Source organism: Tachysurus vachellii, chromosome 7, assembly GCF_030014155.1.
Source record: "Tachysurus vachellii isolate PV-2020 chromosome 7, HZAU_Pvac_v1, whole genome shotgun sequence".
Lineage (NCBI taxonomy): Eukaryota > Metazoa > Chordata > Actinopteri > Siluriformes > Bagridae > Tachysurus > Tachysurus vachellii.
This window is the reverse complement of record NC_083466.1, coordinates 13,509,884-13,652,432: the sequence shown is the minus strand read 5'-3', so window position 1 is coordinate 13,652,432 and position 142,549 is coordinate 13,509,884. Positions and strand designations below refer to the sequence as shown.

The following is a 142,549-nucleotide window of genomic DNA, read 5'->3' as shown; positions in this document are numbered from 1 at the left end:
TCAAATAAAGCCAGAGAGAAAAGAATGAGAGACGTTTTTAAGGTGTTGGAGATAAGAATATGGAGAGAAAAAAGTCACCTCTGCTGAATGGCCCCTGGTGTATTATTGATATAAAACTATTATATAGAACTGTTTGTGGTTAGGAAATAAAATCTATTTTACTGATAATGTTGCTGGTTGGCATCCTTTGTAAATCTTTTTTGGCTGCTGGGAAAGGCTTTAAAATGTTAAATCCACCTCACATATTTGGTTATATACACACCATAGCCAAAAGTATGTGGACCCCTGATTTATACAGACTTGTTGAACATCCCATTCTATAACCATGAAACATTAATAAGGAGTCTCTGGCCTCAAAGCCTCTGGCCTTTGTCTCCGATTGCCCATTCAGTCAAAAGAGCTTTTTTAGACACAAATGTTGGGCAAGGAGGCCTCGCTCATAATCAATGTTCCAATTCATCCCAAGGTGTGCATGGGGCTAGGTCAGCTCTTTATGGAACACACTTTGTGCTTAGGGGTACAGTCATGCTGGAGCACAAAAGGGCCTTTCCCACACTGTTGCCACAAAGTGGAAAGTGTACAATAGTCTAAAATATCTTTGTATGATGTAGAACTAAAATTAACAAAATTTTAGTTCTACTGCTCCACTGCTCCAGAATCCAGTAGCAGTGTGCGTCACACAACTCTGACAAAAATGTGGCTGATGTGAACTTAAGCTTGTGTGCAGCTGCTTGGTTAAGGAAACCCATTTCATGAAGCTCCTGTTGCACTGTTCCTGTGCTAGGGTTGCTTCCCAAGCAGGCCTGGAACTCTGTAATGAGTGACAAACTAAAGGACAGGCTATTTTTACATGTACTCGGCCTCCCTGCTCTGAGAGTTAGCACGAACTACCACTTACTGTAATAGCTGAGTTGTGGTTGAGCGAGAGCCCTTCACAATAAAAATTCAGTTGGCATATCTAACAGTGCAGAGACGTCATGAACTGGCTTGTGGCAAGGTGGACATCAAGTCGCTAAGCTTTTCAATATGACATATTCCACTGTAAATGTATGTCTATGGACATTTCATTGTTTTGCACATGATTTTATTCACCTGTTAGCAACAAATGTAGTAGAAAACCTGAAAAAATGGCAAAAACATTCTTAGACCAAATTTTAAACAGGGCATACATGTGTTAATTTCAAATTCAACTGCCTTTGGGAGGTCTCACAGCTAAAACAATAAATCGGATTAGTACTACTGTGAAGGAACTGCCCCTGAAGCTTCAAGATTATGTTGTTATGAAAAAATAACCTGGATTTGAACTTTCTTAGGCGCCCTAGACACTATAAAGTTCCGACTCTCTCTCCAAATTGGTCACACAGACAAGCAGAGCAACTGTCAGTGCAGTGTGCAAGAGGCCAGCTACAGTATTGGAGAAACAGAGCTCAATGGCTGAAATAGGAAAACAAAGACAAAGCACAGGGCAAAAACTACAAAGGACTGGCTTGGTCTGTGTTTTGGAACTGCTGAATCAAAAACCCAGAAAATGGTTTTGAGCATAATTTGGGTTAATTGTAGAAATGTTTGTTGAGGCATTGGAGAAAATGCCAAAATCAAAGACATATCAAAGACAACTCTATGAACTAACTATGATCTAACTCTATCTATTATTATCTATTATCTATATACTGTATTTTGTTTTTTTCAATAAGTCTGAGGAGATCTAAAATGTATTCAACTGGATTTCTTTAGAAGGGGCAGAAAAAAAATCCAATTATAATATACGTAAATTTGATGTTGAATACAGTTTGCCTAGTTTTTGCTCTGTATTAATTTACTTATAAGTTAGTTATTTGATTTATTCTTGATTACTAAATCGAATAATAAATTACACTAAAGTCTACGAGCTTGTATGTCTTCGCCCATACTGACCTCTACTGTATTCACTCGAGGTTGCCAGAATATGTTAAAATTCCCACCGATGAAATGCATGAAATCATTCGAAGGTGTTTCAATCAGAATACTAAACACCAGAATTTAATTCAGTATGACTTCAGCAATAAACTGCTGATGGGTTGTTTGTCAAATGACGCTGATGACCGTTTAAACAAATGCACAATTTATTTAGTTATTATTTATTTTAGTTTTAAATTTATGGATTGGGTAGGATCATGAATCCAAATTGTGATTTATATATATATATATATATATGTGTGTGTGTGTGTGTGTGTGTGTGTATATATATATATATATATATATATATATATATATATATATATATATATATATATGTGTGTGTGTGTGTGTGTGTGTCTGTGTGTGTATATATATATATGTGTATATATATATACACACACACACACATATATATATATGTATATGTATATATATATACATATACATATATATATATGTGTGTGTGTGTATATATATAAATCACATCATTCCCATTCAATAGTTTTTTTCCCAGTTGATGGTGGATTAGTTTACCTCTTAATAGGTGGGAATATAATGTGTAATGTAATGTAAGTTCTGATAGCTGATTGGATACTGTTTCACCTGTATTATTGCCTTATTAAGCAATGCGGTTAACGTAATATTACCCCAAATTTATCTTATGCTAAAGCACGTTTTCTCTCAACCAATTTCAACCAAACACTTCCTCCATCTCATTGTTGTTCGTGCGATTTAAGACGGAAGTAAGAACCCGAAACACGTTTTTGCGTCATTTCCGACTTTGACGCGTTGTTTGGGGAGGAAGAAACATGGATATCTCCACCAAAACATGTCTCTTGTTGGCTCTCTCCGAGCACTCAAAGCTCATGAACAGATACATAGTCCACACCAGTGAAGAGTTTGAAGAACAGAAAAAACGCACAAGGTAATGTTTACGTGCTAAACTGTTTTTTTTCTGTTAACAACGCATCTGTGTATGAATGCATGTGATCGAAACAAGCCTCCAGGTTAGAAATGTTTCTCTCCAATAAAACAGACTATTGCAATGTAACAACATATTGCAGTTGTAAGACCACTGTATTCTGTACATTTGTGCTGATTGCACACTATAGTACACCAGTGTGATGATATGGGATTTATATTTATGGTTTCATTCAGTATTAACTGCATTTCAGTTCCTGATTTTTTTTAATCAGCTTTAAAATAACAGCAATAATATTCACTGAAGTAGTTAACGACAGTCAATACAGCACTTCACTACATGAACATTGTCTCAAAAACATTTTGTTTTGCTGCTGTTTGGAGAATCTCCTGTGTTTACCCGCTTCACACAGGCAAATGTGTTTGTCCTCTTATTTATATGACTGATTTGTTTAAATCCCTAATATATAAGTAATATAAAATTCACTAATGATGGCTGTGTAAAACACTGAAGCAATCAGAAAGTCTGGAGCACACAGTATGGACCAATGACATTGTTACAACCTACTACTGAAAAACTGCATAGAAACGTGTACATTTTCCATAAAGTATAGAAATGTTCGTGTTTGCAATTAAAGAATAATTGTTATATTAATATTTGAATACAGAGAATAATGATCTTGATTTTTTTTTTTCCTTTTAGGATAGCAACAGCTGCTATACTCCGCTCGCCACATACAGTGACCCTGAAGACTGGGACCAAATGGGAAGTCATGCCGAACGTGGACAACGATGCTTTTTATCATCCTTACAAAGTCACCAAAAGACAGTTTGATTTTCTTCTAATGGTTCTGCAGCAGCAAGGACTGAAACGGCAAAAAGCCAGAGGTCTGCCAACAGTACCTGTAAGAATGAAGGTCTTGATGTTTCTGTGGTACATGGGAAACCAGAACGGCTTTAGAGACATCTCGGACAAATTTGATGTCTCAGAGTCAACAGCACACAAGTCTGTTTTGGAAGTGCTTACCATTTTTTCCAATCTAGGTGCATCCTTCATCTCTTGGCCAAATGCAGGGAGAAAAAAAACATCTTCAGCTGCATTCCAGAAACTGTGTGGCCTTAGCAGAATCATTGGTGTAATTGATGGGTGCCATATCAAGATAAATCGACCAAACATAAGAGGGGGAGACTACATGAACAGACAATCATATTATTCTGTCCTCCTTCAAGGGATTGTTGATGAGAAAGGGCGATTTATTGACATATTTGTTGGGCCACCAGGCCGAGTTGATGATGCCAGAATGTTGAGGGCCTCCCACTTTTATGCAGACTGGCAGGAGAAAATGAGCGAATACAGTTTGCTCGGAGACAGCGCTTATACTGACCAGGCTGACCCATTTATCATCACTCCGAAGGCTGATAACGGTGCCCTCAGTGAAGATGACCAGCTCCGAAACTCCTGCATCAGCTCAGGAAGGGTAGTTGTAGACAAAGCTTTTGCAAAAATGAAGTGTAAGTGGAGGCGGGTGAGAGACCTGCAGAACACCCGCCTCGAAAATGTGGTGATGATTATAATGGCAGCCTGTTTCCTCCACAACATGTGTATAGGTGACAATGAAGCATGTGAGGAGCACCCACAAGGCTGTCCAAGACAGGCAGATGACAATGTTTAGGTTAGGTTTACAGTTTGTTATGCTTACATGATAATACAATTAAAGTATTCTTACTTAAATATGTTGTCTCTGGATTGGCATGCTAGATTCATTCATTTAGCACACTAGCTTAGCTAACTGGCTAACTAGGATTTATTGTCATTTGGTTCCTCAACCAAAGCTAATCATAGACCTTCCTAAGTTTCAATGGTGGCATATACTTTTAGACAATCCTGCTCCATATCCAGTTGGTTTTAAAGCTTTTGTGTTTGTAATGAAAGAAAATCCCCAATACCATGCATATGAAGTAAAATCCTTTTTTTTATAGAGCAACTGCTTACCTTTTTAGACAAGAATGACTGTAATTTTTTTAGATTTATCCTCACTGACAGGTTTTGAATATTACTTATTTGTAGCATAACTTATTTATGACATCAGTATATTCACATTTCACTAACAGGGATGTAAACAAAACTCTTCTCCATATCCATCAACATAATGATCTAATTTTATGTTCACACAGAAAATTGAGTAAAACTGACTACTCATTGAAATGGTGGCTCTAAGTAATATTCTATAATTAATTTCTAACAACAACAACAAGGTTTAGGAAAATCTGACATTTTACCAAAAAAAAAATAAAATAAAATTTAACAGAATCAGTCTTTCTGAATGTAATTTAACAACAGCACAGGAATTAAAAAGAAATCAGTCTTTAAAATATATAAACTCTTTACAGTCAGATTTTTTTATATTTATAAAACCTGGCCTGGGATTAATCCAGTTATGTCAGGTATGTGATTTAGTCATGGTCTACTATTTGTATTTATGTTCTGTTATTTTTTATGTTGAAGTATGTTTTAGGCATTATTCATTTTAACAAAGCATCAATTCAAATTAAAGAGTCACCCTTAAAGTGAACACACTCAATCAATATACTGTAAACAAACGTTTACTTCTTGTTCTCAGAATTGAGTCAGGAATTTTAACCTGGACAATAGAACAGGTTACATTTATAAATGCAAACCTGATTAGAACAGCCTTCTTGGTAACAGAGGGAAATCTGATTTAACATGAAATAAGCATTAAAAAAAAGTATCAAGCCGTAACAATGTAAATTTGTGATTAGCACAACGTATGTAAATTTATAACTAAAACAGTCATACACTTCATTTTTTAAGGCTATGCTAGGAAAATATTATGGACAAGGAAACACTTTTGGGAAAAAGGTAATAGCAGTACATCAAAGTATGTGTTGTGTGCACACACAGGTGGTCACATTTTCTCCAAGAATTTGCACATTAGCTCCTCAAACCCTTTCTGAGCAGATTTCATTTGGGCCAGAATTTCCTCGTGCCGTCGCTGACTAGCTGCCTCAGATTCCCTTAAAAAGTCCAGAAGAGTTGCATAGTCCTCTTCTTGCCTTCTCCGCTTGCGCAGAGGTTGTGTTGGTGAAGCCGTAGGTGTTTGTCTTGCTGCAGGTGAGTCTCTATGACAGTCAATACCAAATGTCTTTCGTCTGCGCCCGACTATACCTTGCACCGTGCCAACAGCAGACAAATCAATGTCATGATGGCTGTCCAACAGCTCTTCCATCTCTGTGAAAAACTGGAACCGAGTTTTTGTTGGACTACTTATACTATTATGTTCTAGGACTTTCTTGTATCCATCCTCAAGCGTGTACCATTTTCTAGCCACCTTACTTGGGTCAAAGGTTTCCATAAACTGTTTGGAGAGTTTATTGGCCATATCCAACCACAAGTTTTTTTTCTGCCCTTTTGCAGACTTCAATCTGTAATTTAGCTCCTTCAAAGTTCTCGGGAGTCCTCTGCCATCTGCCTCCAGCTGACTGCGGACTAAATCGATCAAAAAGCGTGTTTGCTCTTTATTGAACGACTCATTTGGTGGGAAGGGTTCGACTGAGAGAGATGTTTCTGCCTCCAGATTGTTCTCTAAAAGAGCAGAGAATAAATACACATCAGCAATCATCTTGACAGAAAGGCACATTAGATTCTTACAACTTTCATCCTGACAATAACTTGTATATACTGTTATATATAATGTTTACATAAACTAGTGCTGCAATGACACCAATGTTCCTGCTCTTCCTTGGAGGAAAAGTAGCAGTGTGTTTTTTTTCTGGTGTTTGGAACAGTGAGTGAGGACTCCGTTGGTGTTGGTTTTCTGTGGATATATCTGTTGAGGTGGTGTAAGTCTGCATGTATGTACTCACCAGAAACATACACAGTGACTCCCTCGGTCATAGTTTCTTCAATGTAGCACGCTGTGGCTTCGCGCGCTGCCTGGTACAGTTGCTCAGTGAGAGGGATGTTCCTCTGTGTGTCCACAAACAGACTCATTCCACTGTCTGCCAGGACTAAAGCGATTTAAACACACACACAAGTATACAGTCATCGTTCATAGTAGCTACTGTCAGCTACAGTGAACGCTGTGCGACATTTTTTGAACTGCATTACACCAAACAGAGAACAATAGTAGCGAGTAGCATTAGCAACATGCTAATCAGCTAACGTTAGCGACAGAAGTCATGGTAACGCTGAAGCCTGTCCAACTCTTAACCGCGCGTGGCATGGTCAGTGTTATGGATTTAACCGTATTAACAGGTCGAAAGCAAAAACTGTTATATTCTCGTTTAAAAGTAGAAATGGACTACTTTATTGCGTTCGACTTACCTCGGAAGTAGGAGCTCGGAAATACGTCACTTTCGACCTCCGTGCGGTTACCCGATCTGCGCCCCAGCAGGATTACAGCCACGCATGCGCACACTTTTTTTTTTTTTTTTAAACAATACTTTGTCTCTTGGCCGATTTGTTCGTCGCACGTGTCGTGTCAATATCACCTCACATATTGTTTCATTGAAAAAAATATATAATTTGTACATCATATTAAAAAAAAAAAAAGGCTCTTATCCTGACCCTAATTTTATGGGATAAACGGTCAATAAAAGGGTTATTTATTTAAAATATATTTAGAAATTATATATATTATAAATATAAATAAATAAATATTTATTTTAATAAAAATATTAATATTTAAATATAATAAAATATTAACATGTAAATAAATATATATTTAAATCATATATAGGGTATGGATCAGCAATAGGCTAATTTGCAGTGAACTGATTAGGGTTAGTTATATAGCCCATACATGTCAGCTTACTGTATAGCAATATTAAGTACTGATTTAAATAATATAGGCCTAGTAATGAGCTCAGTATTAACTAGCATGACAGTGTCTCTGACTAGTTAGCCCAAGAGCATAATTAATGTACTAACCATATAGTAATCTTAAAATGACATGTTAAATAAATTAATGATTCTGAGGTTTAACAAATATTAAAATTATTTTAAAATATATTAATTGTAAATTAAAAAAGTAATACATCAAAATATAATATGCTGAAATAAATTAGCGGTAACTGAATTAATATCCCAAATGTATTTCTAAACGGAATGAGCACTCCCCATCACCTTCAGAGAAACTTTTAAAACGTATGACTAGGTCTGTCAAGTGATTGTTGAGTTTCAAGACCCTGGTCCTCTAGTCCCCATATGCGCCACCCTGTTCAGGTCCCCATATGGACTGCCCTGCTCCAAACACACCTGATTCAACTAATCAACTGATTAACAGCCTTCCTGAGATGAACTGGGTATCAAAAAAAGTAAAAGAAAATTAAAAGTATCAATGGATGTGTTTAATTGACAGTAATATCTTGTTGGATCCCAAAGTCGAGCAACGAGTCCAATTGAACTGATCAAACTAAACTAGCTTTTATCATCAGCTTACAACTGAGCAGCTTCGCCCAAAATATGTTCCAAATCATCTGACTCTCTGAATCATGAGTTAAATATTGGAAGGTGGAGAGACTCTTTACAGACCCTGATTTACCTTTTCCACTAAACCTCTTGTGAGTGTTATTCAGATGCAATTATTAAATAAAAAAAAAAGTACAGCCAGTACTCTGGGTAATTAAACGCATAATTTAATTTAAACACATTGCATTTCATCCTATAGGGAAGACACAACTGAGTCTATAGAAAGCAAAGATCAGCTGATTAAACAGGTGGAATCAGATGTAGCTTCTGCTGGATTGGAACAAAAAACTGCAACTACTCTTTGAGGATATGATTCGACATTCACAATGAATGGAAATCTTGTTTCCACCCCCAGTTCTGATCTAAAAGTAGTAGAGCTTTGGCTAGGATGGTTACCCAGAACAAGGTCATTTGTATGCATAGTCTCTTGATCTCTAGAAATGATGTACAGTGAAGGTCAACTATCCTGTACATATTTGTGCATAAAAACCATGTCTTCTCGTTTTAGTAAATGTGGGCTGAAAACAGCGTAATTTCTTTAAAAATCTGAATTTACAAATAACTAAAACCATTTGAAAAACCGAATAGTTACTTATCAATCAAAAAACAAGTTATCAAGTAGAAAATAATGCAAAAGTAATCTAATTACCGTTCACAGTGCGCCGCCATATTGTTCTGACGTCGTTTGGTTTGTTTATGTTATGGGAAGTTGAATGTTGCTAAAGACCTCAGACATGGAATTCCGAGTTCAATGGATGTTCAATTCCACATCTCCCTGTCGCAGGTCGGGTTTTCCCGACTTCCCAGCACAATAGATTGCAGCATTTAATTAATTTTGATACAATTTTCAGCGTTATATTGATGAAAGCATCCTCAACACAGCAAGAAGTCCATCAAAAGCACATCCTTATGGCAGTACAAATAGATCAGCGTTTATGAATACTATCAAGTGAAAAAAAATGTTAGAGAGCAATTATACTATAACATCGACAGTAGAGGTCAGTAAGGACTACTACACAAAAACCAACAGACACTCTCAGGACATACAAAATTGCTTATGCATGCTAGTAAATTACTCATTACTCAAGCAATATACCAAGATCAGATCAAAATGGATCAGAAACAGTGTAAAACAAAATCAGTGTAAAATTACAAGGTATAAGATAAGTGAGAAACAAGCATTAACCTTTCTAGGGAAAAGGAAAATTCTAAAAAGGACTATAGAAAAACTTGATGCCCACAGCAACATAAAAGGAGCATGTCACAACAATAGTCTTCACATGTCTGGGCTATGAACTACAGAGACTAAACAGAAGCATAAAACGAATCTAAGCTCAGCTAAATCACGCTTATTCATGCATTACATTCGGAAGAGACCACTTCAAAATGTATTAATTCTATCATTTCAAAAGGTGTGTTTGGTGCAAAAAAAGTGTACAACAACAGACAAATGCCACAGATGTGGTGTAGCATGTTGGTCGCAGAATATAAAAGGTGATTTCAGTGCAAAACCTTCAGGTGTTTACAAGTAAGCTGAAGATGAAAAGGATTTTCACTTTTCAGCATGACAATGACACAAAGCATACATTTAAATAAACAAAGGAATGTCTTAACCAAAAGTAAAGACAAGAATCTAACAAAAACTGTGCACATGACAATTTAATTTAATCTAAAAGGTTTTTTTTTTTGCAAGAAAGATGTGTGAAAATATTGGCAGGTCAAGACTCTGCTCCAAAAAGATTAAGCTTTTTTCCTTAAAAAGTTTCTGATTGTTCTGATTGTAATTGTTTTACTGAAGGTGGAAAAGCGCTGACGTGATTTAGCTTGTTTGCATCTGTTTACATCACAGTTCATTCATATTCATGGCTTATGCGAAAAAACACTAATTTAGCCAATAGAAGGATTGAGTGTCACTGGAAACACATTTCTCTTTACAAATTAACATTGTCACTGTGATATGTCAGTGTACATCTCACACTAAACAATACGCAACAATCATGTACCTTAAATGTACTATGTAACATGTAATAGGAGTCATTTAAATCTCATGATTTATCAGGATCTTATCAAAGCCTCTGTAATTATTTTATGAAATATTTAAGATTAGAGCACTGCATATAAGCATGCATATTGGAAATGCTGAATTACACAAAATCACAAAGTTGATGGACAAATTTACTACTCCAACAAAATAAACTAATGTCTAGGCATACAACTGGTTTATTCTTCGATACTTTGGAAATGTATCCAAATGACACAGGATTCATGTAATAACTCTCAATCAATAAGGATCAATCATTTGTGAAATTGTCATCAACATAAGTCTTTGTGAACACAGTAATGAAATATGATCTATAGGAGATAAGCCTTTGCCGTCTCGGCTAGACATGCTTTACAGGCATCAACTGTTCTATATTTGGCTCTGCTGATCGTTCAGGGTACTTATAGGGCAGAGACCCGGAGGTGGGCGATGGCAGAGATGATCGTGGTACCAATTAGAGTACTCGGCGCCATGTATCTGAGCTTAGATTGTGTTGACAGACTTCTGGGCGGGCTCGATGGGCATTTGTGGGCATTTGTAGTACACCGAGTTTATTTACACCGTCCTTTATCTGTCAACGACCTCTCAGTGTTTGGTGGTCCCACAGGCCAGAAATAGCATTAATTAGGAGAGGGAGGGAAAAGAGGAAGAGAGAAAACGTGTGGAACTGCTGGTAGGCCATCAACAGAGGTCTACAGGGGTCTCGACCTCTCTTCTCCATCTGTGTTTGTACGCCTGCCAGTACTACAATCCCTTGTGGATGATAAGGATTGAATCCAGCAATGAAATTGGCAAGACAAGATTATCAGATTCTGTGCACTGACCACACACAGAGTCATCCAACTGCACATCGCAGTGCTCCTTCATAAGGTGTGATGAACCTTTAGCATAAGGCAGTAATATGTCCCCATAAACAAATGTAAGAGGCATGTTTAAGCCATATTCGAAATTAATTAACACAACAATCTGGACTGAATATTGTCATTGTCTGCAATTTAGATGCTGTTTATAACAGAAACTGACCATGAATTAAACGTAGAATAATTATAGAGACAATGCAGTTTTACAAACCAGAAATATTGACACCCTTGAATATTGTATATAAATAAACATGATTGTAACAATTTACAATCTCTACTTAATATATAATTAAACAATAATACATTAAAGAAACTGATTTCTTTTTTAAAAATAGCTATTTTCCTCAAAAAACTAGTAAAACTATTGCACCCTCTTTTTATTAAAAAAAAAACATTTAAAAATAAATCATTTTCAGTTAAGTAGCTGAGAAGCAATTTTCCTTTTTCTTTCTCCCTTTATTCTAATAAAACAAAATAATGTTAGTCTGGAAAAAAAATCTTAGACAAATTACCTTTTGTTTCTCCTCTGATACTAATATATTGTAAAATATGTATGTATATATACTGTATACAGTATATATACTGTATATATTTTAAAGGGGGGGGGGCAGATAAAGGATATAAAAAGTTAAATTGGCCATAAATAAAAATATTTGAAAGGTTTTGGCAGGGCTCAGACTGATGAGCATCATGACCTCTTGTTCAGTAAAGAGGGCGCTAAAGGTTGGGGGAAAAAAACATTTGAAGAAATTAGCTGATTTTTGGTGTTTTAAAGTTTCAAAATAAACTATTAGGCGCCACATTCAAAACAAAAAAGCCCTTTAGGAAGGGTTGCACTTCCTTAAAGCAACCAAAAGAAACCTTAGAACGGAACTTCAACATGCATGATTGGAGCTATATTTGGAATATTTGTCAGAGGATACAAAATCAACTTTTTAGGGGACAAAGTAGGGAACAAAAATACCAATGACATCCAATGTAAAATAAGGAGGTGAATCAGTGATGCATAAAGGCTGTTTTTTGTGCTGGTTGTTCAGGGCACAAATTCTGCTAAAGTTCAGGATATTTTAACCAAAACCCTGGTTGAAAGGATATTTAGGCTTAATTGCACAGAAATGTCTGCAGGATTGAAATCGATGTTTGCAACATTACTCTTTCAATTTTAACCTGTAGTCTGAACTAAAATGGCTCAGCATGAGTTTATAAAGCCAGGTTTGTTGGGGTGATTCAGTATCCTTCTACAAGCTCAGGGCTATAAGTCAAGCCAGCAAAAGCGCTGAATATTAATTTTTAGGATGCATGTCTGCAATAAGCAGAAAATGATGTGCTACTTATTGTTTGCAGAGTTAAAACTAAAACTGCACACTGCCCCAACATACATCACTTTTTGCTCAAATGTATGAAGGTGGTGAATAATCGATCCTTGTAGATTATGGCTGACCTTCAGTCATAGTGTTTATACAGTTGGGATCATCAGGATCATGGCACTATGGCCCTATTAAATTGTTCTGAAACCAAATTACTGTCCTCACGGTTGTTGTTTACACGCGCACACTCATTTGTTCTTGTTCTGCTTGAACTAGTGGGTGGGTGAATTCACCCCACACACACACAGACCATAATCACCCCATCCTCTGAACATATAAACCCACCCCATCTTTATGTCTACAAATACTCAATGCTCACTGCAGACCAACAGAGGACAGCATCCCTGAGACCAAACAGAAGCCTTCCTTCTGCACACCAGTTCCTGAATAAGCTACTGAGAAGGTAAATCAGGAAATCGCTTCACATACATTTCACTTTCCGAAACTTTTAGCCTTGTATTTAACCCTTACAAGGGTTCATATGTAATCACTGAGGTATGTGCATGAAGAATTAATGTTTTACATGTGATATGCCAAACACACACAAAAAAATTACAAAATTAAATAATAATTAGAAAGAAATAATTTCCTTAAATACATTAGAGTTGTGATGCCTTTGGTCATTTTAGACAATTTCTTTTTTTTGGGGAAAAAAAAAAAAAAAAAAATAAGATTAGTTATGATATTTTGCATAGCATGGATCTAAAATTATTTGTATTTCTTGCAGATGATGTCACACAAGTGTTTTCTGCCTCTCTTGGCTCTGTGCTTTTTAATGGATGAGGTGTATTCATTCCTGCTGCCTGACAGGCTACAATTAACCAGAGTAAGTGCCCAAAACTTCCACATGCCTTTATACTTGAGTTTCATATAAAAAGCCTTGCATTTATAAAATAAGTAAAAAGGAAACAGATCAGTAATTTATCTTGTTTTCAGTCATATCACAGGTCTTTGGCTTTACCACTAATGTACAGTTAAAAAAGCTTGTTTTTATCTTGGTCCTCTGTAGAGCAGCCACAGGTCACGTCGAGATCACTCTTCTCACCTGTCAGAGCTTTCGGATCTGGTAGAGCTCATTCCCGATAACGGTGGGGAAATGACCCGTGACTGGGAGCCTAACCCAGCTCGATCGTCGACCGTCTTCTCTGTCCCTGTGGAACGCATTTCAACGCCTCACACCAACACACAACACCACAGGAACAAAGACAAGAGGTGAGGAAAGCAGTGAAAAAACAACATGCATCATACGGATACTTCAAGTTCCTGAAAATAGAAACGATAATGCATTTCGCTTTGTGTCGGGTCAGAAAGGATCGTTAATTGTGTAGGTCAACAGATGAATGAACCCAGAGACCACTTAATTTACTTCACTTTCCTTCCTGTAGGCTGAGAGTGACTGTTCCATTGGATCGCATTGGTAGTTTATACTTACCAAGCAGAAAGAGCAGAAAGGTGAGCATTCTGAACTAAACCCCTAAATAACATCAATACACTTTTACAGCTTAGTTATCATTATCTGGAAGAAAGAAAAAAAAAAGAAAGCCTTTGTATTTAGATTTGAATAGATGCTGATTGTTCAGACACATCTTAAGAACAATTGTTTTCCTTCCCTTCAGGATGAACCAGAGGAGCAACGGGACTAATCCTACACTACCTTAGGATTCAAGTAGCATACAGACTGGATGCAAATTGACAGATTAAGCCTAGTCTTGTAAAGAACAGAAGATTACTAATTAAACACACTGCAATCTAGGATTAGGCTTAATATGTATTTAGAAATTTGTATGTAACAAGTGTGTGTATATTTTTTTTAAAATCTATTTATTGCTATTTAAGGTCACCCTGTAGTGATATACAAACTGACAGACACTGTACGTGTGCCTATGCTCAATAAAAATCTAACAAAATCCATGCAGAATTGCACTGAGCCATTATTCATAAAAATAAAAAGTGACATTTTGGATAGGACACCCAATAAAGAAAAGGCTTTATTTCTGCAAGTACAGTTAAAGAAAATATTTTTGGCATCTGATGTAACATTTGCTTGGCTTTTCTGTTCGTTTTCATATTATATACAGTTCTGAAAGTATATGATATTTACAGACTAAAATAGGAGAGAATAGGGTCTATTTTGGGGGAATTTCAAGAAACCCCTCACAAAAACAAAACAAAACAAACAAACAAACAAACAAAAAAAAAAAACCCATATAAACAAAACATGCCACAACACTTGCAGCATAAACTCTTTTCTGTACACAAGAAGATCTGGTCTCCGAACTACTTTCAAACAGCAAATCAGGGAGCAGCTCCACAACGCCTAACTCTCTGGGTGTATGGGATCTTAACCAAATCTCAGACAAGAGATTAAAACCCAAATTAAGCTCCTTTTTAAAAATAAAAAAAAGAAAAGAAAGAAAAATAGAACATATAATAATTACAACTAATGGGGGTATTGAGTAAGACTCAACACTCGAGTGGCAGTTGCAAAGCTTTTAAACATCATTCATTTGTCTCAGAAATTGTCCTTCAAAAGTAAACCAACAAAAATAGTTAATGCACAATTTGAAACTGCTTACACTCGGTAAAAAGACAGCCAGCAGTGCGAGCTGATCTGAAAGTTCCCATTTCAAGTCCAACATTTCATGTTCCCCACACAGAAAGATCTGGAGTTGATAGTTGTAGCTAAGTGCTAGGTTAATACCAGGACTGCCACGGTGCCGACATGCACTGAGATTAATAAAGAGCTAATCACTGAATAAAGTCTATCTGTTAATATGGAGTAGCACAAAAACAAAACATGGAGCGAAACTGAGATGTCTGTGAAAACGGTAAGAAACAGAAAGAACAACCTATACACAGACCACTTCTTCATGTAAAAGACGAAGCTTATAAGTATCTCTGTTGTAAAATGTTTTTTTTACATCGGAATACATCGTCATCATTTAACATTAAAATACTGCCTGATGATCGGAACGGACTGGCAGAAAAACTGCTCGTGCGCATGGTTTAATAGTGTGTCTATAAACATGAAGAAATTCAAACTTTAATATTAACCGTGTATATGATTGTCAAACATGTGAAGAATTTATGCGCAAAAAACATGGGCCTCGAAACAACATCCCATTTCAGAAACAGTGTTATCGTCTTGTACTTGATAGAAAAAGTGGAGGACGGAAACGTCGAGCTTCCATGGATTTAGGCGTTTTCTCTAACTGTCTTTTTTATGGCCCGATCGCCTCGCTTCCCTGCATTTGTGACAGTAGAATATGTCTGGGACGTTGGACTTCTTGATTTTGGCGCAGGAAAGATGCACCCATATGCTGCACTGGTTGCACTCGATCATGGGGCGTCCTGCAAAAGGTTTCCCGCAGTAACAAGTGATGAGATCCCACGAGTCATCTCCTGCAGAGCGGAAAAGAACAAACATTAGATTTGAGATATAGATATATAGTATGCTATAAAGTCAGTACACTGCAATAATCTGTATGCAAGCAACAGTGAAACAAAAGGGCTATGATTGTATTTAGATTTATTGACCTACCGGCTTCAATTTTCAATTTCATGTCAAATACAAATATTAATAAACATTTGATAAAATTCAGCTGATAATAAAATCAAATACTTCTGTACAACAACTACTTTAAATTTCAAGATGACCGTGGAAAATGATTCGCCTCATTAGTCATTTTTTCTCTCTCGCTCTGCTACGTGTCAGAAGTTCATGCGCCGATTCTAGGCACAGCGTTTGCAGCTTTTACCTCAATACAAGAAGTATAATGTGAGTATCAGTGAAACAAACCACAATGCTTCAAGAACTAATAGAGGATGTCATAATCAGGTAAACTAGCAGGGTCTGTTGAGCTTAGCTTAGACAGACCACAAAGCACCAGTGTAGGTGTGAACTGAACAGAACTATTGATCACAGAAGAAAAAAAGAAAGAAAGAAAAAAAACAAAGCAACAACAGTCGAGAAGATGAACACAGACGTTTCAATGACTACCAGAGCAAAATTTCACTTTCTACAGTCATTGTACTGATGGAAACTACCGTTTCCACTAGTTGACTTATTTTACCTCTGGCTTGGATCCAAATAAATTACTCCTTCACAGTCGCAATTTATTCTCTTATTCCATGTTTTTCTGTTTACTCTCACTATTTATTCTACATGGGACTCTTTTCTCCCACCCATGTGAAAGCTCTATATGTCAAGTCTTGCATGTTGTATCTGTTTACTTGCTCACACACACACCATTGGATGGATGTCTCTCTTTTATGCCAAATATTCTGGAAGCAACTGACTTTCAACAACGTTTAAATAAGTTCCATTGTTCATGTGACAATGGAAATAAATTTGCTGTCATTGTTGATAAAATGATGAAATCACACAAAACTACTGAGGTCACCAGTGCTCGGTTCCAAGGCAACAGGATTTTAGTGCCAAATTGAATTAACCAACTGAAAACAGTGGCTTTAATGGCTGACAAGCACAGAACAAGTTGTTTACAATGTGAATGGAAATGCAAAAAGCATTAACAGGCCTACAGTTTACTAAAACCTACAGAGCCTATATAATCTGTGGGACAAAGTCCAATGCAAAGAAAACAAAATCATAAAAAGGATCAAAAGCTTAGAGAACCACTTAAACTTCCAATGGCTTTTGTAAAAAAGCACAAGGATATGTTTCTAGGAATGGTCCAAACAAACAAACAAGGGGTATTTCATCAAAATTTATAAAAAAAATTACCCATAATGTTAAGCAGGCTCATTCTGCAGTTCCAAGCACTTCCAGTAGGTGGCAATAATGTTTTAATATTTTTAATACCCATGCTTGTGATACCAGCATTATTTCATCACACTAACTTTATGTACATTTTTTTAAACAGAAAGCCTGTAACTGAAACTGTTTTAATACATAATATTAAAATAAACATATACAAAGTATGTTTAATTTGGAGGGACAGGAAAAATATCAAGACACCGTCATGTAGATCAACAGACTAAGCTTGCAGGATAAAGAAAGACCACAGTGACAAGTGCATAACGAGTGCTCTTGTGGTGATGTCCAAATGATTTTTACCACATTCGTTTATCATCAGTAAACTGCTTTATCACGGTCTGAGTAGCTGCAATTTAAATGCCTTATTTTGCTGTATTCTGAGCATCAGAACCAAGATAACACATTCCAAAATATAGCCTGTGTGTACACAATCATATGCTCATATGAACATACGCTGTTCCCAATGTGTCCCATTATATGTATATAGTGTACTACATCGTGTAAGAAAAGCAATTATTGCCTTGCCTATGTGATGCAAAGCAAGCAAATGATTTATGAAGAGCCCTAAAAATATCCATAGCAACTCCTGAACATCACCTGCATCCTACACAATAATCATACATACATCTGTGATCAACCTGATTATGTTAAAGCCCTCCTTTTTAGCCATTTTCAAAGTTAAATAATAAAGCCCCTCACCTGACTCGACCATGATATCCTCATCTGCTATCCACGTTTCCCCTTCACTGGAGCTCATTTCTGCATCTCTGCTTGCTTCGTCACGCTCAGACTTCATCAGGCTGGGTCTCTGGGACTGTAGCCCTCTTGGCTGACCTGTGTGCTCCTCTCCGTGGCCGAGTCCAGTCTCAGAGTCTGTCTCACTGAGTGCCGAGCTTTTAAGCTTCTTAAGGCTTTTGGGCTGCTTGGAGTTTTTGCTGCGCTTGATTCTGGCACGCTTTTCCCCACTGCTGCTGCTGCTGTCTCCTGCACCTGAGCCAAGAGAGAGGCGCTTCAGCTTTTTGTCCTTTTTGCGCTCTGCTTTGCTGCTTGCTTGGCCCTTGTAGAGAGAGTCTTTCAACCTCATTTTTTCCAGCAGGGTGCTGTCAGAAGGCAGGCGCTGCATGGTCTTGACACTTTTGTTGGCGCGAGCTTTCTGCACAAAAGTGTGAATAGTGTGTAGGTCCGAGTTGCCATCTCCCCAACTTGCAGACATATTTGAGCTAGCACCACCTCCCATGCCACCTTCTCCTGAGGTGCCAGAGCTGTGTGGTGAACTGGAGGAGGCTGGAGACCATGGTCGTTCCTACAGAGACAACAAAAGACACAATTGCATCATTCTAAGGGGATTTTTTTTCTAAGCAGGATGTCTACTTAGACTACTGACTATAAAAAAATACTATACGACAACACTGATATTAAAAGTACACACTGTTTAAGATTTGCATCTTAATCTAATTTCACTCTAGAGCATTTAAGTTAATATGTTAGCTTAAAAAACCTTAGAATTATTGGAGACCACAGCCAAATTCCTCCTGTGAATTTTTTCTCCCAAAGGAAAGAACATCAGTGACATCTTTAGAGAAAAGGGTGAGAACACAGTATTTCTCCACGCAGTATTTTATTACTGCAGGTCGCCAATTGCTATACTATGACAGCCAGTAGGTGTTCCTACTACTGATTGTCATAGTAAAGTTTATAAGTGAGTAAAACATCTAGCGTTCCAGTTGACAGTTTGATGTCGGCATGGACAGTTTTCTTGCAGCTAAAATGATGCACTCTGGGGGTGCTTTGGTGTTTGTATATAGATTTCTGCAGTGTGTTTATGCTTCAAATCATAGCAGATGAAGGAGAAGCAGTGTGCACACTTTGCCACAAATTAACTGCGTTCTTCACTCCTGTCGGTAGTCGCTGCACCAATTCGCTCCATATTTGCATAAAGTTAAACTTTTCTCAACTTTGTTGCATCACAGGACACACCCACTTCTAGTCACCAAAGGTCGCTGACACTCACGTGACCAGCTTCCATTAAAAACGAATGATCCCAAGTCTTTTTTCCGCCTTATATATGTGAATGTAGCATTAACATGTGGGTTTCTTGCTCGCTCTCTTTTAAGGGTCTTGCATCTCAGCCAATGTACACAATCATTACTGTTTTTTTTTTTTTTTTTTGCGTTGTCATTGTAGGATTGTTATAAATCCGTCTCAACCACTGTCTAATTGTTCAGTTTTTCACTGTGTTTGTTTTCCAAAATATACATCATTTTACTATTACACAGTTTGGATTACACCTTTCTGTATATACTCAAAACAACAATGACAAAAAAATGCTCTGTGTTTCCATTTGCATACATTTTCGCTTTCTTATTATCCTCAGACATCAGATTTTATCTGCAAGCCACAACTTGCATTATCTCACCATAGATACTCAAAATAGGAAGCAATAACACAAATTGAATGTAATGCAACAATATGTCTGAAATCTCAGTCTGAACCCAGGTTCTGAAAACAGCTTTTACACACAAACAAGTCACTCCTGTAAAAGTTTAGATAAAACAAACCTCTTTTGGAGATGGGATATAACCAGCATACGCCAAGACAAAACTGCAGAACTTGTTGAAGTCTTCCACTGTTCTCTTTCGTCTCTCTGGTGGCTGAAAAACAAACAAAAAACACATTTGTATTTAGCTCACAAACTACTGATAAAGCCAGTGATACTAAAGGGTTAATCTATGTCTAGTTTGTGCAGCTTACCAGAGGCTCCGTTTTGCGTTTCAGTAATGAATCTAAGGAAAGGAAAAAAGAGAGCAAACACGAGTTGAGAATCATATTCGTTTCCGTTAAGGGTTCGTGTCGTTATATTTCTGTTGAAATGATATTATAGTTCTGGTGAGGCGTTAGCACGCGGCTAACACAGGACATGCTAACATCCGCAAACCGCACATAAAAGCACCGCGATGGTCACTTAGCAACGACGTCGGCTCGCCTTAATTCAGTTATATTTCAGGACACCGTCTTACAATTTCATCCGCGTTGTCCTGACGTCGAATCGCAAGGAAAAAAACGAGTCTATAGCGGTATAAACACATGGCGAGATCCTACGCTTAGCGAAAGCGGTCACTAACACTCGACAACAGCCTTTTTAACTCGATCCTTCGGTGATAAAAACGCCGATAAACATACCAAACTTCGACGTTACCTGCTTTATGTTCAGCCTAACGTCGAGCACAACAAGTCCATTGGTGTAACTTATCCAGTTAGCACACCTGCTAATCCTATAGCTTGACAATAAACGCTAGCGAGCTAGTTAGCTAACTCCCTGCTAACAGATTCACTCGGTACAGGCAGTTAAAACACGACCATCTGGATTTACATCGAAGAACAAAACTGGGTGATATTTAAATACAACAAAAATAAAATAAACAAAAACGAAGGAAGCAGCAGGTTTATGATTAAACTGGAGGGACTGAGGAGGAGGAGGAAGAGGAGGAATCCCTCAGCTAACTGTGTCTCAGGCTAAAAGCTACACGGACACCGCGACGCTAATCGGTTGTCCCTGGAGACGAGATTTAATAAAAAACGACTTAGACAAACATGATTAATTTAATTCGATTCACTTTTACAGCGTGTCGGTTGAGCTTAACCGACATCACTTTTTATATATATAAATATATATCTAACTAGCCGACGTCACACACTGATCAATGTTGTCACCAGCTCGACGTTCTCTCGACCTAACAAGGCGTTTATCGAAGGATCACGACCAGAGTGGATAAAAACACAAAACACGGATTAATAAAAGTATAATATACACGCGGAACACAGACACGGTGTTTTACAGAAACAACCCGAAATTGAAGGTCTTCCCTTGAGTTAGCATGTAAGCAGCAGCACTACGTGGCTAATAATAACCGGCTAACGCAAACGATCACAAACATACAGCGGTCACAGCTTTGGTCAGAGTTACAGATCCTGTTAAAAACGGATAAAGTGTCTCTTACCTTGGTGTTCGGACATTATTTCGAGCATTGTCACCTCAGCGATGAGATCCGCTGAACTTCGGTGGCACTGAGAAGCGATTGTTCGCCGGCTTTGTAGCTAGCCGGCTAAAGCTAACGCACTTTTCTACACACGCACCACAAAACAATCGGTTTATCTATACTTAGTGTCGTAAAACCACCACCCAAAGGGGTTTCTTAGAAATGTGAAGGCGTCCAAATTGTTTTTCAGTGTAACTCGAATCAGATAGAGAATGAACTAGCCAGATAATTTCTTCGTCCCACGACGGCGTTGCATAAATAAAGTGAAGCCCGAGTGCGCGAGCATCCTGCAGCCCCACAGCTGGTCTCTCTCTCTCTGTGTTTGTGATCTCCCTCTCTTTCTTGATCTCAATCTGCCCGAATGATTCAGTATTTTCCGTTTTTCATCAAAAGTAGAAAACTTCTTGAAACTCTGTGCGCCTCGCCTCGAGCGGTCGATGTCAACTGAGCAATAGCACTGAGGCTACGTTGGAGAGAAAAGCCCGTTGCGCTCGAGCCCCGCCGCGCATAACCGCTCTCACTATGGAATTATGGGAAATGTAGTCTCTTACAGACTTGGGGCGCGCGTGGAACGTAGAACTTTAGACTCAAAGCTGCAATTTGTGTGTTTTTTTTTTACATTTATTTTAGTTTATTTATTTATTTATTGCAAATAATGTCATTGAAATTTGGGTCAGGTATTTTTCAGAACGCGATGAAATTACAGCACATAGGAAATGCCTGAAAAATGATATAACAGATTATAATATGTACAGCACATGGGGGAGGGGGGTTGAATGGTCGAATCTGATTGGTCAGTAGGTTTAAATTATCTGTGTATAAACCAATATAAACCAAAGGATTTGTTTTAAAAGCGTGTTGTTCAACAAAGTAAAATCTATAATAGGTACATTTAAGTACAATTTATAAAACATTTATGAATCATTTATTTAATTATTAAAATTAAATATTATTCAATATTTAATTATTATTCATTGAAGGAATATCTGTTGTAAGATGACAGGATGACATTTATATGTATATTTTTACTGTTATTCTGAACATCAGCATGGTTGTGATTTGGCTGCTTTCCATATTGTGTTTAAATGACAGTTCATTGATAGAACTTTCTTTATGATAGAAGTTGTTTAAAAAAAAAAGTAATATCATATACACACTCATGCTGTTGTATTGAAAAAAAAAAGCCATGAAAGGTGTGTGGTGTTGTTATGGCCGTGTTATACAAAGACTGACTGACATAGTAAGTGTAATAGAATAAATTAACAAAATATTTGTTTAGCGCTTTATTTGTATAGCGCTTTTTACAGTTGACTGTCTCAAAGCAGCTTTACAGAACAAAAACATAGAACAAAAGGTTATTATAAAGAATAATATAAAGGTTAATAGAATAAAAAAAATCAAGATGGATATTAGATATATTTAAATGTGTTTGTATTTATCCCCAATGAGCAAGTCTGAGGTGACTGAGGTGACTGTGGGGAGGAAAAACTCCCTTGAATGGTGAAAGAAGAAACCTTGAGAGGAACCAGACTCAAAGGGGAACCCATCCTCATTTGGGTGACACCGGAGGGTGTGATTATAAATATACATGTTGTATTGATGCAAAAGACCACATGAAGTTGGCATCTTCTCTTTAGTATCGCAGAGTCTAACTGGAGTTGTTAGATCTCTAGATGCCTCAGTATCCTCACCGAGTCGGCCTCATCTCAGTGGAGGGCCAAAATCTTCATCACATGGAAGACAATCAGAGCAGGTACAATTTCTGGATGCCTTGGGATGTGTAGAAAGAGAGAAGCAGTGGGGAGGAATTAACGTTGCTGCTGTTCATAATATTAGCAAGCACTAGATGATAATGTGCATTTGGTCTGATGTAATAGAGCACAATATTATGGGAAGTATTAACCTTTAGGGGGGCACGGTGGCTTAGTAGTTAGCACGTTCCCCTCACACCTCCAGGGTTGGGGGTTCGATTCCCGCCTCCGCCTTGTGTGTGTGGAGTTTGCATGTTCTCCCCGTGCCTCGGGGGTTTCCTCCGGGTACACCGGTTTCCTCCCCTGGTCCAAAGACATGCATGGTAGGTTGATTGGCATCTCTGGAAAATTGTCCGTAGTGTGTGATTGCGTGAGTGAATGAGAGTGTGTGTGTGTGCCCTGCGATGGGTTGGCACTCCGTCCAGGGTGTATCCTGCCTTGATGCCCGATGACGCCTGAGAAAGGCACAGGCTCCCCGTGACCCGAGGTAGTTTGGATAAGCGGTAGAGGATGAGTGAGTGAGTATTAACCTTTAAAGGTTGAGGTCAGAGTACAGGGACAGCCATGATATCCTGGAGCAGGGAAGGTTAAGGGTCTTGCTCAAGGTCTCATTAGTGGCACCTTATAGTGCTGGGGCTTGAACCCTGATCCTCCCAGATCACGATATTTAGCAAACATATAGTAGAGTGATTCAAACAATGAAATCTACTAGTGCTTTTACAGTAAATATCAACACTTTTGGGACATGCCTTTTCTAACCAAGTTAGTGGATTGAATAATAATAAAATAATAATAATAAAAATAAAATTAATTCTGTTTTTATCGACCTATTAAAAATGTTCTTTCAACAATTAAGCTTTTTATTCAGTGAGCATTTCCTTGACCCATCTTTCTCTAATTGTTATAAAACTAAAATAATTTAATCTATTCCAAAATGAAATGAAATTATTCTTTTGTTTAATTCTATTTAATATTTCACCCCTCTTGTACTTTATTGTGGAATAAGCATGCTTGCTCAGCATTTGATTATTTTTTTCATTATCTTCAAACTTCTTTATCTACATTATCTACCTTATCTTTCTTTTCCTTTCTTTTCTTTTTTTTTTGGTTAAAGATATAATTTTTTTAACTTACTATTTTTGTAACTCACCTTTAATGACAATTCTTGAAATGTTTCATTGTTGTCATAACATGAACTTTGTTAAGTAGGTATTATTATTATTTTTTTCAACACCAAAACTAATGTTACAAGAACGTTAAAATAACATTTTCCAAGTTCCTAAGTATGTTTGTTGTATGATTCTTTTCTGTTACTTTTTTTTGAAAAGATGTGGAAAATTATATTAGTAGAAAATTGGGTTGTGTTGTAGAAATTGCTGTATTTGATGTGTTTTTTTTATTTTTAGAGAGATAATTTGGAAAGTAATGAACAATATATTATACAGCTATTTATTGTATTAGGAAAGTACCATATACACAAAACAAAGTGGGCCCTTTGTAAACCAAATCTGTCCCATTTTATGAATGATTTCAAGTTTTATACAGTACTCCTTTTTTTTTCCTTTATACAGAAAAAAGTAAAAAACAAAAAAGCTCAGAAAACAACTATTTTAAAAGAATTAAAATTTTTGTAATTTTTTCCCCTTTCTTCTCTGGTAGCCTATGTGACTGATACCTCTTGTTCATGCGGCATTGAAAAAAATGTGTATTTTGTGTTTGATGTCGTTATGCAATTAAAAAAAAAGTCATGGGCATGAGCTTCTATAAGCTCAGGCCATCATTTGTTTACTGCATGGGTCGTGCACACTTCTAGAACACATCCATAACACATGTCAGTGCATCACTGTTACCTTCATGAGCATGTGGTGAATAGCACAAATGTGTTACACTGTATGAGCAACAGCTAAAAAAAATTATGTGTCCCTCACCATTGCCAGTTGGTGGCGATTGTCCTGTTGTATGTTGGCCTGTACCAATTGGGGGAAATTAGGGGGAAATCAAACAAACAAACATACAAACAAATCTAAATACATTTTGATTTTGTAGCCACAGGGAGTAAAAGCATTTGAAATGAAATGTAAAAAAAAAAGAGAGAGTGATGAAGCACAGTGGAGCCATATCTGTCTCTTATATAGTGTGAAAACACTTTAAACTCCAGTACACCAGGGTGCGCTATGCAGAATAAAATAACATCTTAACGCGTCAGAGTGTAATAGAAGTACACGAAAACAACATGCTGTTCATTTTGGTTCAAATCTAGTTGCAGATGTAGATCCAGACCTGCAGGCTAAAGCTAAGTGTATTCACTTTTAGACATAATGCTGTCAGAGGTATTACAGGGAACTGAACCGGGAGGATTTGTTATTATTCGAGGTGATAATATGAATATCTGCCTCACAAAACTATTTTCCCTGTTACATCAAAAACCTTTACACACATTTACCTCAAACTCTTGCGTGTTGTTTTTCTTTTTCAGACTCTGTGTGTTATTCTGGACGACCCCTGCTTAAGTATTACATAAACTGCGCCTTAAAGAGGTAGTGGGCTTTCATACAGGGTCGAAAATAAATGAAATGATACATTTTCACTACAATCTTAGACATTGTTAGTAAACACAACCAGACAGACCCAGTACATACCATTTTGTTGGAACACCCCAAGTAGTCGTAGGAAAAACACACCTGATGGTGGGAGAAAATTAACATGGGATGTGATTTCTTTACATCCCAAGCTGTAGATATAAGCAGGATATATATTAGTGACCTGTGAACTCCATTTGGTTTAATACTTTTCCACCAATGTAGATGAAACACTTCCATAACACGTCACCGTCAGCAATGACAAAGAACATGTGAAATACAGTCAGGGGTGTAAGGGATTAGTGATTATACTTTAACTCAATAGTCTGCAGCCTTTTCTTCTTTTTTTCCTCCTTCTTGGTTTTTTTTTATTATTTTTTTTTAATTATTTGCCATAATTGAGACCTTGTCATGTAATAATTTGCTATGAGTTCATATATATATATATATATATATATATATATATATATATATATATATATATCTGACTTTTTCTCTAAAGATGTTCGTACTGTTTATTTTTTCCTTAATGTACTTATGCGTAGTCATTTCTATACTTACTGGTACTCAAAATTCATTACATTTTGTACTATCTGTACGTTTTGTTCAATCTAAAAGTTAAATATACTTTCCGTTTCATTTTTAAGGGGGGAAGCTGTCCATGTGTTGGGGTTTGAAGTTCCCGAGCATGATTTTTCTGCCAAACTGGACAGCAGTTGCTTGAATCTGTGAGTCAATTATCAAGGCTTTAAATAGTCATGTTGATTTTTCTTCTTGCAGGTAATATGAAGTTAGTTTTGTATGTAGTATATGGTATTTTGTCAGCACAAAACAGTGAGCAGTCTCATAAGACAAAACTACAACTTGCTGTTAAGCTATTAACGTTTTTCCTCTTATAGGTTTCACTTTCACAATGCATACAGCGACCCTCTTGGCTGGACCAGGCAGTCGTTGTTCACAGTGAAGCACTTCAGTGCCACAGACATCACAAAGCTACTTCAGGAGACTCAACATGCCAAAGCATCAGTTCTCGTCATTGACTCGTTGTCTTTCGTAGTAAGACATCATGACCCTGTTGCTGTCTGTCAAGAACTTCAGAAGCTCAGGAAAGGTCTGTCGTCTCAGAAGTACTTTAATCCCAATGACTCATCTTTAACTGCATTAGATTAGATTATGTGCAGTGCAGCATATATTTGAAAGAACGTTAAATGGATAAATTATTAAGGTCTTATGGACGCATGCTAAATGTAGTTTGTGATGTTCTGAGCACAGGGTCAGCCATGATACAGCAGCATTGGAGCAGATTGTGTTGCTCAGAGGCCCAGCAGTAGCAGATTGAACCCCTGACCTTCTTCTGTCTAAACCAGAGCCTTAATTGTTGTCCATTTATAGAATATGATGTCAGCTGATACACATATTTTTCTGCTTGACAAGCAGGCAGCTCTGTAAGGATGATTTTTGGCCTACTACACATGGATCTTCATCAGCAAGGTGTTATTGGAGCTCTAAGCCACTTAGCCAGCACTGTAATTTCTGTTACACCTGTGAACAATGCACGCTACGCTGTGGCCAACACAACACATCGTAAAAAATCTGGAAAGGTTATGCAGAAGGTAATAAAGGTTAAACCTTATAGAAGATTGATAATGTCATAGTTGTTTGGTGGTATCAGTTTTGTATTTAAAAGTGATAAAAACTTCATTTGTTTTAAAGGAGGAGTTTTTCAGTTTAACAGAGGACTTGACATTATCAATAGAGTCTAAACCCAACAAGTTTGGAAATGTTCAAACAGACCTGCACACTGAGTCTGAGGTGAATTCATCAGTATTTGTTTCTAAAGAAGAACTCTAACATATGTAAACTGTATACACTATATGGCCAAATGTTTGCGGAAACCTGACCATCACACCCAAATGTGCTACTTGTATATTTCAGATGTAGTCTGCCTTTGCTGTTATAATTGCATACACTCTTTTGGGAAGGATTTCCACTAGATTTTGGAGTGTCTTTGGGGATTTGTATTCATTCAGCCACATTAGTGAGTCAGGTAATGATGTGAGGAATACTGGGGTTTAGTTACTGTTCCAGTTCACAGAAGTATGTTCAATGGGGTTGAGTTCAAGTTCTGTGCAGGACATTCAAGTTTTTTCAATTCAACCTTGGCCAGTGATGTTTTTGTGGAGCTTGCTCTATGAAGAGTGGCATGGTCATGCTGGAACAGATTTAGGCCTCTTAGTAACAGTGAAGGAAATTCTGAACTTTACAGCATCCAAGTACTGTCTATACAGTTGTCTGCTTCTGACTTTGCGGCAACAGTTTAAAGAAGATCTACAAATTTGTGTGAAGATCAGATGTCCACATACTTTTGGTTATATAGCATACATACACCCTGTGTTTGTGAACATGGTTTGCAGTGTTCCCCCTCTTTTTTCTTTCTTTTTCAGGTGGATCCAATGTCAAATTTGACTTTTAATCTTCGTTTGTCTGAGGTTGAAAGAGAGGCAAAGGAAAAAGTTGCTCTACCCTTTGTCTTCAGTGAAAAAAAGTAAGCTGAATCAATAATGGAGGATCAAACTATCTTGCTATTCTGATATTTTTAATTTGGGTTTCTTTAGTATCTCAAGTGTTAAGAGGAGGAGAGTAAAATCCAATACTGATGCAAACATCAAGTTCCCATATTTCCCATGTATACCCATATTTCTGTATTAACTTTATTAGGTGGTGTCGAATTTGGATGTTATTTAATGTTGTTAAAAAGAATTCAGGTAATGCATGTGTATGATATGTAATAAGTCAATATGATAAATGTTTGAGAGAGTTATTTCTGTTTTTTTGCTTTCTTTAAACAGAAAGTCTGCTCTCTTGAGGCAAGGCCAAGGTTCTGGTCGTGTTATGTATGAACCAGATGCCAATGATGATTTTGATGAAGAAGACCCAGATGATGACCTTGATGTCTAAAAGGTCCCTTTTGAACAATTTTAGGAACATTATTAGGTTTCCTAATTATTTTTTAAATAAATAAATAAATAAAAATAATAATCCTGAATATCAAATTACTTGTGTAATATTTTTGTTATTTGACCTACATTGATTAAAAGCTTGGCCAGTCATTTAAATCATATGCTGACTAAAACTACAGGTATTTACCAAAACATATTCAAGCTATAGTTGTATAGGTATAGTGGGCTGAAAGTGCAGTCTCTCAGGTTTAATTTGAGGGTATTTAAATCCAAATTGGAGGAAGGGTTTAGGAATTACAGCTCTTGAGGGTAGCCCCCCCCCCTTTTTTTTCCCCAAGGGACCAAAAGTAATTGGACAATTGAATCAAAAGCTGTTGCATGGACAGGTGTAGGCTATTCCTTCATTATTTCTTCATCAATTAAGCAGGTAAAAGGTCTGGAGTTGATTCTAAGTGTGGTATTTGCACTTGGAATCTGTTGCTGTGAACCTACATCATGCGTTCAAAAGAGCTCTCCATGCAAATCAAACAGGCCATCATTAGGCTTCAAAAACAAAACAAAATCCATCAGAGAGATAGTAGGAACATTAGGAGTTGCCAGATCAACAGTTTGGTACATTCTGAGCTCAGCGACATAAAAAGGCCTGCCCGTCCACGGAAGACAACAGTAGTAGATGATCACAGGATCCTCTTCATGGTAAAACAAAACCCATTCACAACATCCAGCCAAGTGAAGGACACTCTCCAGGAGGTAGGGGTGTCATTGTCACAGTCTACAATCAAGAGAAGACTTCATGAGAGCAAATACAGAGGGTTCACCACAAGGCACATTTTTTGGCAAATTTTGCCAAAAAAATCATCTTAAAAAAGCCTGACCAGTTCTGGAAAAGCATTCTTGGACGGATGAAACTAAGGTCAACCTTTATCAGAATGACGGGAAAAGTATGGAGAAGGCTTGGAACACCTCATGATCCAAAGCATACAACATCATCTGTAAAACATACTGGAGGCAGTGTAATGGCATGGGCATGCATGGCTTCCAGTGGCACTGGATCACTGGTGTTTATTGATGATGTGACAGAAGACAGAAGCAGCCGGATGAATTCTGAAGTGTATAGGAATATACTGTCTGCCCAGATTAAGCCAAATGCAGCAAATTTGATTGGATGGCATTTCGCAGTACAGAAGGACAACGATCCAAAACATACTGCAAAAGCATCGCAGGAGTTTTTTAAGGAAAAGAAATGGAATATTCTACAATGGCCGAACCAAACACCTGATCTCAACCTGATTAAACATGCATTTCACTTGCATTCACACAGCTGCAGTTAAGGCCTGGCAAAGCATCAGAAAGAAGGAAACCCAGTCTCTGGTGATGTCCATGGGCTCCAGACTTCAGGCAGTCATTGCCTGCAAAGGATTTTCAACAAAATATTAAAAATGAACATTTTATTATTATATTCATTTGTCCAATTACATTTGAGCCCCTGAAAATGGGGGGACTGTGCATATAAATGGTTGCAGTTCCTGAACCTTTTACTTGATATTTTTGTTCAAACCCTTGAATTAAAGCTGAAGGTCTGCTCTTCAATGGCATCTTGGTTTTTTAATTTTATTCTGGTGGCATACATAGCCAAAAGTATGAAAATTTTGCCTGTTTCCAAATATATATGGACCTATTGTACATATACACCTACAATTCTGAAGTAAACTATTGAGTATGTAATTTTTTGGATATTATCTTGTGATTTCTGTCATCACACCATGTTCTTTATTTAATTTTATTACTAAAATTTAAAATAAAGCATTATAATTTTGTTTGTAGATAAAATGGTCAAACAGAGGTACAAATTCTGAAGTGAACTTTTGAGTATGTAGTTTTTTGGATATTACCTTGTGATTTCTGTGCTTTCTGTCATCACTCTGTGCATTTCTGTCATGTTCTTTATTAATACAATTTAAAAATACATTATTAATAAAATAAAAACTTATTACAATTTTTTTTGTAGATAAAATGGTCAAACAGAGGTACACTTTCTTTTCTACTTTTGAATCATTTTGTGACCTTTTGGGAATATATATATATACACACATACACATATATATATATACACACACACACACACACGATATTAGACTCCCTGACAAAAGTCTTGTCGCCTATCCAAGTTGTAGATAACTTTCTATCCAACAGATAACTTTACTTCTAGTTGATCATTTAGAATCAGAAGTAGCTTATATGAAAGGCAAAGGCCTCTAGATTATGCTTATTTTACCAGAATAAAATCTTATCATGCCTTGATTTTCAATTATTTAATTAGGACAGAAAGGTCAGACTTTGCAAAAGTCTTGTCACTTAACAGAAATAACGTACAATACATAAAGTACAAGAACGTAAAGTCATGGTTCAGTGGAAAAAGAATTAATATTGTGTAAGACTCCCATGAGCTTGGAGGACTGCATCCATACTGTACATCTCGGCAATGACTCAAATAACTTATTAATAAAGTCATCTGGAATGGCAAAGAAAGCATTCTTGCAGGACTCCCAGAGTTCATCGAGATTCTTTAGTTTCATCTTCAGTGCTTCCTCCTTCATCTTACCCCTGACATGCTCAATAATGTTCATGTCTGGTGACTGGGTTAACCAATCCTGGAGCATCTTGACCTTCTTTGCTTTCAGGAACTTTGATGTCGAGGCTGAAGTATGAGAAGGAGTACCATCCTGCTGTGGTTTGGAATGTAATGGGCAGCAAGAATGTCTTGATACCTCAGGCTGTTGATGTTGCCAACCACTCTGAAGATCTCTCGCACACCCCCATACTGAATGTAACCCCAATGCATGATTTTTCTTCCACCAAACTTGACTGATTTCTGTGTGACTCTTGTGTCAGTGCGGGTTCCAATAGGTCTTCTGCAGTATTTGTGACGATTGGGATGCAGTTCAGTAGATGATTCATCGGGAAAAAACAACCTTCTGCCACTTTTCCACAGTCCATCCTTCCTGCAAGCTGTGGGCCTTGGCAAATGCAACACGGTTTTTTAGTTGTCTTCTGTTTAATGCTGGTTTCTGAGCACTAATTCGACCATTGAGACCATTGCGTGAGAGAATTCGACAAACTGTTCTTGTAGATACAGGGGTTTCTGGTGACCAGTTGTTATGTAGCTCTGCTGCAGTTGAAAAAGGGCTGGCCCTGGACTGTCGAACCAAAAAACGGTCCTCTCGAACAGTTGTCTTACGGGGTCTGCCTGACCTCAGCCTGTCATGAACTTCACCGGTTTCTTCAAATCTTTTTCTTATCCTCTCCACTTGACGTTTAGATACATTGAAGATGTAGCAGGAGACAGGAGACTTGGTCTTCAGGCTCTTGATGATCAGCACTTTGGTCTGTGGTTGAATCTTTGACATGCTGTCAGAGGTCAGGATGCATTTCAAATGAAGTTTGGGTGTGTGGGAACCTGGGAATGTGTTAATTACAGTATTTCTCACAGGTGAAGTTCTAATCTGTGATTATGTGAATCCTTTAAAGATGTGACAAGACTTTTGCCTAAACAAAGACTGACCTTTCTGTCCTAATTAAATAATTAAAAATCAAGGCATGATAAGATTTTATTTTGGTAAAATAAGTGTAATCTAGAGGCCTTTGCCACTTCTGATTCTAAATGATCAACTAGAAGTAAAGTTATTATTTGTTGTTCCTACAACTTGGATAGGCGACAAGACTTTTGTCAGGGAGTCTATATATATATATATACACACACACACACACACACGCGCGCGCACACACACCCACACAGACATAAAATTCCGAAGTGAAGTCTTGAGGCTTTCCGGAAGTGACGCAGTTTGACGGTTGTGCCGTGCAGCTCTGTTCCGGGTTTGGTGTGAACCGTCTCTCAGCACTGACTCTATATTAAATTAGCTGCACCCTTCAGTGGTGAGGAGGGAAAAAACACCGCGTTTATTGCCACGGCGTTCAGCTCGTTTCTGTTCTGGTTGTGTGTCGGATCTCATGTCACCCCTGAGTGTCGGTTCCGAGTCACATCGCTGCATAGAGAGATGTTTAGTTTGGTTCATTGAGCTGTGGACAAAACCCTGCTTTCTCTCTGCAGAGAAACCGCACACTTTCACTTATAGTCTTTAAAGGGTTTTACCGGGTTTAAAGCAGTAATAAGTGCAATATGAAAGGAGATTGATGTCCACAGACTTTTTGTGGATCTCATAAGGTTTGATTGGCCGGACAAAGTGACTTGTAGGGTGTTTATTTTTTTTGTAAACAACTTGTCGGTGTTATGGTGGACATGCTAAAGACTCGTCGGTGTTTGTTCTGTGTCCGCACTTTCTTCGGCTTGACGTCCAAATTATGGAGTTTATTCTTGTATATCCTCAGGAAACCCTTAAGAACGGTGAGTAAACCTACATTTCGCTTAAAAAACATCGAGATCGATTCCTTTTCGAGGCTGTTTACAGGTTTACACTAAACAAGACTTGGAAGAAAATGTACAAAAGTTTACAAACGGGTGTGAAAAGTTCACACGGCCATTCATTTATTATAAAATTGCGCCAACGTGTCGGGCAAGTTTTGCTAATTGTAACATTCCGTCTGCTATTAAGCGTGTTAAAGCACATCTCTGTGCTGATTGGCTAGAACAATAAGCCCCGCCCACTTTTAAGAGTACAATTACAATTGTTGTTGCAACTCACTGGAGCTGAGACAAAAATTCACACAAGACCAAAGAGAGGCTACACAGAGTTTAATTTTCAATTCACATCAAGTGCAAGTAATTATTCAATCTAAAATATTTGTTAGCTGTTACATAAAAGTGTCATTTAGAACAGGGACATCAAGACAACCTCTTAATTGTTAGATGGACCTTTTGAGACAGAACACACTTGGATCTATTATCTATAGACCTAATTAGTTTTTCAGTTAATGAGCTTGGGATAAAACCCACTTAAGTGACCAGGTTAATAAGATATAAAAAAGCGTAACACAAAAAACTTTCATAGTTGTCTTATGATTTGCACCTTTTTGTGATAAATGTAAGAAGTCACAAGTCTAGTGTTTAGGCTACATGGACCCTTGTAAATGGCATGTTGGTTATGTTATAAAATGTGTTCTAAAAACACAGTTTTGTCATCTTCAGGAAAATGAGGCAGCACAGAAAACCACAGCTAAACCACAGCAATAGTGTGTTTAGTCATTTTTTAAAAACTGGCTAACAGTGTTAACGTACCACATCATCACTTTAACGGTTGCCATTTTAAAAGCTAGTTTAGCCTATCTTGGTCTATGCTAAAGAGCTTATTATGTGCATGTCAGGAGCTGCTGAAGATGAGATGAAATGTGCATGAGGCAAAGGAGGTGTGATTCAAACACACGTCAGCAACCTGAGTCAACAACACGATCCATAGCCCATAACACACAGATTGTAATAATTAAGAAATTGTAATTACATATAGTATTAAATCTGTAGTTCTTTGACATTTCAAAAGTTTTCTGGGTTGTAACAATTAGTTTGTGTTAATCTGTGTGTAAAATGAAGTCTCCCGTTGCCCTTACATATGCTTATGTACAAACATAAACGTATGTTTATGGCTTGTCTTTTAGATCACAATTATAAAGTACCTATGTCCACTCCATCAAATGTTGTTTTATTCCTAAAGCTGTGCAATGTTTTAAGAATTTTGTCCTTAAAGGTACACAAACACTGTTAGCCATTGGCTGAAACAGTCTAACAACCAGATGACTATACAGAAGCTCCAGTGTGAATGAATGAACTGACTGACTGCCGTGCACTTGCTTACCACCGAATCACTTCTGAAATAAATAAATAAAAAAAATAAATAAATCAGTCGACCTCTTAAATACCAGAATCTTTCACTCCCATTTGGTCTCTTTACACTCTCAGGTATGTTCACTCTGACTATCTGTGACTTCGACAGTCACCTTATTAACAGACTACTTTCAAGTGGGATATGACATATACACTTTCTGTTGATTTTTACCCTACGCTGCCCATACAGGATTGTCAGGGTGATTTACAACAGCTTAGAAACACAGTATTCTGTCTGCCAGTATTCTGTCTGCCAAACATATAAGTGCATGTTTTTTTTTTTTTTTTAAAGAAACATCCTCTGCAGTCAAGCTTTAATAAATACAGAAATGCTGACCACTTCTAAGCAGGGGTTTCAGTCATGTTACAGTCAGCCCAACATCTGATGGGGTCAGCTTGGCTCACAGACTCAGTGTAAGTGCGTTCAGTATGAGTCCAGCCCCTATAGGCTAGAACAAAACCTCCCTTTTAAAATGCCATTCATCCTTCACCCTGGCTACCCCTTCTGTTTGCCCTTGCATTCCCACCAGCTCCAGCCCTTAAAGCTAAATATAGCTTGAGAGTGAAGAATTCAGGGGGAAGGAACAAGAGACAGAAGTGTAAAAGTCTCAGAAATGGAGGGAAAATGTAACAAGTAAAAACTTTTCTCCAAATCTAAGATCATGGCTCTTAACTCTGGCTATTGTAATTTTGTTTTGGTCTGTATGATATGACCGTTTACATTTTGGTGACCTGTCTGGAACTGAAAACATGGATGAAGTAGCAAACTGTTTTTGTAAATTTAAACATCATCTTTGGATAAATCCCAAGAATGAATGAAAGAAATGGATGAATTAATGGATTGAATAAGGGATTTATGCCTATTTGCCCACATTTCTGGATTTGTGTAATTGCTTTGCTTTCTGAATGTCTTTAATTTCAGTGAGCTCTTTTAATGAATGAATTAATTTTATTAATAGCAATACATCACAATGATATTGATTTAATTCATTTGATCTAGATATTGAATTTGTCTAGTCTGTAATTCTGATCACCGATCACTGATTCTATAACCGAGTGCTTTTAGAAAATAGTTAAAACTCTGAATTTAAACTTTAATTAGAACTCTTAAAGATTTGTTTGGTCACTCTTGGGGGACTTATAAAAGCTGTAGGTTTTCATTTTGCTTGAGTCAGTTATTTGTACTGGGCATCTAACGTTAGACATGATCACAACTGTGACATTTTAATAAACTAAGAATATGTAGCTAAGAATTTGTGAAGCCTTTGTTTTTCTAAGATTATGTAAGTGTTATATCTTGCTTTGTACTGAATTTTACTTTACAGCTTTGTAAGTTTCCTTCTTATTGTTTTTTTTGTCTTTTCCTTATCCTAGATTATCCAATATCAGACAGTGAGATATGACACTTTACCTTTGTCACCGTTGTCTAGAACCAGACTTGGTGAGTATCTGTCTTTCTCACTTCACTCCAAACTGTGCAGTGTTCTATAGTAACATGTGAACTAGGGACAGTAATCTTTCCGGGTCAGTTTTATTTGTTTAGACACTCAGCACATTTACAGAAAACAAAGACTATCTCTACATTCTGAATGATGAAGGAGAGACTTTGAGAGGAACCAGGCCCAAACGGATATCCAGCCCTATATGGACAGCACAGTATCTCTGTCGAAGCGTGTAGCAGTCCATGTGAAGCATGCTCAGTATTAGGCACACAGCAGTACCTTTTTTATTTTTAATTAATTATTCAATTGGTTATAGTTTCTCCAAGTTTCAGTGACTATGGAATAAATGAAGTGAAATCACAGCAAATCATGCAACAAGTATTGATCAGCTGAAAGAGCAACAATAAAACAACACAAACAAATGCTTAATCATTTCTAATGTAAGACTGGTTTATTGGACAAACCTCAGAAGATCTAAAGTGAGGCTTTGTTTTGCTGTACTGTTTTCAACGGCCTATAGCGGCAGAAGAGTCTGTGTATATATACACATCAGTTCCTGACCAATATATGTGTGTGTTTGCATGTTTTGGCAGATGCAGTAAAGCGGAAGATTCTGGTTTTAGACCTCGATGAGACATTGATTCACTCTCATCACGACGGGGTTCTGAGACCATCAGTAAAGCCTGGGACTCCACCAGACTTTATACTTAAAGTAAGAAATGCGTTATGTGGTGTTTTGTACTGTTTAACTTTGAGACATTGACAACATGCACAAAGCTGAGAACTTTGTTCAACTTCGAGAGACTGTTGCCTGTAGCCAGATGAAATTTCATTAGGATTCTGGTAATCAAGAATGGCTTCCTTTATATTAGTACATAAAATCTTATTCATTAAAAAACAGATTACAAAAAAATAGATAGGAGCTGTTTTATAATAGAATAGATCTTTATTTTTGTTGTGTAAAACAATGAAAAACTGTTTAGCAGCTATGCAACTTTAGCAGCAAACAAACATTGTAAACAAGTTCTTAAACAGCAATATATAGGACAGGTATACAATATAAACAGACAAGGACACAGGACACAATATATGGTAATGTAAATATACATCAGTTCATACAAAAACAAAAAAAAGCTGATTAAGTTTGTGAAGCGCTGGGCCTCTACGTCTAGACATCAAATGTGTCTTTCCTTATTAACTCATTTTAGGGCAAGTTGTTTGTTGGGGAGTAGGCTAGTCAGAGCCACCAGATGGTGGCTTAGTGGTTAGCATTTTTGCCTCGCACCTTTTGCCTCCACCGTTTGTGTGCAGAGTTTGAATGTTCTTCCCGTGCTGCAGGGGTTTCTTGCTGATGTTCAGGTCACCAAATAAATTGTTCTTGAAATCAGGTATCATCATGTACCCCAAAAGTCTCTGGTTTGTTGAGCAAAATTTAGATTTGCATAGTTTTTTTTTTATATAATTTCAGCCAAACTTTAACACCTACTTTTTTATCTATGTATCACTGTCTTATCTCAAAGCCTAATGTATCCAGCTGTCATAACTGTTCCAATCTGGCCATTTTTTCTTTTTTTTAGGTTGTTATAGAGAAGCACCCAGTCAGATTCTTTGTGCATAAAAGACCCCATGTGGACTTCTTCTTGGAGGTGGTCAGTCAGTGGTATGAGCTTGTAGTGTTCACTGCAAGCATGGAAATCTATGGATCTGCAGTAGCGGATAAGCTGGACAACAACAAAGGCATCTTGAAACGCAGATACTACAGGCAGGCGAGTGACAGAAATGGCTACCATGTTCACACTCACATTGCTCACTATAGACAGTTTTATATAAAGCACTATAAGGCCACAATGAGGCCAACACTGTCAATTAGACCCCATTTACATAAGGGTGCACAGCAAATTCATCACAGTTTGTATGATTCAGAATTATCTTTTGATAGGATGGATATCTTTTTCCTCAATATCCATCCTGGCACCTAAATTTCAAGCTAAAAGAAATCTCTGAATTTTTGTACAGCTGTGTGTGTTGAACTACAGCACTACAAAATGGTTGATGCCCAAATTTTATGCCTAAAGCTGTCAACACTAGAGATGTTCATTTCCTTATTGTATGTCTCCTACAGCATTGCACGCTGGATCTGGGTAGTTATATAAAAGACCTGTCAATCATACATGGTGATCTTTCCAGTATAGCCATTCTTGACAACTCTCCTGCAGTGTATCGCAGTCATCCAGGTAACATATCAATCTGCTATATAAATATAGGAGAGAGTTTGTGTGATTGTGCACCTTTTGTGAGGGAGGGAGTGGAAGTGAGTTTGAGTGAGGGAGTGTGTGGGTAGTGGAGTGGGTGGTTATAATGTGTAGGTCATTGATTATGAACATAGTCAGTTCTGTCTGAACACTATAGCAACAATGATTTTTTTTTTTCCATTTTTAAGACCTGTTTTTCCATATGCACATAGTTGTCTGGAAAACATTAAGTTTCAGAAAACATTAAGTTCATTGCTTTTAACAGTACCGGGAGTCTAGAGACAACCTCGTTGCATAATGGTAATGGTCCACCAATGCTCTGTATAGAATATGAATGTAAGAGAGGAGAGAAATAATTTGTCAAAGTAAAATCATAATAGAACATATAGATGGTTTTTATAATGACTTACTGGATTTCAGAAAAATGAGTAGCTTTTTGACATGAACAATAGTTTGATGTCTCACTTCCTGCTGACTTAAAATACTCCACACACAAATGTCACATCGTCACTTTCTGTGACTTTGTAGCCAGTGAATAAGACATGATGAAGTATACTGTATACTGGCTCAGGGTTTTTAACAGTGATCCTATATAGAGATTAATCTGTTTTTAAAATGGTATGATGGACCTAAACAGCAAATTCTCACCCCACCCTTTAACCACACTTCTGGCTCTTTAGCCAACTATTTATAATAAACTTAACATGGTTACTATTTGCTACAACTTTAATGTCAGAGCTATAATGGTATAGTAGAACAGATTTGACAGAGCAGTTTTATACCATAAATGATTTCTTTTTGTTCACAGATAATGCAATACCTATAAAATCATGGTTCAGTGATCCCAGTGATACAGCACTTCTAAACCTTCTGCCAATGTTGGATGCATTAAGGTGAGGATTTAAGCAGAAATTGCAAAATATCATAATTTTCCTAACCAAACTCTTATTGTTTGTTTTAAAATGACTTCTTTCTACAGATTCACAGCTGATGTTCGGTCTGTTCTTAGCCGAAACCTGCACCAGCATCAACTCTGGTGATCGTTCCACCGAGAGACACTGAGTTATGTTTTTAACTTCTCCTCATCCGGACTCTGCCTCTCAGTTCCTATCCCTCTTTCTTACAACAGCAGCATGAGTGCGTGATCAGGTGAACTTGCTAATGAAAACTGCAAACTGAACTTGCTTGAAGGAAGGAATATACCTCTGTGTATTTTCCGTCTCAATACTGGAGTTTTGAATTTTTTCTGGAATGACTGTGCTCAATCCTGTGAGCTCGGTTACAGAACCCTGAAGAGACAGTTTTATTCATACAGTGCCATGGTTTTAATACGACAGACTTGATTAGTCTGCATTTCTCAGGTTATTGGAAATGGACAGTGTTTTCCATCTTGTGATTATGTGCATGAGAGAAAACTGAGCAGTAATTTTTTTAGTCCCTGTTTCTACTACTCACGAAAGTGAGTGTAAACAGGTGTTTTTGATTTTTCTTTTTTTTTCTTTCCCCCCTTTTTTTTGCCTAATGTCTAATTTGGACAGAGAAATAAGTGGAACATCTAGATGTCCTTAGTTTCTTGATCCATACAATGTTGTCATAACACATTTTGAGGTTATTGGACTGTTGTTAATGTGCCATGTTTAATGACAGGAGTATTTAATGGTTTATGTTTTTAACGGACAAATTTTAGTTGGCAATTTGACTTTTTTTTTTTTTTTTTTTTTTTAATCCTTCTGAACAGCATCCGGTACGTTAGTGGGATGCTTTCAGAGAAGTAAGTCTTCTGTACAAACTTCAGAATAAAAAAAAAAATGCAACATGTTCTTCACACACATTTATAAAGAAATGCAAGGGATGAATATTGTGTTGTAGGTGTCTGTATAAATGTACTGAACAGTTGGCTAAGCAACTGCTACTATTTTGTTTTTATGTTTACCTGCTCATTAGTATGAGATACTGCTCAGGTCTCAGGGCAGCTTCCTTGGACTCCAGTCCTGAGATTAATAAAACACATGACATTGTGAAGTTTGCCTGTTTTTTTTAATTTTTTTTATTGTTTAGTTTATTAATTTATAAAGCACGTTTAAAGACAACAGCCGTTGCAGCCAAAGTGCTGTACATCAAGTAAAAACAAACAAGAATAGTGCAAAAATAAAAACACAAACCAAAAAAAAAAAACAACATAAAATTCTACACCATTCAAACAGTTCAAACATACAGAATATAAGTGGGTTTTTAAAGCAGATTTAAACAATGAGACAGTATAGCAGATCTTAAATGAAGAGGGAGATTGTTCCACAACTTTGGAGCTGCCGTAGCAAAAGCCCGATCACCCTTAGTTTTAAAATGTGCACGAGGTACCGAGAGAAGGAATTGATTAGCAGACCGAAGAGATCTAGGGCTAGGGTACGGAGTGAGGAGCAAGTATTGCCTGCAAGTTAACCAATATTTGAGCTTGGGTTTGTTGTAGCTCAGTGTAACTGATCTGGCTAAAAAGAGCTCAGGGTTTATCCAAACGGAAAAAGATTTTTAATCAATTTTAGTTACCTTAAACCATATGATAAAACTGTACAGTGCTGAATTTCAGCTGTGGCCTGAAAATGCTGATTAATCCCAGACAGCATGCCAACATGTTTGTTAATGTGCAAAAATCATCTTGATTTTATTTGCATGTTCTGTGTGCCAGAAAAAAGACAGTATGTCAGTAAAGGAAGTAACATGTTCTAGATTTTTAATAGATGTCTGACAGAAATAAAAAAAAGAACTTGCTGTAACCTAAAAAAAAAATATAGAAGCAAGTGCAGCAGTGAAAGTCTGCATAGGATCTATGGTAGAATCTCCAAGACGCTCAGATAAATGTATTAGCCAAATTACTTAGAAATCAACATAAAATAAACCTGAGACTATTTTGAGTGGAATGAAATTAAAGGAATGGTTAAATTTAAGTTCTTATAAAAAGCCAACCCTTCCTTTTTTGGCACACTGCCGCACATCTAGGTTCAATGCAGCTGTTATTTGTTCATTAGACCCATATCTAGCATGGCTGAATAAAACTAGGCCACATTGGAATATCTTTAAAATGAATGGTAAGTTCCCATTTTGATCAGAACTGACATTAATAAATATGACTATGCTAGGAACATGCAGGTGTGGAGTACACGGGTAATGTAAATAGACAGCTGATTGTGAGAATCAGGTTGAAATCCATACCTTATCATACCGAACACTGACTTAGGGGGAAAAAATGTATTTTTTTTTACTAATCAAGTATTATTTTTGATCAGCAATTTTATTTCTAAAAACTGTGTTTTATTGATTAAATGGGTGTTTGCTGGGAGGTTTTACTTACTTTAGGTGAAAAAAAAAAACAAAACCCAGAGGTCACACAGTTCTGAATGCATACTTGATAAGAACTAAGAGAGACAACAGACTGTGTACAACAAAGTGTGTAAACTGAGGGATGAATGTTGGTTTGCTGGTATTTATGACGCTTTCTTTCTATTCTGTATTTACAATTAACAAAAACATTATTTAAACATGTATTTATAGTGTATTTGCAGTGAGTATTTGCAGGAGTAATACAAATATTTCACTATACTGTCCAAATCGTCTTTTACAAGCTTACAAATAGTTTCCATTTATTTATTGCTGTAATCTGGTGATATTTCTCAAGTAGTTGTTGCTCCCAACATGACAAATGAAGACTGCCATTTATGATAGTAGCTCTTTATTTTATAATGTATACAGACAATGTTCTTAGACAGTGTTTTATGTGCACCAATGCAAATTAGGGTGATTCAACAATTATTTTGATCAAATGCAATTAATAAAAGAATGACATTTTTATACTAATACTATTAATGGTTCAAGATAATAGGACATTTTGGACTTATACTTATTGCGGTTAGGGGCACATTAAATTATAAAATAGAAAACATTTATTCTGTCAATGGCTTATGGTGTGTCATATGTGGCTTATGATGTGTCATACGTGGCTTATGGCATGTCATACATGCCTTATGATGTGCCTTATGATGTGTGATACGTGGCTTATGGTGTGTGATACGTGGCTTATGGTGTGTGATACATGGCTTATGGCGTGTCATACGTGGTTTACGGCGTGTCATACGTGGCTTATGGTGTGTCATACGTGGCTTATGGCGTGTCATACGTGGTTTATGGCGTGTCATACGTGGCTTATGGTGTGTCATACGTGGCTTATGGTGTGTCATATGTGGCTTATGGCGTGTCATATGTGGCTTGTCGCGTGTCATACGTGGCTTTTGGTGTGTCATACGTGGCTTGTGGCGTGTCATACGTGGCTTATGGCGTGTCATACGTGGCTTATGACGTATCATACGTGGCTTATGGCGTGTCATACGTGGCTTATGGCGTGTCATACGTGGCTTATGATGTGTCATACGTGGCTTATGACGTATCATACGTGGCTTATGGCGTGTCATACGTGGCTTATGATGTGTCATACGTGGCTTATGGCGTGTCATACGTGGCTTATGACGTGTCATATGTGGCTTATGGCGTGTCATATGTGCCTTATGATTTGTCATGAGTGGCTTGCGATGTGTCATACTGGCATATGGCGTGTCATACGTGGCTTATGGCGTGTGATACGTGCCTTATGATGTGTCATAAGTTGCTTGTGATGTCATACGTGGCTTGTGATGTCATATGTGGCTTGTGATGTGTCATACGTGGCTTGTGGTGTGTCATACGTGACTTGTGATGTGTCATACGTGGCTTGTGATGTGTTATACGTGGCTTATGGTGTGGCCACGTATGGGCCAGATCTCAGCTGTATAAACATTATCCCAGCCCCCAGATGTAAGGCATATTTTTTTACACAGGGTTCACTTCTCGCATAGGTCATGCTGTGCAGAAATGAAATAAAAACAGTTTCCTGATAAGGACAGTTGCTTGTGTGGACAAAATCTAGGCCAAAGGAAATTGTTGATCGAATTGGTACTAATGTTCAGGTTTTGTTTTCCCCCTCTGACTATGGCCACAAAGTTGCCAGATACGCATAATGAATCAGCCCAATACCAAAGACAAATCATGTCTAGTCTAAAGTAAAAAAAAACACACCAAAAAACATCTAGTGGCATTGTGGTTTCGCCTCACAGCCCCAGGGTAGAGTCCTAGATCCCAGTCCTGATTTTGTGTTACTGACGGTAAGCAGTTTTTCGTGTTTCTTCTTCGCCCAAAAACAAAACCTGTTTAAAATCACCCTTGCCGCGCCAAAAACTTTGAACTGGCAACCCTACGTAGTCCTTCCCCACCCACTGATCATGAGGACGGCATAAACACCGACCTAATAACTCTGTACCCTTCCGCGCTGTCAGGCTTTACAATATGGGCCATGAGAAAGTAGTTCCTATATCGTTAACTTAAACGTAAACCACAAGCATCACTATGTATATTACGTCGATGTGCTTAGTCGTCACTTTCAAACGTCTAGCTTTAAAACGAAATGAAAAATCACAAGTCTCTGTGAAAAGTACGATTAAAAACATTGTTTTGACGCATGCGCTGTTATTGTATTCATCCGCAGAAAACCACCGTCACAAAAACAGCGCTGCTAGTCGCACTGTCCAGCTTTGCTATTAAAGATCATCGTTTATAAGCGATATTTAATCACGTTGCAGCCTGTAACACCGAGCTGCGATGAAGTTCCAGTATAAAGAGGAGCATCCTTTTGAGAAGAGGCGATCAGAGGGAGAGAAAATCAGGAAGAAATACCCAGACAGGGTTCCTGTAAGTATCTGTAACATGCTAACAGCTGGTTTTGTTCGAGTCGTCGAAACTAGAGGGGTGTAATCTTTGGTATTAAAAATCCACCGTACGCTTTCTGTTTCAGCGTTTTAAGGATAAATAAATCCGTGTGAGATATTATATAAACCTTATATACGACATATCAAACACGGGATTACGTCAGTCATCGAGTTAAGGAGAGACAAGAGTCATTAGCATCGTGCTAACAGCTTGTTTTTACTGTGAACTGCGACATCAAACGGGACTTTTATTAAGTCATTGTTCAGATTACCTAAAAATTCGGTTTGATGATGAGTCCGATACATCCGTACAAATGAGACGTTTGTGGGGGGAAAGTATAATATATATATATATGTATTTGATTCGTGTTATCTGAAGTTAGACGTGTTTGTTTTGTGTGGTTATTCTGTAATAGGTAGGCGGCAGCTAGCTAAGCTATGTGACATGCTAATGTTTTTGTCTTTCTAATCGATGACACAATAATCTTAGTATATATTTTTTCTTCTTCGTGTTTTTAAGATTTATAGGTCGTTTTTTAACAACATGCGTAGTTAACTGCTGCGTTTAATAAAATGTAAATAATGATAATGTTATAGCAGAGAGAGAGATTTAGTTTGTGTTTCCCCTCAAAGCAAATTAAAGCTTTTAAAGTTCACGTATAGAAAGGGGTTTGTTAAGATTCAGCATTTAAAATAAATAAGTAAGTAAGTAAATAAATAAATAAATACAATTACTGACAGCCTTAACGTTTATGTATCCAGAATAACAAAGAATTTGCTCCAGTTTATAATAATATATTATATATTTTATATATATAATGTGCGTGTATATATGTGTATACAGTATATATTAAAATGTTTGGGACCAGTGCATATGTGTATACTATATATATAAATGTTTGGGATCAGTGCACATAAACCTGGGAATGAATAACACACTAAAACCTTGTGCAAGGCTCGAACGGGACACTTGTATGATAAGCTAGGCTGAAAATATCATGGAATCACAGTATTAAAAACACACAATCCAGTCATTAAGATTTGTTAGGGCCCCACAAAGTCTTTGTACAAATGAAATGACAATGAAAAATGTCGAATCCCTGAATCAATCTTTTTTTTTTTTTTGTAAAGACATTTTGATGATTTTATATAAAAAATTTTGTGTCAGCGTTTTTATCATGTTCTTCTAAGTTGAATGAAATACTACACTCACACATACAGTGTGATGCAAGTCTCCACTCATTGTATTGTGAAGTTACCAGTAAGAGTTCTGTTTACTTGTTGCCAAAGTAATATATTTTGTTAGTGGGTGGACTGGCATTCCACAAGAAATCAATTTTCTTTCTAGAGGGAGATTTGGTGTTTGTATCTAAAATTTAGCAGTAAATTTATGTTTCATATCATTCAAGCTAATTAAGAAGAAGTGTGTACGCTCTTTGCAACGGATCTCGTGTGCTGTAGTGTCGTCACTCCTCTTGGTAGTCACTGCACCAAGTCGCTCCATATTTACATAAAGTTAAACTTTTCTCAACTTTGTCATGCAGCTGGACACTGCCACGTCGAGTCACCAACGATCGCTGTCTCTCATGTGAGCAGAAGTAAGAGAGATTGTAAGCACACTGAAGTAAAATGGTAGCACAGAAATGTAGAGTTGTTTTGTTTAATTACAGTGCAGCAGTTCCACTCTTCTCAGTGATTGCCATTTATCATACACAATGCCAATGTTGGTGTAACATTTACAGGAGCCAAAGAAATTAAGGCTGTTGTAGTATGCTAGAGGGGCATAAGATCAACAGGAGTAAGGAACTTGACTGGGAAGGGGTAGAAATAAGTCTCCAATGAAGCAACTGTTTTAATATAAATTGTGTCACGGAAAACCTGATGACTATCCAGAAGTACCAATAGCATGGCACAATCACACACCAGGATAATTTAGAGAAGCATGTCTACCAAGAGGAATCCCCCTAAGCACAGGGTGAACATGCAAACCCCAAACACGCAAAGCAGAGGCAGGAAATGAACCTCCAACCCTGATGCTCTCCACTAAACCACCATATCCCTGGATCATCAGCTATACTAAAGTACCTGTACTACTTGTATTTGTACATTACGGCTTCCCAAAACCCACCAGAACCTATGTGACATCTGTTTCAGTGCTGGATCATTACATCATGTAAAATTTTCTGATTTTTTGTTTTGGCACTAGGTAATTGTTGAAAAAGCTCCCAAAGCCAGAATAGGAGATCTGGATAAGAAGAAATATCTGGTCCCCTCGGATCTCACAGGTAAGCAATGCAATGCAGCAATACAGTGAGGGAAAAATACAAGCTGTAAATTATTGCCTGTTGAATTGTTAATCATTGTCTATTAGTCAAGGGTTTTTACCTCTTTAACCTGCATGTATAATTTACTTACACTGAAATCTGAAACCTCCTTGGCTACAATTCATGCCACGTGATATAATTAGTGAAGGCATTATTTAGCTCCTGATTCTGCTGTAAAATAATGGCTCCCTCGTTAGCCAGTCGAATCGATTATACAACCAGATGCTGTAGTGAAAAAGGTGAAGTATATTACAGATTTGTTCACATCCTTTGTGTTGGTCAGGGTAGAGTCCCATTACCTGTCATTTCTGTGTTTTGCTGCAGTTGGCCAGTTCTATTTTCTCATCCGAAAACGAATCCACCTAAGGGCCGAAGACGCTCTATTCTTCTTCGTAAACAACGTCATTCCTCCTACCTCTGCAACTATGGGCCTGTTATACCAGGTAAGCCATGCCTGAAATGTTGCTTTTTTTTCTCCTTTTGCATGAAAGAAAGAACCTATGGTCTTTTCACATATTGCTTTTTTCTTAAAAACAAACAAAAAATATCCTTGAGTAATAATATTTATGTCTTTCTTTTCAGGAGCATCATGAAGAGGATTTTTTCCTCTACATTGCCTACAGTGATGAAAGTGTGTATGGAGAATAGAACCAAAGGGAAAATAGCTTCCCCACCTCCTTTTCCTTCCTTTTACAAGAGTATATAAACCCATATCGGCAGCCTAGAGTTCAGAGCTTCTGACATCAAATGCACTTTTACTCCTTTCTTTATTCCCAGTTCATGTTTTTCCTACAGATTGGAATTATTGGTTTTTTTTTTATTCATTTACAACATGATGGTCATTTTTCTTTATACAGCTGTACTTTTTTTCCCTTAAAACTGGCCCCAAGCTGATCCACCACTTGGCAGCAGTAGACTATCAGATGGAGCTTAATTGTTAAAAATAAGTCTAGATTTTGCAGTTGATCTTTTATTTCACTAAAACTAGTGAATTGCTCTCCCAGTGCTTAGAATCTATATTTTGGGGCATTGCACACTTAAGTGCTGCTGATGAGCTGTTTGTAAAAAAATAACAAGTCTCTTTCTCCAGTTCTGTTTCAAAATATTTCTTCGATGTGATATAAATATTTAATGAGGGTTCATCTACCTGGATCATTCTAGGTAATTTCATTTAAGTTTGTATGTCTTAGTTGATTTATTGAGCTGTTTTATTCTTTTGTTGTTTTTTTTTTTTTGAACTCGGTATTCAGCTGCATTTCTGATACCCTTACCTTGAGGTGACTATAAACTAAACATAGATAAACCATCATTGTCTTCTTGTCCTGTTTGTTACAATAGACTTGGGTTATTTGATTATCAGTCAATAAATAATTAAAGTAGGGGAACAATTTCACTTTAGTCACACTCTTAAATATGTCCAGAAGTCAGAGCATTGTGTAATGTGTGTGTGTGTGTGTGTGTGAGTGAGTGTGTGTGTACAGCAAATGCTTCAACTTTTCCTGTGATGAGACTGGAACTCTGAGAGTTGGGAAAACATTATTATATACCTCAGCACCACCGAGACCCATTTACACGTTCATTCATACGCAGGGATAAAAAACAGGTGGATGTGTTTAGGAGATCAGATGAAACTTCAATGGACACGGTGAGAATATGTGAAACTCTGATCAGACAGGTTTGAACTAAGGACCCTGGAGCTGTGTGATGGCAACCTTACCTGTTACACTACCATTTCAGTCTATAAAGTACACTGAATGATTAGAGTATGGCTCCTTTGTTAAAGCTCTATGAAATAGAAATTGGAATTGGAGGACTAATTGGAAGACTAAAATCCCGGGATGCCAGAGCTACTGTTGGGCTTTTGGGCTTTTTGGGAGTTTCACAGTTCAATGAATGGATCTACAAATGAGCTGTATGGATGGTGTGAGGTAAAATGGCAGAACTCCTGTATTATGTCACTTCTAGCTATAATGCTCACTTCCTTTGGAGATGTAGCTCTAGAAAATCCAAGCCAAGATCCACAGTACAGATTATATATTAAATTGGGGCACCGCACTTGCTCTTCTTTGTCACTGAGCATTTATAACTTGAGATTTGATTAAATGGTTGGTTTTGAAAATAATCTTTAAAAAAGCTAGAATGTGTAATGTTTACATTATTCTGGTCTTGTATTTCAAACTGTTCTTGACTTGAAGATTTCAAGTCAATCCTACAACCCTGAGATAATGAATAATTATTGGAGCAAACAGTTTATTCCCTTTATTATTAAGATTAAATATTTAAACTCTTTATGCTAAAAAAAAAGGTACCCTGTATGCCATCCTACCATTCACACGTGGTTCTTCCCCAAACCATAATGTTGGAAGTACACAGCTGCCTAGAATGTCTTTGAATGCTGTAGATTTATTAAGATTTCCCATTATTGGAATTCAGAAGCATGCACATGTTCCAGTATGACAATGCACCTGTGCACAAAGCAAAGTGGTTTGGCAAGAGACACATTTGAGAGAGATTTTACGCTCTTCACAATTTTACGCTTTTTCCCTGTACTAAAATATACCATTTACTATTAAATTGTCTGTCTATCTATCTATCTATCTATCTATCTATCTATCTATCTATCTATCTATCTATCTATCTATCTATCTATGCATTAAGCATTTTCACACTTACTTTCTGTTATGCTGTCTTCCTAAATATACAACACAAATCTGATTATATTTGTGACTACAAATCCCAAAATTCCATTCCCAATGGAACTACACTCCGGTGTGTAGTTCCTACAAAAGAGATAATAAAAGTCCCCAATAAAAATATAATGAGGTACCATGGAAACGAGACGCTCTCATGAGTCGTGCTGTATCAGCTGGCTTAGGGATCTTGTAGTCAGTGTATTATTTTATTAAGTAAGTCTGACCTTTTGAATTACTGCTCATATTTAAGTCATGCCTCATAATGCAGTCAAAGTGGTGGCTGAAGTTTACGTTAAAGCGGTAAGCGGTATTTTATGTTTTGTGTTTATGTTTTATATGGTTATTTCATTTTTATATACATTCTAAATACGGGTATTCTTAAGTAAACAAACAAACAAACAAATATATCAATTAATAATAAATAGACGTCTAGATAGAAATTAAAATGCTGTTAGTTAAGGCTGTGATCAAGGATAAATATAAAATGAATGTGTAGTCCCCATGTAAGTGCACTAACCTACATGAGGTATGAAAGTAAGTCTTACAGCCTTGCTTGTGTGCTACATGTATTTTATAGAGTCATTAGGCTTTCAGTTTATATTCAGTTTTTAGGCCACAAAAACACTGCTCTAACAGGTGTGTTGTAGTGTTGTCCATGTTCTAACAGGTGTTTTTTTGGTATTAGAGCAGGAAAAACACTAAAATGTATGGGATGGGGTATTCCAGAGGTATTCTAGGAACTTGTGCTTTAGATTATCTATAATATGCTTCTATTTGTAGGTGACCTGTCCTGGAGTGCACCTACCATGGAAGGATGACATTTACCTCAGTGTGTGCCTGATGAACCAGTACAGAATGACACAATGTCTACCAGCTGTGTTCCCATTACGGTTTAAGATGAAAATGACGTTTGACAAGGTTTTATACTTAAAGTCGATTTATTTATTAATTTATTAATTTATTTATTTATTTATTATTATTATTATTATTATTATTATTATTATTATTATTATTATTATTATTATTAAGATCCGCCTTATATTATTATTCTTAATATAATATTCTTGGCAGATATTCAAGTACGCCAGTGATCCTGCAGATATTGCTGAAATGTTACAGTGTATGTAATAAGCGTGTTCATTTTCCATATTTTTTTACTGCTGTAGATTCACAATGAGATGTTTTCTATCTACTATTAATTTCCATTGCCAGAACACACGCAAAAAGAGGCTTTGTAAGAATGTGTGTGTAGTCCTAGGGCATCACATGATTTTTTTCTCTGCTGCAGGTGAGACTGTAAAAGTTGAGCTCATACAGTTGATTCCTCCAGGTAAATTCTGGCACTTCATGGCACTAACTGAGAGTACTGAAAGTATAGCCAGTTATAGTTTGGTGTATTTCTTCTTGCTTGCAGTTGGGGAAGTGTTGGCCATATATGAGCTCGATGCTAGAAGTTTTCTTTTCCCAGAGCCTAAGCTGGTGCCTTCTTTTTCTGGAGAAGACCGTGAAGTGCTTATGAGAAGAGACCCCACTTTCCCTGTAAGTGACATACTAACTGAATCAGAATCAGAATCAGAAAGGTCTTTATTGCCAAGTATGTTTTCACATAATTTTGTCTAGTACAGGAGCTCCACAGTGTAAACAGAATGGCAATGATCAGAAATGAACACATATATAATAGACAGTTGTATGTACAGTGGAAAAAAGAATGTGCAAAGTGAAATATAAATGTGCAATTTAAAGTATAGATGTGCAAATTCAAATATAAATGAGTACTTGTAAACAATGTAAGAGTAAGGGTTTGTTCTGTGTATGTTAGGTGTTCATCAGATGTATGTTAAGTGTTCATCAGATGGATTGCCTGAGGGAAGAAACTGTTCCTATATCTAGTCGTTTTGGTGCTCAGGGCTCTGTAGCGTCGACCAGATGGCAACAGTTCAAAGAGTGAGTGTGCTGGATGTGAGGGGTCCAGAGTGATTTTCTTTGCCCTTTTGTTCACTCTGGAGAAGTACAGGTCTTGGAGAGTGGGGAGAGTTGTGCCAATGAATCGCTCAGCAGTCCGGACTACCCTCTGTAGTCTCCTAAGGTCGGATTGGGTGGCTGAGCTGAACCAAACAGTCACTGAGGTGCAGAGGATGGATTCGATGATGGCAGTGTAGAACTGTTTCAGCAGATCCTGTGGCAGGTTGAACTTCCTCAGCTGACGAAGGAAGTACAACCTCTGCTGAGCCTTTTTCACAATGGCGTCTATGTGAATGTCCCACTTCAGGTCCTGGGAGATTGTGGTTCCCAGGAATCTGAATGACTCCACTGCTGTAACAATGCTGTCCATGATGGTGAGTGAGGGGAGAGCAGGGGGGTTTCTCCTGAAGTCCACTGTCATCTCCACTGTCTTGAGCGTTTTCAGCTCCAGGTTGTTAAGGCTGCACCAGACAGCCAGCCGTTCAACCTCCAGTCTGTAAGCAGACTCGTCACCGTCCTGGATGAGGCCGATCAGTGTGGTGTTGTCTGCAAACTTCAGGAGCTTGACAGATGGGTCATTAGAGGTGCAGTCGTTTGTGTACAGGAAGAAGAGCAGTGGGGAGAGAACACAGCCCTGGGGGGCGCCAATGCTGATGGTGCGGGTGCTGGATTTGAGTTTCCCCAGTCGCACTAGCTGCTGCCTGTCTGTGAGAAAGCTGGTGATCCACTGACAGACAGAGGAGGGCACGGAGAGCTGGGTTAATTTGGGCTGAAGGAGTGATGGGATGATGGTGTTGAAAGCAGAGCTGAAGTCCACAAACAGGATCCTCACATAAGTCCCTGGTCTGTCCAGATTCTGCAGAACATAATGCAGTCCCATATTGACCGCATCATTCACAGACCTGTTTGCTCTTCAATTACTTTCTCATAAGCTTCACAGTAGGAATGAGATTTATGATGTTAAAAATGTTAAAAAGATACTACAGAGGAAACGTTTTCCTTTTCTAGATAGGAATGTGAAGGACTAATGTCTGCAATCATTCATTCATTCATTCATTCATTCATTCATTCATCTATCCACCTATCCATCTTCTTTATACACTTCATCCTGGTCACCCAGATAGGCAATAATTACTGTGTGATCAGTAAAAATCTCCTATGTGGGTAACCAGGAAGAAGTGTATGCAGAAGATGAATGAAAGAATAATTAATGTCATCATTAATTAATTCAGGGCACGGTGGCTTAGTGGTTAGCACGTTCGCCTCACACCTCCAGGGTCGGGGTTCGATTCCCGCCTCCACCTTGTGTGTGTGGAGTTTGCATGTTCTCCCCGTGCCTCGGGGGTTTCCTCCGGGTACTCCGGTTTCCTCCCCCGGTCCAAAGACATGCATGATAGGTTGATTGGCATCTCTGGAAAATTGTCTGTAGTGTGTGATTGCGTGAGTGAATGTGTGTGTGTGTGTGTGCCCTGCGATGGGTTGGCACTCCGTCCAGGGTGTATCCTGCCTTGATGCCCGATGACGCCTGAGATAGGCACAGGCTCCCCGTGACCCGAGGTAGTTCGGATAAGCGGTAGAAGATGAATGAATGAATGAATTAATTAATTCATTCATTGATTCATTCTTTCATTCATTTAATCATCTTCATTATACACTGTATTAACCTTCATATCTGTATTCATCCTGTTCACCCAGAAAGGAAATTATTACTGTGTAATCATAAGGTAGAACTGTTTGCGTTTTATTAGTTGAAAAAAATTAAAATGTAATATACTGTATATAATATATAATATACTGTAATGGCTTTGTTGGCTCTTCCCTCATAGGGTATTTCTCCAAGATTAGAGTTCTCCACCAGGACAAAAATCAGCGAATGTTCTGAGAGAGATCTTTCCCGGAGCCTCCCTGTGGTATAGTTCTGCCTTTGTGCAATTTGCATGAGCTCTACTAGCATCACCAGTGTTCGTGTAAAACAGCACATATTACAGAAATTTCTAATGCCACTCTTTCTTTATTAATTACCAGAGAATATTAACAAGGAAAAGAGCAAAGTCTTCCAAGCATCAGGGCTGCTTATTTGCACCACAAGGCCTCAGGAGCATAAGGATGCAAAGGTCTCGTTCCCTCTCCCCGTTCAGGAGCTCTGGTTCAGTCTGGAACAACACTAAACCTGTAAATCAAACATGCTCTGTAAGTCATACCTGCTTAAATTTTACCAAGTTCTTTCTTTATTATAATCAAATCAACTATATTGTTGCAACTTATATTGTTTCACCTCTGTGGTGGTAAGAATATTGTCCAGCAGGGGGCACACAGTTCATTACATTGGATAGATTAGAGAACTAATATACACACGGAGAATAAACAACAACAACAAAAACCTTACTCATCAATGATCTGATATTCTGTAAAAAATTTTCTACCACAGAAAAGGGCAGGCATAATCACTCATCACTCATTTTAACCTGTCTCTTATATAAACAGCCCTGTCTCTCAAAAACTCTAGAAGAATCAGATATTTAAAAAAAAATCATTTCAGATTAAGCTTGTAACTCTTGGTCATGGTCATATCTAAGCTGTTTGTATATTTCTGCACAGGAAAGTTTAGATGAACCTACATTTGTTACATTGAGACATTTGGTAGCTTGGTAGTGCTATATTCAATTATAGAGAGCTTTATTGTCATTTGAGCCATTTACAACTATACAGTAGAGCAAAACAGCACTGGCCTTGGTGCGATATCTTACACAATAGTGACAGTCTGATACAAAATATTTCCTGGATAACACGTAGTGCAAATCAGTAAAAGTTCAGTACAAATCGATGGCCAAGATATAAGACAAGAAATACATGATGTACAAGCGGTACCACAATTAGCACAATACAGTAACAGGCAAAATATAATAACTACAGGCTTGACCTTGTAGAACATGTTGTGCATCCAGCAACAGGCTCCAGCAACACAGTGACTGGAATGGTGTGTCATGGGTAAGGCCTTACTTCTACATATATCAGCATTGTCCAGATGTAACATTCCTTGAGTGTTAGGAAGAAAGTGTCTCTTGTGCTGAACTAACCATAAACGTACTCAATCAGCAAAGACATGTTGGTGTCCAAAGTGAGAGCTTTGTGGGTAACTTTAGCGCAGTGAAAACTGCATGTATGAATCATCACATATTTGCCTCAACATTGTGATCTGTGTCTGAATAGTACAACCTGTACAGTGCTCTGACCTTTCTATTTTTTCAGGTAAAAATATATAAACACAAGGGTCAATTTCTGTCACTCACATAGTCATAGTTTCTCTAAATAATGGTTAAAAGTGAATTATTTCTTACTTTTGTGGAATGAAGAACAAAAGCTGTACCAGCGGTCGGGCTAGGACTGAGTTCTGTCTAGCCCAGGCTGCAGAGCAAACGGCCACATGAGAAACTGGGACTGTTGGGGACTGATCCAATAGGCTGAATTTAATTATTTTATAGAAAAAAAATTATTTGGCTTTATAAAAAGCAGTACATTTAATTTAATATAAAAATTATATGTATATTTAAATATATGTATATTTAATATTTGAATAGCTGCTACTGTTTAGACATGTTTCAGTAAGGCTATGAAAATGCAGAGTAGGTCAAATATAGCAATAAACAATAGTAGAAATTTCACCATGCTATTTCATTTTATTTTTAACGTAACATACTTTTAAAGTTCACAAAAACAATACTAAAAATGTGAACGTTTTGAATGGTGTTAAAGACCAGCAAATAATTTATTGGAAAAAAAAATTCTTGTTCTGTCAGAAAAAGCCAGTCTGTCTTGTGCTTAAACATGTGCACTGAAGTCTAGTTGAATTCCATGCAAATGGAAAAAGTAAAAATGTATGAATGGAAAGATTTTAATTTCTGTTCAGGGTTCATTTCAGTCACATTATCTTGAATCCGGCTTCAAAAGTCTAACATTTTTCCCTGTCAGATTTGGACAACCATCCGTTGGAAACCTGCACTACACTAGATAAATGCTTAATTGTCCACAACTTGTTACGTGAGCTGAGACTTTTGAGGGCTAACAGCTAACTCGGTATCCTTAGCACTTACTGTGACGGGGTGCAGACATGCACATACCTAAATTCATAAAAGACAGAAACAGCCACAGGGCGGTTGTGCAGTAAAATGCCAAGGTCTGTTGTAGAGTCACACAGCCTGTTAGTGACAGCCGTGTGGTGAAACTTAGCCTAGATATTATGTGCTTTATAGCTCATGTATTTAAACCTGCCATCACTGGCAGATCCATAATGTGACATGTGATTGAGAAGGTGCATGTGAAATACAGTGCTAGGTGTAGTCTTTGGTGAAAGTAAACCGAGTACAAATTGCACAAAGAGACAAATCAAGTCAGTTCAGGAAACTTTTATTATCAGTTTAACTATATATAGCTATATGTACCATACAGAGTCAAATGAAACAACTTCAGGGGGCTGGTGTCACTACAGTCTCTGGGTGTTAGAGTCTGATGCCTTGGGGGACAAATGACAGAACACTGTATGTTTTGTGTGGTCTGAAATGAAATAGCTAGTTAATGTCAAGCACAGCTTTCCTGCTTACCCCAATTGACCTTGGTTGCATCAAACCGATCACTTATTATGTTTCTCGTTTAGCTTTCTTTTGATTTTCCTACCATTTTATTTTAGTATAGACAATTCAGTGTGTGGCCTGAATATGACTTGATGAACTGACAACTTGTTTTCTGTTCCTGTTTCTGTTCTGAAGGTTTTGAAATCTGACTTCTGTCTGAGCTGATAGCCACAAGCGCATGACAAATTTAGCAATAACAGCCATCTTTACTATAAAAAGTATATTTCAAAATGTTTACTGTAACATTTTGAACCAACTTTGTAACCTCTTTGAATAAAACAACTTAAAGACTTAGTGTTGCCTATCTGTCGTTCACTTTTGTGTAATAGCTGTATACCTATGATGAAACCCTGTCCTGTAAGACTTCTTAGTAATTTCAGAAGTCATGCTAAAGTATTGATAGCTAGTTGATTGTGATTTGCAATTTAAAAAAATGTATCTAATGTTCTTTTGTTAATTTTCATAGAAAAAACTGTCAAAGGTGTTTTGAGGTGAATGTGCTCTTTCTGACATGCCGTTTGTACAATGATAACCTGTAGCTATCGAGATTTCCTTAAATATAAAAGACACTATCTTTATGGCTCCAAATTTTGGACACCAGTTTACTTAACAGGTATACATTTTATTTTAATAAAAAACATGTTTTTTTTTCAGGCAAATCCCGACATGTTGATGAACCTTCTGTCTGTTTATTATTTCAGCTCACTGATAACTCCTCAGACACAGATGAGCTCCTTGACAACACAGGGAAACCGTCCCAGTGCAATCGTGCATCGAGACATGAGGGATCTCCCAGCTCAGCTGCACTGACTCGCTTCAAAATAGCCTACCCAAAGATGAACAGGTTTGAGTGCGTGTTATTTGCTTTTACGTTCTTGAATGTCACCATCTCTTCCTTTTTATTTATGGCTAAATAAATAGAAATATTATAAAATAGCAATAATATCGTTTAGCAATATTACATGATATAGGTTGCACTGGGTTACAGTGGGTGCAGGTACATCAATACTGGACAGTTGTAGGTTGGAAAAATGGCACTTGGCCTGTGCACACATTAGCTCCTGATCCATTCCTGGAGCGGAACATTTTGGATGTACATAAGATGATGGATTAGAATTTCAGCTTTCATTTCCTGACATTTACATCTAGATGTGTTAAGCACCTTACAATATGGCACCTTTTATTTGAACGCACTTATTCTCAAATAATCTTTATTGATAATTGAACTGATTGATGATGGTAGCAGAAGAACTGATACAGAAGTCTACAACAACATTATGTCTACAAATTTACAGAGAAATTTATCCCATCTGTAATTATTTGTCCCCTCATTTTTTCTTGAACTTAATAAGGAAAATGCAGCTTAAATTATGTGGAGCTTCCACCATAAATTTCCTGTGAATTAGCGGTCATTTTAAATAAAATAATGTATTAGAATGAGTTCAATGATTCAAAGGTTTGCCTTGCAGCCTTAAGTATGCTCAAATTGCACATTTTATTTCAACAGTTCTTTATTGTGTTCACCAAATTCATTGGAGGAGGTTCAGGAGCGAGTGTGCAGTCTGCTCACCTCTCCCAAAGCCATGCACAGACTGGCCTATGTGAGTAATACACTCTTATACACCCTGATGTCATATATGTGCCTTGTTACATGTTCTTTCCTTTCCTCAGGGTGCAACGAAGTCTGAAAGAGATGAGGTGCTGGAACGCAGGTTCATATCGCAACCCTCGACTTTCTGAGAGCAAGAGTAAAATACTAAAATATGAATATTTATGAACATCTTCACAAGAATGCCTCAATATTAAAAAGATTTTTCCATTATATAACATTGATATAAGTAACATAATTATATTATACACTCACCGAACCCTTTATTAGGAACACAATACTAATACTGGTTAGAGCTCTCAGAATAGCATCATTTCTTCATGGCATGGATTCCATGAGATGTTGGAAATATTCCTTTGAGATTGTGGTTCATGTTGACATGATTACATCACACAATTCCTGCAGATTTTTCAGGAGCACTTTCATACTGAGAATCTCTAACCATCCCAAAGGTGTTTCTCCTGAATTCAGATCTGGTGACTGGGAAGAACACTGAAGAACTCAAACCAGGTTGTGATGACTTTTGCATTGCAGTGATGATTGATTGGTATTAATTGGACCAGTGTGTAACAAGAAAACATCCCCCACACCATTACTCCACCTCACCAGCCTGGACTGAACTCTCCATTGGTGCCAAATTTTGGCTCTACCATCTGTGTGCCTCAGTAGTAAGATTAATCAGACAGGCTGTGTTTTTTTCAGTCTTTAAATGCCGTTTTGCTGAGTCTGTGCCCACTGCAGCCTTAACTTTGTGCTCTTGGTTGACAGAAGTGGAACGTTGGCTGTATCTGCATTATGTTATGAATTGCAGTGCTGCCACATGATTGACTAATAAGATAATTGCATAAATAAATCTGTTGAGATTTTCCTAATCAAGTGCTCAGTGAGTGTATATAATATCAAGATATAATATCATTTACTCAAAACATTTCACTCACTGGGTGAAATGTTTTTTTTTTTAAGGTGGACACTTTTTTGTTTGAAATGTTTTTTTGTTTTTTTTTATAAAGAAACCAAAGATCTTGAACACATTTCAGCACTAATGAACTGCATCACATTTCATTCAGGAGTCTGCACTTGTATGTATATAAGTGTGTGTACATTCTATTATTCTTAATAATATGTAAGAATAAATCATTTAACACATGGTGTTCTACTGATTGTCTGTGACTCTTGATTAATTTCCCAGACAATAATAAACGTACAGGAACAAAATGAGGTCACTGAGTTTGAGCTGATTTCCTAGAGTTACAGAACATGATTAAAGTAATAAGATTTATCCATTTAGTAAGCCACTTCACACTGTTTAATAATTTAATTCACTATACAATTGTTCACCGTTTAGTTATTTGATTATAGTGACCAACACAAGCTTTAAAACTGTATTCAGGAGAATAAGCCAGTGTGTATGGCGGAGAGAGAGAGAGACCTGATTCAGAGGAAAACACTATTGTGTTGCCTTCAAGGTAATTAATAAGCACTGCTCGGGGCTGTGGTAGTTTAGTTGTTAAGGTGCTCAGAAGGTTATGAGTTCAAATCACAGGTCCAACAAGCTGCCACCCTAGGAAACACCCTTAACCCTTAAGTGCTCATCTGTATAAGAATGAGATCAAATGTAAGGTGCTCTGGATAAAGGTGTCTGCCAAATGCTGTAAATATAATGTAAGCTGCAGCTGTCCATCACTATCAAATATTGCTTCCTCTGATATCATTATAATGATACTCAAATGTTATTATATAAAGTCAAATAACATCTGACCTTTCCCCCAGTTCGTGATTTTTATAAAGAATCTATACATTTTCAAAAATATTTTCATTCAGTCAATAAATAAGCTAATGTAACAACCAATAAAAACAAAAAACAGAGTTTGCACACAGATTTTTCTATTTTATTCATCTGTAGTTACATAACATGTTGAATTATACTGTAAGCTAACTGTAATTGACTGAGACTCTGACAAAAATGTGCTTTGAACAGCCTATACAATGTAAATTCTGGCACCCCGTACTTTATATCAATCAATTGTCATAACAATGATCATTTCCTCTGCCACTTCCAGCTTGGCTCACAAATCCAAAGTAGTATGTGTAAACGAATTATTAACAAAATAAAACGATTGGCAATAATTTGTATAACCACATCAGCTGTAGTCACATTGATGGAAATATTTTAATAAAACTTTATATTCTCTCTGCACCTGTGCAAAGTGTCCCAGTAGCTTTTTCACTGTGTTACTAAACACCAGAAAAATGAAAACCTGTGGCTCCTTGCACTGAGATTTTAAGAAAAATTGCTCTGTGATTATAGCATGCTTTGGGATAAGGAGTCCATTTGCCTTCATCCTCCCAGATCGATGGCATTATCCTAATGGAATTATCAAACATAATGATCCAGGATTCATTCATTCTTCGAAGGCCACGTCAGAGGTGTTCATCATATTGCTTCATGCAATACTTCATTAAAGATTAAAAGCTTCCTTCATACTAAAACATTCAGTTTGGCACAAGTTAGTGATCTACAATGCTCATAGCTTATGCCTTAACAGCAAGTGTTCGGAGAGAATGGTAGGATTCATGATTTGAGGGAAAGATGCTTTAAAGTAACCCGCTAAAAGCCAATTACAAGGCTGAGCAGTACCATATTGCTTTTTAACACTACAGGTCATGAATATAATAATTTTGTTAAGGACATGCTCTTCATTGCAATAAATACAGTATACACAAATCTGCTTTGTTGGCACAGTAAAAATCACACATATTTAACATACTTCTAAAGCAGAACAGATTGCTGAGCATATACATGAACAATTGTTAGTATTAAACCATTAAAAACCACAGCGCAGGTAAGAAAAATGTTTAAAAAGTGCCTTTGCATATCTCTTGGCAACAGGATAACACATTTTGGAAGCACTCACATTTTTTTCCTCAATTCCACGAATGACTTGGCACAAAGTAAGTAGTACAGTAGGTTCAGCACAGTAATAGGGCAAATGTGGGGAGAGAACAGTAATGACAGCTATTGATAATGTCTGCATTTGAACGTGTCCTCCGGAATGAGCCTCCCCCCTGGTAATGGCACTCATTTAATTTTTTTCTATACCTCTGTATTCTTTTAGAGGTAATTCAATTAAATCAGCCTTAACTGGCTTGGGACTAAAACTGTGAGGTCTCTGTAAAAGAAATGGCGTCACTCTTGTCCACAGTGAAGCCACCATTGACGTAGGATTTCTTCTCGCACTCTTCATCATCAAGAGTGGTCTCAAGGGCAAACGGATTGGCTACGTCGACATCAGAAGTAAGGTCCATCCTTTCCAACTCACGCTTTGAGAGCTTCTGGACTATTCCAGCACCATAGGCGTCCCCCAGCACATTGACCATAGTGCGGAAACGATCACTGAATAAAAAAGGGATGGAGATAGAATGAAAGTTTCACACTGCCCATTATAGTGTCAACAATGACAATATTCACACTGGAAAAAAAAACAATGTACAGAATCTTTAGCACACATAGATTGACCTAATATGTGTAACGTTTAACCATGCTTAGTTAAGTGTAGCCTTCAGAAGTGTCCTTTTTCCTTGCTATTTCCTGAAAATGCTAACTTTCCAATCCTGGGCACTTGAGTATCCCGTCCATCTCAGAGCGCTGAGTATTAAGCTCTAATTTCCCCCTCAGATGGCAACATCAGCTGAGGATTAGGAAAGGTCGGCATTCATGTGGTCCATTAAACCACCTAATGCCAGCCTCTAAGCCCTAAATTGAATTAACACCCTGCACACACTCCCTCTACACTAAAGGGCACGAGATGGCCAAATTCTATGTGAGACAAGACTGCCAAAAAGCTTCCTGTCATCAAGTCGCCATAATTACGGCTTTGTAGTCGTCTGTGTTTGAGTAACATGAAACATTTAAATTCGGACAGTATCATTAGCACTGGATTACAAAAAGTGAATAATATGTTAAAAGCTGCATAATTGTCTAGAGAATTTCTCAGACACTGTGTCAACAAGTATTAATCCCATTATATATAAAGCAAATTGTGCAAAATCTACTTCTGTATATATACTTACCCTCTACTTTATTAGGAACACATTCGCGCAGTTATTTAATAGCCAATCAGGCGACAGCAGTTTGAAGCCAAGTCACAGAGATTAATTTTTTGATCGATTTCTGATGTTTGATGTGAATATTAACTAAAGATTTTGACTTGATTCTGCGTGAACGGATACACTGTGATAAAATATTCTACCACTCCTTGAACATTGTGTGTATTCTACTGATCTGAATCATACATTTCTGCTCAGCTGTTCAAATGTATATAAATGGGATTCTGATTAGTAATTCAGATACGCACATCAGCCAATCAACAGCCACAATTATGGTGACATCACTGGCAGGAAGGCCCACTGCTGTCAGCACGATCACCATGGTTACCATTCCAGCATTAGGGACTCCAGCTGCACCAATACTGGCTACGGTTGCTGTAATACTGTGGAGGTAGTATTAATTACATTACTGCTGAGTCTTCTGGTTTTCAGAAGACATAACAAGACATAAATGATGAATGAAAATCACCGTTGCACAACAATTCCCATAAAAAAAGTAACTGCATTCTAGCTCGAATTCATTTTTCAGTTTCAGAAAATACTCCCCAGATGTGAATGGATTTTAATCGATACTTACCTAATTGTCACTATTTGTCCCACATCAAGGTCAAGACCGTTTAGCTGGGCAATAAATATGGCCGCCACTGCCTCATAAAGTGCAGTACCGTCCATGTTAATGGTGGCACCCACTGGAAGGACAAACCGGGTGATCCGCTTGTCAATCCTATTATTTTCCTCTGCACATCGGAAGGTGACTGGTAAGGTTGCAGAGCTAAAGCAAAGCAAGTTAAATATGTAACGTAATAATAAAACAATAATTCTAATTGTCACTTCACCGTTTATAATATTCCAACATATATATATATATATGACTTTTATATTTCACAAACATACACATATTAATAAATATCATAATAAACAAAACTAGAGATTATACTCTAATTCAGTATTTTTTTTGTCCCCACAATCTGCTCAGTGTTAAAAACAGATAGATTTCACCCTTCTATATAGGTTCATCTACTGTATTATGATGACACTACACTACACACTATACACCTACCCCTTTTCCTTTGTCACTCACACAACTCATATAACCACAGCTTAACTGACTTAACTTTTAACCTATGATTATCACTTTTCACTCGGTTCAGACATTGTAGAACACATTAGAAGATGAGGTTCACCTTGAGGAGATCATTAGAGCTGTTAACAATGCCTGTGCCATCCCCAGAGCAAATGTGAATGGATTCTTTCTTACAAAGGCGAAGTAGATCAGAGGTAAGAAAATAATGGCATGGATGGCAAGTCTGTGAAGTCATAAATGGTATATGTTATTATTGCGCATATCTGAGTCAGTGTAAGATAAAACAATATGCTTATCTGCAGATTTAAAAAGTGCATGTTGGCGAGCAGTACATCTAGAATTGTATAAAAAGTTCACCTGTTTGCCACCAATTAATATCATACATAATATCTGAGTCAGTGTTAAGTGGTTAAGGTGTTGGGCTACCAATCGGAAGGTTGTGAGTTCGATCCCAGGTCCACCAAGCTGCCACTGTTGGGCCCCTGAGCAAGGCCCTTAACGCTCAATTGCTCAGCTGTATAAAAATGAGATAATGTAAGTCGCTCTGGATAAGGGCATCTGCCAAATGCTGTAAATGTAAATGAAATAAACAATCTGCTTTCCTGCAGAAAAAATTTAATTATTTAATTATTACTGCAGAAAGTAATTAATTATTCTGGATTTGTGCTCGATCAGCTACAAAAGCATTAGTGAAGTCAGGCACTGGTGTCAGGTGAGGAGGCTTGGATCACAGAAATCACTCAAGTTCTTCACACCAAAATTGGCCAATCATATCTTAATTGTCATGCTGGAACAGGTTCGGGCCTATTAGTTCCAGTAAAGAGAAACTGTAATGCTTCATTTGTACTCAACTCTAATGCTTACACTTAATGCTTGTAATATGTTTTGATAACAGTTTGGGACAGAACCACACTGGTGTGATGGCCAGGTGTGCAAACTATAAAAAAGTGAAAATTGACAGCTAGTGGACTTGATATCAGTTCTGTTCGGGTTTTATTTTGATGTAGTGGTATATAATTTTACCTCTTAGTAAATATAAAATAAAGAGCTTGTGTGGTGGCAAGAAAATTAGAGCACTGATTATACTGATTTACACCTTCCCAAACACAAATAGTAGCACATAGCACTTCACCACCACTACTGTACATTGCCAGTGCTCTGATATCTTTTACATACTAAAGCTCAGCTATTTCATAACCAGTTCTTTAGCCCCAGCAGGATTATAGATATATAACACATACATATGAATTACGGATCGGAAGGCTGTGTGTTCAAATCTCACAACTGTTAAGCTGCCACCACTGGGTTCTTGAGCAAGGCCCTTAACCCTCAACTACTCTGTTGTATAAAATAAGATATATGTAAGTCGCTCTGGATAAGAGAATCTGCCAGTTGCTGTTAATGTAAATGTAAATTTTCTCCAAAACAGGATGTTTTGGAGAAAATCCATGGTAGCAAGCTGTAATACACTGTATCAGGAGGAATGTTCACTTTTACGCACACCCTGCAATTCTATCAAGGACATGATAGCACTTTATTTATCTTTTATGCAGCCATGTGAGAATCGAAATGTTCTTGGTATGACTCAGCGGCTGCAGTTCTCTAGCCTCATTCCTTTCCACTTCATTTAGCCACAGAATCTCTTCGTGGCTGTTGGGTCAGCAGCATTATTCATGTCACTGGAAATTTAGAGGTACATTCATTGAAAGGTCTTATTACTGTCTCCGCAGGTTGTGCAATTTTAGAAGTCCTTGGTTCCAATCTGGTCACGGACAGGGCCAGACAATATAACACAGTATTGTGGACGTAAAGGCAACCATGACTGCAGTAGTAAATCCACTTCACTGACAATCAATAAGGGAAAGTTAGCATTTCAGCAGATACTCACCCACTAAGCACAGTCATCATGTATAGACCCATTTTCCTAAAGATTTCCCAGTCATCTACTTCAATGATCTTAGCAGCAATCAGGAATAAGATACCCACAGGCATGTAACTACAAAGTCAAAAACAAGAACACTGTGATCAGGACTCAAAATTTAAACACATTTATTAAATATTACTATATTGCATATTATATAAGGAATGAGTGAAGAAATAATACTGACCACATAATGATTTGGACCAGTCTCATTGTGGCCTCATTCAGGGCATCAAAGAACTCCAGCAGGATACGTCCCCGTTCCCCCATTTTGCCAATGACCAGTCCAAACGCAACACAAAACACAATGAGACCGAGAACATTGATGCCGTCAGAGTATGTCCCTACTATAGTGTAGTCTTTGGTCAGGTTCTGAAAGTAGGCAGACAGACAGGTATATAATGTCCAAAAAATATTCACTTGTACCTGAACTCTTCCACCTGTGTTACTTTACTAGAGAGGTTTGTTAATAGAACTGTGTTTGGGGAAAAGCCTGTCTTCTCCTTTACCTGTGCAACAGCTGTAATTATGGTGGTTAAAGGTGGGAATGTTGTTGTAACCATATTGCTGGTGTTTGACACAGGCAGTTCTATCTCCTTGCGCTGAGTCTTGTACTGAAGGAGAGATATACATGGTTACATAGTTCATTCATTCATTCATTCATTCATTCATTCATTCATTTATTCATCCATTCATTCATGAGATCTATCATTTACCTGCTGAAAGCATGCCTGCACCAGATTCTCTGGAAACATATTCCTAATAAAATAAAAAGGACCATAGTTGGGTTCATATAACATTTCATCTAAGTGCATATTTAATATAAATGGCATTAAACCTGAACAAAAAACATTGAAGAAAAAATGTGATCCAGTCTTGTATATAGCCTGAACTGTAAGATGATAACAATAAAAAGCTGGTTAAAGTATAATGTTATATTATAACAACAGAAGCCACATGGCCTAGTGCTAAGAACAGCAACAAACAGTGATAAAAAATAATCATTTTAAAACTATTTTTAAATAAAATCTATTGGTTTCAGGTTTCAGAATTAAAAGAGATCAGGGCTTCATGTCCTATATTTTCTAATATCAGACTTGTAATCAGGTATTTAATTTGTCAATAGACATATTATAAAATAATGTTAATGTCAATCTCAAAAACAAGGTATGTACTGTAATGACAATCGGTACAATAAATGGTGACATTTTAGCTGCTTATTACTAACAAGCAGGACAACTTGGTATCCTCAGTCGCATTGAAGCAGCACAGCTAATTTGTCAATTTACAAAATAAATATTTGATGAAATCATTACAAATGATTGAGATTGTGAAAATAATTTAAAGTTTATAAAACTCTTCCGGATGGTGCCATATTTAGACAATTTTGGGGAGAGCAAAAATATTGCATGTATACGTATGTGTTTAAAAAGGGTAAAAAGGGAAAAGTCATGTGAGCAAATATAAACATACTATTGCCATTTTTGATTGGTGTATGTTTTTTTGAGTTTGTGATACTAAATGAAAAAGATTGTTAGATGTAACAAATGCTCAAATTATGAGGTAGTTACCTGAGAAGATCCAACAGTGTGTCAACAGTGGTAACATTTGGAGTGGATCCATCTCGGTCAATATCGTCTGCTGTCTGAGAGATTCCAGGTTTAATAGTTGTTACCAAGATTATACCTGTTGGGGATATTAGGTTTTTTGTGTGAAGTGTCTTAATGTAGAACACAAATGTTTTCTACATCATTATCATTAAAAATGTTAATCTTGCTTACCAAGAATAACAGCTATGATTGTGGTGGATAAGTAGTAGATGACTGCACGGAGTCCAATGCGGCCTGACACCTCTGAATCCAGAGCTGCTACTCCTGTAGCAGAATAACACTGTTGTAATTTTTTTTCATAATGATATAAGCACGACTTCAAATAATAGCAATCTCTCAATATTAAGATAAAATAACTAGAATTCTGCAAGAATTGTGTAACAACACAGATTTATTTGCACAATAGGAAAAAACAAAGTATATTACAATTGAATTCTGTATAAGCTCGTTGATGAACCTTTTTGCATTTGACCTGCATTACTTTGACCAAACCAATGGTGGGAGACATCAACACCCACAGTTCCACCCATCTGAACACCTCTTAAAAGCAATTAAGATGGTTAGGACACCATGTTCTATGATTTGTTTAAAAAAAACATTATATCACATTATGGCTAATGTGATACTATGATAATGATTAAAAAACTGCGTTACACAGTCCAAATTGTTTGGATCACTAAAGCCTGGTCTTACATGAATGATTGTTTTCAGTTTAATTGTCTACACGGCAAGGTTTATTATTACATAAGCGTTTTATCCACACTTTTAAAAAATAACCTAGGGATTTATACGGCTTTTTCTTTTTCTTTTTATAAGATATGGCCTTTCTGTCAGCTATTTGTCCTGTACACTCTGATACATGTAAACCTTGATAATTATGTCCCATCAGCAGCAGATGAAGCAGTGAGAGCCGCTCTATTGAGTGGAGGATTTCTTAATAGTCACTCTAAGACAGAATAAAACACATACAGTAGAGTACATATGTTTATATACACAACATGGTGAATAATTAAATGAAAGGGAGCAAGTACCTGTCTTTGATAAGACATAGCTGACTGCATGTAGACGAACTGTATTTTTCCTTTACTTACACTCTCTCTGGAAAACTAATAGTGTACTAAATATGTCCCATGTACAGAGTGCGATACTACTATATTAAATAATATGTCACTGCACTTAACATGACAGCCACTAAACACTTCCACACTCTGAATAACCAGACTTTTAATCATACTTATCTGTTACATATTATGTTTGTATGTCTTTTATCCTATTTAAGCTCTGTGTCTTCTTTTGTTAACTGCAAGGTATATTATTATACCTTGCTTTATATATTACTCATATTACTAAGCTGTTATAGTATCACTGTTTATTCCTGTTTTTGTATCTCTGTCTGTTTGTTTGATTGCCCCTGTTCATCCCTGGGCTGTTTTTGTGTCACAATCTGTATTACACGATCTGTATTCCTTATTTTGTGACAATTTTTGTCTTTTGCTCTTTTGGTTTATTGTCATTGGTCATTCTCAGTCACTTGTTTTTGTGTCAGTAAAATTCTCCTGCATTTGCATTCAACCCATTCAAAAGAGTTCATTTTGTGGCATACCGTACTATACTACACTGTATTATATCACAACCAGTAACCAGTTGTTTTGGGCGAGAGTGAAAAGCCTGTCCAATGTTTACTTAACAGCTGCAAATCAGTTTGCAGTAAAAAAACAACAACTACAAAATCATACTACAAGATGCACCTATTATTTTTTTTATTATTTGTTAAATGTATTACTTTGTCAGTATTTCCAGAATTCCCAGACCCCCGCAATATATTGTTACCTGTTATCATGCTGGAGATGATTAAGGGCAAGATAACAAGCTTTAGCATTCTCATCAACAGCTCACCAGGAAAACCAAAGTATTGCTTATCAAGATGGGAGAGTGCAGCATATTCCCTTACTAACACACCCAGTCCAGTTCCTGTTAAAAGAACATAAACACACACACACACACACACACACACACACACACACACAAACAGAACTTCATAATGAACAGTAGTAAAATTCCACACAAGTACCAAAACATTGCATGACCTTTTCCTGGTCAATGGGTCACAGGAAATTCATTAAATCAAATATTTGCTGTATATCAGTAGGTTTTCCAGAATGATGCCTAGAGACTATTGTCCGATGGGTTAAAAAGCGAAGGGATGTTTAAATCCCAGTCAAGCTGTTAACGAGTGGAAACTTTTACAGTGTTGGTAAAACTGACTGAAAGCATCAGATTTGCACACATACAAAATTGCTACTATTTACTATAACACTGAGCATTGCAGTAATGAATAGCTCTGTATAATCACTCAAAAGTTCAGCCTGGACTGATAAATGCTCATGTGATCGAGTCTCCTACACTGAATTACAGTAACTGACGAAATACTGTGAAATTCCTCTCTTTGCAGTAAATGGTTTGTTAAAAATAACCTAATATTATCTTTGGAATGCTTAATTTGAGTGAAAGTAGCGTTAACACAGAGGATTGAGTCATAATTTATAATCATATGATAAGTATGACATTATCAAGTATGACATTTACTTGGAATGGATTGCTGATTATAGTGGGTGGTACATTCTTACAGGACATTTTTACATTTTAGTCTCTTACATGATGTTAGTACTGCTTGTAAGCAGTACATCCATGGTTTTGATGATCAATTGTAAAGATGTGAATCCCCAGAGAAGCCAGAGGGTCATTATTACTTATGTAGTGTTAGAATCTATAATTCAAACCTGAAATTTTATTTTTATCACTTTATTTGATGGACCATAAATTTGAAATCTTTCTGCAGTTCATAAACAAGGCTGACCTGCTGGATTTACAACCCAAAATCAGCTTACATTTAGATGAAGATTGCTTACGATGTTATGATAGTAAGATGGCACAGTCGGTAGCATGGATTCCTCACAGGGTCTCTAGTTTGATCTCCATCACAGGTGAAGCTTTGCGTGTTTATGTTTGCAATTTCACATTTCCATTTATATTTACAGCGTATAATCCCTTATACACAGCGACTTACATTTATCTCATTTTTTACACAATTGTGCAGTTGAGGGCTAAGGGCCTTGCTCGAGGGCCCTGCAGTGGCAGTTTGTAGCTCTGCTGTGTCTGTTTGAGATTCCTCTGGGTTCTCTTGTTTCCTCCAACCTCCCAAAGACATACAGTGGACTAAAGACTAATTGCCCATAAGTATAAATTTGTGTGTCTACTGGGTTAGATGATGGACTGGCATTCCATCCAGGGTGTTATTCCAGTCCCTCAGGTGTTTCTGGGAAAGGGTCCAGATCTAACATTAACCTGATCGGAATAAAGTGGGTACGCTTGCTTAATAAATAAATGTTCCGACAGGGTCTTCTTTTTTTTCCTTTTCTTTTTTTAAACATATTTAGTAAAAGTATTAGATTGAAGAGATGAATTTGAAGAGTTTGGATACCTAAGCTGGATATATTACAAGACAACTTTACTGCTCTACATTCCGTATACATTCCCAATGTCATGTATATGATCATAGTTTCTAATTCGACTCTTATACTTTATTCTTTTCTTCATTTTGATTTATCTGTAAGGTTTGGGACACAAACTGGGGATTCCAAATTATGCTAAAAAAAAATTCCAAACAATTTTAAAATAATAAAGGCTAATAACAAGTGAGAGATAGTACATAGTAAATCATAACATGCTTGACTCGTACTTCTCAAGTATTATGCAATCCGCAATAGACATATTTATTTGGTGTCTGAATAGTTGTATAATTGTATGAGACACTAACGGGTATAAAAATGCACAAAGTGCAACAGAGAGCGAAATACAGTTGCTGTAGCCATGTTGAAGCTGGAGCTCACTGATAGGTTGGATGTGCTGCCCAAATTTTGAAGGAAAAATTGTATGTTAGAGGTGGTTTGAACCCAAATTTGATTCATATAATATGTTTTTTTTTTAATACAGAACTTATTAAGCAGCATAGATGACAATTGTTAGCCAAACATGGTCTTTGTAGTTAAGTGTGTCATAATGTAGACAAGGAGGTGAATGAGTTTAATGAAACATCTGATTTATTAACAACATTAGGCTCATAGGTCCTGTGCAAAACAAAAAAGTTTTTTTTGTTCACCAAACCTAACCAATCTGGGATTTTTAAATATATTCTTTAAGTAAACTGAATTACCAGCATGTACATGTTTTAACATGTTAAGACTCTGAAGGTTGGGCATTGACTTTAAAGTACTTTATAAGTGAATAGCAGCAATAAAAGACTGCTAAATGATCAACTGTGATATACAAAAATGCAGAACTCTGCAATAGTATGTCTTTATGGGGCAATCATCAAATAAGGTCAATTTAGTGCATCTTACAGTTCACACAACATGAAATCAGTATAGTCTGACTCTTGCATTAAACACATGGCAGTACTTCACAAAGCAGGATAGATATTTGTTAAAATAAGTTTGGTATAACAAAATATATTTACAATCAAATTGGATGATATTCATGAATCACCAGAATTTGAATCAGAACTACAGGGAATCTGTATATACTTGAATGACACTCAATGCAACTGAAGCTTATCTTATCTGAGTTAGAAATATTACTTCACAACATTGTTTGTCACACCTTTCTGTGGTTACGAAATTCAGTAGGTTTAAAGTGTAAATGTTTTGTTCAGTATGCCTGACAGAACTTTGCTAGTAAACATACATGTGATCATATGATTTTCACCATGATAATTTGAGGAACATATGATAAGGATAAAACACACAAGTCGAATTTTATCATTTTAAGTCCTGAAACATCACATCGCACAAATAAAACCTTATGGCATTTTAATAACATCTGATCACATTAATTTGGTAATATTATGATACAAAACACTTTTACAGAAATCTGGATGTAATACTAAAAATTAGGGGTAAAAGAAGCTAGGAAAAATCTCCCTGAAACAATGTGAGATAGAAACCGTGAGAGGGACCAGACTCAAAATGGATCCCATCCTATTGTTGGTGACAGCAGATAGCCAGATTATATATCCTTATTCTTCCACAACTATATTACTCATAGTCTTTGAATCACAGTCTTTATGATTACAGCAGAAGTTTTCAGCAACAGTTCTAGAGTACCCAAGTGACGTTTTCTGCTGAGGCAGGGGTTAGTCTTGAGCATTTACTCTTTCTGTTAAGTGCAATCTTTGGGATATTCATATGGGGCCACTCCCAGCAGGAGAGTGAGTCACAGGTGCATGTAACAATCATGTGAAACAAAATAAATCAAACAGGAAGTGTGAACCACATATGTAAAATTAATATGTGAATCATATGATGATATGATATGACTTTTCTGCAAGTATTTTTAAACAGTAGACCATTGCAGCTCCTGTTCTAGACAGGTTCATAGTCTTGGGAATTACCAAAGGCTAACCATTAACAGAATAATTGAGACCAGCACTAGATGATAATGTGTGATAAAAAAGAGTTTTCATGATCACACGCTGAGTCTAGTCACGCTGCCCTGTGGTGGCTTCTAAATGTTTGAAAAGCCAAGTGAGACTTGGACACCAATCTCTCTCTCTCTCTGTCTCTCACACACACACATTCTCTCTCTCTCTCTCTCTCTCTCTCTCTCTCTCTCTCTCTCTCTCTCTCTCTCTCTCACACACACACACACTCTCTCTCTCTCTCTCTCTCTCTCTCTCTCTCTCTCTCTCTCTCTCTCTCTCTCTCTCTCACACACACACACACACACACACACACACGGACACGCCCACATATTAAGACCATGGGAAAGCTGGTCAGTGATTAATTACCTATGAACACAACCATCTGAAACATCTAAAATGCCAGTGCTGTAAATAACACACTAGTTCTTGCAAAGACTCTGTTATGAAGCTACATGGTAAAAAAAGAGAATTATAGAGGAGAGGAAAAGTCTCATTTTGGCAGCATTTTGGCAGCAATTGTGATGTGTTGAATGATATCCACAATACGGACAAATAGCACTCTGTAGAGACATAAAAAGAGATAGAGAGGGGGAGAAGGAGAGTGCTGCAGCTGCAGAAGAATGGAGGTGCTCTCTGTCACAGCACGCTCGCATGCGGCACACACAATAAACCCACAGGAGACAAAGCAGATGAAAGACATCATTATTTCTGGAAACATGCAGCTTAGTCACTACAGAACCACCTGTCCTGCCTTACGTTCAGACAGATCTATAATATTGTAGCAGACTTACCCAGAAACACAGAGGCAATGGTTGCTATGAGAACCCAGTTTCTCTTCAGCATGCCTTTCACATCTCTGCCTCTCCTTTCCTTCTTGGCCAACATGTCCATACTCATAGTCCAAAGCAAGGCACAAAGGCAGGCAAACGATCAACCAAAACGTTACTTGCCACCTCTCAGCAGCTCTACTATCTCTAAAAAGGTGCACAGGAATGAGCAGAGAAGAAGCTTTTACAAATGCAACGAGGCGGCTTTATAAAGGATGCTGCTGTCAGTTCCAACAGGGTGGGGGGTGGGAGGCAGGAGCAGGAGCGTAAGTGAAATGTGTGCAAATCGAGTGTGTGTGTGGAGCTGCTGGGAAGGATTTGGTTCTCATAATAACCTTTGACCAGATATCCTGACTGTAGTGCTTGTTTTCTTGCAGTGTGATTATGCACTGGTGGATATTATGCCACCTTTTTATACAGAAGGGTGTTCATTATTCCCTTGTCTAACCCCCCCACCCCCGCCCCCTGTTGGTGGTTTATTTTTTTATATTAAAAATGCTATTTGTGTAGTTTCAGAAATCTTTGTTAACCGCATCTAATATCTAATGTCTAATGTTAAAAAGAAGAATTGTGAATCTTGCAATAAATGGGATAAACTAATTTTCGACCAAAAAATATAACCAGAAAGAAAAGACTTGACAAAATTGCCAAAAAACAAAAAAACACCCCAAAAATAAAAAAAAAAACAAAACAAAAAAAAAAACATTTGCGTACATGTTTGTGTTTTGCTGAATAGGGTTTTCAGTCTTGACAATTTGAATGATTACAAATTTAGATCAAATCTGATTTGGGTACAAAATTCAACATTTAAATATCCAGGGTTTAATAGATTACTTAGGAAATCCAGCACTGTGGTAAATGATATGACTTACAGTAAATGTGTAACCAGTATTTCAACTTTTTAGAAAAAAGTTCCTTGGAAATACGTAATAATTGATACCATACATTACACAGTGACACCACAGCTCAAAAACATACAACTTTATGACAAGCCAGTTAAACATTACATCATTTTGCAATGGCACCTTTGTTTTATTTTTTGTTAGAGAAATGTGTGTTGTGTGTTCCTTTAACAAAATCCTTCTCATATTTATATAATGCAGGAAATAAAAACCTTGCAAGTGTCATAGATTAGATACCTTCTGATATACATACAATAATTATTTTGATTTGTATCACCTTGGATTTTTTTTTATTATGTGGATTAAATCTACAATATGTTAATTTTCTTTTCTTTTTTTTCTTTTCTTTTTTTTAGGACTACAATTTATAGTGCATTGATGAGGAAAAGGAGCTTCCTTTTCAGAAAGCAGTAGCAGTGATATGATGATGTTTACTGCCCCCGTGTGCCAGAGAACATGTAGCAAGTAAATGCACTGTTAAATCTGACTGGTGAGGATCTAGTTTAACTGTATTGCAAGTCGACAATATTGGATTTTTGCCACAAAGTCCATATACTTTTACTTCTCATGCTAGATAAAAGTTACAATAACATGCTAATAATGCTTCCTTTTAGTGCAATTTTTGCTACTCCTCCAAATTTTGTGCTTGAGACTGGTCTAAGCAAAAGTTATATGCTGCTCAGTTATTCATCTAGACCTTTCCACTTTTATAGACAGAGAATTCCAGACTGTTCATGTTCAACATAGACACAAGAGTGAAACTGTAATGCACCTTTATAGACAGAGAATTCCAGACTGTTCATGTTCAACATAGACACAAGAGTGAAACTGTAATGCACTCTTGAATCCCTTTTGCATAAATGTATGGTTCTACTTTACTCTGATTGCTTAGACAACAATTGTAGCATGTCTGTGAAAGTGCTTATCATTTAATTTGGGTGCTTGGCCCCTTAAAATGCTGCTTGCAGATTTAATAATAATAATAATAATAATAATAATAATAATAATAATAATAATAACAATAATAATAATAATAATAATAATAATAATTTTCGTCTTGTTCTTGTTCTTCTTGCTCTTGATATGTTTGTCACCATTCAAATGTAAAGCAAACATTGCAAGTGCAGTTGTGCTCTGTGACATTATAAAAATTAAAAATTATTTCCCAAGGTGGTGTGCATATGCATAGATGCATGGTTTAATCTAAGTGTCTGTACTGTAAGGGTCTGTTTTCCTTGGCAATAAAGTGAAAATTCAGGTGCTTTCACATCGCTCATTTGTATAGTAGCACCCAGACAGATGCAATTGTAGCATGTAATTGTGTCTGCTCATTCTTTATTCGATACCTCATAACTGAAACACATTCTGCTAACATCCCTGTGTTTTGCTGAACAAGCTTTTTATTTTGAGCAAGGAAATTACAAAAACACTGCTATAATTTAAATAACATTAAAACTATAGCATGTGTATGATCCTGTTTAGAAAGCAGTGGCAGTGATCTAGTGATCTATTCTGCCCTTGTCTTGTTATAGGCCCTTTCTCATTAAAGCCATTATATACAGTATATATATATATATATAGGCCTGTTATTCTCTCTTATATGTAGGCCTTATTAAAGCCAAGGAATTTTTTCTAAAACACACAAAGAAGCTGAGTAAAAATATGCCGAACCTGTCTAGATTTCTGGCTGATACCTTAATGTTTAGAAAATCAACAGGGGGAATAAATAAGCACAAACTGATTAAACCAAGATCAGCCTCTGCATGTTATTCGACCACGTCTTTATTCTTGGCACCAACGGCTGTTTCTCTTGCTCAATAATGTCAGAACAAAGCAGAACTATTAGGGAAAATATAGTGTGCTATCTTATTGTGATAATATATGGCCTAAAATATATACTACGGAAAATCAACATCGTGCTCTATATGTAAAAAAGATAGTAGGTTTGTTGCCACAGTGCACAGAATTACTAGGTAGATAAAACTTGTATCACACAGTCTAATGCACAAAATGGCCTTTGGGGGGAACTATTTCATAATCTCACAGGCTTTATTTGTGAAACTAGCAGCCTATGCTTGTTATTATGGTTAATGCCAAGGGGATTTATATTTCAGGTGCTGTTATGCCATGTGGAATATTCTATACTATTATGAGACAGTTTCCTGGCGGCTCATTAGGATTATGCATATATGTCCACTTTCTGCCAGGCTTCGTTATTAGAAGTGATATACAAATAGATTTCATAAAAGTATAAAGAAGACTATAGCAATTATACATAAGTCAAAAGTATGTTTCATTCTCAGCAAAGGTTTGTAATATAAACAAACTTACAATGACTTACTATGATTATGAATTTGTTGTTATGTCACCGCATCTTTTGAGATTTTTTTATTTCTCTTTCTTTCTCTCCTAAAAGATAAGATGACGGTAAAATAAAGCATTCATTATATTGAAATTTAGACACAAGGCCACTATCATTGTTTGTGGAATTAGTCACCACGGATACCTTCCTCACTAGCTGGGGTAATGTGGTGATACAGAGGAAGCAGATCCCCAGGGTGAGAGTACCAGCTGACAGTGAGGGCAGCCTTCAAAAAATATTTTTTTTTCAGGCTCAGATATTGCATGATACTCTTTTTTAACAATATTGTGTAGGTCACATACATTAATCAACAGGGCAGCAGGAGGTTAGAGGACTGTCTCTGCCTTTACAAAAACCTTTACAAAATGGTTAGCCTAAAGGCACAAATACTGAGAGGGATGCTACACCCAGACATAGTATCGCAGATCTAGGAATATTTTGGCAGGACACAGATGGGCTTCTTTCCGATGCTAAATTGACTTATTGTGGTGCTGGACAGTAACACTAGCTCAGAATATGCAGTAATGCACTGTGTACTATACACTTTTCTCCCTTTACCCCTGATTCTGCGCACATTGCACAGAAATCAGCTTTCAAACCATAGTCCAGCCCTAATAGTAAACCATGAGGCAAAGGTTTTCACTGATACACTGACTCTTGTCAGACAAAGGACTGTGCAAAGCTTCATCATCCTTTACTAAAAAATTGAGACAACCAGCCTCTCTAATGGAGACAGAAGCATAAGGATTTCACAAATGCTATGCCTGCTATTTTATCAGATCCTAACTTTATCACTCTTAATGGCTTATAAATGAAATTATTACGCTGTAAAGTATGGGTGGATGGACCACAGACAGTGTTCATTTTGCCAAGGCCATGATGTAGTTTCAGTAGAAATTGATTCAGTACTGCTGTGCTCCTGGTTTAAACTCCAATCTTCAGTCAGCTTTGATGTTGAAAGTATCAGAGCTCTCTGCCAACATGGACCTCGGTTTGAATGAGTGAATGAGAAACTAGCACTGATAAAATATCCGAATGTGAGGCTATACTCGGCTCCTTTATGCCCAGCACTTCAATTTGCTCTTGGATGTCTGCAAACAGCTCTTTCAATTAACTCATAGCCAGCACTTAAAATCTGTATTCCAGTAATCAGAAAAGACACTTCACCCTATGCCATGGAGTATTTTGCCTACTTTTGTTCCTACAACTTGGTGAAGGTGCTTACATTGTGCCTTGAAATGCACACAAGAAAGTTTTACCAATTCAAACAAGCTTTATAGAATTTCGAAGATTTTAGGATTAGTTCCTCTTTATCCGCAGCATCCACACATCTACACACAAACTTAAACAGTACGTCTTCTTTGGCAAGAGTCGGTTGTTACCTACTGTTACCTAGGATGGGCCTCAACGTTTTCTCTTACTGATTTTAAAATGAAAAGGATTAAAAGACTACTGAGCTCAGCATCTTAAATCCACTCTCTCAACAAAGCTTGAATGGGAAAGAGGATGAGTGTGATGTAGACTTTTATAAGCTGCACACGTGAGCTCGTGGTCACAAGGTGATGGCTCAAAGGAAATGGAAAAACCTTCACATGTTCTGAAGGAAACCATCTTGAAAGAAAGGAAGTAGAACAACAAATGTCAAAAAAATCTACTAGCAAAATCTCACAAAACATGAAACGTTTTACCAACCAGAATGAACAAATAAATGCACATAACAAATGCACATTTTAGAGAGAAGTAACCTTTTCATCAGATGGGATAAGTAGCACATAAATAACTATAAAAAAAAGCACTTCATAGGGATCTGAGCTGACCTTTATACGTTTTATTCACACAATGCACACGTTAATAAAGCAGTAAAACAACACTATTAATAAATTGCACCTTATTTTAAACGAATATTTGATATTGCACAATACAGTATCTGAAACGATGCAGCTAATAAAACAGTAGGTAATAAAACACCGCTTTAGGGAGAACGAGTACATGTGCTGTGTGTTATTTGTTTCACTAATTGATGAGATTTTCTGCCTCGAGAGCCGCAGAACTGATCATTCTCGCATGCACACAGTGGCCGTCAAAATGAAGGCGGGACTAATATTTGTATCCAATCAGCGTCGCGCTGAGGATCTCCTCTGGAGCCATTAGCCAATTATCAGCGAGAAAAGGCGGTACCTTTTTTTTCTCTCGGTGTCGGTGCTTTGAAAGCAGGCTGCTCCCCGGCAGGAGGAAGTGCATAGTACGGTTTGTTATTTTCACGTCGGTGTCGGTTCATTTATACGTCTAAAGATATATATAATCTGATTAGAAGGGCGCTGGGATTTTTCTGCACTGTCCGGATAGCTTTCACGGCTTAACTAGATTGGAGTGGACAGTGTGTGTATGTGTGTGCGTGTGTGTGCGTGTGTGTGAGAGTGTGTGTGTGTGTGTGTGTGTGGAGCAGCGTGGGTTAACGTGGGCCTTGTCCGGATATCTGTACAGGCAAAGTGACACAAAAAAGCGTCTCCATCACCTGCTAGAAGTTTATCATCTGAAACCGTACACAAGGGGAATAAAGCACCCTCGTGCAAATGGGTAAGTGTTGCTTTATTATTACAGCTTTTCCAAATATGGACATGTGATGATTGTGGAAATGTGTGTGGTTTCAATAGGAAAGCCAGTCTAGCTTAGTAAACGATGTTCCGTTTCCGATTTAGGCGTCTTTGCTTGTTGGTTTCTGTTTCTGTGGCTGTCAGAGCATCAAGGGAGGAAGATGAGGAGGAAGAGGAGAAAACATGAAGCAGCAGTTTAAGTGTACAGTGTTCATGATCAGTGGGACACAGCGGGTTACTGCACTGAGAAATCACTACACGCAGGTCTGCTGTGTTACTGTAACGTCTTGGGTTATACGAGAGCATTTTGATGAAAGCTTTAACGTAAATGGTGTTGCTGAGAGAGAGAGAGAGAGAGAGAGAGAGAGAAATTCACAAACACAGAGAGAGAGAGCGAGAGATCAGACCAAACCAGACATCAGTGATCTGAGATGAATCCCATATACCGTGTCACTGTTAAGTGTTCGTCATCCCTATAATCAATATCGGTGGATTATTGTGGTTTAAATGGCAACCCGGTTGTTGCCTGATTCCAACAACCGGGTTGGGAGATGTGGCTTCGTACGTAGTGTTGAGCTTCTCCATGCGATCATAACGAGCCTGAAAAATGAAATGATGTGATCAAAGAAAAAAAAATCTGGTAAATAAAGAGGTCACGTTCATCCACGCCCTGGACACATCCATCTCTCTTGTGACTGAGGGATGTTCTGGAGAGGAGACTGGTGTAAGAAGATTGGTCTCAGCTTTCAGCTTTCACAGAGAGAGAGAGATCTAGATATGTAATGCATAGTGACAAAGTGATTTGTTTCAAGTAGAAGTCTGACAAATTACGTGTGTGTGTGTATATATATATAGATAGATAGATAGATAGATAAATAATACATAGTCACAAAGTGATTTGTATGTGGTTGATTATTTAAAAAAATGGAAAAAAAATAAAATAAAAATATATACGTGTGTATATATATGTATATATTTCAGTCTATTCAATTACTTTAGTGTATATTTTCACTGAGCACTTTATTAGGAACACTGTACACTTACTCATTCATGCAATTATCTAATCAGTCAATCATGTGTCAGCAGTGCGGTGCATAAAATCACACAGATACGCTCCAACAGCTTTAGGTAATGTTCACATCAACCATCAGAAAGGGGAAAGAATGTGATCTTGATCGTGGCATGATTGTTTATTCCACATGGGCTCGTTTGAGTATTTTTTTTTAACTGCTAATCCCCTGGGATTTTCATGTACAACAGTCTCTAGAGTTTATTCGGAATGGTGTAATAAAGAAAACATATCCAGTGAGAGGAGGTTCGGGTGCCACAAATGCCACATTGATGAGGAGGTCAATGGAGAATTACCAGACTGGTTTAAGTGGACAGAATGGCTACTGTAACTCAGATAACTAATGTGTACACGTGTGGGGAGCAGAATAGCATCTCACAATGCACAACATATCAAACCTTGAGTGAAAGTCTTCTCAACCTGGTTTCATAAACATGACAATAAGTTCAGTGTTCTTCAATGTTGTTCTTAGTCACCAGACCTGTATCCATTAGAACACCTTTGGGATGTGATAGAATGGGAGATTCACAGCATGAAAGTGCTCCTGAAAAATCTGCAGGAATTGTGTACTGTAATCATTTCAACATGAACCAGAATCTCAAAGGAATATTTCCAACATCTTGTGGAATCCATGCCAAGAAGAAATGATGTTGTTCTGAGAGCAAAGGAAGGCTCAAACCAGTATTAGTATAGTGTTCCTAATAAAATGCTCAGTAAGTGTGCACAGTGTATTCAACCATATTTGTCTTAATGTCATTTAGGACCTTTTAGCTTATTTTTAGCTTTAATTAACTAACAAACAAACAAACAAACAAACAAACGCTGCAGTTTTTTTTTTTGTGTATCAGTGCTTTAGGGTCCTGGACTCAATCCTAAGCTCACTTGTGTTTAGCTTTGCATGTTCCCTCATTGTTTATGTGGGTTTACTCCCACTGTCCAGAAACATGCCTGTAGGTAGATTGTCTGTCTAAAGGTGTGAATGATTGTATAAATGTGCGTATGAATGTTTTTGTGCTGTGATAGACTGGTGTACACTGAATTCTCACAGCTCATGCCAAGTGTTTCTTGGACAGGCACTGAATCAGCCATGACCCTGACCAGGATAAAGCAGTTCCTGAAGATGAATGAATGTGTTTGAGCTTTATTCATGGAGACCAGCCAAATGTCCTTAGTAGATCAAACCTGTCAGAGGTTTTTAAGCTTGTGGGGACATTTGGTCCCACCAAAGTATAAACTATGCCCCTCATGTACACATGCTCAGTAACATACACCCTCAGCCAGATCAGTATTTTTATCCTCAGCAGATCCTTTTAAGTTGATTTCTGTTTAAGCCTGAAGCTTTGTTGGCTTTCAATCACTGTGATTATTAGATTTGGCAGTGGATTTCAGGTGTCCTGTCACAACCTGACAGTATGCCACTTGCAGTTTAGGATTGAGCAAAGAATGCTGCAACTGAGGGCATTACCCGATTGTCCTGTTTAATGGATCAGATAAGGCCAAAAATGCACTTGACCTATCTGTACGCCTTCTCCTAAGGAGTGATCCCTGACAAGTGTTCTTTATACATTAAAACACAACAGACTATAATGACCAATATTTCATGACCCAAACCTCAAGCACTCTTCAAATGTATCCCTGCTGAACCCTCACACATACAATTCTATAAGCTTGTCTATAGTATCTGCATCTGAAAAGCATTATAGTCAGCATGTTTGATGTTGATCCAGTAATGTTTGACCACTGCTTTGTGTCGTTCTTGCTAATTTTGTTTCTGTGTAAAGTAAAACTAGAATAAAAGGTGAATACTCCAGCATCAGACGAATGTTTGAGTCACCACAGGATACAATGTCCTCAAAATTATACGTAGCCTAGATGACATTAAACTAAATTGATTGTGTTGATAAACCATTGGTCCAAATGATTGCACTCTGGAAACTCGAATGACTTGTGATTGGTCCATTGGCACAGAGCAGTTACTTTGTGATCGTTTTATTCTTTTACAGATAATTAAATGTATAGCTGCAGCATGGTGTATGTAAACCCTGGTCTCTGTGGCTTCTTTCCATTTAAATCCAGGCTAATCTGGGTTAAGATGTATGTTTTTCTTAAAGCTTACTTTTTTAATACTTCACCCAGAAATGGCTAGAACTGGCACAGCTGCTTGCTGATTTATTTTCATCCCATTTATTTTCATCAGCAAATACTAGGAGGAATTGCAGCATATTCTTTTTCATCACTTGTCCATGAAGAATTGCCTCCCCACCATATGGCCATTCTCAAATCCTTTATTTGCTTACCTATTTATTATTTAGTAAAGTCTGGGCTCTCTGTAGACTGCAGTTCAGCAGGCTTGTGGGCGTGATATTGTTGATATTGCTTCAGAAACAGTTAGCTACTGTGCTAGTGTTTCAGACAAGGTTTTCCATTGTATATAATAAAGTAGTCTGACAGACCATTTGAAACATTGCTTATTCTCTTCACCCGCTGAGTGCTCCTATTGACTTTAACTCAAACATGACTGAAGTAGGCACCTTAATAGCACAGATATATCCCTTTTAATCCCTATACTTTGACCAGAAGTCCCTAGCATTGCCATTCACATGATTTTAATTGGCTTCCCCTGTAGAGCCGCCATACCTGCTGGAAGAACTGAGATTCATTACCTACAGTGTCTTCTGGATGATGTTCTTTGTCCTGGTTTGGTATTACATATCTTTAATGTAATAACGAGACTTAAACATTTCCTAGAGATCTTTATTTGCAATTTATCCTTAAATAGAATATCACAGTGTTCTAGAATAGGATATGATATCTCTATAGGATATTTATTTCCTGATTCAGAGTTTCTAGGACTGAAACAGCTTATTTAATGTGTGCGCATTTCAGTGTAAAATCAGAGGATTTCCTTGTGAAATAAAAATGTGATTATTATTATTTTTTCTTCCAGTCTTAGTCTCAGATGCTCATGAATCGAGTCAACAATCATACATTGATTAGCAATTGTAGCGGATTCTAAATTGATTATTGTTGAAAAAGGACAGGCAACTGGTGTGTAAATAATCTAATGGTTTAGCAAGACGATTTCTCTATTAGCTTGGTCATTTTGTATCGTTGTTCTCTGTCATGATTTTCATTTATTAATGTAAGGCCTTACTCGGGCCACAAATGGATCAGAAGCTACTAAATCAAAATTTGATAAATAGTATGAATGAATTAATCAATTGAACTGTTGCCTTAACGGTTTCATGTGGAACCTAATGTTTCCAGCTTGGGTTTGTAATGCTGTAGTCAGATCAATCACGCTCCTGTACACCAGTTTCAACAGGAAAACCACTCCACCTTTTTCCTGTTATCAGAAGTTTCCTGTCATTTTTGGCGGAAGCAGGTTTCTTGTTTCCAGCCGTATCGTCGTTTACATTGTCAGTGATAGCGGCTAGTGGAATTGTGGTATTTATTTTGTTTTAGGTTATTTTCTAGTGCCCCATCCCTCAAAGCTTACCCTCTGAGTAGATATGAAGCTCTGGCTGGAGGCTAGTAAATGTTGGTGTGCGGTGCTCTGTACACGTTTTCAGCATTCTTATATGTTTCAGTATAATTCACGAATTCCTGATTTCATCTAGTAAATTCTTCTTATCAGGCACATTGCTTTTTGACTGGTCGAATAAAATACATATTCAGAACACATATATTGCAATGAAAAAAAATGTATACTGTTCTATTCCGAGTAGCATTTCTTTGAGATATAATATACTATGGTAACATAACATTGTGTTTCTGTGTAAAACATACAAAGGAAACCTACACTAGTATGTAAGTACAGTGTTCAGAACACTTCGGTATTATGTACACTTGACCTTTTCCCAGTGTAAAATGGTAAAGTAATAAATTACACTTGCCTGTCATGTATTAAACATAAGCTAATGTTATTGTTTTATCTGAAAAGCACACATTTTCAGATTTTCTTTAAAATCTCAGTAGATAATCACAGAAACCCCTAAATGATATGAAAATTGGGTAAATGTTACAGATTATATTACCATGAGCTATGGAAATCTTTATGCCTCTAAGTTCACTTGTTAACTTCTTAGTCATCTGTTTCTTTTTCACAGCATCTGGAGTGAAATTATACTAACGTGGTGAGAAAGTGAAAATCAATCTGGTAACACCAGCTGGATTTAGGGACAGAAAATAAGCTTTTCGGATATCAGTGAACTTAAATGAAAGTCCAGTGGGCTGTTCCTGTAAAATGGTTAGTGGTTAATGTGTTAGTTATAAGACTGACTCATGAGGCTGGCATTTCTTTTTACACTGTTTGAGACTAGTGTTTTTAAATCGATCTGTTTTGGCAGATAACCTGGACGACGCCCTGAAGACGCTGAAGCTCTCCTCAGTGGACAGTGCATCAGACAGCGTGGAGAGCTGCCTGGACTGCCTGCTCAAAGCTTTGGTCCATAACAGTAAGCAAAACAACTTGCTATATCACAGCAGACTTTTATTTCATCATTTCTTGAATTTTAGGATAGAAACTGACTTGGAAGGATGTACTGTACATTATAGATGATTACAATTTGTATATTCTGTACTGCCATTTTGCTGCCAATTTTACACTACCAATAGACACCCTTCACTCTAATGGTCTGATCTTGCAGTATTTTGTAAATGTATGTTGGAAGGGTGATACTTTTTTCAGTTTCCCCCCCAAATACTATGCTGTTGATATATATTCAGATGGGAGTAGTGCTCTGGTCTGAGAGGTGCTGCTGTTCTGATCCTCAGGGCACCTCAGAGAAGGAAGAGTGAAACTGTCCCTTCGTGCTTCTGCATATTATTCATTGATTAGTCACAGCATATGAACAGTATTTCGGTTTGATTTTCAGATTTCTTGGCATTACAGTTGAAGTGAAGCAGGTCTTTGTAAGGTCTTAATAGGAAGCAGAAATCAGTTCCTCCAGGATTTTACGCATTTTTTTTTTTTAAATGCTTGATTTTACTGCAGCAATGCAACTTTTTTGGTGCTGTTAATGTAAAGCTTCTTAAATGTCTTCTTTTAATGTACTACGAGTGAAATAGTGTGTGTGTATATATAAATGTAATTACTTATTATGATTGCTGTAATCACATAAAACCGAAGAAGGATTTGACTGAATGTCTGCTGTGATAACATCACAGTGCATAATGGTGCAAATCTTAATAAATCTGTCGTAGTTCTGAAAAATTGTAAGTCCTCTGAATATCGCAGGATTATTTTGGTCGATTTGTTTTTTTTTTTAACATATATTTCTGTGATTACGAAATCACAAATTCCTAACAGAGCTAGAGATAAATGATCTCAAAACAAAAAGAGAATGTGATGTGATGCTTTTTTCCCTCCTCTGTCATGACATTAAGTCTTCCTAATTCATCTTTATTTTCAGATGTGGAAGCCAGTGGAAAAATCCAGGAGATAGGTATTCTTTCACTGATGCCTTCTTTATTGGCCACACAGAACTCCTGCACACCCAAAGTCGCCAACATCATAGCGGAGGTGGCCAAAAACGGTGAGGACTCCTAATCCTGCTTTACCATGAGCTGAGCTGTGCTAGCTGTAACAGCGATATACCTACTTGTACACAAACGTTTGGTAATTTGTAAAAACCCACAGCTTACTGAGAAACCACAAAGCTCTCCATCCTGAACACTGTAATGTAACATTTTACATTTAAAATGTAAATACTGCATCTTCCTTACTGTCCCTGTGTAAACTGTTACTGCTGAAATGACATATCAGAAACGCTGTATTATTAGAATCATGAGAAATGTATTTATAATTATTAAAAATAATGCTATTTTGTGTTTTTGCTATGAGAGTACTGTATAAGCTGAAGGTTTGGTAGATTTCTGCAGACTGTTAGTCCCCAAAGTTCAGACACAGTCATGTTGTTCCTGAAGGTTTGGCAGACTGTGAGACTATTCTTTTTGCGAACATTTACAGCAGAGGATTTTTGTCGAAGACATTTGGATTTAGACAGGCTAAAAGTTCAGCGAATCTAAAATGCTGTGTTCAGCACAGCAGGCTTTTATTCTTTTTGAAGCTCAAATCCGGGTTTTCTTTTAGTTTTTCCCCAGAAAGCAATCAGTTAATTGGAATAAGTATTTTTTTCAAGTATCTACAACACTAATTTCCAGGTCAATGCAATAATCATGCACACTGCATCAACTCAATATTCACTCCAGCTACTGCATAAGTTTATGTCCTGCTCTGCATTGCTGCCAACCTGCACAAGCCATAAAACCTAAATTCTGCCGAGTCAGTGCTTGGCCTACTTCCATGCTTTTAGGCTAATTATACAAGCACTTATTGCTGCAGGAAAGCTTGGAGAGGACAGACTGGCAGTGAATTGGGTTTTTGAAAGAAAAAAGGTTTAAAATAATGAATGGGCTTTTAGCTTAATGTGTGGTGTCTAATAAGGCAAGCCCGCTGATGTAGCATGATTTTGGTATCCTTTTACTGGTAGCAGCTTTGCACCAGGAACATTTATGGTCTGTCCGGTTCAGGCTTTAGCGCTGCATGGGGAATGGAGACTGATGTCCCATTTCTTCAGATCCATTTAAAAGACCTTCTTTTAAAGAAAAATGCTTTTGACTTTCTAACACTTTCTACTTTAGATTGTTTTTTTTTTCAGGATGTAGGATTATATAAAGTACTAATCAAATGTTGTAGATTATTAGAGTGCATTATTCATTCCCATGGGAATTAAAATGTAAGCTTGTGTAAAGATTCTCTAAAAATGTCTCTAAAAATAATAAAATAACATTTTCAAATCTATTAATGAGCAGCGAACGGTATTAAACTGCACAAAGGCATGCTTTTAGAAAAATGGTTCAATAGTCTCAGGTACAGTTTTATATAGAAATTGACCAGTAAGTTTTACTGAGCATCCTGGAGAATCTGCCACAGTTCTACTGTAGACTCTGATTGTCACACTTTCTTTGTTTCTCCAGATAAAACCTGCCAGCCTTTAGTTGTTTGGTGTGCTAATTAATGTTACTACTTTACTGCCATACAATCATTTTCTGTAACGCTGAATTTTTTGGTTTGTTTGAGGAGTAGTATTTGGAAATGCTTGCATTTATTTTACTCAATAAAGTAGATGTCAAAAAATAAACATCTAACACAAAATTTGTATTAAAGATTGTTGTATCTGTTACGTACGTGACGTATTTAACTCACTTGAAGGTACTAAAAAATTCAACACTGAATCCTAAACATAACCTTAACCACAAACTAAAGCTTCTACTGTAGTAGTTTAAAAAAAGAATTGTATAGGTTTTATAACACACACACACACACACACACTGTATTGCATTCGTAATACCTGTGTTATAGATTTCAAACATTTTTGTATAAAAGCATCTGTTAGTTTACTGCATGCTTTTAACATCACGTTTGACAGAAGAGACAGTTGCTGCATTGTAGTTAACAGCAGCTGTGAGCTGGAGCCATAAAAAGTAACTCACTGTAGCATAACTGTAATTAAATTAAAAAATGTTCTAGCCCATATGCAGTGTTGTGGCATATTATTTTAACCCATCCAATCAGGGACGGTGTCAATACAAGTATAGATTGATTTGTAATGTATGTGTCTCATTACAGAATTCATGCGAAGTCCCTGTGTGGACGCAGGCCTCATCCCCCCACTGGTTCAGCTGCTTAACTGCAAGGACCAGGAGGTGCTTCTTCAGACGGGTCGAGCCCTGGGTAACATCTGCTATGACAGCCGTAAGTCTTCGTCCCCTGCTGCTGTCGTGTTTCAGGGTCTGTAGGAAATTGTAGAGCATTATTGGGAAAGTGGATCACAGTTAAGTGTGTGTTCTTTTGATTATATAGCAAATAAATCTGGACACACTGTCTTTTCATGACTCATTTAAATTTGTCTGATCAAGACGCTGCAAATAACTCGTACCCACTCACTTGCTCACTCACCTACTCATAATTGCTTTGTTACTATGGATCTGATTTAATCTCTGGATTCAAAGTGCAGGAATAATAACAGCCTACTGTGTATTGTTTCATTAGAGTTCTGCTTAATTCTCCCCATAATTATTCACATTGTATGCTTGCTAATTAGCCTGGTCCTTTCATGGCAACTTGTGATTTTTAATTTTTTTTTTTTAATTGATGATTAGAAATTGGAAGACACTTTGCTGCTTTGCTGTCTCTTGATGTGAGTTTTCATGCTAAGCACACAGCGAAGTGCTGCAATAACAAAATGGTGTACAGAATGGATATAATAGCGCAGTTCATTTGTGAACATTTCATCAGCTTCATTTGTGAACATTGAGTCTTTCACAGCAAATACAGAGTTGTGTGGGTGTTTTGTATCTTTTAGAGTAGAACAAAAGAAGAAATCATACATGTTCATAGCCAAACACTGCTATAGAATGCTGCTAGGTCAAGTGTCTGAAAAACAGTAAGGTGTGAGACTCATTTCTATTGACAATTCATTTCAAATCAGGAGTTTTGTGTTAAACATGTTGAGAGAATTAAAAAAAATAATAAACACATAAATACAGATATAGTGTTCTCTACTGTTTTATGTCCTACGCGACACACCAATCAGCCAGAACATTAAATCCAACTGACTAATATTGTGTAGGTTCCCCTTGTGCTGCCAAAACAGCTCTTTCTATCATAGCCAGCTGTCTTTCTATCCTAGCCAGCATTACCTTTTGTGATCTTCTTTGGGATCGACTCAGGCAGTCTAACATTCGCTCCCCATATACATCAATGAGCCTTCCTTGGAGTATTTTTGAGGTCTTAATCGTTCCACAAGACCTGCTGTTTTAAAGATGCTCTGACCCAGTCGTCTAGCCATGACCGTCTGGCCCCTTGCTAAAGTCACTCAGATCCTTACGCTTGCCCATTTTACCTGCTTCCATCACCTCAACTTTCAGCTCTGTAATGAGATAATCAATGTTATTCACGTTATCTGTCAATGGGTTTTAATATTATGCCTGGCCAGTGTCTGTAGGCCATACATGGCACTTATGAATACTCTGTGTGTGTTTGTGTGTGTGTCTTTCTATACTTTTATACTCCGGGTTGAGCACAATTAACTAAAAAAGGAAGTTGTTTGGGATTCTGTCAAACAGTTTGGTTGTGGGATGCAAATAATAATTTACGGCATTCAGCAGACATCCTTTTCCAGAAAAATGAATAATAATCATTCAAGCTTAGTGTAAACTCATATTAAACGGCAATGTGTTTTTTTTTTTAATCAGAGTGGACATTTTTTGGCTAAGAATTCGGGAATGTTCACTCCTCATAGTGTGCCTGCACAGCAGTAGCATAACCCACTCAGGGAAGGAGAAGAATGGAAATCTCAAATCGCATCTACCAAGTGAAATAGATATAAATAATGTTGTACGAGATGAAAAACATATAGAGAGTGAGCAACTCTCCAAATAACAAATGTGAATTTAATCCTGTTATCATGAGACACAGAGAAGGATCTATTCACTGCTGCTTGCTGGACTCCACATATTGTGCTTTTAGATGCACAGACCACAACCATATAATTTCCCCTCCCAAACAGCACTGTCATAAGTGATTGTCTCTATTAGTCAGCCAAAGTACAAAAGGAAAAACTGATAAAACAGAAGTGTATGTACAGAATGAGTCTGGAGAACCCCCAGCAGTGAAACACATGAATCACAAATGTGTTGGCTAAATTACTGGCAGTCGAATTCCTCATAAATGTCTGAACCATGCAGTTATGAGCATAGAAAAGTGCCTCTCCGTCACTCCTGTGCCGCTGCTCTGTGGTGTGCCGGCTGATGGAGCAGCTGAATTGGAGCTCAGCTGCGAATGACCCTGGGCCTAAGTCAGCAAATCATCACAGTGACATCCAGTCCACTGCAGGCGTTTGTTCATTTTACATGTGAGATTAATTCTCCTCAGTGTCTCATCCTGGTGAACATGCTTATCCAAGGAATCTGCATGTATGTCTGTGAATATTGTTTAATATCGGAATAATTTTGATGGATCATTAGGAAAAATTATGAAAAGACTCCTTCGACGACTGATGCTCGGTAACAATCAGAGCCTGATGGTGAATGCTCTCTCTCTCGCTCTCTCACTCTCCTTTTCATCCCTTATATGTTCAAGGCCATCTCATCCCTCCACCTTTCAGGTCTCACTCTCTCTCTCTCTCTCTCTCTCTCTCTCTCTCTCTGTCTCTCTCTCTCTCGCTCTCTATTTCTTTCTTCATGATTCATGTGTTTATGTGGGGGTTGTGAGTAGTGGGCAGCTGTCCTAGACTCTGCGTGGGCATGGGTGAGTGAGACCTGGAGCATTTTTCATGCCACATGGAATGACTCACAGCTCTCACACATACAGTAGCTATAACTATAAACAAGAGAGAATTCCTGAGTTATAAAACATACTGTGTTTAAACACACCTGCTCATAGTTGAGCGCTCTCTCTCTCTCTCTCTCTCTCTCTCTCTCTCTCTCTCTCTCTCTCTCTCTCTCATTCTCTGTCTTTTAAAGAGTCTCTCTCTTTTAAAGAGTTTTCCTCATTAAACCTTTGGCAGGCTTGGCATTTCCTAACCAGCTTCATGAGGGAAGTTTCTAAATAGGCCTAACTATTATTTGAAAAAACAATTTATTTTTAAATTTAAGGGAAATTATCTATCTATCCATCTATCCATCCATCTATCTATCTATCATCACCTTCTGGTGCCCAGTGGCCTCCAGGTTCTCTGAATTCTGCGCTGTGATTTCTGAGATGCTTTTCTGCTCACAATGGTTGTAAAGTTGTAGTTGTTTAAGTTACAGTGGACTGCCTGTGAGCTCAAACCAGATTGTCCATTCTGCTCTGTCCTCTATGATCAACCGTTTGCTCCAACTGACCTGGCCTGAATTAGGACTGCCATGTTTTCATGTTGTGTAATTCCAGTCTACTCATAGGCTCCTTCGTCTATATTGTACACCACTTACCAACTGTATGTTAAAAAAAAATAATTTCAAGCTTGTAATGGTATTAGCAGATATTTTTGCTAATTTTTGCATGTTTGCCTGTGCTTCAGAAGAGTTTCTTTTGGGTACTCCTCATAGTAGGGATATCATAACTGTATCTAAAGTGTATATATTGTACCCAGGTCCAAACAGTAAAGATTCCTCTCCCTGCTTAAGGTTTTTAGGAACAGCAGCCAGACTTGAATGTTATTAAACACCAGCTTCTGAATTCTTTGGATTTGATTAGACTGACTTAGTTAAAGCTAGTGATTAGTGACTGCAATTATTCTGGTGACCACATGGAGAGTATTGCTATAAAAACTGTGATAGATGTACAATGTGGGATATGCAACTAACAAATTTTAGTCATCTTTTATGGTTTTTGTATGGTTTTTAGCGGTTAGCACATTTGCTTTGGGGTTTGGGATTCGATGGTCTATTCCTCTGCTTTCAGGCCGCTGTCGTGTATGTGAAGAACTTGCATGTTCTCAACATGCTGCAGGGGTTTTCTCTGGGTACTTTGGTTTCCTCCCTCAGCCAAAGACGTGTGGTATGCTGAATGGCATTTCTAAATTCTTTGTGGAGTGTGTTTTTGTGCCACTGGCATCACTTTCCCAAGCCTTTTTTGCCCGGAGTCCTCTAGGATAGGCTCCAGGTTCCCTGCAACCCTGCGTATGATAAATGCTTCAGGAAATTACCTTATATTTGGTTTGTTAGAATATTATAATAGGAAGTAGTAAATATATTGAAGTACAGTCCCATCTAAATAAATTAGAATGTCATGGAAAAGTGAATTTATTTCAGTAATTCAACTTAAATAGTGAAACTCGTGTATTATATAAATTCTGTACACACAGACTGAAGTTGTTTAAGTCTTTGGTACTTTTAATTGTGATCATTTTGTTTCACATTTAACAAAAACCCACCTAACATTTAAGTAAGCCACAAACATTCATTGGTACAGAAGCTGGCTGTTCAGAGTGCTGTATCCAAGCATGTTAACAGAAAGTTGAGAGGAAGGAAAAAGTGTGGAAGAAAAAGATGCACAACCAACCAAGAGAACCGCAACCTTGAGAGGCTTGTTAAGCAAAATTGATTCAAGAATTTGGGTGAACTTCACAAGGAATTTACTGAGGCTGGGTTCAAGGCATCAAGAGCCACCACGCACAGACGTGTCAAGGAATTTGGCTACAGTTGTCATATTGCTCTTGTTAAGCCACTCCTGAACCACAGACAACGTCAGAGGTGTCTTAGCTGAGCTAAGGAGAAGATGAACTGAACTGTTGCCCAGTGGTCCAAAGTCCTCTTATCAGATGAGAGCAAGTTTTGTATTTCATTTGGAAACCGAGGTCCTAGAGTCTGGAGGAAGGGTAGAGAAGGTCATATCCCAAGTTGCTTGAAGTCCAGTGTAAAGTTTCCACATTCTGTGATTTGGGGTGCAATGTCATCTGCTGGTGTTGGTCCACTGTGTTTTTTAAAAACCAAAGTCACTGCACCCGTTTACCAAGAAATTTTAGAGCACTTCATGTTTCCTTCTGATGACCAGCTTTTAAAAGATGCTGATTTCATTTTCCAGCAGGATTTGGCACCTGCCCACACTGCCAAAAGCACCAAAAGATGGTTAAATGACCATGGTGTTGGTGCACGTGACTGGCCAGCAAACTCACCAGACCTGAACCCTATAGAGAATCTATACTGTATGGTCAAGAGGAAATTGAGAAACAAGAGACCAAAAAATGCAAATGAGCTGAAGGCCACTGTCAAAGAAACCTGGGCTTCCACACCACCTCAGCAGTGCCACAGACTGATCAAATCCATGCCACACCGAATTGAGGCAGTAATTAAAGCAAAAAGAGCCCCTACCAAGTAATGAGTACATATACAGTAAATGAACATACTTTCCAGAAGGCCAACAATTCACTTAAAATGTTTTTTTTATTGGTCTTATGAAGTATTCTATATTTTTGAGATTTGTTAAATGTGACAAATCACAATTAAAAGTACCAAAGACATAAACTACTTCAGTCTGTGTGTACTGAATTTATATAATACACAGGGTCAATTACTTAAATGAATGGACCTTTCAATGACATTTCTATTTTTGAGATGCACCTGTATATTCAAGACATTCAAGATTTTGCCAAGATGTCATTTTTGCTGTGTAACAGAATACGAGTCCACAGCATGACACTCTTAAGGGGTGTGTGTCTAAAACGCTTACCCTGCCTTGAAAAATGTCAGACATTTCCAACTGCTTAGCTGCGTTTCAGACACTCGCACTGCTTTGGCTTTTCTCTTTGTGGTTTCATAGTGGTTATCATACAATAGTCAAGTGTATTTGTAATCACACCCTCCAGTGTCACCCATAGGAGGATGGGTTCCCCTTTGAGTCTGGTTCCTCTCAAAGTTTCTTCCTTTACCAATTAAGGGAGTTTTTCCTTGCCACTGCTGCCTGAGTCACCTCAGACTTGCTCATTGGGGATAAATACATACATACATCCATACATACATCCATACATACATACACACTGTGAACTATATATATTTTGAATTTTTATTATATTAATTCTTTATACTACTCCTTATGTTTATCTTCTGTTCTATGTTTATGTTCTGTAAAGCTGCTTTGAGACAATGTCCATTGTAAAATATTGCGCTATACAAATAAACTTGAATTGAATTGAATTGAAGTGTACATTAACATTACCGTTATTCCAGAGCTGAGAACATCAATTGTCGATCAGGTTTACTTGCTTATGGAACCAACAATATGGTCCAACAAATGTTCCTGAAAAAGTCTCAGCATGTCTCTCTGATTAAATGGGTATGCTGACTCATATTTATTGTCAAGGTTTAATAATCAGTAACACGTAAAACTCAATTTTGTGTAAATATTGTGTGGGTACCAGAAATCCTGAATCCATTTAATGTTTTCCTTTAGCTTCATCCCCAGTGTTTGTGAGCTGCACTGCTGTCAGCTCTGCAGCTGCAGCTTTGAGTGATGGCCTGTAATTTGTTTGGGGGGAGAGAAAAAGATGTTTCCTTCCTCTAGCAGAGTGGAGGAGATGTGTGAAAAAGTAGGGAGTTATTGAGTTGAATGGAGGAGTGGTAATGAAGAAAGAAGAGCGGAAAGTGGGGTTGGGCTAGTGAGGCTCTATCTGACATGATTTTTACACTGTGCATGTTAAGTATATTTGCTCTAGTAGAGAACACAAGACAAATGAAGAGAATGTTTTGTATAACATGCACAGTGTTATTTGTAGTTTATTATTTCAGGTTTTTGTCTTTCAATCACCTAGTGTGTAGTCCTTCTGTGGGGCATCAGTGTTAAAGTCTGGAGTTAGCTGTCTTGTTGAAAATGACTTCCTCACTTCAGATCATGATTGTACAGAACATGACAGTAGCCTGACACCCTGGAGAAACAAGAGACACTAAAAAGAAACCGCCAATAAAAAAAACGAACTGGGTGTTATGTGGTGTAATTTTGTGTTTGACTATATTTTCTTTCTTTTTTCTTTCTTTTTTTTTATTTGAACCATATCTACAAATTTCCTGTTCTAATAATTACCTGCACTTATTTTGCAATATCCCAATCCCATCATATGTAATTTAAGTTGCGTTAATTCCCCCTTTTGCTGTCATTTATGATTTGTAGGTTGTTGTCTTTTTTGTATCTTTTTGTTGTCCTGTTTATTTTTACGTGACCTCTTTGTTTTGCAGATGAGGGCAGAAGTGCAGTTCACGAAGCGGGCGCTGCTCAGATAGTAGCAGAGCACATTAAGGCTCTGGCCCATAACACTGACCCGTCCACCGGGAAGCTCTTGACTGTCTTTTGTGGCATGCTGATGAACTATAGCAATGATAATGGTAATGACCGAACCCCATCTTGGGGGAAACATACATTTGGATGGTTCCCTATAGATGAATTCTGAGATGCTCAAGAAACTGGCAATGATTTATTAGGCTATTTGGAACTAACAATTTAGTTTCCTTTTTGAATCTTGGCTTAGTAGCTGATAACTATTCGGCTTTGTTGGTTTTAGTGTGTGTTCTATTATGTGCTAGACTGTTGACAGGTTGTTGAGTGTCGATGCTAAAATCTCTAGGGGACCATTCAAATGAGGATAAATGTTGAACAGTGTGTTCTAAATGATGGGTCACTAATCACACACCAGAAAGTAATTTACAATAGCCCTCTAGTAATATACAGTACGAGTAAAAGTTAACCAAATGCCAGTTGTTTTTTTTTGTTAGTTGAAAATGCATTTTGTGAGATTTGAAAAAATCTAAAAAAAAAAAAAAAAGCATGCTCTTTTTATTTATTTATTTATTTGTTTATTTATTTATTTATTTATTTTTTTAAACAAATTTATTGTAAACATGAATAATATATGTGAGAAACAGTATCATCTCAAGTAAACTGCTCTTCAGTGAGCTTTATTTAACATTTATAGAAGTCCCTGATACAAAGAATGTGAGCTCTTCTGTAATAAATTGTGGTAGTGACATAGTGGGTCAAAAAACTCAGCTGTGAGATGAAATATTGAACATTTGCTCTTAAATAGTTCTGGCTTTGAGAAAAGTAAGGACAGTTGAGCTGTTCTCCCTCTTCAGTTACTAAATATATGTTCTTGTGGGCACATTCTGTTTTAAATTTAAACCTGCTTCAGGCAGCGTCTGATACCTTCAAAACCAAGACAAAGCTTCTGTTCTAATCACTGTGGCTGTTTGATGGTAACAGCACATGGTACAGTATCAGCAATAAAAGGAAGTCTAGCTAGAATTCTACTTGGACTAAAAATGCATGCTGAGTATTTATCTCTCTGTTCCTGCACTGAATAATGAACAGACAAGCCAAGCTCCATTTTGTTCTCTGTCTTGCCGGCATCGTGGCTGGGCATAAAATGGTAATTACTTTCCAGTGCCTTACCTTTCAGAACTAGCAAAATCTAAATTGGGGTCAGAGTTTCTCATACTGTCCTGCTGCTTGAAAACCAGTACATAGGAGTACACCGAAAATTATGACTTGATTTGTAAAGTGCACAAACCACTCAGCAACTCCAAGCTTACACTATTCATGCTCGTAACTACAAGCTTGAATAAATCACAGCAGGGTTTGTTGGATCCGTCTTAAGCTGAATGTCGGAATACTAACCTGGGGTACATATAAGGGCTTTATATGTACACATTCCTCCAGTCTCTAAATCTTTCTTGGCTTCTGTCCTCTTTCTTTCCCTTTCTGCACTGTTCTCAATCTTTAGTCTTGTCAGATTCATCAGTGTGATAAGACTACAACGAGAAAGTCCTAATTCAGTGAATCGTGTTCCTCGCTGTAGTTTAAATGGATAAAAAATTCCTTACTCGGAGATGTAAGTCTATAGTCACTCTGTGTGGCAGTAATAGATTAGCTTTAATACTAAAGCAAACCTTTTCTACACTGTTTTATGCATTGCATTAAGTGGAAATAGAAATCTAAGAGGTGTGAATTCTTGATTATTTTTTTTTTTTACTCTACCAGTGTCAAACGTATCATAAGTATATTAACATTTGTGCACCATTTTAATTTGCTGTTACATCTATGACCTTATTAAACACTATATTAGCATTGATCCATTATTTGGTGCTGGATGACAAATAACTGACAACCTAGTTAAAGAATAAAAGATCAGAATAACTGATCCTTTTTACTTTAAAAGAATGTGAGTAAATCAAATGTTTCCCAACCTCTTCAACAGATCCCAGAGTAGAGCTCATTACTATGGTCTCCTATGTAGTAAGTTGTTCTTAGCTGGTCTCTGATATAAAATGAATAAAACTTACAGTAGGCTGTTTGTTTGATGCTTTTGTTTCTTAAACAAAAAAAATCACCAATTTAAAGGCACAAACATCACAAACCGCACCGACCTCAGCATGGCATTGGCTGAGAGTGACAAACAAATCGAGCATATATTCACTATTGAACAAATGAATGGCAGTAAATTTGGTTACATTTGGAGTAGTTATTTGTATTTGAGTGGAAGGAGCTTTGTTGGCTTACAAATCCTTCTTATCCATCATATAGTCACAGAAATCACACCAACGATTCAGACACAGCACAGAATATTGCCACATTTGATTGTATTATTAACTTTTATGGTGTCTGCTTCATGGAGGCCTTACAGACGGTTCTCTCCTTCCCAGGACGCATGTGGTCAAAGCTGAGAAGTAAAATTCCTGACCGTACACTGGGCTGAAGTGGGGCGGTCTGTAATATGTTTAAAAAGTGTTTGCACTTATGTGGTGTTAATGTTTTTGTGCCCAAGCCAGTGGCTTAGTGTTTGTACACTGTGGCTTATGTATTTCATGCTAATGCTGATGCTAAGGCTATAGTACTGCAGAGCTTTGCCAGTAGCTGCAAGATTAAAGGAATGCAGAATGAGGCATAGCCTCTTCTTCTTTTGTCAAAAACATCTGGAAAATTTCTGCTCAGATGAGAGCTAAGGGAGTTGCTCACTGAGGTGTGTGGCAGATATAGTCACGGGATGGATTTCCAAGAATTTGATGTGTTGTTTGTATGTGTATTTTATTAATGAGAGACATAGACGCTAAATCTGTTGACTCCTTTAGGTACCTGACTTTAATCTTGTCAACAATCAGGGCGGTAAAGTGCCATTTTTACAGCTATGACTATAAGTAATTACACTGTACAGTAAATTACTAATCTAAGCTAGCCATTGTGTAGTGCTGGTTACAGGGTGGAAATAAATAGTGGAAAATGGAAATAAATAAAGAGATCTTAACTGCCAAAGAAAGATAAGGCATTTTGGCCTTTTGTGCTGTAGTTCATAATCCAGAAAGCATAACTTGGAATGAAACCATTGAAGATGAGAAAATGCTTCTTATCTAACCCTATGTTTCTTTTTGTTCTGTAGTATTTTGGCATTTATATCTCACTGTTTCCACTCCTTCTCTCTCCTTCTCTCGCTACCTTTTTCATTAGGTCTCCTGGATTCTTTAGTCTCTCATTCTCGTACATCTTATTTATTGTCTCTTGAGTGGTCTCCTTTTTGTCTATTTCTGTTCTGTTTTTTCTTGCCTCCTCTGTCTGTCTTTATCAGGGTTGTTGAGTGCAGTTCTGCAGTCTTGACTGCGAGAAAATATATTTTTTTTCCCTCTTACTTATTATCACCCTTTTGCTGCATTGAGGAGGGGGATGTGTTTGCTCGTTATGTGATGAAATTGAATGTGACAAGGCTACCGATACAGCAGCATTAAGGGACAAAAACAATGGCGTCTGATTCGTTTCATTACGCAGCATAAAGATTCATGTGATCTCATGCTGCTGGTGTCAGAAATCTGAGACAGAATGGATATTATCATTGTAGGCCCTACTTTTGTATCAGTCAGATTATCAAATTAGGGGTTTGAGCTGTTATAGCTGTTTAGATCTACATGATTCCTAAATGAGAGTGCTGATTGAGTTCTTTCTTTACTATTTTGTGACCTTTTTTTTTTTTTAAATTTATGTTTAGGTATCTCTATTTTAATTAACACTGAAACAAGTGGTTGCGATTACTTTGTTGCAGCAATATCTGCAATGTTGCAATGATGGTTACAAAAACATTTATTTTACAGCTAATAAACTCCATTTTGGTGCCCTGATGCAAGTGAATGCTGACGTTAATAAGATGTATTTAATCTCTTTGCATTCTCAGACACATTGCAGGCCCAGCTGATTAGCATGGGAGTGATCCCCACCTTGGTGAAGCTTCTGGGAGTCCATGCACATAACACAGCACTCACAGAAATGTGCCTCATTGCCTTTGGAAACCTGGCAGAACTGGGTAAATAACTGACAGACCTGTTCAGTCCTCATTAATTCATTCCATGTGACTCCTGATCTTTTGTGTTGTCTAGAGAACGTTCCTCCCCACTTACAGAGAAGCACAGAAGCATCCAGAAATACTCACCTTGCCTTTAATTCAGAAGTATTAGTCTCAGGCCTTGTAACACCAAGTTTTTGGTCAAGGAGGCCTAAACTGCTAATGAGATGACTGATCTGAAAATATAATGCTAAACTCTGAACAGACCTTTACATTTCTCCTGTAATCCTTTCTATCTTGATGCTCTTATAATTCTGCTACCTTACACTGAAACCAAACGGGTACATTTTTGAGTGAGAACTCGCAGGAATGGACTAGAATGGAACACGAATCATCAGCACTTAAATGCTGGTTAAGCCTTTTCTGGCAATTATTTTTTCTTCCTTTTTCCTGGTATAACTGTTGGAGACAAAGCAGCGAAAAGAAAGGAGCAAAGCACCCTAAGGTTCATTTTAATAGACACACTGCCAGTAATTATTTTTTGTCAGAGACCAAAAAATGGTATTTGGACCCAATTTGTGGTCCATGTTCAGCATTGAATTCCCTATTATCCTAAAATGTCTCACACTGAAAGCCAGCAGTGTCGAGACTAATTTTATATTTGTCTTGACTTGCAGCGATAAAACAGTTTAAACTAATTGAAAATGTTTGATAAGTCAATGTTTTGAAAAAAGGGTTAAAGAAGCACTCTTATTCTTTTTATAGTTACGTTAGTTCCTGTAATCATTTATAAGTGATAAGTTACAAAGGCCAAAGAAATTCAGTTTGTCATGTTATGAATCTTCAATGTTGGAAAACCTTAAGGAGCTTTCCCATGTGCTGACAATGGAGACTTCTTCCAGAAATGATAAATAAACGGCTCCCCACAGAAAACTATAATCACACACATTTTTCAGTCCAATTATGTAGAATCTATAAAAACAACAGTAACCGTGCTCATTAATATTAATCTGTGATTTGTCTTGCTGCCGTGTTATTATATCCAATGCATCATCATTTGATTGATCTACAAGAATATATAGTCTCGTATCTGTCTAGTATATAAACAGATGTTCCCAACACTATTCAAGCACGTGTAGTTGTAACTGCACTGAGATGTGTTTATCTTTCTCAATACAATATCATTTGAACATTGCTTTTTTAAGTGTAAACTGTCCAGTCCTTTATATGATGCGTGATGTTTATTAAAGCTTTTTTAACCCCATTGTGATGACTCTGAAGTGTATGTGTTTGGTCACTGTGTCTCTTGTAGAATCAAGTAAGGAGCAGTTTGCTGCTACAAATATCGCTGAGGAGCTAGTGAGACTTTTCCGTAAGCAAGCGGAACATGAAAAGAAGGAGATGATCTTCGAGGTGCTGGCTCCTCTGGCTGAGAACGGTAAGAGTCAGACATGAAATGTTTTATGGCAAAGTAAAGCAAGGCTTAATCTTAAGAGTTATGAATAACTAGGACCTTTCACTATCTAAAATGGGGAAATGTACACTCTCTCGCACATCAGCCATAACACTAAAACCCTCTAAGGATGTGTAAGGATCTGAGTGACTTTGGCTGAGGGCCAGAATGTGATGGGTAGACAGGTGGGTCAGAGCATCTCCAAAACAACAGTTCTTGTAGGGTGTTCCAGGAATGTAGTGCTTAATACCTACCAAGGAAGAACAACTGGTGAAATGATAACAGGGTCATCAGCACACAAGGGGGAGTGAAGGCTAGCCTGTCTGGTCCAAGACATAGAAAAGCAATTGTAGCACAAATTGCTGAAAAATTTTAATTCTGTATATATTATATTAAGAAGTCACATATGAGGCTGCATAGCCGCAGACCGGTCCAAGTGCTCACACTGTTTCCTGTCTACTTCTGAAAGTTCACTTCAATGGGCATGTGAGTATCAGAGCTTGACCATGGAGTAATGGAAGAAGGTGGCCTGGTCTGATCAATCACATTTCTTTTACATCATGTGGACTGGGTGTTTGTGTCATTTACCTGATAAAGAGATGGAACTATGGGATGCACTATGGGAAGAATTGAAGACTGTGTGATTCCCTGAGCAATGAACTGAAGGGAAACCTTGGGTCCTGGACTTTCATGTAGATGCTACTTTGACCTACATTAGGACCTACGTTGTTGCAAGCCACGTACACTCCTTAATGCCATCTGGCATTAATCCCACTACAGTATTCCTTAATGGCAGTTATTTGATTTTGCAAGAAAATGCATCCTTTCACAAAGTTATTGACTTGATTTCAAATTTCCCAGAACTCAGTATGATCGAACATCAGATGTGCTGGGGGAAAAAAAGTCTGATCCATTAAGGCCTCTGACAACTTACAGGAGTTAAAGGATCTGCTGCTACCTTGTTGGTGCCAAATACCACGTCACACCTTCATGGACGCCATAAGACCTCTGAAGGTGTGACGTGGTATTTGGCACCAACATGTTAGCAGCAGATACTTTAGGCAGGTTTTAATGTTATGGCTGATAATTGCGCTACATATTTTTTCACCATCTAGAATAACTTGTATCTGTTTCAAACAAGCTGGTTTAAACAAATAGAAACACCAGAATTATAGACCAATTGTGCTTTGGGTCTTCTTCAGACATAGCACTATAAGAGACTGGTCTACAATTAGCCAGCTGCTGGAGTTGTTTGAGCGTAGACTGTGTTTGGATAATGGGTGCTGTCACTTGCTCTCTCTGCCATCAGCGCCCACATTAAGAATCAGGGATCTGTGAACAGCTGAAATCCGCACCACTTTTGTGACGTTAAATCAGCTCGCAGCTGCTAGACTGTGTCTTTTGTCCAGGAGACGGACTGAATTTTTTAAAAAGAATGTATGCATGTAAACGTAAAGTGAGAGCAATGTGATTCATTTTTAGATAAGAGTAACTATCAAAGAGTGATTGAGAAATGAGGAGAGAAGCGGTTTGGAAATAACTAAAATGGAAGAATGGATGTGAGGGTGTGTATGTGTGAAACATAAGTGAAAATAAGCACAGGGGGAGAGCTTGTGTTAAAGGTACATGTTAAAGGTGAAACATTTTAGAGCGAGCGAGAGAGCGAGTGAGAGAGCAAGTGAGAGAAGCCTGAGACAGAGTGAGACAGAGTGAGACAGAGTGAGAGAGAGAAGCCTGAGACAGAGCGAGAGAGAGAGAAAGAGAGAGAGAGAAGCCTGAGACAGCAAGAGAGAGAGAGAGAGAGCGAGAGAGAGAGGCCTGAGAGAAAGAGGGAGAGGGAGAGAAGCCTGAGAGAGAGAGAGAAGCCTGAGAGAGACCTGAAATGTGTAGGGATAATAGGGCCTTGAACATGTAAGGGATGAAAAGGAAAAGAAAAATTAGTGTGATGGAGTCTCCAAGTGTGAGAAAAAGAAAGCTGTGGTGACCGTCTGAAAGTTTCTTATCATTCAGTGCACAGAACAGCGCTCTCAGCCTGCCAGTCTCCAAGACAACGTCCTACTTAAAAGCTACTACATTGTACTACTAGTGAGAGATAGAAAGAGAGAGAGCCAGCGAGCGAGCGAGAGAGCGAGCGAGAGAGCGAGAGAGCGAGCGAGCGAGAGAGCGAGCGAGCGAGAGAGCGAGCGAGAGAGAGAGAGCGAGAGAGAGAGAGCGAGAGAGAGACAGAGGCTCAAATATTTCACAAGTTTTAGAACCAAGAGCAAGAAAAGGGGTCACAAATCTACAACCAGCCTTGGACCCTGTATTCAGATACAAAACTTTTTGTTGATTCCTGGTCCTGTATGATGGGCTGCATACAAATTTGCTTCTGATTGTTTTGTTACATAATGTAGGGTATTAAATTCTTCACATGTAGCACTGATTATTATGCATATTACTCATATTGTGCATAAATAATAAGTCTTGGAAATCACAGAGCTGTGCAAACATGTAAGGGCTCAGTGACTGATTATTAATGTTTCATTAATAAGTCATGAAACTTTCATTAAAAACAAATGTCTCTTAATCTGTTTGTTTCTGTGCCTGTCTGACTGCCCCTCTGTCTGTCTGTCTGACTGTCTCTGTCTGTCTGTCTGACTGCCCCTCTGTCTGTCTGTCTGACTGTCTCTGACTGACTGACTGACTGTCTCTGACTGTCTCTGTCTGACTGACTGACTGTCTGTCTGTCTGTCTCTGTTTATCTAACTTTATTTCTCTCTCTCTCTCTCTCTCTCTCTCTCTCTCTCTCTCTCTCTCTCTCTCTCTCTCTCTCTCTCTCTCTCTCTCTCTCTCTCTCTCTGTCTGTCAGATGTAATAAAGCTGCAGCTGGTCGAGGCTGGTCTGGTGGAGTGTCTGTTGGACGTTGTGACTCAGACTGTGGACAGTGACCGAGAGGAAGACCTGGCTCAACTCAAAACAGCGTCTGACCTCATGGTGCTGCTGCTGCTGGGAGGTGCTGCTCAAAACTTCAGCCACTGATGCTTAATAGTGATTTTTATTTTTGTAGCGTAGTATTCTCTCATTTATTTTGAAATTCTGCTTGTATCCTTTCAATAGTAACTACACTAGGGCTATTCAAATATCTGCAAACTCATCTTTTAGTACTGATCCTGATATCCTCACAGTTACTAAGCCTTCAAGTCATTATCAGTCCTGATACCAACACTGATAATCCCTGCTTTGTTTAATCAGGTATTTGGATGTTGATGATTTTAGGTAACTGTGTGCTGACAGTCTGGCTCTGCATCACACTCTCAAACAGTTACAGCAGACTTACAGCAGACTTTGCTATATTTAGCTGTAGCAGCTTCTTCTGTCCCAGTGGAGAATGCAGTCTTTCTGCATTAATAGTCTCTAGTCTCAACTTACACCTCAACATGTCGGTCTGTTAACAAATGAGCATTCAAATAATAGGGCCACATAGTGGTGTTAATGATGTATTATAGACAGAATACATAGTCTAGTGTTTAGTCTGTTATGGGTTGTAGATAGTCATGTATATGGGTTAGAGACATTTTCTGAAGACTGCTTTGATCACCAGGTCAGAAATTAAAGCTGAGTTCGACAAATAAATGGTAGAACTTTTGTTGTGTTTATATTGGTTTTTTTTATTTTTATTATTTATTTATTTTTTTTGTAGTTGAGATACTGAAATACTACTTGTTTAAAAATGCAATATTTCAAGAGCAAAATTATGTTAAATGTACACAAGTAGATGAGGAAAAGAAAAGAGAATGGAAGCTTCTATGTGGAAATAAATGTGCTCCGTTACTCTCTTTCTTTCTCACTACTTAGTAGGCAGCAGATTATACAGCTAGCCGAGCGGGGTGTGTTTCTCATCTCACTCTGAATAATTAATGCCGGCTGAATGGGTCGTGGGGTGCTAACACAATTCCACTTCAGCTGTGTGGCATTTTATAGATGGAGTGAGGTCTTTTGTCTGTGGTTTTTGAGGAGAACAGACGGCCTTCTGTTATGCACCCCTGAATTTAGATGCCGTATTTAATCAGGAGAAATGTATTTCAACTGTAATGTAGCACTACATGGTTTATGTAGCAGTTTAGTTTGTGCTGATGTGGCTGTGTTGAGTCCCTGTTATCCTTTAAAGTTCAGGGGTATTGTAGGTAGTAGACCTTTGTGAATTGTAATAAACCGCTTCATTTATTTAGGAGAACAAATCATTGAGAACATCTTATGTCATGTTTGGCATTCAGTGTTAACCCATAAATGGTCCCACATTGTACTCTACAATATTACAGTTACTGTGCTATTGTATACAGTAAAGTAGTGAAGAGTGGGTCATTTCTTTCTTTTCCAGATGAATCCATGCAAAAGTTGTTTGAAGGAGGTAAAGGTAGTGTGTTCCAGAAGGTTCTCTCTTGGGTTCCATCCAAGAACCACCAGCTCCAGCTTGCTGGGGCTCTGGCTATCGCTAATTTCGCCCGCAATGGTAAGGGCTCTGGTGTGATTTCCAATATATTGTAGTTTATCATACACAGTATAAAGTATGTACATATATATATTTTTTTACAGATGATCATTAATAGACAATATTCTTTTTCTTTTCTGAGTTTGAATGTTTCTTTCAAGTTCTGTTTACATTCGTTACGGCCAGCTTTACAGTCGCTAAGTGTTACATACACCAGATACACACAGTCATACCATGTAATGCATTGCTTTGCTGCTCTTTGACCAAATTAAGGCTTGGACACTGCAATGAGGATTCCTGTGATATTTCTCAGTGTTTATAGAGATCTCTTCCTCAGTGAGGTGTATCTGCATATGACTTGATAGACTATGCTCTGCAGCATACACTTATGTTTATTGCCAATACTGTTATGATACTGCCATGCAGTCGTCACATATTGGCTGGTGCACACGCTGCATGGGTTCACACCTAGGGTGAATTTAGCATAGCCAGTCCACATACAGGCATTTTTGAGAGTCGGGAGGAATCCCATTGAAAGCCCACGCATCAGGGGGAGAACATATAAAATGCTGTGAGGTAGCAACATCACACATTGTGGCACCATGCTGTTATATAAATGTTAGATCATTTAGTTGGCTCCTTCCTTTCAGATGGGAACTGCATTCACATGGTAGACACAGGAATTGTGCAGATGCTTTTGGACCTGCTGGACAGACATGTTGAGGAGGGGAATGTAACTGTGCAGCATGCAGCCCTCAGTGCCCTAAGGAACCTGGCAATTCCAGGTCAGTGTAAACATCTCCTCTTAAGTTGTTCTGTATTTCATCAGCCCTATAGACGCTTTAAAATCTGGTGTGTGTATTAAAGCAATACATTTTCTTTCCATCTATTCATCAGTGGTGAACAAGTCTAAGATGCTTTCAGCTGGAGTGTCTGACGTGGTGTTGAAGTTTCTCCAATCAGAAATGCCACCAGTTCAGTTCAAGCTGCTGGGAACATTAAGAATGCTTATCGACACACAAGGTATCTAGCTATTCCTTTCTTCTCCCCTTCTGACTACTCACATAATTGTTTTTACGTGAAACCCTGCAGATTTGTGTTTACTGACTGCAACAAAAAAATTGGCAAAGTAGCCCTAGACGTAGATATTTTAGACCAAAAACTGACAAAACAGAATTTCCTGCACTGAAAGATTACATAAGCCAATCATTTATCCTATTACTGAGGGTTTTGTCAGGTATAAGCCAGTTCCCTTCTGTCCTGTGAATTAGAAAGCCGTTATCCTCTAAGTGAAATGGACTAAGACCGGGATCCTTGCCACGGTGCTGAGATTTAATTGCTATAGATCGAGTGACACTGCAGCAGCCTGCAAGGACGACGGCAGGTGCATTCACAGCATGCGGCATGTAGCCAGAAGCTTTAGTTTTCCGTGACATATCAGCAGGTCTTTACATACAGCTCCATGGCACTTAAAGAAAGCAATTGCTAAATGTAAATGATTTTACATGCATAAATTTATATGAATAATAATGAAAGGCTGTGTTTTTTTTCCCCCATAAAGGAAAATGACAATGAAATCTAATCAAAATGTTTGTTGCAGCTTATAAACTTATTGTACTGGCTTTCCAAAAGAAGTGTTTTTTCAAAGCAAAAAAAAAAAAAGCAGCTTTAGTTGGAAAATGGAAGAACCTCAACGTCAAGTCAAGTCAACCTTTCAGATTTCTTTTAGAATACATTAAGTTAATTAGCTGCTCCATAAGCTGACTTTAAGCTGTTACTAAGCTTTGATTAATTGAATAATCCAAATATATTAATGCAATATAATGGATTCAAAAGTAGTTTTAAGGGAGCTTTTGTCGAGTTTTAGATTTATAGAAATGACTTAATGTGACAAAACTGCTAATAACCACTTGTCTGATTTAAAATGATTGATTTGTAGCATTAGGTATAGAACTGATAAATCTGTGGATGATGTGTGTTTTTTGAGATACAGTGGATGCTGCTGAACAGTTGGGAACAAACCGTAAGCTGGTGGAGAGGCTGGTAGAATGGTGTGAAGCCAAAGACCATGCAGGAGTGATGGGAGAGTCCAACCGCTTGCTCTCTGCGCTGATCCGACACAGCAAGTCAAAGGTCGACGCCTTACACACTAATATTACTAACATGAGAAATTCAGAGATTCTGGTAATTGATCTGTGTTTCTCGGCTTTGAACAGGAAGTAGTACGGACGGTCATTCAGTGTGGGGGTGTGAAGCACTTGGTGACCATGGCAACGAGCGAGCACATGATCATGCAGAACGAAGCGCTGGTGGCTTTGGGTCTCATTGCAGCATTGGATTTGGGTAAAACAGACATGAAGCTCTCCAGAGGTGAAAGCTTCACCTGATGTGTGACCTGATTTGAGAAAAATATCAGCCCATTCACATTAAATATACATTGTTTTAAAATGCCAACATTATGCTTGATCTCAGGATTCATTAACTTTCTACACACACACGACAGCTACAAAAAGTTACACAAAGCCAAACACCATAGACCGCTATCAAACCCCTGCCCTGTTTTGTAGGCAGGAGCTCACAGAAGCCCACAACTAGCTAAACGCTGGCTAATGTCTTAAACTTCCTGAGATCTGTTTGTCAAATGCATAAATTAGTTCTTTTTTACTTTTTTAAAGTAACATTTTACAGTATAAATTGTTATATGATTTATTCAGCTTTGTTTTGTTAAGAGTTTCAGGAATAGGTTTAACGCATATTTATTAGTTAAGAGAAAATCTCGCTCTGGATCTTTACGCTTTAAAAATAGGAGGGGAAAAAAAAGTGTTAAATCAGTGAAAACTGATTAATTGGGAGAAGAATGTCAGTAGTATTCTATGACTGACAGGTTTGTTAAAATCTCTATAAGTCTGTCATTCATTGAACATTGAATCCAGGGGCTGTATTTGTTTGAATTTTGAGTTTCTGACAAAGTTGCTGACTAATTTCTCTCACTCTTGATCCAGTAAAGTAACTTCGAAAGCTAATTCTAACACAACCTTCAGTTACAAGGATAGCCATATTTTCTTTTCACTCAGAAATGAAAAAAAAAAAAAAAAAAGTCTTATTCCTGACAGATTCAGCAGAGAAGGATTTTGTTGGAGCCACACTGGTACAGGTCCTACATAAGCTGCTGACAGAAGAGAAGAGCGCTCCTGAGATCAAATACAACTCCATGATCCTCATCTGCTCTGTCATGGGTTCAGGTGAGGGACGTCTATACTGTGGATACGAATCTGCATTTCAGCTGATACTAATCTGCAATAAATGTAGTCTAAATGTCTTCAATTCTGCGATTCTTATGGTATTCACCTTGAAGTACATTATTCAGTTCCTTATGAATTAACTCTGTAAGTAGCTGTAGTGAAACTGATGAGTTTTGATGTGAACGTTAACTGAAGCTCTTGATCTGTATTTGCATGATTTTTATGCATCATGCTGCTGCCACATGTTTAGCTTATTAGTTAACTGCAGAATGCACAGGTCTTCCTAATAAAATGAAATAATATAGAGTATACACGATATAGGCAGAAGTATGTGGACACTTTACCTTTCCACCCCTAAATAGAAACACAGTTGTCTAGAATTTTGTTGTTGTAGGATGAAGCTTTCCCCTCACTGCAAAGTATATTCGCTCCGTAAAGACATGGTTTTCTGAGATTGTAGTGGAAGAACTCCACCGACTTCCGTGCCTGATCTCATTAATGCTCTTGGCTGGCTGAATCCCACAGCTACACTTTTTAAAATCTAGTCGAAAGCCTTCCCAGAAGTTTATTATAACAGTAAAGTGGGACTAAATCTGCAATGTGATGTTCAACAAGCATGTATGGGGTTGATGATCAGGTGTCCACAAACCTTTGCCCATATAGTGTCCAGTATATAAACTAAACGTGTACATGATTGTTTCACGATGCCATGCAGCAGCTTGATAAATGAATGATGTTCAATGCATGAAGACTAGCAAGTGAAAGTCTTGTATTCAGACTTGTATTTACAGATGTTTGTTAAACTGGTTTAATAGTTACCCAGCATGATCTTTGTAGCCAGGCCGGACAAGGTTAGCTAAAGATAGCTAATGAAAATATTTCTACATTGTTTCAGGGGAAATATATTTACATTCAAGTAAAAAAATGTATATTATATTTTAGGCAATACCAACAATTCTGGTCAAAACCAAATCAAGTCATTATGCAGGCAAGGTTCAGACATGCCAACGTCCTGCTTGAGAATGACAAGCGATCATGAAGTTTGATTTGTACAGTCATTCTTTCTTTTCAGAACCTCTACATAAAGAAGTACAGAGCCTGGCCTTCATTGATGTGGTGTCCAAACTGCGCTCCCACGAGAACAAAACGGTGGCCCATCAGGCCTCGCTAACAGAACAGAGGCTAACGGCACAGAGCTAAAGACTCTTTCAACACACAGCACACACTCCAACCACTCTCTGCCTGCCAGCCCTCCTTATACACAATCTCTTATACTCCTACGAATCCCACTGTTTCCCTCTGTCATGTGCCAAGGTATCCAGTCCCACTCTGGCCTATCCTCCCTGCTATAAAGTCCCCTCTACTCACCCAGCTCGTTTCACGCATGTGTTCAACACTTCGTAGGACATCGTAGACTGCCTTCTGCAATAGGTTGTGTGAGTGAGCTAGGGAGCGTGCAACACATAAAAAGACCATAGCTGTGATTAAACAAAGCGTTCGCATCTCATTAAGGGAAGACAAAAAAAAAATAGACAATAACTACATGAGGGCTAGAGGAGAAACTAGCGCAGCCATATGTTCATGCCGTGTAGACCACACGTGTTCTGTGTAGCTTGAAAACTTGCTGATTTTGACACCTGCATGTTTTTTAAGTAGTTTAATTTAATAGTGTGTCTGTTCAGCTAGCCAGTCCTCACTCTTTAGCCAGATACACTCCTCTCCTTTAATATATACAAGTACCTGCCTTTGACATGTTCGAGTAGAGATCAAATGTGTTTGTACTGTATGTGGGATGACAGGACCAGAGAGAAACCTCCTTACATTTTAACCTCCCCCATGGTCCTAGTGCCACTCATGTTCATAACTATGAAGCCACTTTACCGGAACGAGCTAATTCTATATATATCTCTAGTCTGTTGAATTTTGAAACAGATTAATACAGTCATATGGATATTATGAACAAATAATGGCGTCTTGTTAACAATTAATTAACTATTTCTATTTGCTGCATACACTTAGTCAGGATAGTGAAACTGATAAATGATAAGTACGATGTTAATAACGTTCTGCTATATAATGTGTTGGGGTATAGCACACTGTTTAACATGTCTGCCTTTACAGCAGGTATAATAACTCATACAGACATGGATCATTACAGGTCCATAAATAAATAATGCAATTATGTCAAATGTCAAGAATGGACTCCGACAAGTCAGTGTGTGTGTTTTTATGTTTTAAGGTGGTTGAAATACTGCCAACAGTTCCATAATCCTTGACCATTGAGTAACAACCTATTCTGAGTCTCTTAGATCTCTTGAGTGCTCTCTATCCAAGGTGTACATTTGATACTGTGGCACATTTTTATTTCCTGAGCTTGATTTTGCATGTTTACAGGTTTGTCTTTTAACAACCCACTGAATATCCCAAAACATGCTTTTCCACTGCATGTTGGGATACCGTACCACTCTGATGTTGCCACGTTGTTTGGTAAATGTTATTTATCAGATTTGTAACCTTAAGGAACCACTCAGAAATCCAATATATCTATATTAACTGCATTACAGATATTTAAACTCGACTAGTTGTTGTAAATGTCACTGATTAATTGTACAGTTGGAAGATAGAAAATGATTATTAAAGACAATTGCTGGCGATGGATTCATGGTTTTATGACTTTTTCTTATAAACTACGTTTATTCCAACCGAATAATTTTAAACCTATGAAAACCTTAATTCTGCTTTAGCAGCACTTCATTTAAACTGCCTTTCTATTCTCAGAACTACCATTAACTTGCAGGGAAAAGTTTGTCACACTGTTTTGCGCTCTGTAATCAGCAGCTAAAATATTAACACCATCTAGGTGTGTTTGCAAGATGCCACCTTTCCTGTGTGGCAGTTATTTTGCAGTGGAACATGTTTTACTCTCTCAGAGAACTGTGTAGTGTTGAGAATGGTGACAGAAGACAGTAGCAGTAGAACATTTAGGACACCTCAGTAGATACAAGGGAAATGTGAAGCTTTTTGTTTAATGGAAAAAAATGCTTTTTTTTTTAGCATAATGTAAGACTATATAAAATATTTTTCCACATGTATGGAGTGTAAAAAATCCACAGCTGATCCATATTAATATTAATATATCCACTGACTGGCGTTTACACTTTCCGGGTGAAAGGGTGTGTGTGTTTGTCAGAGAGTAAGAGAGAGAGAGAGAGAGAGTGTGTGTGTGTGTGTGTGAGAAAGCGAGAGAATGTGTGAGAGAGATTGAGTGCTGTGCTGTAGTATCTGCTGGGGTTTTTACACCAGTGAAAAATGTTACCAATATACACGACAGCAATATACATTTTTCATGTGTACTAAATCAATTGAAATATGTGACAGTGTTACAGTTAATAGCATTTTTATTACCTTTCGGTTACACAGTTCATCCAAACACTTGAGAGAATCATCTGTTTCCCTTCCCACATCGCCTGTAAACTAATCTGGGAAATGTGGTCATGTGAAGGAGAATGAGATCCATAAACTAATATTAGGGCTGATTTTACACCACAGCAAATTCTCACTAATTCTCACTAACTTCATACACAATCCTTTCCTCATCTCATCAATAATGTGACTGTGAGCAGGTGAAAAAGACTTTGTTTATTTGATAAAATGGTTAAAGTACAGCACAGAATCAAGATTTCACATTTCCTCCAATATTAGTTAAGCTGATTACAGTAAGTCTGTGTTAGAGAAACATTCCCTTATACATTTTACATCCTTATAGTTTACATTACACATTTCTGTTCATTATCTGACATTTCTTTATTAATTCCATTTGACTGACTGCTTAAATAATCTGTATTCTTGTTCCCCCCCCCCATGGAAAACCACTATGAAATAACTCTGAAAAATACTTAGTATTATAGAAAGTTTTCCCCTGAACACTTTTTGAATTCGGTTTATAATCTAAATTGATATTCCCTGTTACTGACGTTACATCTTTGCCGGGACCTCTGAGTTTTTCGATTGGTTTATAAATCATTTGACGATACTTTCATGGTACGTCCTGCTGGTGTCAGAAGGTTGTTCACTGACGATGATGGACTTTCACCTGCTAGAGTACAGGTTCATACCTTTTGACATATGACAGAAAAAATGCTCATCAAAATTGTAATGTGTTGAAGAAGAAATAAGAAGTCACTGTCCAAAAACTGGACCAAAATAGTTTCTTCAGTATAATATCTGTATGTGTCTTTATGGAACATTAACAGGTGAAAAAAAAAAAGAAAGAAAAATGTGGTGCAAGAGTGCATTTTTATAGACAAACACACATCTGATGAACTTGGCATGTTGAGTTCAGCTGCTGGGGTCATTATTCCTGTGTCCTGTAAGTACAAAAAAAAAAAAGTTTGTTTTACTTAAAATAGTTCTGGCTCTACAGTGTAAAAGTGTGTTTAGTAAAAGTCAGTTACCTGTGAATGACTGAAGGAACATTATCTTCATGTGAACAAACTGCAAAGTAGAAAAAAAGAGAACAAATGAAGAGTAGGAAAGAAAATCAAATCATCCGATCAGCTAGTTGAAGAAAAGTGGTTATGGCGGTTTGCTAATACCTAGAACACGTGCAGGTTAACTGTTAGCGAGGTTCTGATTCGATACAGATGCTTTATCTTTTCACACTGAGGACAACTGAGGGACTTGTACACAGCTATTACCAAAGGTGCAAACATCCTCAAGAAGGAAATACACCATCTTAAGAGCCAGGTGGATGTAAACTTTTGTACAGAATGATCAGAGTAAATATAACTCCAGCTATATTACACTATATTTAATATTCCACAATTTTTTGCATTGATAAACCAAAATTTCTTTCTTACTCTTTAAACTGATGTTGGCTTGCAGTGCATTATGGGAATCAATGCGACTAATGCATATGAAGACCTGAATATAACCTCCACCAATATAACTAGTATCAAATGGATTCTGAAATTAAACACTAAACACTAAAATGTCTGTGGTTGCAGTAAGTGGAAGGGAACACACTAAAAGGTCCAGTGCTTTTGCTGCTACTTCAGGCTTGAAGCTTAGTCATTGCTGGAATAATCTACTTCCTGCACAACTCTGTTCATTTTAAAAAGCCCAAATCATACACAAATCATTCAACCTCCTCTCCTTCATGTTCTGTCTGACTTCTGATCAGACATTCCCAGACTGTTGAAGGTTTGTGTCAGTCTGAGGTTCCATATCGTGATGCCGCCACCACAATGCTTTAGTCTACAGCTATAGCTGGTCAGGTGATGAGCAATGCAAATCATAAAAGTTCTATTATGGTCACATCAGGCCATTTAATCCTGATTTCTGAGGCCAGAGATTCCTTAAGGTATCTTTTTGGAAAACTTGTCGAGTGCCTTTTATGGCAAGAGCTGGCTGTTAGTCTATATGACCATAAAGGCGTGAATGGTAAAGCGCTGTAGAGATAGTTATACAGAACCTCAGGGTTTTGCCCACCAGCTGTGCACATTAGGATCTTCAAAGGTGGAGAAATCCTTCATTTTTTCTTCCCCAGGTCTACTGTGTGCCTTACCACAATCCATTCATGAAGAATGAGTCAGTATGTGGGGATTTATACAGACAGACACACCCCAATTGTGGTCATTTAACTGAATTTACCACATTTTACTGGAAAATCTACTTTTAAATCACATTATATATATAAGCAGAATTTAAAAGTAATTTGAAAGTATATTTAAAAAATACTTAAAGAATAAAGTAATAATAAAGAATTTAAAAGTAGATTTATAATCTACTGATAATTTAATAATCTTTTTTTTTTTTATATAATCACATTGTTTATAAGCAGTGCATGAATTATGCCTCAGGTTTGGCTCTATACTCCAGCACATGTTGTTAAGAAAATGGCTATTTAATATTAAAGGTCATTCTATAAAACCTATGCACATCTAATATGGTGTGAACCATGTAAACTCATGGCCCTTTTAATATTGCTTCGAATCGTTCAGGTCTACTTCCAAAAAGCCATTCAATTTTTCTGAACAGTTCGGGAAAGTTCTCCAGAATGAAGAACGTCTTAAAAAATGTCTTTTGACGGACATCCACTGACGTCCACTGATCTTATATCACTGAAGGTCACAAGCCACTGAAACTAGCAAAAGTTGCAGATGGCTGCATTACAGACCAAGTCGAGCATCACCAGAGAAAAGATTTAAAGATTCCAGACAACTAAGAGCTTAAAATTCTAATATAATTTCTTACATTGTGCATATCATTATGTGTGATGCTACGGTGTAACAGCAGTGATTGTTAAATGTTTGACCCAATACCTTTACCATTTCTTCTTCCCATTCTATACTTTAAAGGATATTTTAAGGGAAAGTTAGCCACAGCTTGCTGTTTCCAGCTCCTAAGAGTTTCCTTGGTTTAGACTGGAACACCTGAATGTTTAAGAGTTTTCTGAATTGTCATGCAAGAAAACTGACAAGCAGCTATTTGTTTTGTTTTCATTTCTATTTTATTAGCAGCTGCTAGCGAATGAGGAGACCATCAACAAACATTACGAATAGTGAGCTGACTTTTCCTGGAGTACAAAGCTGAAACAACAATAAAATATACTGTCCGAAAAATTACATCCTACTCTGTAATGCTTATGAAAAGAGTGTTGGTGTGAAAACATCCATAATCTCGAGGAAGGCAAGATTCATATGGACACGTAAAGGAGACTTAGGAAAGCAAAGCCAGCTTCTAACTGGCACAGAGAACGAGAGAGACGCTGGGGTATCAAAATAATAAAGCCTGCTATTAGGTAAAAAATCCATACTGAGTAGGTCTGTGGAATTGATTTTTCAGTTTAGATGTGGTGCAAATGTCCCTGTACATGTTAACCTTAATATACACATCATACTTAGATGTGAGTAATAACAAGCTAACACTGTGCTGGGATCGGCAAATAAAACTGAATCAAATCTGCTCTTGCTAAAGTTTTACAATCATTCAGTCTTGCGGTTATTTCCATGTCTAAAAGGACATTGGTAAAGGTTTCTAAGTGGCCTACAATTGTATCCATCAGGTGAGCGCCTCTCTGTACACTGAGGCTTTCTCTCTGGAGTTGTACAGGGGGCGATGGGCAGAGGAGGAGGAGGAGGAGGAGAGGTGGTGCCGTTTATCAGCTTGCTTAAATAGTTAATGGTGTTAAAGTATGACTGTTATAAAATAAAAGTATGATAAAATCCTAATGATGTCTGCAACGGAGTATTTACAAAATCATTTGTATTAGAAGAAAATAAACTACACCACGCATCTAGATTAATTATGTTTATATAAAGCCACACAGATACAAAATGTTTGAGTATTAATATAAAGAAAGGCTTATTTGACTTTCTTATATGATCCACATTCTGAGAAGCCTCCAGCACTAGTATCTTGTACTTGATGTCAAATCTGAATATGTATAAAAGCAGAAGGAAAATAAACAAAGCAGGCCTACTGAGGATACAGTGTGGCTAAGTGTGCAGTGAGTTGCTGATGCATGCAGAAGAATAAGCAAAGAGATCTTCACTAATTACGTTATTAGCTTGATCAAGTTCACTTACCAGCTCGCCTGCACAGCTTCAATATCACTCACTAGATTTTGGGCCAGGCATATACCAAAAATCTGCCAAACAGACGGCAAATTTAGACACGTTTCTCATCTTATATACACATTAAACCAAATAACGTTGTATGTTCTTCCCTGTGGGAATAGAGAAAATATCATTCAAAATAGAAATGATTAGAAAAGGTAAATAGATAGAATTTCTGACGATATTTATGACACATTGTACAGAGTGATCGTATCCACTCACAGAACACTTTATTAGGAAAACCTGCACAGTCGTGCAATGATCTACTCAGACATGTAACAGCAATACAGTGCATAAAATCACCTGTAAGGTCTGCACAAATTGTGTGATGCAGTCCTGCCAACATGGACCGTTTCTAATATCTTGTGGTATCCATGTTACAACTGAGGCTGTTTTGAGCAGAAGGCCACCCAGTATTCATGTATTGTTCCTAATAAAGTGCTGAATGAGTGTATATTTGCTTAGGTTAGGGCCTCTTCTTCAAGTCAAAGAAAATGACAGTGTACAAATACATTCTACAACTCTGTGGCAAAAAGTTGGGTGTGAAGGCCAGATGTTCACATACTTTTCACCATGTAGTGGATTTAGCGGCTTGACGGTGAACACTGCACTAAATCACCTTGTACTTTTACAGTGACAGATACAATGCCATTCATATTTGTAAAAAAAAATATATATATATAAGGGGTAAGATGTTGCGAAGGTTAAAAGTCTTAGCTATAAATACAAACACAGAGGGGTTCATGAAGTTTACCTGTAGCAGGGCAATTCCTATAAAGATGCCTGCTACCACTGTCAGGTTGTCCTGTAACCACTTCTCAAACTGAGGTACACAGCCCTTCACGTATATGTAGGTCTTTTGCTCGTCATCCTACAGAAACAACAACATATTTATGTAATTACATTTATTACATATTACTCTTGCAGAATTGTTGACTCTCTCTTATAATGTTTATAATATGATTAAAAGGTAGCACAATGTTCATTTTCATTTTGTTTGGTTTGCAAGCAATAATAATAATAATAACAACAACACCAATAATGATAGTAATATTATTATTATTATCATCATCATCATCATCATCATCATCAACAACTACAGTAATAATAATAATAATAATAATAATACCAATAATGATAGTAATATTATTATTATTATCATCAACAACTACAATAATAATAATAATAATAGTAATATTATTATTATCATCAACAACTACAATAATAATAATAATAATAACAACAATAATAATAATAATAATAATCATCATCATCATCACCACCATCATCATCATCTGTGGTCTGATTCATGGCCTGCAGAGGGCTCCACATGCCCAGTGTGACATACTGGATCATTTACATGCAACAGATAGTAGGCACCTTTAATCAGGGCAATTTCTAAAAGTTTTCCAAAGGTGATCAATTCTCATTTTTGCATCCTGTAGCCCTACACAAGCTGTGTATAAAGATGAGAAAGATATTTTCCATCTTTCCATGTTACAATAGTTGGAATGCTTCCTATTGTTTTTAGAAATGTGACTTCGTTCTCCTGAACATGGAATTTGAGGAATGGACTGCAAAAGATAAGAATAGCATAACGTACCAATTTAGCCCGGACATCATATCCACATTGTGTATTGATGACATCCTCCTAAAGAAAAGGAAGTAGTGCAGAAATAATAGTTCCTCTTTAGCACAGTAGAAGGCATTCATAAGATTAGACATAGAAAGCAGTACTGTTGTACATTTGGGCTGGTTCAGCTGGATGAAAAAGGCTTCTTCTGTTATGTTCAGTATTTACTCCAATTTGCAGGTTAAGCAAATCCTAGTTTTGTTTTCCTGTCATTTTCCTATTTAACTAGAAAGAACAGTAAATGCTACACACATCTATGGGCTGACGGGTTTTTCTTTCCTGTGTGTAATTAAATCACTTCAGCAATCAGCCAAAATGTTTAACGATTTCAGATGAAGAGTTACAGCTGATTAAACAATAAAAGGTTGACAGCTCATGGCATATTCTAATAAATGCTCTTTACCTTAAATGGCCTTCTCTGACTCACTTGTTTTTGTGTTGTAATCTAAAAGGACAATCTGTAATCGGATTCTCCTGATAATTCTCTGTTCTGAGATTTATGGAGTTTGATGGAGTGATGTTTGGTGAGATCTAGGCTTGGCTCTGTCCTTATTTCACAATACAACTCCTCTTTTGGAAAGTTCCTGCAGTCGATCACTGCTATGCTGAAGAATAACAACTCAACATGTCCTCCCCAGAGGAGACCTCAGTCTAACCTCAGCGTTTCAGCTCGCTGCACTGCCATTTCAAGCCTAGAAGAAGGATCAGCTTGACCTTTTGAGGACAAAAAACTTCAACTGAAAATAATACGGTTATTGCAGGTTTGCACTGTAAGATCAGTAAAGTCTGTAAAATCTGCTGTGTGGGAAATGTGTGAACTCATCATCCATGCACTCATTATCTTGTAACTTTACTAGTCTAACTGCTGTCTAAGTGCTGCCAGAATGTACTATTAGAACACTGCAATGACTCCTGAGTGGCACAACAGAAGAATTCGTCTTATGTATCTAATTCGCCTCCTGTCGTTAAATCCTACATCTGAAATTCTTATCCTGATGATGCTTTAGCCATCTATGACTAGGAGTCTCTATCTCTGTCTCTCTCTCTCTCTCTCTCCGGTCAATCAGAGCGACGCTAGCCAATCGTGTATGTGGCAGATTACTTGTGACTTATGAGGTACATTGTGAGTTATATGAGGTACATTACAATACCTCATATAACTGCAGCTATTATATTAAGTGTTCAGTATTTTTTGCACATGTAATATAGAATATACAGTATGCACCAGGTTGCACAGATGCACTTTATGTGGCTAGGACTAACTTACTTAAGTCCTTAGCTCTGTCTTTGTTCTATGTACTGTAGCACCAGGGTCCTGGAGAAACGTTGTCGCATTTCACCGTGTACCGTTCCTGATATATCTACTCCAACTCATTTCTCTCTTACCGCTGGGTCCTTGGTGCAGCAGGAGAAGGGAACGCCACACTTCTCTCGGCTGGGGTTGGTGTCTGTGCAGTTGAAGTATACGTTCATATTCCAGTCACTGGCTCCAAATGCCCCACAGCACTCCCACTGCACACAACAGATCATCAAATACTTGAAAAGCCCATGAGAATCACTCAGATGTTTACTTAATGCTGAAAGAATTCCTAGTTAAAAGCTGGGAGTGAAATGTGTTATAAAGGTCTTCAGAGGGGTTTTTTATAGAGGAGTAGGAGTTAGTCTTAAACATAATGTATGACAGTGGCTTCGGCGTAAATAAACTGAGCAGGCAGTACAGCATGTAGTATGTCCTGGTTGTGCCTTAATCAGCCATTTCTACATTGTTTCTCATAGTGCTGCTGGAAAGATTTGATTACTGATCAATTCTATGACTACGACAACATCTAAATGAGCTCTTCATCATCATCATCAATTGCACTGGATCTTTGTGTGTGTGGAAATTAGTGTGTGCACGTCCTTTCTGTTTCAGTGCACTCAACAGCAGAACTGTTAGGCACAATTTCACTCTGAGAAGTGTTCATATAATATGTGCAAAAGTGAATCTGGTCTGAGTAAAAATAAAAACCTACAGTCGAACCAACAAAGAAACGTTTTTTTCTTCTTTTTTTTCCATTGTAAAACTAATGCATCCACAGTACATTTATCTCAAGTATGTAATATATACACTTCTTAAGGATGCCACCTAAATCAATTGCTGTGTTAGTTTATGCTAATCCAGAGTGCTTGATCATCTCTGTGACAGCACCGGGCTCTGCTAAACTCCAATAGTGAATTATATTCCTAAGCGACTCATCAAGCAGGAGCTGACCTGGCAACTGCAGTTAGATACAAGAGGCCTCAAAATGGAGCTGAGAAGAAAAAAGTTGTGTAGTCGTGAAACTACATTAACTACACTAAAGTGTAAAACAAATGTGTGTTTAATCACATGTAGTGTTGTGGCATCAAAATGTGCATATACTACATTTGCCAAAGTACTATTGACAGCTTCCAGTTTTCGAAGATGGTTTGTTTAACAAAAAATGAAACATTAACAGATCAATTCAGAAAAACAGATAAGCTTCAGCATCCTGCTGGGATGAACGTAGCAAACCTGTCAGCTAATAATACAGAAAATAAATAAGAGTTGCCTTGTGGGGATTCCTCCTATTACAGCCAGCATGATGTAGAACAGATTGCTGTGGTCACTGCCTATGAAAAACAGATATACTGCAATTGTGGCATCTAGCTTCCTGTCCTAATCTTCCTCTCACTCTCTGTCTCAAGTCTCATTAAGCAACATTCACTCTAATGCATCATGCAATGAACACAGCACACACTTTCCACACTTACGTATTCCTGAGTGAAGTCGATGAGATTCTGGAGGTCAATATCATCTCTATAGGCTCTGATGTTATTATTAATGAAGAAGTTGAGCTGGTCTTTGATCCAGTCCTTAAAGACAAAGGCAAGAACCCCAGCCGTCAGTTCCAGGAAGAAGATAATCCCCAGAAACACTGAAAACTGGAGTGGGCAGGAAGAACATGGGGTATTAATTATATTAATAATAATAATAATAATTATAATAATTCAAGGCTTAATTTCTTTTTACATTTTTTCTGATACTAAAATTACAACAGATGAAATGCTACACGATAGAAAACTGCTACATAGGAAAACTGGAAAATGTACAGAATAACTGGCATGAGCTCAAAAGTTTACTTAGATGTAATGAGTCCTACGTCAATATAAGAATGATGTATGAATTTAATTTTAGAACTATTATTTAACGAAGTTCAACACTTTAATGGGCGGATCTTGTGAACTGTCCTCTTTCTTGTATGTCACATATACACACCTCAGAAATGTGTCACATATACATTACAGCACAGTAAAATCCTTTCCTTCATATATCCCAGCTTAGGGTCAGAGAACAGGGTCAGCCATGATACAGTGGCCCTGGAGCAGAGAGGGTTAATGGTCTTGCTCAAGGACCCAACATTGGCATCTTGTCAGTGCTGGGGCTTGAACCTGAGCTGCCAGTGTTCAGGAGATTAAGATTGACTGTTTAAAGAGGATACCATAGATATAGATATAGATATATATATAAAAAAGACTCACAAATTTGAGGAGTACAGTGTTCTCTCTCAGAGCTCCGATGCATCCAGCAAAACCCAGGATAAACATCACACCACCCACCACCAGAAAGAGCCAGACGGGGTCAAAGCCACCCAGATCAGTGATGGAGGATATGTTTGAGAGCACGCCCTGACAGAGAGAGAAAGGGTTAGGTCCTGTTCAGACGTAGTATTAAGATATGATCAGAACTTTCACACACGTGTCCTGATTATTTCCTCACTGACTACACGGCATCACATTTCTCGACCAAAGTTTTCACCAGAAATTCCAAAACATAACATCAGTTCAAAACGAGCAGAGAAAATATAAATGCTGTTGCACAACATCTCATTAAACTCCTGAGCAATGTTGCTGACTGGATGGCCAACAAGATCTCATACAATCAATGGAAGGCCAAACATTTGCTTTATGAATCTCTCATGTGCTTTTTACACCACCAGCACTGAGGAATAAAGAGTAAAAAAAAAAAAAGAGCAAGAAAAGAAAGTCAAATTTACAGAGACGTATTCATTACTGTGTGGGGGAGTGTAAGAGTCTAGGCCTGTGCTGTCAGTGTTCAGGGAATTAAAAAATTTGACTTCACAGCTTTATGGTTTAACAGTGTAGTGTTTTCTTTAACAGAAACATGTGGCAGCTAAATATAGACTAACAGAAGTCTATTACACCCCTCCTGATCTTTACACATTTTAAAGTCTAACATCAAGTCAAACACTGCAAAATTTTTACAGGATCTCTTAACGAAGCAGTATCCAGTTTGCTATATTTCACCTGTAACTAGTTCACTAACATCTTTTGTATTAGATGTTAATACCAAATGTGAAGAGAGTAGCGTTCAAGTGAGATGTAACAGATGGTCATTTAAGTGAAGGCCCGTGTTTACAGCACTAGGAGCATCATTATGTAATGGAATAAAATCATGTTTTATATCATTCTTTGTGCATAAAATTCTTTGGTGAGAATTGGCTTTGATGTTGTCTAAAACACGATCGTCTCTGCTGAAAGCAGACTAACCCCAAATATCCACTTCTCTTCCATGTACACTGAGAAGTTTCTCTGTCTTCAGTGTCGACCGTGCTTGTTTTCACAGTTACATCCTCCCCATGCTAAAATGTGTTCTGATCAGTAAAAATGTGAAGGCAGGCAATTGATGACAAATGCTAACTTTCCAGAAAAGATTTTTTTTTAGGTACATTGCCTTTAATGAAAAAGACCAAAATTATCTACCACTTAAAGACTGCCACAGTCCTACTCTGTACATTTTGCTTAATATCTGGCTCTTTTTGATATACAGCACCTAGAAAGCTGAGGTCTGTCATTATACCCACTCTGGGTTAGCAAACAAAGGCAGACAAAGATTTAAAAACAATTGACTTTACTCAAGATTTGCATCTGACCGAAACGCTGCTGTGGAAAGATGCTCACTTTAAACCGTAGAAATGTCTGACACCCCTGCTGGGTTGAATTTAGATTTACATGAATAAAATATGAAGAAAAAATGAAGACAAATAGAACAATAATAAGAATACACTTTATTATGAATTCAGTTGCTTGTGTACGTGTTTTTGCCAAATCCCCTCTAGCTGAATAAAAAATAGCACACCAACTATACCATAAGATAAGATAGTTCCTCAACCTGCAAAACCCATTCATAGCTCCCTAAACCCAGTTTTCTGAAACCTTCTGTTGCAGGTTATACAAAATCCAGACCATTTACATTAAGCTCTCTCAGACGTCTTGCTATGGAAGTCTGTTCCATTATAACCAAGTATACATAGTCCGCTTCTATGCAGCACCTAATGCACCTTTCATCATGGAAGTTCTTCACCAAATGTGTTTTTGACACTTTCTTACCTTCTCACTCCATGCCCATAGTCCAATCCCCAGGAAGGCCACCCCCAGTAACTAAAAACAAAACAGAAGAAAGGTTCAGTAATTCAACACTTTATTCTAATATACAACATGTGTTCAGGATTTGACCTGATAAGTTCAATGCAACATCTCTATTTACTCTATTTAGTCCTGTCTCTCACTCCACCCAGAAAATGTACGGAATGTACCAGAAAGGAAATGAAACCGGGGTCAGTGAGAGTGAACGTGTACTAAATTTATGATTGCAACAGTTCACCCTGGTAACGATCAGGCCTTAAAGTGAACGCAAGACATCTTAACAAGTACGAACACATTTCCAGGGCAATTATCAACTGATATAATTCTAATACCTAGGTGAGGTTTGAGATGATATAATCTATTGTATTTGTATGAATAACAAGGTTAAAATAATAAGCTTGCTTTCTGTAATGATTGTTAAAAACCACATGTTCACACACGCCTACACCCACACACAGAAACTCACACACACACACACACACACACACGCACATCAGAAGGACCAAAGGACCCAATCACAGGCAGGAATTTTGTATTATCCATTTATTTGATGTTTACACAGTATACTATTTATATACTAATGATTGTGATTCTCTTACCTAATAAATGTTCCACAGTATAAAGTCAAGAGCACACCACTGCTAAGAAACCAGCAAAATATGAGGGGTTAAACTGCCAGTGTTCACACACAGATGAGACCAGATGAGTCTGGTTCCCCTCAATGCTTTGTCCTCATATCATCTCAGTGAGTTTTACCTTTGCCATGATCACCTCTGGCTTGCTCATTAAAAATAAATGTATAATTTATGTTCTGAATTCATATATTTACAGTATGTAAAGCTGCTTTGTGACTATGTCTGCTGTTAAAAGCGCTATACAAATAAAACTGAATTGACCCGAACTGTTTTGTCAGTGATTCAAGTGAACCGAGATTCAGCTTTCAAAATATATTTACAGGCAGCAATAGTGTGCCAAGCTCTCTAGAAAGCTCTATTTCTTACAGTGTGAGATTAGGACTGACTGACAGTGATGCTTCAAATGATCAGATTTATTGTTCAGTCTGAAACATAGTGTTTCAAGGAGATTCAGTTCAATAAGAGTCCCTATGAGATGACATGTACATGGCATACTGACTAAAGGATGTGGAAAACAATATTTAGCCATTCCAATATACTGTAGTTTGCTGCTAGAACAACCTCCGATCTGCTTGGAAGGCTTTTATTTGATTGTAGAGCATGGCTGTTGGAATTTGTACTCATTCAGCCACGAGAGCATTCGTGAGATCGGGTGCTGATGTAAAGTAAGAAGACCTAATGTGCATTTAGCATTCCAGTACATCCCGAAGGTCTCCAGTGGGGTTGAGGCCAGGGTTCTGTGCAGGACACTCCAATTCTTTCACACTAAAATCAGCTCATCATGTTTCCCTAGAGCTCGTATGTAATGGAAAGGAAACTGTAAAGCTACAGCACACAAAGACACAGAAATTCTGTGCTTCCAACCAAGAGTTCGAGTAAAAACCACATACGGCAGTGATGGTAAGCTGTGCACAAACATTTGGCTATAGAGTGTAGTTCATGAGATCAAAAAAGCTCCTGATGCTAACCAGTTTGAATAGGAACAAGGCTTTCAATAAAGTTCTGTTTATAATAAATACAGCTGCAGGATTTTGAACACTTTTTTGTATCACATCAATGAGAACTCATAGTACACACACACGGTCTGGCAGTGAGAACACCGACGCTCGACTCGTCTGTTTAATGCGATTAGTAATCTGATGCTGTTTGTAAAACAGGGCCTGGAGTGGTCATGGGACTCTTTTGTCATCTCCTGGTTCAATCATTAACGTTGCTGACATTCATATAGGAAATCTGAGTTAAACACGAATAGCTCTTTTCCTAGCTAGATTACACATTTCTGATCTAAAATCATGGAATATATTTTCTATCCAGCATTAGTGAGCAGTCTATCATCTATCAGTTAATGTATGCCTTTGTGAATACAGAACATTATGGCAATATAGAATGACATGAATGACATTCTGCTATATGATTATTATTATATTAGCCAATATGAATTGTTGAAGTAACAATATGTCCCTACATGGGACTGAAGTTGGACAAGGGACCTTTCAAGAGTAAAACAGGAAGCATTCAGCTGTGCACAGAAACCGGATGTTTGGATCTGCCCTTATAACAGCTCTGATCACCCTGACGGCATATTTCCATCCACCCATGTTCTCTACTGCACAGAGTCAACATTGTTCTTTAAAGTTTTTAATACAAGCTATTCATGTTTTATTTCAGGGGCGGCCAACCCACGGCTCCCGAGCCACATGCGGCTCTTTGCCCGGTTTCATGCAGCTCTTATGTTCATATCGAAGTTTGTACAGTATTTGTGTCTTTTTAATATGCATGTTCGCTTCGCTTGAGTTCAATACGGTATTTTCGTCAAACGCAGATGTGAGTGGGGTGAAAATATCTCAAAGTTTCCCAGTAGGAGCAAGATCATTTGAGTAAAGAATTTATGCCAAGTTCGCTCTCAAAATGGCAGGGGAAAAAAAAGGTGATGTTCAAGTGCGCCCATGGGTATGATGTGTCTCTTTGCAGAAACACAGTAAAAAAATGGTCTCGGTCTCTGACCGGTTGGCCACCCCTGTTTTATTTAATCACACTTCACATGCTGTGTACAGCTGAGATGATGTGGTGTGACTTTGCAAGTTATAAGTTATAAGCAAGAGATTTTTTATTTATTTATTTTTAACCATTTTGATGACCATCATCATTGACCAGGTAAAATGTCATAGCATCACTGATGCCTTTATTATTTTCTCATAAGCAGTGTATTCCCAAGTGTATTTATTGTTACTGCTGTTCAACAACATTGCAGTGTTACATGTCTGTGCGTGGCACGGCACATTTTACCTGACTTTTCGAGGTACTTTTTGAAGATGCATAAACAGGTTTGTTGTGTTTTCCAGATGTGCCAATCTTACTTTTGCAAATTTTGTGAACGACCGTTATTTGCACCCTGTCTGGTGTGTTCAAACCAGCTCCATACCACAGATACTGCTGCGCTCCCAAATAAACACCAGCTGGAAATGTGACGCCATGTTTGAGCATTAAGACATTTAAAACGTTCACAAAACCAGTTGTCACCAAATTCTAGTGTGCTGTGCAATAAAACCATGACATGAATTCCAGAAGCTGTACCGGTGGATTATTTCTCTAAATTATGCCCAAGACACATTTTGAATATATAATGTCCTTAGATGTCAGTGTGTGCAGGAGTGTCCAAGAGCGTGAGGCAGCAACTGTTCATCATTACTACTGTACAAACTTACAGTGATTTGTTCGTTCCGGTTTCATCTTCACCTGAAAAGCTTTCATAGTGCAAGTGAAAAAATTCTGTTCCTGAAAATGACCCTTTGAAAGTAACAGTTCAAAAAAGTCATGCTTATCAGAAGGAAGGAAGTGTTATGCGCTAAATACAAGCCCCACAGCCTCGTTTTATTTTAGAACTTGAACAAACAAAGGCCTTTTCTGTTTATTTCTTTCTTTATCTGTTTCTGCACATGTACCAACTTTGGAATTTGTTCACAGGGTCAGCCATGATACAGCATCCCTGGAGCAGAGAGAGTTACAGTAAGGGCCTCACTCAAGGGCCCAACAGTGGCTTGGTGTTGCTGGGGCTTGAATACTATACATGAGTATTAAATACAGAAAGGGCCTGTAGCGCACTATTGCTCAACATTTTCACACTATCCAGAATTCACAGAAGACCCTTTTGTCTGTAGCCAGCAGAAAAGTGTTTCTGTAAATCACTGTATACACACACACACACACGTATACACACACTCTAAATGCTACATTGTGATTTTCACTTCTGCTTAGATGCTAACTGTATTGCATTTTGCTTGTACTTGTAATCAGCACAACAACAAAGTCGAAACTAATGCAATCGAATTCTGAAGCGGAGTCTACATCTACATGTTAAACCCAATTAAAGGAGCAAAGATGAATTGTAATACAATTTTGGTAATTAGAATACATTTTCCATTCCCCTGTTGTTACATGTTAGAAACTCCGCTATAGATACTGTGTGGACAAGGCTGTTTTATTAGTTTAATCTGTCTAGTTGTATTAAATGCCTGGAAACAACAACATGCCCTAAACTGCTACTAAGGAGTCAATTAAACATACTGCATGAGCTGCATGCAAAGATATAACCAGGTTATTTCTTGTCCATCTTGTACTATAAATTCAAATAGTGTTTACAGATATTAGGGGACTTTCTAAACGTATTAGCCCATTCAAGAGCTATGCTGGCTTAGGCTCCTAATCAAATCCTCAACTTATTACAATCTGAGCACCTCCTGTACTACAGTGAGGTTTCCAGGACTGTTTATCTAGTAGGTTTACTTTAATTCTTATAAGGAAAACTGATACACAGCATTCACCTAGTGAAATACAAAGCTAGTGATAATTATACGACCATCACCTGGATGAGACTTGATGCTAAAACATTTTAGATATCTTTTCAATCCTCCGTTATGTCCTCACACTGCACCCTTGCATACATTTTTTAAATGGAAACAAAATGGAAAAAAGCCTCAGAAGACCTACATCATGTACCCAGGAAATGTAATGCAGAAAAACAAAGGACTACATTCACTGGAAAGACCGAGCTAGTGGAGCACGACACTGGAGACCCACTCTGATGACACACAGAACATGGAAAGTGCATCGAAGTGTAACTGTGAAGCTGAAAATATTAAGGAGCACAGTGAGAGAAATATGAAGCAAATGTACACTGTAAATACTGCTGCATGAATTATATTTCATTTTGGTTTTTTTTTCCTTTTAAATAAAACATTTATTTTTTTTCTTTTGAAAAAACATATATTTAAAAAAAATCTAAATCAAACAAGCTTTCTTTTTCTGTCAAAATTTACCTTTAGGTGTAATTTATGTACTGTAAGGCCTATTACGTTATTGCCCCCAAATTTTGGGTGTGCAACATTTCATTGACATTGTGCTTGAAAATAGGACCAATTAAGTGGAATTTTATTTTTTAATATTATGGAAGGTTTTGCAGCTTTTTCCCCCATCCAAGCATTTTTAGCTCTAAAAAAATATTTAAGATTGGGTTTGCCTAAGCTTATCAGGATTCTCAGGGAAAAAAGCCAACAGCAGCAGAAGTGTCAGGATTTACAGGAGGCATGAGGTCAATAAAGAGTATTTATTCCATTAGCCTGCAGTGGAATCAGAGTAAGCCTCTAACTTATAGGACACCAAATCTGTACCTGATTTGTGAACTGAATATTAACATTATACCATTAAAGTGAAACCTGTGCACATTTCACGTGCAAGACCTTTCTAACAAATAAGATAAAGAATAATGCACCAGAAAAACACCACAATAGCCTGATTATAAGGCTGCAATCGTACAAAGAAGTAGTTAAACTTGAAAGTTCTCATGTTGAATTAAAACAGAAATAGAAATGGTGAGAGTCAGACGACTGAGTAATGAGTGACGTTACAGAGACTCTGTAATGCAGATTAGCCTTTAGATAATAAACAATAGGGCATGCAGTACTAACAGATGTTAGGTGAGAGAAATCAGCCCTAATGGCATCTCAGGGAGTTTTTCCCTTGCCACCAGCACCTCTGGCTTGCTCATTATATATATATATATATATATATATATATATATATATATATATATATATATATATATATATATATACACATATATACACACACACAAAACTCCCTAAAAAAAACACTATGTCCACTATAAAATAATACATAAATATATAAATAATATATAAAAAAATATAAAATAATACAAATAAAATTTTTACTGATTTAAATATGGAAAGAGAATCGTAAGGAAAGGAAAAACAGGAAGATGGCAGATATTTATTATTATTATAAAATTAGACAGATATATTTGTGTCCTCCAGCACACGTTTTGTTCTTTGCTTGGTTTAAATGTCTTGTGATCTGAGAGGGACAGAGAGTGACAATGTGCCCTTACTATAGACTACATTGACATGCTATTACAGTAGCTCAGTGGTGTCGAACCTAAGCTCATGAGAAAGGCGATTATTTTGTGCACAGAAACGCGCTCGACACAGTGAACTCTGCATACAGGCTGGAAAATACACTCCTGAGTAAAGTGAAAGGGGGGAAAAGCGTGTAAAAATCGGACGTTAAAAAGTTTTATTGGTCTCCGAAGGACGAAGAAAAGAAGCTCGTTTACAAGAAGGGGATTTAAAATGGACGGAAGAAGACAATATAGTATAGAATAGCAGGATGAGATGAATATCAGCGTGTTTTGTATTAATAAACAAACCCACCTGACTCAATAAGACGAGGTTTGGTCTGTCGGTGTTTACTGGGAATATTTCTTAAAAGAGATATGTCCTGTTAACCGATCTATATCGTTCCTCGTCGTCTAGACTCTTCTCACACAGACTCCTCTCACAAAGACCGCACCGTTTGGAAACCGTTAAACCGAACAAACCGCCAACCGAGCGCGAGCTTCAAACAAAACAAAATATACACTCACCCAAAATATTATGTTAAATCCAAATATAAAGTATTTGATGCAGCAGCTGACTTCCTGTCCATTGTAATGCTTTCCTGACATCATTGATGCTCGTCCACATAAGTCCTTTCTGAGAGAAACGGTGTAGCAGGTTCAGTTTGTTTACCACCGCTTTTTGTCTACTAGAAGCACCCGCATTGTGGTTTATACACACAGAGACATCATTAAGGATTGGGTCCTTGACTCAGCTAAATATTATAGACTTTAATGTATATATTCACGGGACGTGCTGTTAAGCAGAAAGGTACCTGATAAACCCAACGAATCTCGGCTTACTTACACGGTTAATCTAAACCCTTAGTTCTCTGCTTACACTTGACATGGTTGATTTTGATTGACCGAAATCTCGACCAATCAAATGCGCTCTCGTGAAAACGCGGTAGGTGGGACTAAAGACTGCATCACTGTTATTCTTAAGACTTTACCTAGACTTTGCCTGTGAAACTTGTCTATCTTGTCAAAAAAATCGTGTGTTAAATAGCGTTTCTTTTAATTAAAAATTAATAAAAAATAATTAATAATTAAGAACCTCACCGTACGTATAAATTATATTTTTGTCGATCGTTCAGTGCAAAAGATGAATATTTGATAGTATGGATCCGAGTCATCTGGAAGTAAAACACGATTCCTTCAATAAGAGGGTATTACTTCGGTCTCAAAATGGTCCAGTTGTGCAGAGGAGTTTAATGCAAAACCTGCAGGAGGATGTGAAGGTCAGAAACTCCTGCAGGGGGAGACAGCAAACGCCTTTGTGTGATGAATATTCCGTATTTTATTAGTGAGTCGGTTCAACTGACCAATAAGAGTCGAGTCTATGACTTACCAAATGGCTCAGTGCAAATTTTCCCCGAAAACCACCCAAGCTTTCTGGTCTTTGTTAGTCGACTATTTATAATGACCAATTAAGATTACCCTTGTGCTTATTTATCCTTTCACGATGTTTTGATATCTATTTCAAAGTAATCTGAAAAGAATCTGTTCAATTCAATTAGAGTCTACACTGAAGAATTCAAGTTTCAAGTATAGCTGTGAAATTTGGTTAAAAACAAGCTTTTTAGCTGGAATGATTTTTGTAAGAAACACTACACACATAATATATAATACAAAACATATCACATTGTCATTTGCTAGCTAAACAACCTGCTAACATATAGTGCTCTTAAGTGTTTCAGGCCTTATTCTGTGCATATAAATGAGAAACGGTGAACTTTACATTTACAGCATTTAGCAGACACCCTTATCCAGAGTGACTTACAACTGAGCAATTGAGGGTTAAGGGACCACATCCCACATTTAATGTGAAATCACATTCAAGTACATTTATAACTGACAAAAACAAGCTTCTTAAGCAGTGCTCATATTCATGATAATGTATGGGTAAAATTTAATACAAAATTTGCTAAATTTAACAGGAGTTATAATATTACACTTACTGAGAGGAAGGCTAACAAATTAGAGAAGAAACCACAAAGAAAAAGAATTGCTTTTTAAACAGTTGCTTCGGCCTCATTTTTCAGGTCCATTTGAATCTTTTAAATCTCTGAAATGCACAACCATTATTCAGTCTTGTCAGATTATTTTCCATAATACTTAATTTTAGGCATTTTTTGCAGTAAGAGTTGTTCTTGACAGTGAAGCCATTGATTACAAACCTCTTAAGGAGACCATTCATTTTCCCAGTTCATTACTGGATGGCGTACAGTGTAGAAAGCAATATTTATTTTCAAGTGGTCTTTTTTTTCAAGTGCCAAAAGAATAGATGTTTATTGGAAAATGGTTATATTACAATCATGTAATTTTGCTGGAGCTAAGTCCTTATATAAATTCATTACTTTCTTATAAGATTACTATCTATTCTTAACATTATAGTTAATGAACTGAAAAATGACAGAATAACCATATACAAGTAATACAAATTATACATAGTTATACATTAGAAAATCCACAATGTCCTTGTAAAAATGTAGGAATTCCTGTCCTCTTGTGGTCAAAAGAGTGAATGTTCATCCATGCAGGCTGTCTTTTAAACGAATTCATAAGCATTGCATAAATATTTTATAATGCACCACTGGAGGAGTTATGTATGCTTTAAAACCTTTGAGATGGCATAACAGATTTTTATATATATATATATATATATATATATATATATATATATATATATATATATATATATATATATATATATATATATATAGAAGATGAATGAATGAATGAATATATATATATATATATATATATATATATATATATATATATATATATATATATATATATATATATATATATATATATATATATATATATATATATATTGCTTTGTCCTTATTAATAGCACATTCATAAAAGTGTCCACCTGTCTTCTTATCTACTGAGAGGTGAGTATTCACTGTATCTGAGTCATATAGGAGCATGAAATTAAACACTGCTCAGTTGAAATGTTGGTGTTTTGTTTTCATTTAAAACTACCATGTAGTGCCATTCTAATAGTCAAGAAGCTTTAATTGTCATTTCAACTGTATGTAGCTGATGCAGCTACATAAGACAACAGGAGTACACATTTACTTTGAATTATGTAGCTGCATCAGCTGATAAGAATCAGATGTTTTTTTATGTGTTTGTATGGTATCTTCTACATCTTTGTACACACATTATATATCTCCTTACAACTCTGAGTATCAAGAAAGGGTTGAATGATCATTAAGAGTGGTTATCTTTTCTCTCTTCCAGGTCACATAATTTATTTAATATTACCTATTGAGTTTTGATGTGATTCCAGTATTGCTATAAAATATATTTATGCAATGTTTATTTTGAACCATTCACATGAAGTCACCTAAAGTTCAGTCCCCAGTTAACATGATGGATTTCAGCATCTATTGTAACAAGATGTGTTTCCCATTTAATGTATTCTTAAAGGAGATCATAATAATTAAGGAGAATCAAATCGGCAGGAACATGGAACATCATTAGGAACCATGATATTATTTTAATACCCCATGAACACTTAAGCAAGTCTTATTAATGAGTTAAACAGCTTCAGATAACATATATATCTTTCTTATTCAGTTAATGGGTTATATTTTTTCAGTGCCATAACTTTTATGGCTGTGTTAAATAATGGAATTATAATCACATATGCTCTGCCAGCACTTTAGTTTGTATTTGAGTAAACATTAATGTTTTATTTCAACCATTAATACTTGATCTAATATTGTCTGAGCAAACACATCTCTGTGCCCTGATATCTCTTATCTGCTTTATGACGATTTCATTTGAGGCGGTCCGATACATCACCATGAGAGGAGACGTCTCTTGTGAGGTGCAGTGTGGACTGGAATGAAGCACAAGGTTTAAATACAAACAGATTAAATACAACTAAAATGTAGGTGACAATTAGTTTCATGTGGAGGTACCTTTTGTTATTTTCCAAGCGCTTATCCTTTGTTTTCTGATGACCCAGAGTATGATTTGCCTGTTCCTTCATGCACAAACCCCTTTGAAATAGATATATAGTGTATTGTAACACAATACATAAATAGATAGATGAATAGAAAAAATTAAATAATTAAAAAAACATATCAGCTACCTGCAGAAGCTGATGTTAAATTCAGTTGGCTGCAGTATCCATTGACTCAGTTCAGTTTTATTTATTTCAACAAGATGTTCATAAAGCATGCATGTTGTGTCATTTGTGCTTCTTTGCTGTCTCAGTTGTGAATGTTGTTTTATCAGATGAGTGCTCTCTCTACAGTATTGCCTCTGCCTGCGCTCAGAAATCGGCCGCTCTGTTGGCTTCACCTTGTAAGTCACCAACAGAGGCTGGCTTAGAGAGCTTGTGTTTAAGCAGTACAAACTCTGTGTTAGGGCCTCGTGGAGCACCAGGCTGCCACTTTCATCCCTAAAGCGCAGCTGGAAGCCCAAGATGTGTGGTCCATGGACGTGATGAGGTAGAGACTCTGTCACATTGAACACATCATAGCCTGATGCAGGAAGCTGGTCCAGGGTAAGCAGGTACTCAGTGAGGGGGCCACTTATGCTCAGGTTCCCTGCTCCATACGAGAGGCTGTGTACAGCCACGGTTACTGTGAGTGGTTCAGGGTGTAGGGTTTTTCTCAGTAAGATCAACTCAGCAACAGACATGGAGGGTTGTAAGTATGACAAGTTGAACCAGATCCAACCAGGTTTGCTATATTTTGTGCCTAGATAGTAGCCGTATGAATAAGTATTAATGCAATTACTTTATTTGTTTCAATGAAATAAAAAAAAATGGTTTTTACATATGATAAAAATCAACGTTATTTAAGTTTCTGTGCTAAAGAGTAAATTGGAAGTTTCTTACCTTGTACACTTCGGAAACTCTGCACCAGAGTCCCATCTGAATTGCTTCTCGTCCTCGACTCCTGTGTGCTCAGCAGATGGTAAATTTGCTTCATATATGGATGTGGCTTTGCTTGCTGAGGAACGGACAGCTTATTGATGTGAAGCATCTCCAAAATGGCCTTGCTAAGATCCCTGTTTTCAAAATCTTCAGGAAGTTTCTCTACAAACCTCAAGCCACTGAGAGCATTTAGGGTTATAACCACATACAACAAACAAAAAAACCCTTTGCACTCCATGTTAAAAAGACAGATAAAGAAGAGATTTCTGGTCTGTACCTCACAAGATGAAGTCACAGTAGGAAAGCTGAACCTCATTTACTAATTGTGGGTGTAGGAAGGATTCACAAAATGCACACCACACAGCCAAACTTAGAGAGAAAGCAATTACCACTCACACTGAAAATCCCTGGAATGTTACAGTCCATTTGACATGCATTGTGTCCGTGCTGTTTCTGGCAGCAGTGCAAAGCAACAAGTCTTGTTTTGGTTTGAGGGGGCGATCACTTTTCTTTATTTTTTCTTTTTTTTTTTGTGTATTTGCACCTTCTTTTCAGCTTTCTGAACTTTTTACCAAGCTTTTCTATCTGATAATTGTTTATTACAAGTAGATAAACGAAACATTTGATAGCGGAAAGCTTAAGTATGTGTTTTCATATAACATTTTTGTATGTAGTTGTTTACATATTGGTTGTGAATAAAAGGATTAAGTTCCAGTGTTCTGGGTTTGTGGACTTTTTGGATCTGTGTTTTTTCTTTTCGATCCCCTGTCAGAAAGCTTGTAGGTAAATGAGCAGGTAACGCAATATTGCACCTATTGTTAGTGTCATCCCATATGCCTTTTCTACCAGGGTTCTTGGTATAGGCTCTGGATTCACCACCACCCTGACCAGAATAAAGCAATTACTGAAATTCTGGGCCACATGTTTAAACAGCAGATGTTAGTGTTGAGTAATTCAGTCAACCATTGCATTTCTCAGTAGTCCATTGTTTCTTCTTAAATATTGTACTTTCTTACAACTGAATTAACAGAGTATCATTTTAATACACATTTAATTTACCCGAGTTTGGTGTGGGTTTTAAAGAATGTTTTAAAGAACTACACTTAATAAATACTATCAAAATATACATATAAATACATATAAACATATGATTGGATTTGTCATCTGGTGAAAACTGTCACAGGATCTTTAAGATTTTTAGCAAGTAGTGGAATGTCTACAAAATTTAATATTGTTTGTAGAAGCCTTCATTTTAAGAAATAAATGAACAACAAATATAAGCTCATCAGAGAAAAATTATCAATGGTTTATTCCTCCTCTCAATCAAGTGCTTAGTAGCATAAACGTCATATTTTAGCATGGCTGTTGACAATATTGACTTATTGTGAATGCATGGCTTGGCAAAATACTTCAGACTTGTTGCAGTAGTCTAGTAAAGGAGCATCATTTCTTAAGTACAAATTCAAAATGAATTTAAAATTGTTTATGGCAAATGAGTAATCCTTGTTATATATTTGTCTGTCATTTTAATACAAAATGAGAATTAAGAGTTAAGAGGTACATATTGTTGTGGCTATAGTTCTCCCAATTTATTAAATAGAATTTTATATCAGTGAAAAATTGCTTTTTGTGCCTCAGTATTCACTACAGCAGAAACAGATTTTTCATTAAGTAAAAGTACCTCATAAAACATTTAATGCGACTTTTAAAACTGTATATCCAAATTCATCAATTCTGATCATTCTCAGTTAGTAATTCAGAATATCGTTATGCCCCCATTAAACAGAGTGACCTTTTTTCTCAGTGAGAAAGGTGAACCTGGATCTACTTACTTCCTAAAACATTGTCATGTGCCAACAAGCCCCAGGGAATGAATGAAGCAGATAATAGGTTGTATGTGCATACAGACTTCTTTCCTGTAAGGAGGGAAGACTGGGCTTGGGACATTGTATAGGCAGGGGGAGGGAGGGGTGTGTGTGGTATTTGTCCTTTCTGCAAGCAATTGGTGTTGGTCTTTGTATCCAGACTGTTTTCTAATTGAATTCAGATTTTCACGACTGAATTCACAAGAGTGCAACAGCTGTCTGCTTTTTATTTATTTATTTATTTATTTATTTATTTATTTATTTATTTATTTATTTAAATCAGTGATTATTTTGTGATCTTCTGTAATTTTCTTCAAACATGCTAGAAAAATAGCTTTTTATGCACTTATGTGGACCTCTATAAAGAAACGTAGCTTTTTTCTCCAGTTGTAGCTTTGCCCTCTTCCTCATTAATCATACACATCACACATACAGAGGAGAATGTTATTCTTCATAATTAGATTTAGTTGAGCTATTAACTGGCGGGGATTTTTAAGTCAGAAGTCATATGGCAAAGGAAACTGGTGTCAGCAGTGTGTCCAGACTTGACAGCTGTTGGTTTAACCATAACATACTTCGTTTACACCTAAACATTTCGGTTTTATTGTTGAATATTTTTGGGATGATTGTTTATAGAAAGAAAGTGTTTGTCGCATCTGCCTTGGTTGCCAACAATTCAAATCTCTTTCATAGCCTGAGTGGAATTGATTCAGCAAAAATACAAACAGTGAACACAATCATATTTTTTTTTTTTATATTGAAAGTGTTTTTGTAACTGTCTGGACACATTTTGCCTGCATTCCTGTACAGCTATGATGACAGATTTAACACTCGTCCTTGAGTCTTTAATTATCTAATGGTGCATGCTTTGTCACGTCCTGCACTCATTCGCTATCCTCTTCTCTTTTATCTTACATTGTCTGTGTTTGTGTCTCTATTTCTGCCTTTGTTAGGAGACTCTGCACTCCTCCCTCTGGACTCCGTGGAGTGGGACAACATCTCTGATTCCCTCCCCATGTTCTCACACAGACTGCCTCCCTTTTCCCTCCCTCTGTCTCTCTGCAAGCTGCTTCAGGCTCTTTGCTCAATTAGTCAGTTGCTGTGCAGGGTAGAGGAGTGCTCAGGGGCAGTGGAGTGTTTTTGGAGATAGAGAGTTGCTGTTTGTGCTTTAGGTAAGAACACAACTGTTTGTTCTTGTGTCTATGTCTAAGATAAATGCAGGTATGATGATGGATTATTTCAGTGTAGTGTGACTGGTTTTTAGAAAATCCACACATCCACTCACAGCTGTCAATCAGAGATTTGTTGCTAAAATAATAATGATAATAAAGTGGAAGGCTCATAACAAAACATTATAAAATGTTCTTATACTATTTGACTTTTTGGCTTTTGACATTGCAATGAAATCATCTTTGGTCATTTTTTCCTGATAAAAATCATAGGGGTTTAATGAGCCTTTCTTGGTATTACTTTTAATAGACTATTATACATATTTTTGTGCTTACTTTTGACTGCTCAGAACTCAACTCTTTAAGTTGTTTACTTGAGGCATTATAATACGGACTATACTGACATTATTCAGCAAAAGTTTAGCTTCATAAGGCCAGTGTCATGTGTAAACTTGAGCAGTGTTCATAAGACAAGTGCACAACCTCCACTTGAATTTGGCACTGGCCTTTTTGCCCAGGAGTCTTTAACATTTCCGCACACAGGACAAGGCTGTCCTGGTATTCTGCCAAAAAAATGGAGGCTGCGGCTATTTAGCAAGAGGAGAAGCAGCTTTTTTTGCCTCCCCCTTTGCACCCCTTTGTGCTTTACTCATCTCTGGTTTGGAAACAGTTGGCTGTCTGGGACCCTGTCATTAGTGAGATGAGAAGCAGGGCTCAGCACTGTGAAGAACAGGCTTCCGATTTTGCAGGCCCCAGCCGGTGTCTCCACTTGTACACAGCTGTGGATAGAACCCACTTGTCAAGAGAGAAACAGTACATGTCTTTCAGTGAATGACCCAAATTTGTGTCTTCTGGAACGTATAGTTTGCGGTGCTGTAGTGTTAATTATACCTAAGAATTTTACAGTCCCTGAGATGTTGTGTGTACATTGTATTCTTCTGTAAAAGTAGGGTTTCATGTATTATACTAGTCACAATAAGCAAGACTTTTAATGGAAAACATTTAATCGCCATAGGATATTTTATTTAATGAGGTTAAAAAAACAGTAAGGATGTTTTTAAATCAGCTGCATATTATAATTTTATTGATTTATTTTTTTCATATATTTTGATGCTGGAAACTCCCCCACATCCTTCAATGGAATTTGAGGCTAAGACGTGACAGTTCAGGGAGCGTGCAAGCGGTCGGCCACCCACTCTGCCTGCCTTTAGCTTCCCTCTCTCACAGCATCTAAATCTCATTGTCAAACTGAACCAACATGTAAATTTGTGTACAAAAGACTCTGTAGCAAATGGTTCTGAAGTCAAGATACATGTTACATATTAATGTAAGATATTTTCATTCAGTGCTAAACATACCCAAATTCTAATTGGCTTTAATTAAACAGACCCTAGGGGCTGTTAACTTTAAAATTAAATGTGACAAAAATATGTAACATATTTAAGTAATTTGCACTTTTTTTTTTCCCAGAATAGTCAAGTCCAAATGTTACTATACAAATGTTTTTACTATACAACTGTACTTTCCTTGATTCAAATGTTCAATCAGTTTTTAAGCTTTTTATTAAGCAGGAGGAATTTTATTGAACTCATGAAGTTGCCTGATGCAGACCTTATGGAGTCTTTTCACTGATGGGTTGTTGAACTTGATTCAAACTATAGCGAGATCACCCTTAAAAAGGAGAATCGTGTAATGAAAGACGATGTCTTAACATGTTGAATCTTGCCCTGAAGAACAATGTTTGTGGTTGGAGAACTGTGAGATCTTGTTGTGTGATCAGCTAAAGCGTTGTGAATGTAGAGGAAAGAGGCATTGTGTTTTCTATTGTACAGCACAGCTGGATATACATTGTGTGTGTATATATATATATATATATATATATATATGTATATATATATATATATATATATATATATATATATATATATATATATATATATATATATAATTTTTCTTTTTATTTGTTAATTGTTGTGTAAGTTCTATGGCATCATCCATAGTTGTTTTTTTTTTTTTGCTTGGGAAAACTTTGATGTCTGTGGCCTGTGTTTTGTGTGTGTGTCTTTGTGGCAGACTTAGGGACTGATGTGTATTCTACAGCAGGCCCACTGATTGATTAAGAGTAAGCACAATAGGTTGTCAGAGAGAACTTTAAAGATGAGAAAAGTCCCACTTCTAATCTGCCCCAAGCACAGTAAGGAATTTGTCCCTTTTTTGGTGAATAACACACAGACCTCACACTTAATCCTTTCTCTGTTATTAGGCATCCTGGCCTGCAGTGCTGTGGGGCTCAACTTACATTAGGTCTCCAGACATCGGCTTCACTGCTTATCATGTTGGACTTAGTTCATGTTTGTTGGCGGCTTTTCATGGCTTCTTATTTTACCCAAATCAAATCTTTTGCTCTTTCCGGACTGCAAATTAGTTTTCTGCAATGATCCTCAAACACATTGAATTTGTGTATAACCAGATATTAATTTGCTTTCCGGGGCTCAGCCAAGATCTAATTAAATTTCTCACTATGGAGTCTGAATAATGTGATATTAGTATGGAGTTAAAATTGATAACAACTTTTACTAGTTTTGAAAAGGAAAGACAAAAACTGATGTTCACTTTCCACCAGTGCTGAACTGACCTCTTTAAGCTATGGGTTAGACTTAGGGTAAACTTTACTTTGTGATCTCCATTAGCACCACCTACTTGACTAAAAATAAGTCTCTTCTATTTAAGACCCTAATTCAAGAATTCTGGTTCAAACCACATTTTTGACATTTTATCCTATCTCTCTCTCTTATCTTAAACTAAGGTGATGACTAAGTTAAATCTGTTGGTCTCCAGGGTATCCATACTGTGCTTCTTTGGACTTCGGCCATTTCAGCTTTATGGTAGTTATTTGCTGCTTTCCATCAATTGTAAGTCAGTGCAGTGAGCAAGCACAAATTACATAGTATCCCTGTCTTCAGTCATTACAGTTTGAAAAACAGCTATAAAATATCATGTTTAGGGCTTCATCTTATAGTCAATTGAAGTCTGTGGTATTTTAGGTAGAAATCTACGATCAGCTTGGAAAACAAGTGAACCTGTCAGAAGAACTTTGAGCTTTATCTTACATAGGAGCTAAGGTTAGAAACTATATAGGACAGGTTCTTGAAAAGTTCAGAAGGCTAATCCTAAAGTTGGCCAACAAGAGAAAAAGTGCAGAAAATCTCCGATCTACAGTAAAATCTAGAGTGGCTTGTGTTCTTGACAAATATTCACATAAATTCAGTTATGTTTATATTTAAATAACATTGTGAAATATTCACTGTTTGCAAATAATCAAAAATACTATAAATATACAAATAAAATAGATTTTCAAAGTGATAATCGCTTAAGGGGAATTTAAATGTGTACCATGTGTATAAACAGCCAGGTGTTAACATGTGCATCCAATGAAAAGTATGATGTCATTCCATAGAAAGACTGGAAGTGAGATGAACAATTGCTTGAGGGAAAAGTCTGTTTTTCAGTATCTTCATGTTTCTGTTAAGGCAAAAGTACATAACCTGCATATTTCAGTGTTATGGGATTCATCACGGATGGACATTAATAAACATACTGGACATACAACACACTGGAAATTGAGCAATACATACTGATAAATATTAAATTTATTACACACACAATACTTCCTACACAATTATTCACTTCAGACTGTTGTCCTAGACAGCACTCTACATTCGTCACCTTTAGTGTAGTAAAGCTCTCGCGTTTCATCTCAGTGGAATAATATTTTAACATTTTTTTGCATGTCATCTGTGTATTTTCCAACCACTATTTCATTTTTCCTGTGGTTTTTAATAAACGAAAATCTTAAAAAAAACTACACTGGTGTCTTGTTTAAAGTAAACATATGTGTTAGCAGCTGTATAGTACAACTGGTGTGTTTAAGAAAGCAGTGATAATATCAAGCTTTACAAAAACATTCCACCTTTGAATTTTTTTTAACAGAAAAGCAAGGCTGATAGCAATCTGTTTTGTGCCTTCACGCTAGTTTATTATAATCATATTACTCTGGTATCTACATGTGTTTTTGTACATCACTAAACTAACAGTCAGATTGTTTTAACTGTTGTTGTGTAATGAAACATAACTCATGACAAGAGTAACTTGTAAGCCATATACAGTATATGCAACAGCAAAAGAGGAAGCCATTTATCAAGAGTTTGGAGTTTGGGAAATTAATTGTAGTTGGGAAAATTTGTTTTCTATGCTGACAGATTAGACAGCTCCCTCATGACTGCTAGTATAGAACTTGGAGGTCAAAGGTCATCTTTCAACTTGACATCTAACCTCATTGATCCTGGGCTGTATTTTTCTGTCTCTCCAAAAACACGTCAAGAAAAAGTGTCAATGAAATATTTTTCAGTGACGGCAAGAAATTTCACTGCATATAGGAGCCATTGATTTTTTTTTTTTTTACTGGTTTTATCAAATTAACTGTAACTATATTATTAACAAGCCTTTTTCAATTATTTCCTTTTTGTATCATGTATCTATGTCTATATTCTTGCTAAAATTTAAAAAGGTTAACTTTAACATTTTCTTAACAAGCAAAAACACAAAAAATATACTATTTGAATAAGTATTTTTACTTTTCTCCTTACAGATCTTTCCTGAACATGTGATAATATACTGAAAAACTCTTAATATGGATATAAATCATCCATTCTGAAGAACATCCAAAAGTCATTCCATCCAACTGATAAATATATGAGGAACTTTGAATTTACAAACCAAGAATGGTTCTTCAAAAAAGGACCCATATGTGGCCCTTTTGGTTTCTCTTTTTGTTTGGACTTTTGCACTTTTGCATGTGCTCCCTGGTGAAGACCAATCATGGTCTAAGGGTGAAAAGAGGACAGTCAGCTTTCTTGCAGGAAGGAGATCTGCAATTTCACATACCCAGAGAGAAAGATGCCTGTAAGCTGGAAGTGGTTCTGAATGAACCTATAACCCAACGTGTTGGCACGCTGTCCCCTCAGGTACTATACCTGATTTTAGGCTCTCTGTTTATATCTCAAAACACGTTGATTTATGCTTGAAAATACCTATTCCAGCTAATTATCAGTTCTGCCTTAACCAAAGGATATTTGTCGTTTTCCCTCCATTTCAGTTGGTAAAATTTATCTTTTTTTGCACTTAACATCTGGAAGTTTATGACCCACAGGCTTTCTACAAAAATAGCATGATCACAGTGATCGTATTTTAAACAGTGATAATATTGTGAACAGATCATTTAATCTGGCAGGTGTGCTGGTTTGCGCATGCTTTACACCGGTTTTTATATGTTTGAGTTGAAGAATTTCTTAATCTGTCCATAACAACATGACATGTAAATGTCAAACTATTTAAAAATCAGTCCAATTCAATTTAACCTGTATGGACAAGGGAGATGATTTTTTATCTTTTCTTTACACTGTGGTTATGGCATTGCCCAGCCATTGTCTCAAACACAAACTGACATCATTAATGTTTTGAAATCTTTTAAATAATGCAAACAATAACTTATGTTTGTAACTATTCCCATAACGTGTCCGTGAACAATTTGAACTAATGTGTACATCTGGCTAAAAACAATGCTTTTTAATTCATTTTGGTGAATTATTTTATGTGGCTTTTAAAACCACTTTGGGAATGTGATGGATCAGCAAACCATGCTATATTTACAGAATATTGCTGTGAATTAAATAATTATTACAGCATTGTTGTTGTGCCTCTGCTAATTTAACAAATGTGTTTTTGCAAAGCCTAGTAAAAAGGATTTGTGCATTTCTTAACGGCTATTCTGTCATCAGATATTTGACTGCAACTATCTGGCTGATGAGGTGAAATATACTCATAATGGCTGTCCGATTTTAAAAGAAGACGTTGTTAAACTTCAATTGTACAGGTATGTGTTTGGTTTATAAATGGTGGAATATTTACATGCAGATAAAACATCAAACCATTATAAAAATAAATTGTGTCTTCACTGTCTGCTTACAGCCTTCGTTTTTGCCTTTTTACCTAAAAACCCTAAATGTTTTGTATTTAGATTTACAGAGACAGAGACATATAGTGAACTGGTCTCACTCCATATTAAGATAATGGAACCTGACTGTAATGTTATAAAGTTGGGACCACAAACATTGCAAGTTCCAGAGTTCTATGGCCTTTCCAATATCCTTGATGGCAATGTGATGTCCTTTCACTATGAGCATCGACCCAACATAGAGTGTACAATTAGGGTGATGACACCAGACTCCGGGTTACCTGGACATGGCCAGCTGGTCACTGGTGACCTTGGCAAGATCGAAGGCCCAAGAGGAGATGAACCAGATATCTTTGTCTCAATTCGACAACAATTAGGTACTGTATGGCATCTTCAAATAGCAGTTAAGCACTATATATACTGTGGTGGAAATTTCTAATCTAAAGATGTTTGTAAGGCCTTGTCCTAATATGCTTTCCCCTTGTAGCTGTTGTGGCTAGAAACTGTCATTGGCAGTAGTTGTTTTCTTAGATTATGGCAAGGGGCTTCCTCCAGAGGGGACTGGAGACGAGTTGTCGGGAATTAGGTATAAACAGCTTGCAGTAAATCTTCTAGTAGGCCTTCTAGCAGACCTTGGCAG

At 37.3% G+C, this 142,549-nt stretch overlaps 12 protein-coding genes across 21 annotated transcripts in view; 7 read left to right on the top strand and 5 right to left on the bottom strand.

The window, feature by feature from the left end:
- The first annotated feature begins 2,674 nt into the window (after window positions 1–2,674).
- LOC132848588 (uncharacterized) lies at window positions 2,675–4,591 on the top strand. Its single transcript, XM_060874441.1, has 2 exons — window positions 2,675–2,863; window positions 3,563–4,591. The coding sequence occupies exons 1-2, from the start codon at window positions 2,748–2,750 to the stop codon at window positions 4,530–4,532; spliced, it is 1,086 nt and encodes a 361-aa protein (XP_060730424.1). The 5' UTR covers window positions 2,675–2,747; the 3' UTR covers window positions 4,533–4,591.
- Window positions 4,592–5,447: 856 nt separating this feature from the next.
- Window positions 5,448–7,356, bottom strand: LOC132848589 (uncharacterized). Its single transcript, XM_060874442.1, has 3 exons — window positions 7,205–7,356; window positions 6,745–6,888; window positions 5,448–6,463 (listed from the first exon to the last, which is right to left on the bottom strand). Exons 2-3 carry the CDS (start codon window positions 6,869–6,871, stop codon window positions 5,787–5,789), a joined length of 804 nt encoding a protein of 267 aa, XP_060730425.1. The 5' UTR covers window positions 6,872–6,888; window positions 7,205–7,356; the 3' UTR covers window positions 5,448–5,786.
- Window positions 7,357–14,588: 7,232 nt separating this feature from the next.
- Window positions 14,589–21,923, bottom strand: phf23b (PHD finger protein 23b). Its single transcript, XM_060874440.1, has 5 exons — window positions 21,394–21,923; window positions 20,147–20,178; window positions 19,954–20,046; window positions 18,095–18,698; window positions 14,589–16,020 (listed from the first exon to the last, which is right to left on the bottom strand). Exons 1-5 carry the CDS (start codon window positions 21,419–21,421, stop codon window positions 15,827–15,829), a joined length of 951 nt encoding a protein of 316 aa, XP_060730423.1. The 5' UTR covers window positions 21,422–21,923; the 3' UTR covers window positions 14,589–15,826.
- Window positions 21,924–25,398: 3,475 nt separating this feature from the next.
- Window positions 25,399–28,815, top strand: elp5 (elongator acetyltransferase complex subunit 5). 2 transcript variants are annotated; one of them, XM_060874439.1, is made up of 8 exons: window positions 25,399–25,556; window positions 25,660–25,720; window positions 26,410–26,490; window positions 26,662–26,873; window positions 27,200–27,375; window positions 27,476–27,574; window positions 28,207–28,307; window positions 28,612–28,815. In XM_060874439.1, the coding sequence occupies exons 1-8, from the start codon at window positions 25,502–25,504 to the stop codon at window positions 28,718–28,720; spliced, it is 894 nt and encodes a 297-aa protein (XP_060730422.1). In that variant the 5' UTR covers window positions 25,399–25,501; the 3' UTR covers window positions 28,721–28,815. The 2 variants fall into 2 exon arrangements, with proteins under 2 accessions (XP_060730422.1, XP_060730421.1); XM_060874438.1 differs by having other exon boundaries at window positions 27,197–27,375.
- Window positions 28,816–32,582: 3,767 nt separating this feature from the next.
- Window positions 32,583–40,274, top strand: ctdnep1b (CTD nuclear envelope phosphatase 1b). Its single transcript, XM_060874436.1, has 7 exons — window positions 32,583–33,127; window positions 35,933–35,999; window positions 36,594–36,712; window positions 37,578–37,766; window positions 38,123–38,234; window positions 39,061–39,145; window positions 39,232–40,274. Exons 1-7 carry the CDS (start codon window positions 33,014–33,016, stop codon window positions 39,290–39,292), a joined length of 747 nt encoding a protein of 248 aa, XP_060730419.1. The 5' UTR covers window positions 32,583–33,013; the 3' UTR covers window positions 39,293–40,274.
- A 3,525-nt stretch (window positions 40,275–43,799) lies between these two features.
- Window positions 43,800–47,668, top strand: gabarapb (GABA(A) receptor-associated protein b). Its single transcript, XM_060874435.1, has 4 exons — window positions 43,800–44,021; window positions 46,245–46,323; window positions 46,687–46,805; window positions 46,945–47,668. Exons 1-4 carry the CDS (start codon window positions 43,932–43,934, stop codon window positions 47,008–47,010), a joined length of 354 nt encoding a protein of 117 aa, XP_060730418.1. The 5' UTR covers window positions 43,800–43,931; the 3' UTR covers window positions 47,011–47,668.
- A 97-nt stretch (window positions 47,669–47,765) lies between these two features.
- spata6l (spermatogenesis associated 6-like) lies at window positions 47,766–58,181 on the top strand. Of its 2 annotated transcripts, none has more exons than XM_060874434.1 (10): window positions 47,766–48,007; window positions 49,836–49,973; window positions 50,127–50,175; window positions 50,344–50,385; window positions 50,470–50,594; window positions 52,844–52,927; window positions 53,043–53,207; window positions 56,347–56,495; window positions 57,153–57,246; window positions 57,317–58,181. In XM_060874434.1, the coding sequence occupies exons 1-10, from the start codon at window positions 47,999–48,001 to the stop codon at window positions 57,383–57,385; spliced, it is 924 nt and encodes a 307-aa protein (XP_060730417.1). In that variant the 5' UTR covers window positions 47,766–47,998; the 3' UTR covers window positions 57,386–58,181. The 2 variants fall into 2 exon arrangements, with proteins under 2 accessions (XP_060730417.1, XP_060730416.1); XM_060874433.1 differs by lacking the exon at window positions 47,766–48,007 and adding an exon at window positions 49,283–49,355 and having other exon boundaries at window positions 56,347–56,489.
- A 940-nt stretch (window positions 58,182–59,121) lies between these two features.
- Window positions 59,122–72,650, bottom strand: slc1a1 (solute carrier family 1 member 1). Its single transcript, XM_060874432.1, has 12 exons — window positions 72,247–72,650; window positions 67,807–67,947; window positions 66,148–66,240; window positions 65,938–66,052; window positions 65,083–65,125; window positions 64,876–64,980; window positions 64,554–64,738; window positions 64,334–64,441; window positions 62,546–62,668; window positions 61,939–62,133; window positions 61,610–61,744; window positions 59,122–60,648 (listed from the first exon to the last, which is right to left on the bottom strand). The coding sequence occupies exons 1-12, from the start codon at window positions 72,350–72,352 to the stop codon at window positions 60,408–60,410; spliced, it is 1,590 nt and encodes a 529-aa protein (XP_060730415.1). The 5' UTR covers window positions 72,353–72,650; the 3' UTR covers window positions 59,122–60,407.
- A 5,041-nt stretch (window positions 72,651–77,691) lies between these two features.
- rap1gds1 (RAP1, GTP-GDP dissociation stimulator 1) lies at window positions 77,692–109,830 on the top strand. Of its 6 annotated transcripts, XM_060874425.1 has the most exons (16): window positions 77,692–77,788; window positions 78,031–78,123; window positions 83,559–83,666; window positions 84,624–84,746; window positions 86,843–86,968; window positions 93,928–94,074; window positions 97,902–98,030; window positions 99,322–99,447; window positions 102,311–102,454; window positions 103,820–103,951; window positions 104,581–104,715; window positions 104,828–104,953; window positions 105,918–106,063; window positions 106,147–106,300; window positions 107,044–107,172; window positions 108,245–109,830. In XM_060874425.1, exons 2-16 carry the CDS (start codon window positions 78,120–78,122, stop codon window positions 108,370–108,372), a joined length of 1,857 nt encoding a protein of 618 aa, XP_060730408.1. In that variant the 5' UTR covers window positions 77,692–77,788; window positions 78,031–78,119; the 3' UTR covers window positions 108,373–109,830. The 6 variants fall into 6 exon arrangements, with proteins under 6 accessions (XP_060730408.1, XP_060730413.1, XP_060730410.1 ...); XM_060874427.1 differs by having other exon boundaries at window positions 77,740–78,123; window positions 106,147–106,273; XM_060874426.1 differs by having other exon boundaries at window positions 77,741–78,123; window positions 105,924–106,063.
- Window positions 109,831–110,796: 966 nt separating this feature from the next.
- Window positions 110,797–128,799, bottom strand: tspan5a (tetraspanin 5a). The gene is made up of 10 exons (XM_060874424.1): window positions 128,443–128,799; window positions 121,834–121,884; window positions 119,965–120,111; window positions 119,197–119,367; window positions 117,811–117,936; window positions 116,395–116,442; window positions 115,546–115,662; window positions 114,762–114,823; window positions 111,627–111,666; window positions 110,797–111,539 (listed from the first exon to the last, which is right to left on the bottom strand). The coding sequence occupies exons 1-9, from the start codon at window positions 128,524–128,526 to the stop codon at window positions 111,654–111,656; spliced, it is 819 nt and encodes a 272-aa protein (XP_060730407.1). The 5' UTR covers window positions 128,527–128,799; the 3' UTR covers window positions 110,797–111,539; window positions 111,627–111,653.
- A 2,689-nt stretch (window positions 128,800–131,488) lies between these two features.
- On the bottom strand, window positions 131,489–133,040 carry LOC132847956 (bone morphogenetic protein 2). Its single transcript, XM_060873462.1, has 4 exons — window positions 132,824–133,040; window positions 132,071–132,683; window positions 131,898–131,978; window positions 131,489–131,815 (listed from the first exon to the last, which is right to left on the bottom strand). Exons 1-4 carry the CDS (start codon window positions 132,969–132,971, stop codon window positions 131,671–131,673), a joined length of 987 nt encoding a protein of 328 aa, XP_060729445.1. The 5' UTR covers window positions 132,972–133,040; the 3' UTR covers window positions 131,489–131,670.
- Window positions 133,041–135,763: 2,723 nt separating this feature from the next.
- Window positions 135,764–142,549, top strand: part of frem1a (Fras1 related extracellular matrix 1a) — a 23,978-nt gene continuing 17,192 nt past the window's right edge. For all 3 annotated transcript variants that reach the window (XR_009648750.1, XM_060874422.1, XM_060874423.1), the window contains exons 1-4: window positions 135,764–135,899; window positions 140,545–140,920; window positions 141,734–141,828; window positions 141,973–142,286. Coding sequence is in view for 2 of the 3 variants with exons in the window: in XM_060874422.1 (XP_060730405.1) it covers window positions 140,678–140,920; window positions 141,734–141,828; window positions 141,973–142,286 (652 nt within the window). In the remaining variant the exon portion in view is untranslated. The remainder of the gene's footprint in view (window positions 135,900–140,544; window positions 140,921–141,733; window positions 141,829–141,972; window positions 142,287–142,549) is intronic.

Bases quoted from the DNA above. Each gene is read 5' to 3' on its own strand.
- LOC132848588 (XM_060874441.1), top strand. From the start codon at position 2,748: ATGGATATCTCCACCAAAACATGTCTCTTGTTGGCTCTCTCCGAGCAC. The intron at 2,864-3,562 runs GTAATGTTTACG...TTTTCCTTTTAG, and splicing joins GAACAGAAAAAACGCACAAG to GATAGCAACAGCTGCTATAC.
- LOC132848589 (XM_060874442.1), bottom strand. From the start codon at position 6,871: ATGAGTCTGTTTGTGGACACACAGAGGAACATCCCTCTCACTGAGCAA. The intron at 6,464-6,744 runs GTGAGTACATAC...CTGCTCTTTTAG, and splicing joins AGTCACTGTGTATGTTTCTG to AGAACAATCTGGAGGCAGAA.
- phf23b (XM_060874440.1), bottom strand. From the start codon at position 21,421: ATGCTCGAAATAATGTCCGAACACCAAG. The intron at 20,047-20,146 runs GTAAGCTGCACA...TTTGTTTTTCAG, and splicing joins AACGCAAAACGGAGCCTCTG to CCACCAGAGAGACGAAAGAG. The intron at 18,699-19,953 runs GTTTGTTTTATC...TTGTCTCTGTAG, and splicing joins ATATCCCATCTCCAAAAGAG to GAACGACCATGGTCTCCAGC.
- elp5 (XM_060874438.1), top strand. From the start codon at position 25,502: ATGCTGTCAGAGGTATTACAGGGAACTGAACCGGGAGGATTTGTTATT. The intron at 25,721-26,409 runs GTAGTGGGCTTT...TTCATTTTTAAG, and splicing joins ATAAACTGCGCCTTAAAGAG to GGGGGAAGCTGTCCATGTGT. The intron at 26,874-27,196 runs GTCTGTCGTCTC...CTGCTTGACAAG, and splicing joins ACTTCAGAAGCTCAGGAAAG to CAGGCAGCTCTGTAAGGATG.
- ctdnep1b (XM_060874436.1), top strand. From the start codon at position 33,014: ATGGTGGACATGCTAAAGACTCGTCGGTGTTTGTTCTGTGTCCGCACT. The intron at 36,000-36,593 runs GTGAGTATCTGT...ATGTTTTGGCAG, and splicing joins GTTGTCTAGAACCAGACTTG to ATGCAGTAAAGCGGAAGATT. The intron at 37,767-38,122 runs GCGAGTGACAGA...TGTCTCCTACAG, and splicing joins AACGCAGATACTACAGGCAG to CATTGCACGCTGGATCTGGG.
- gabarapb (XM_060874435.1), top strand. From the start codon at position 43,932: ATGAAGTTCCAGTATAAAGAGGAGCATCCTTTTGAGAAGAGGCGATCA. The intron at 44,022-46,244 runs GTAAGTATCTGT...TTTTGGCACTAG, and splicing joins AATACCCAGACAGGGTTCCT to GTAATTGTTGAAAAAGCTCC. The intron at 46,324-46,686 runs GTAAGCAATGCA...GTTTTGCTGCAG, and splicing joins GGTCCCCTCGGATCTCACAG to TTGGCCAGTTCTATTTTCTC.
- spata6l (XM_060874433.1), top strand. From the start codon at position 49,308: ATGCCTCATAATGCAGTCAAAGTGGTGGCTGAAGTTTACGTTAAAGCG. The intron at 56,490-57,152 runs GTTTGAGTGCGT...TTATTTCAACAG, and splicing joins GCCTACCCAAAGATGAACAG to TTCTTTATTGTGTTCACCAA. The intron at 57,247-57,316 runs GTGAGTAATACA...TCCTTTCCTCAG, and splicing joins CCATGCACAGACTGGCCTAT to GGTGCAACGAAGTCTGAAAG.
- slc1a1 (XM_060874432.1), bottom strand. From the start codon at position 72,352: ATGAGTATGGACATGTTGGCCAAGAAGGAAAGGAGAGGCAGAGATGTG. The intron at 67,948-72,246 runs GTAAGTCTGCTA...TTCTTTTAACAG, and splicing joins CATTGCCTCTGTGTTTCTGG to GAACTGGACTGGGTGTGTTA. The intron at 60,649-61,609 runs GTGCGTATCTGA...TTTTTTATTCAG, and splicing joins GTGGCTGTTGATTGGCTGAT to TGATCGTTTCCGCACTATGG.
- rap1gds1 (XM_060874425.1), top strand. The intron at 99,448-102,310 runs GTAAGAGTCAGA...TCTGTCTGTCAG, and splicing joins GGCTCCTCTGGCTGAGAACG to ATGTAATAAAGCTGCAGCTG. The intron at 104,716-104,827 runs GTCAGTGTAAAC...TCTATTCATCAG, and splicing joins AAGGAACCTGGCAATTCCAG to TGGTGAACAAGTCTAAGATG.
- tspan5a (XM_060874424.1), bottom strand. From the start codon at position 128,526: ATGATGTCAGGAAAGCATTACAATGGACAGGAAGTCAGCTGCTGCATC. The intron at 120,112-121,833 runs GTAAGAAAGTGT...TCTCTCTGTCAG, and splicing joins TATGGGCATGGAGTGAGAAG to GGCGTGCTCTCAAACATATC. The intron at 116,443-117,810 runs GTAAGAGAGAAA...CCTTTTCTTTAG, and splicing joins GCTGCACCAAGGACCCAGCG to GAGGATGTCATCAATACACA.
- LOC132847956 (XM_060873462.1), bottom strand. From the start codon at position 132,971: ATGCTTCACATCAATAAGCTGTCCGTTCCTCAGCAAGCAAAGCCACAT. The intron at 131,979-132,070 runs GTAGCTGATATG...TCTATTTCAAAG, and splicing joins TTTAACATCAGCTTCTGCAG to GGGTTTGTGCATGAAGGAAC. The intron at 131,816-131,897 runs GTACCTCCACAT...GCTTCATTCCAG, and splicing joins CGCTTGGAAAATAACAAAAG to TCCACACTGCACCTCACAAG.